At 48.0% G+C, this 144179-nt stretch overlaps 4 protein-coding genes and 1 long non-coding RNA gene across 8 annotated transcripts in view; 3 read left to right on the top strand and 2 right to left on the bottom strand.

Moving 5' to 3' along the window:
- Positions 1-47923: 47923 nt before the first annotated feature.
- SLC38A5 (solute carrier family 38 member 5) lies at positions 47924-92554 on the top strand. 3 transcript variants are annotated; one of them, XM_083161366.1, is made up of 17 exons: positions 47924-48149; positions 71709-71789; positions 77423-77592; positions 77891-77966; positions 80279-80394; positions 84187-84260; positions 84349-84441; positions 84730-84811; positions 84898-84980; positions 86683-86741; positions 87237-87371; positions 87457-87536; positions 88451-88551; positions 88940-89064; positions 89151-89295; positions 89553-89656; positions 91485-92554. In XM_083161366.1, exons 3-17 carry the CDS (start codon positions 77492-77494, stop codon positions 91587-91589), a joined length of 1479 nt encoding a protein of 492 aa, XP_083017492.1. In that variant the 5' UTR covers positions 47924-48149; positions 71709-71789; positions 77423-77491; the 3' UTR covers positions 91590-92554. The 3 variants fall into 3 exon arrangements, with proteins under 3 accessions (XP_083017492.1, XP_083017493.1, XP_083017491.1); XM_083161365.1 differs by lacking the exon at positions 47924-48149 and adding an exon at positions 66661-66818; XM_083161367.1 differs by lacking the exon at positions 71709-71789.
- Positions 92555-94561: 2007 nt separating this feature from the next.
- WAS (WASP actin nucleation promoting factor) lies at positions 94562-117162 on the top strand. The gene is made up of 12 exons (XM_083161364.1): positions 94562-94697; positions 101351-101485; positions 103205-103291; positions 104730-104826; positions 105368-105409; positions 105486-105536; positions 107001-107184; positions 113800-113842; positions 113962-114115; positions 115126-115508; positions 115773-115887; positions 116330-117162. The coding sequence occupies exons 1-12, from the start codon at positions 94584-94586 to the stop codon at positions 116383-116385; spliced, it is 1461 nt and encodes a 486-aa protein (XP_083017490.1). The 5' UTR covers positions 94562-94583; the 3' UTR covers positions 116386-117162.
- LOC146037311 (uncharacterized) lies at positions 100058-121100 on the bottom strand. The gene is made up of 3 exons (XR_014461007.1): positions 120338-121100; positions 120102-120209; positions 100058-100130 (listed from the first exon to the last, which is right to left on the bottom strand). It is a non-coding gene; the product is annotated as an uncharacterized LOC146037311 (long non-coding RNA).
- Positions 121101-122120: 1020 nt separating this feature from the next.
- On the top strand, positions 122121-134392 carry SUV39H1 (SUV39H1 histone lysine methyltransferase). Of its 2 annotated transcripts, XM_083161362.1 has the most exons (7): positions 122121-122259; positions 126963-127076; positions 127809-127954; positions 129029-129718; positions 132572-132718; positions 132845-132974; positions 133658-134392. In XM_083161362.1, the coding sequence occupies exons 1-7, from the start codon at positions 122232-122234 to the stop codon at positions 133789-133791; spliced, it is 1389 nt and encodes a 462-aa protein (XP_083017488.1). In that variant the 5' UTR covers positions 122121-122231; the 3' UTR covers positions 133792-134392. The 2 variants fall into 2 exon arrangements, with proteins under 2 accessions (XP_083017488.1, XP_083017489.1); XM_083161363.1 differs by lacking the exon at positions 126963-127076 and having other exon boundaries at positions 122125-122259.
- Positions 134393-140335: 5943 nt separating this feature from the next.
- Positions 140336-144179, bottom strand: part of WDR13 (WD repeat domain 13) — a 10909-nt gene continuing 7065 nt past the window's right edge. The window contains exons 3-10 of the mRNA XM_083161360.1: positions 144062-144179; positions 143867-143976; positions 143665-143795; positions 143188-143495; positions 142920-143100; positions 142706-142847; positions 142185-142303; positions 140336-140627 (exon numbers count right to left, since the gene is read on the bottom strand). The exon at positions 144062-144179 is cut by the window's right edge and continues 120 nt beyond it. Coding sequence (XP_083017486.1) covers positions 140443-140627; positions 142185-142303; positions 142706-142847; positions 142920-143100; positions 143188-143495; positions 143665-143795; positions 143867-143976; positions 144062-144179 — 1294 coding nt within the window. The 3' untranslated portion in view covers positions 140336-140442. The remainder of the gene's footprint in view (positions 140628-142184; positions 142304-142705; positions 142848-142919; positions 143101-143187; positions 143496-143664; positions 143796-143866; positions 143977-144061) is intronic.

The raw sequence follows: 144179 nt of genomic DNA, 5'->3' as shown, positions 1-144179 counted from the left end.
ACACACACACAAAAGGTCAACATGGCAATGGTGGACACAGGAAAAGGTTTTTTCAAAGTTTTCTAGTTACGACCCTGTGGGCGTTCCCAGGCGGTGACTGGGAGATCCGGTCAGTGGGCGTGTTATAGGAGGGGGTGTGTCAGTGCAAACAGCTGCATTGCCAGCCACAAGCGCAGAGGATTGTTATCAGATGCAGACATTTCCCTGCCATGGGGCTGGGACAAGTTTGGATGGTGCGACCGATGGTGGCGTATAAGGCTATACCAATCGGTCTTACACACCACATGCGCAATTAAACTGGGCATCTCACAACTTGCACAGTCGCGAAGCCAAGATGGAACTGATTCAGACCTGGTAGCAAGGCTGCAATTGTCGCAGATGGACAACACCCAGGGCCGCCAAGAGAAATCTTGGGCCCCGGTACTTCCTGGGGGCCCCATGGACGGAGCTCCCCGCACACTCTGCGGACCCGTTGTTACGCCACTGCTTCCAAGGTGGATACAGGGACAAAAATGTACACCGTAATGCCTATTACACATGTCACACACCCATTACATATTATACCACATGCCATAATGCTCATTACACGCTATGTCACACACCGTAGTGGGCAGTACACATTATGCCATAATACCTATTACATATTTTACCACATGCCATAATGCCCATTACATGTTATGCCACACACCGTAATGCTCATTGCATATTAGGGGGTCAACATGCTCATTGCCATGGGATTAACCTGCTCTGCCAGGGGTTACATGCTCTGCCAGGGGTTATATGCTTTGCCAGGGGTTACATGCTCTGCCCGGAGGTACATGCTCTGCCAGGGGTTAAATGCTCTGCCAGGGGTTACATGTTCTGCCCGGAGTTACATGCTCTGCCAGGGGTTACATGCTCTGCCAGGGGTTATATGCTCTGCCCAGAGTTACATGCTCTGCCAGGGGTTACATGCTCTGCCAGGGGTTAACATGCTCGTTGCCATGGAGTTACATGCTCTGCCAGGGGTTATCATGCTTGTTGCCATGGAGTTACATGCTCTGCCATGGGTTAACATTCTCTACCAGGGGTTACATGCTCTACCAGGGGTTACATGCTCTACCAGGGGTTACATGCTCTACCAGGGGTTAACAAGCTAGTTGCCATGGAGTTACATGCTCTGCCATGGTTTAACATTCTCTACCAGGGGTTACATGCTCTACCAGGGGTTAACAAGCTTGTTGCCATGGAGTTACATGCTCTGCCAGGGGTTACATGCTGACTTCCAGAGTTGGATCTCAGCACCAGCAGCATGCAGGGAGGCAGCAGACACAGAACAACCAGCCACCCACCTTCCACATTGGAACACAGTGACATGGACATGGGTGGGAAACCATATCTTGGACTGCTGGGTTGGAGACATGGCACTGGCACCTGCTGCTGCTGGTGGCGGTTGGCATGGGAATCTGGGGAGCGGGGCGGGCTGGATTATGCGGAGTGGGCTCTACTCCCACGGGAGGTGGCCTCTCTCTGGCCCAGTTCCCAGGGACTACCTACCCTAAGTATCCTCCTGTCGCCGAGCCACGGTAAACTCCCAAGTCACGTGGCTGGCTCTCAGCAGGCCCTGGAGTCGGAGAGCAGAATGACACAGAAGGACCTCTGTGATGCTGCTGCCCCCACACTGGCCCACATCCGCTCTCCCAATGCTGCCGCTGAACAGCTGACTCCGGCGCACTCAGACCCGGCGCACTTGCCACCAAATAAAAAAAAACTGTGTGTCCAAACCAGGGCCTCCCTGACAGTCTCGGGCCCAGGTAATCTGTACCTGCTCCCCCCCCCCTCTTGGCACCCCTGACAACACCATCCTGCCCTGCAGGTGGGGCAGATGGAACACGTGCAGAGAGAGTCAGATTTGGATGGGGTGTATTCAAACTGAGATGTAAATTGCAGTGTAAGAATAAAGCAGCCAGTATTTACCCTACACAGAAACAAAATAACTCACCAAAATGTAACTCATGCTGCACCTTTTACATCTGCCCACCTGCAGTGCAGGTTTTGTCCATCTGCAAAAATTACAGCCTTGCAATGCTAACAGTAATCATTCTGTCATCTGCATCTGGGAAGAGACACGGATGCGTCCTTATGGCGGGCAGGATTTCTCCCACCAGACACGTCAGGATGCATTTCTCATGCGCCACTGCCTTCCCATAATCCTCCCACAGCGATTACTTGGGCTGACTCTCTTATGTTACCAGAACTATTGATCCTCATCTGTAATGGTCGGCATTGACAAAAGATCAATATGCAAAGTGTCATCATTGACAACAGTTGACACGCATTGACAAAAGTTCAACACACAAAAAAGCTCAACATTACTTTTTTGTTAGATCTTTTGTTGCTGTCGACACCTATCAACATGGACTCCCAATTAGTGTAGTGTGATGCCTCTATGTTCGGTACTTTGCCATTCCCAATCGGAGTCCACGTCGATGATTGAGTATGAAAAGGTATAACAAATGGGAAAAACTCATGTTGACTTTTGCATGTGTCGACCTTTTCCCATGTTGACATTTTTCTTAACTTTGTTGACCTTTTGCATGTCGACATTTTGTCAATGTCACCCTTTTGCATTTTGATATTTTATCAGCCAGATACTGAAAATAGGCAGTTGGCGGAGAAAAAAACATCAGTAAACAAAATGAAACCAGGGATATGCTGCCCCCTGCTGTCCTGATCTAGGTATACGCCTAGTCTGCCCTTATGGTACAGCCGTGTGCGTCAGGATTGTAACAATGGAGGCGGAAAGTAGGCAAATGGAAGATATAGTGGGAGACCCTCATATATCTTGGAAAATGGTTCTATATGGAAATTCTGAGCCTGGAATTTGGGGGCTTTCGCGCTCCATGAGGGAGAAAATGCTCTGTTCCTGGACTTCCCTGGTAATGTAGGATTGCCGTCACCTGTGGGGAGCTAGGTAATTGATAAAGAAAGGTGTTTCACCACAGGTGACGGCAATCCTACATTACCAGGGAAGTCCAGGAACAGAGCATTTTCTCCCTCATGGAGAGGGCATACATGACGACTTTTTTAAACTCCTCTCCGGGAGAAGCCCAGAGAGGAGTGAAAGCTGGGCTGGACGAGGCTTTGTTTTAGGGGTGGGGTGAGGCTGATGTCACCAAGCCCCGCCTACACGACAGGCAGCCGCATTCATTATCGGGTCCGTGGATGGGGAGGAGGGGTTACAATGCCGTGAATTGCCGTGATTCGCATTATTTTAGCCCCCCCTGCCCCCAGGACCCGTGAAATTCGGACATTTTTACCACGGGGAAGGGGGGAGCAGGGGCTGTTGCTACAATGCGTGAGACTTGGCCACCTTCCCGTGGGGTCGGGAGGGGGACCCAATTTGCGGGACCCTCTCGGCCATTCCGGGAGGGTAGGCAAGTATAGGAGAGGGTCGGGTAGGCAAGTATGCTGCATACCCTACAACATGACCCATTCCATTATTTACAAAATGCTCTGCTTCTGGACTTTAGGATTGCCTTCACCTTTGCTGGAACACCGTTATTATCACTGAACCATACTTGCCTACTTTTGAAAACTAGTTTCAGGGAGATTATAGTTGGTGGTAGAATTTTGCACAGTGCCCCATTGAGGGGGCATGTCATAAATGGTGTGTCATACTCCACCCAAAGGGCGTGTCTAGATCCATATATGGAGAGATTGTGAAAAGAGATTGTGAACGTGGCACCTAGAAGCGTGGGTGTGTACTGCTACATCTGAGAGGAATCTTGTAAAATTACTTATATCCAAATGTAGATGAGCCCCAAAGCAGTTAGTAAGAGATACTATACTTGGTAATGTGCTGGAAATGGTGCTGATGATTCAATGTAAATGTATCTATCTCTCATTCCTTTTTTCCCCAAAAATGTAACAGTGTAATGTGGGATAGGTGAAATGAGGGAGATTGCTAGACTAATGAGGGAGATAGGGAGATTGCTGTTATGTCAGGGAGTCTCCTGCAGAATGCAGGAGGGGAGCTAACTATGCATTGAACTAGTTCAACACAGGTGACTGCAATTATCAATTAAGAAAGAAGACCAGAAACAGTGCATTGTGTACCTAATGGAATGGGTCATGTTGGAGGGTATGTGACTGACTCCTTGGATCTGACCCTGGCTGAGGGGCACATGGCATCCCCATTGCAGGTCACTGGCATCTCTTGTTATTTCTACACCTATTTTTTTAAAGGGGGTATTGTGTGCACCTCTGCGATTAGGTCACACCCCATTTAATTACTGGGACCTGAGAAAGTTGAAACTTGTTAGAAAATCTTTTGAGTATTTATTTCAGCCAATATTCATATCAAATGGAGACAACTGTTAATCCATAATGCTCCAACGTTTCGGTCCCCAAATATGGACCTTTATCAAGGAACTCGGTCATCAATATAATCAACAGTCAGCGATGTTCACCAACCTCATGGTGGACGGAGTCAGGGTGTGCTGGCAGTTGCCTGCATTTGATATGAATATTGGCTGAAATAAATACTCAAAAGATTTTACAACAAGTTTCAATTTGTTATATTGAAGCATACTTGCCTTCTTTTGAAAACTAGTTTCAGGGAGATTATATTTGGTAGCAGAATTTTGCACAGCGCCCTACTGAGGGGGCGTGTCATGCTCCACTTAAAGGGTGTGTCTAGTTCCATATATGGAGAGATTGTGAAAAGAGATTGTGAATGTGGCACCTAGAAGCGTGGGTGTGCACTGCTACATCTGAGAGGAATCTGGTAAAATGACTGATATCCAAATGTAGATGAGCCCCAAAGCAGTTAGTAAGAGCTACTATACTTGGTAAAGTGCTGGGAAATGGTGCTGATGATTCAATGTAAATGTATCTGTCTCTCATTCCTTTTTCCCCCAAAAAATGGAACAGTGTAATGAGGGCTAGATGAAATGAGGGAGATTGCTAGACTAATGAGAGAGTGAGGGAGATTGCTGTTATTTCTGGGAGTCTCCTGCAGAATGCAGTAGGGGAGGTAACTATGATGTGACAGTGTAATGTGGGCTAGGTGACATGAGGGAGATTGCTAGACTAATGAGGGAGAGAGGGAGATTGCTGCTATATCAGGGAGTCTCCTGCAGAATGCAGGAGGGGAGGTAACTATAACAGTGTAATGTGGGCTAGGTGACATGAAGGAGATTGATAGACTAATGAGGGAGAGAGGGAGATTGTTGCTATTTCTGGGAGTCTCCTGCAGCATGCAGGAGAGGAGGTAACTATGTATTGGAGAGTGCTCATCACTCCATACCTGCTGGTTTAGGAGATCACAGACTACTTTTGGGCACATGTAATTATGTGTACCTTTTGTTGGGCACCCCACTGCTGTCGTATTGGATGAGAGTGCGGTTTCTTGCATTTGACTATATATATATATATAAATAATCCTTTGTGATCAGTCAGGACCCGGGAGTCCCTCTGTACATGTGCTGATGATATGTGCAGTGAAAGGAACACTGCGAGGGATATGACTGGGATGCCTTCCCTAACTGCCATTTTCCAAACACAGGCTGCAATGTGGCAGTTAGGGGCCGCTTGGCTGTTACTTTATCTCTCTCCACTTTATCAATAACCACACATCCATTCTGTCCTACCGTATCTCTAGTGGGAAAGCAATTAGATTTACTAAGCAGAGGGTTGTCATAGCAACCAATTGTCATCTGCTTTGACCAATGGATTTTAACTGGCAATAGTAATGCTAAACTCGGCTGGCTTAGGGGAGGATGTGAAAGTGCCACTGAACCTCGCAAAATCATTGGTTTCTTTGGTTTGACTGATTAAAGCCTAGATAATGCCATCTTTAGATGGCATTGCCCTATAAAAGAATAGGGGCTATCGAACAGCCCCCTGGAGAGGGATCCAACCGGATCCCTCCCAGCACCCCCCTGGAGTGTGTGCATCACCTGACGCACCGGACAAGTCAGTACGGCACATGTTGTTATCTACCAATGACATGAAAGGAGACTCAATCACCCCAGCAATGACTTCCTGAATGTTTCCCTGTGATGAGCGCAGAGATAATAATACAATGACGCCGGATGCAGCTAGGAAGAAGCAGACGGCAGCGCTCATTATGTGCAGGACGGCCGCACACTGTGCAGCTTCCAGGCGATGAGACAAAGCAACTGAAATACCAGGAACTGTGCCTTAAATCCGATTTATTTTGCCAGCAGGGTGCGTCTAAATATAGCGGTGTGCGCATCGCCTGCTGGGCGCTGACTGGGGCAATGTGATAACATTCTCTGCTCATTTCTCCAGGGCCCAGATCGCTTGTCAGGAGCAAAAGGACAAATCCAACACTGAAATGTACCCGGCCCTGCAGCTCCCAGGGCACGGAGGAGAGAAATGTTCAGCATTTAATCCAATGATGGGAAAATGATCAGATGCTGCTGTACGCGTGGTGCTAGGTTATAATAAGCACGCTCGGGGATAGAGCCACGTCTGTCTAATACCCCTTTAACATCTACAAGCAGTGTCGCACCCGGGATTTTTTCCTGGCTCCATCCCGGGTGCGACCCGGTTTGTGAACCTTTTCATAATCCCGGGCAGGTGACTTCATTGGGAGGTGGGGTCGGGGCGGCATTTCCCAGCACCGGCTTTTGCATTGCAGTGAACAGCATAGGTGCTGATTCTGTGGGTGCTCAAGGGCCCGAGCACCCACAGGAATTAATGAGCACCCACGTGCCTGTAACTCCAGAGTCCCAATGCCGGGCAACTGTATTTGCTTGTTAAGCCTTTCAACAGGCTTAAGCACCCACCAGCAAAAACATAAATCGGCACCTCTGGTGAACGGGACCCGGGTTGCATCGACCCAGGTTAACCGTTTACACTGCACAGGGACCAGGGTTAAACCCGTGTTCAAATGCCTGGGTTCAAATGCTAGGTCTCATAACCCGGGTTATTTCAACTGTGAGCGTTTCCACCTGCCTACAATCCCTGGTTTTGCGCGCATCCACCCAAAAACTCTGCATATTTAGGCTAGTGGAAAAGGGGTATTACTAAACGCCAGGCATACTAGTGGCTGATGATCGGCATCTTTGATGCGATGTCCAACCCCTATTTCTACCCCTTTAAGTGCCTAACCCATATGGTGCCCATACACTAGGGCAGGGGTGGGGAACCTTTTTTGTGCCAAGGGCCGTTTGTATGGGGAAAAAAATCCTTCAGGGGCCATATGTAAAAATTTCTCTTACAAATTCCCCTGCTGCAGCCGTTCCACGCTCCAGCGGCTGCCACTGAATAGGACTCACAGTCTCCGGCTGCTGCTGATTAAGAGGAATCTCACGAGAATTCTCCTGTACTTGACTCCCAGCAAAGCCACGGGGCGGGTGGCCGGGCCACTCAGACTGGCTACGGGGGGCCGCATACGACCCCCAGGCCTGATGTTCCCCATCTCTGCACTATGGCGATGTTACATCAAATCCTTCCATTTCGACCGCACCGGTGCGATAAATCGAATGTTGATAGTTATTATGTGCTGCACATAACATTTAATCAAATTGCATGTCTGACCACGTGGTTTTTACCCACATTCGATCACTCACAATACGATTGGCATGGAAGCTGGTGGCAGGAGGGCTGGCAGGTGTCGTGGAGCAGGCAGCAGGAGGGCTGGCGGGTGTCGTGGAGCAGGCAGCAGGAGGGCTGGCGGGTGTCGTGGAGCAGGCAGCAGGACGGCTGGCGGGTGTCGTGGAGCAGGCAGCAGGAGGGCTGGCGGGTGTCGTGGAGCAGGCAGCAGGAGGGCTGGCGGGTGTCATGGAGCAGGCAGCAGGAGGGCTGGCGGGTGTCGTGGAGCAGGCAGCAGGAGGGCTGGCGGGTGTCGTGGAGCAGGCAGCAGGAGGGATGGCGGGTGTCGTGGAGCAGGCAGCAGGAGGGCTGGCGGGTGTCGTGGAGCAGGCAGCAGGAGGGCTGGCAGGTGTCGTGGAGCAGGCAGCAGGAGGGATGGCGGCTGTCCTGGAGCAGGCAGCAGGAGGGCTGGCGGGTGTCGTGGAGCAGGCAGCAGGAGGGCTGGCGGGTGTCGTGGAGCAGGCAGCAGGAGGGCTGGTGGGTGTCGTGGAGCAGGCAGCAGGAGGGCTGGTGGGTGTCGTGGAGCAGGCAGCAGGAGGGCTGGCGGGTGTCGTGGAGCAGGCAGCAGGAGGGCTGGCGGGTGTCGTGGAGCAGGCAGCAGGAGGGCTGGCGGGTGTCGTGGAGCAGGCAGCAGGAGGGCTGGCGGGTGGTGGTAGTCAGGTATATTTATGTTCCGAATTGATGTTGGGATTCCGACGCGGGTCTCCCGGCGCTATTTAGGACTCCAACGTCGGCACCCTGTCAGCATTCCAGGTCAACAGTGTCTAAAGCAACAGTCAATAGGTCAAATAAGCACCATATGATCAACATGGTCAAAATGTTGACATGGTTAAATGGTCGACATGTGAAGTGGTCGACTTTTTTTTGTGGCATCTTTACGAGGGACACTAATTTGGGGGCCTATGAGCTTGATTCAGAGTTGATCCCTATTGTGTGAATTCGGTGTCGACCTATTGACTCTCTAGACAGCGTTGACCTATGATTCGGATACCGAGATTTACGCCCCGTCCAGTCATGTATTTTCCTATGTGATAAGTCCACGCTATTTTCTGTGATACACGATCATCTGGCCCTCTGCGTGACAGCTCATTATCACCTTCACACGGATGCCCCCTGTCTAACCCCGGCTGCCCAGCGCTGTCATACCCTGCGGCTCTCCAGGAACATGCACAAGGCCTCTCAGACCTTAGGGCCTTATTCTAGTTCACTCTTTCTGACAAAATCCTTCTTAGATGGACAAAACCATTAACACTGCAGGGGGGCAGATGTAAAATGTGCAGAGAGAATTAGATTTGGGTGAGTTATTTTGTTGCTGTGCAGGGAAAATACTGACTGCTTTATTTTACACTGCAATATAGATCTCACATTGAAGTAAAACCCCACCCAAATCTAACTCTCTCTGCACAAGTAACATCTGCCCCACCTGCAGTGCACATGGTATTGTCCATCTAAGAAGGATTTTGTCAGAAAGATGAACTAGAATAACCCCCTTAGTTATTTGCAATCGTACTCTCGCTTCAATGCTTGGCAGCCAAGGTGTCCTTCAGGCGAGACCGCCGCAAACAGAGACGGAGGACATGTATGTGCACAGCGGACGGAGAAGGCCCCTAAATAAAGAACTGCTCCTTGATGGTTCGGAGCTATATGAAGGTCTGCAGGAATCTGAGGCTCAGCTGTCTCATTTTACAAGACGAGGGTCCTGCGGACCAGTGCGGTATGCCGGCCACCTGTGACATCTCGGAGAAGCATCTTAATCCCCCCCTATTCTCATTGTTAGGGGCCAGAAATGACATACCACGAGCTGTGATCCATTTATACTGCTCAGGGATGGGCATAGATGGGCATGTGTCTAATATTAGTACAGATTGTTCCTGGGCGGCTGCAGGATTCTAGGACGTAAGGGTGTAATTGGAAGCCAATACGCATTATACATAAGACGTACCGTCCGGGTAAGTATTGATCCAGATAAGTGTAGATCCGGATTGGATACCGTCACTACAAGCATTAGGTCGATACCATTAGGTTGACATGCATTAAGGTCGACAAGGTCATTAGGTCGACACACGCATTATGTTGACACAAGCATTATGTCGACATGGGGAAGGTTGACATGGGTTTTTTACATTTTTTTTGAGCCGACGTGCCGACAGGCAGTATTGTGCCAAACGCAGTGAGGCACCGCGCCCGAAGCATTGCGAGTGCAGCGAGCCATGCGAGGGAACGCAGTGCTACGTTTCAGTGCCCATGTCGACTGTGTAAAATTCTGTACAAAAAAATGTGAAAAACCCCATGTCGACCTTTTGACTGTCGAACTTGCTTGTGTCGACCTAATGACCCTGTCGACCTAACCCATGTCAACCTTCAGTCATGTTGACTTTCCTGCATGTCGGCCTTAATGCATGTTGACCTAATGGTGTCAACCTAATGCTTGTCGACCAACATGCTGTCTACCCAATGATTCAAGCCCATCCAGATGGGATGCAGTCAAAATCCCGACGGTCAAAATCCCGACGGTCAAAATCCCGAATGGGTCAAAATACCGACAAGGACAAAATCCTGACATTTACAATCCCGACAAGGTCAAAATACCGACATATAGAAGGTACAGGTGAAACAGTCAACATGACTTTGTGTCGACAGGTCGCGAGGTCGACATGGTTTTTTTCATTGTTTTTTGAGCCGACATGTGCCGACAGGCGTATTTCATGCCCTACCATCCACTAGGGCGTGGTGGGAGAATAAAATAGTGTGCCAAGCGCAGCGAGGCACCGTGCCCGAAGCATGGTGAGCGAAGCGAGCGATGCGAGGGGCTGCGGTTCACTTCCAACTGTGTCCATGTTGACCGTGTCGACATTCGGGTAAAAAAAAACAGTGGAAAAACCCGTCGACCTCGCGACCTGTCGACACAAAGTTATGTTGACTGTTTCACCTGTACATTCTATATGTCGGTATTTTGTCCTTGTCGGGATTTTGATTGTGTCGGGATTTTGATTGTGTCGGGATTTTGACCGTGTCGGGAGCTCCATCCAGATTAGTGTAGATCCAGATAAAGATAGATCTACAAATAGCAGAAATGTGAAAATGCCACAATTGGATCCAATCTTAGTAGGGGCCAATCACAGCAGGCTCAGCATGGAATGATTCTTACATTAGCACAGTCATCGCAGGCTCAGTGCAGCCCTGGACTTCCTCTGTGGTGCAATGGATAACGGCCTGGAGCTGACGTCACACACCCTCCGCTAACGCGCTCAGGCACGCCTAGTGATTTCCCGGACACTCCTGGCGATGTCCTAGGCACGCCTGCGCCTTTCTTATCACTCCCACTACACTGACCGTCTCCACCCCCAGACGCCTACTTCCTGCCAATCACCTTGCAAATGGCGTGCAAATATAAAAAAGCACAGTTGCATGCATGCTACAGGCCATACACATGCGATAATCGTCCACCGTGCAAATTGGCGGGAGGGGGGCCAACTCTTCAGGAGGAGTCTCCCACCGGAACCCGCAGAGTAGGTACGTATGGCTTAATATAAAGTTAATCCCAGCCACTGGTAATGGAGCCTATCTTGTGCAGACTCAGGGCCTAGTTCATGTTTGTATGGAAGCAGTTGTGCATTTCTGTGTCACTACAATTCACATGCAGCAGGAGGTGCCTGTTGGAGATAATGTTGCCTCTGAGGATGCAGGCCTGGATCTCCATGGCAACCCTAGCTGAGTGTTGCCTCTGAGGATGCAGCCCTGGATCTCCATGGGGACCCTAGCTGAGTGTTTCCTCTGAGGATGCAGGCCTGGATCTCCATGGGGACCCTAGCTGAGCGTTGCCTCTGAGGATGCAGTCCTGGATCTCCATGGGGACCCTAGCTGAGCGTTGCCTCTGAGGATGCAGTCCTGGATCTCCATGGGGACCCTAGCTGAGTGTTTCCTCTGAGGATGCAGTCCTGGATCTCCATGGCGACCCTAACTGAGTGTTGCTTCTGAGGATGCAGCCCTGGATCTCCATGGCGACCATAGCTGAGTGTTGCCTCTGAGGATGCAGCCCTGGATCTCCATGGCGACCCTAGCTGAGTGTTGCCTCTGAGGATGCAATCCTGGCTGACCGGGTCCATCTGACACACACAGCTGTTCCCACTGGCCGGTCCATCGTACACAGCTGATCACACTGTACACACACAGCTGATCCCACTGGGCGGTCTATCGGGCACACATAGCTGATCACACTGGCCTGGTCCATCGGACACACATACATACCTCCCAACATTGTCCAGCCTGGAAGAGAGACCCCTCCCGCACTGTAGGCGCACGCCCAAATTCTTTGGCCCGTGGCCTATCGATATGGGGGTGTGGCCTATTCCTGCGGGGGCCCCATTATCGCCGCTGTGGGGGCATGGCTAGCGGCTCTCTGAGGTGCTAGCTATGTCCCCAGCCCCTCAGGCTGCAGAATAGATGTCTATTCTGCAGCCTGAGGGGCTGGGGAGATAGTAACAGGGTAATCTCCCAACTGCCCAACCCCCCCCCCCCCTTTCCCCACCGCGGGACACTGCCGGCCCGTGGGAACGCCCCCAAAAAACAGGACCTTCCTGAGAAAAGTGGGACAGTTGGAAGGTATGCGCATGGCTGATCACACTGGCTGGGTCCATTGGACACATGCAGCTGATCACACCGGCCATGGCCATTGGACACACACAGCTGATCACACCGGTCATGGCCATTGGACACACACAGCTGATCACACTGGCTGGGTCCATCAGACACACACAGCTGATCATACTGGCTGGGTCCATTGGACACACGCAGCTGATCATACTGGCCGGGTCCATTGGACACACGCAGCTGATCACACTGGCCGGGTCCATTGGACACACGCAGCTGATCACACTGGCCGGGTCCATCAGACACACACAGCTGATCACACTGGCCGGGTCCATCAGACACACGCAGCTGATCACACTGGCCGGGTCCATTGGACACACACAGCTGATCACACTGGCTCGGTCCATTGGACACACGCAGCTGATCACACTGGCCGGGTCCATCGGACACACACAGCTGATCACACTGGCCGGGTCCATTGGACACACACAGCTGATCACACTGGCTCGGTCCATTGGACACACGCAGCTGATCACATCTGGGTTTGTTAATAAAAATATGCAAAATATAAGGAAAAAACCCTCACTACTTTTCACATTATTTTAGTAAACAAAAGGTTAATAAACTTGCCACTTTAAAAAAAATCCCATAATTTACTTTTTTTCCACTAGATGGCACCAGAGCACCACATGAGAGGAGTGCATCTGAATGCAAAGTACAGTACAGCACACACATTTTTACCAAACTTTTTCTAATTATATTCTTGGGCAGACTGAGGGGCCTATTGAATACAGATGCAGTGGACTGTGGTGCATCAGATTCCAAAAACATCCAAAGAAAAATCGGTTTTGTTTATTCATATAAAGCTGCGACTAGTCTTTGATGCTTTACTGAAGGCTGCTCCAACTGCCTAGTAATTAAGGGGCCCATTTATCAAGCAATATTTGCAGCTAAATCCCCGGGTTAACCGCAAATATTAAGTATCAAATAAATGTATCACATGGGACCGCTGCAGGAATCTCCGATCCCCGCTGCGACCCCCCCCCCCCCCCACAGCGCCGCCGGCCGCATCCCCCATAGGTTTCTATGGGGGGATGCGAAGCTGCCCGATGTATCAACATCGGGCAGCCCGGCATCGCAGCCCTGGGCTATCGTCATTCTAATGTGGCGATAGCCCGTTGTAGCCTATGGCTACACATCGCACTGCCCGAGCGGCAGTGTGGTCAGCGGGGTCGCGGGAGGGTCAGCGCGTAACCGCGCATGCGCTGTCCCCCTGGCTTCTGGGGCGAAATTATCGCATTTTACAATGCGATCCTGGGCGGTAATATTCCGCCCAGATCGCATTGTAAATGCGATCAATGATAAATGGGGGCCTATATCTGCATCTTAGTACAATCTGCTAACCTTCTCCTTCACTACTATCCAGAGCCACCGGGGCTCCTCCATGCAGCATTTCCCCCTGGGATCTCCTCTATGCAGCAGTTCCCCCTGGGGTCCCCTCTATGCAGCCATTCCCCTGGGGTCTACTCCATGAAGCCGTTTCCCCTTGGGTCTCCTCCATGAAGCAGTTCCCCTTGAGTCCTCTCCATGCAGTAGTTCCCCTAAGATCTCCTCCATATAGCAGTTCCCCCTGGGATCTCCTCCATGCAGCAGTTCCCAGGGGGTCTTTTCCATGCAGCGGTTCCCCTGGGGTCTCCTCCATGAAGCGGTTCCCCTGGGGTCTCCTCCATGAAGCGGTTCCCCTGGGGTCTCCTCCATGAAGCGGTTCCCCTGGGGTCTCCTCCATGAAGCGGTTCCCCTGGGGTCTCCTCCATGGAGCGGTTCCCCTGGGGTCTCCTCCATGGAGCGGTTCCCCTGGAGTCTCCTCCATGAAGCGGTTCCCCTGGGGTCTCCTCCATGAAGCGGTTCCCCTGGGGTCTCCTCCATGAAGCAGTTCCCCCTGGGGTCACCTCCATGAAGCAGTTCCCCCTGGGGTCTCCTCCATGAAGCAGTTCCCCTGGGGTCTCCTCCATGAAGCGGTTCCCCTGGGGTCTCCTCCATGAAGCAGTTCCCCCTGGGGTCTCCTCCATGAAGCAGTTCCCCCTGGGGTCTCCTCCATGAAGCAGTTCCCCTGGGGTCTCCTCTATTCAGTAGTTCCCCTGGTCTCTTCCATGAAGCAGTTCCCCCCTGGGATCTCCTCCATGCATCAGTTCCCCCTGGGATCTCCTCCATGCAGCCATTCCCCCTGGGGTCTCCTCCGTTAAGCAGTTCCCCTGGGGTCTTCTCTATTCAGTAGTTCCCCTGGGGTCTCCTCCATGAAGCGGTTCCCCTGGGGTCTTCTCCATGCAGAATTTCCTCCTGGATTCTCCTCCATGTAGTAGTTCCCCTGGGGTTTCCTCCATGCAGCAGTTTCCCCTATGGTCTCCTCCATGAATCAGTTCCCCCTGGGGTCTCCACCATACAACAGTTCCCCTGGGGTCTTCTCCCTGTAGCAATTTCCCCTGGGGTCTCCTCCATGCAGCAGTTTCCCCTGGGGTCTCATTCCTGCAGCAGTTTCCCTTGGGGTCTCCTCTATACAGCAGTTTCCCCTGGGTACCCCTCCAGCTCAATGACCCTGACTGCAGAGTCCAAATCAATTTGCTGGTTCTATATTACAGACTCAGAGGAGGCGATCCGGGAACAGATCAGCATGGAGCAGAGAGGAGTTGAACAGGAGGCAGCTTCTTGTGCCGCTTTACCTATGATTATCCACTTAGGCTTAATTATTAGCTAGGATTTATTGTGTGTGAGATGCAGTGAGTAAATACAAAGCGTTCCAGCCGCCTGCGCTGCTCTCTACGCTATTCTCAGACCATTATTTCTCAATGATCGAAGTAGAGTACCAATATGACCTAAAAGGCCGGACGCAATGCGGCTTTCAAAAATCCCTTACAACCTCCTGCGGTGCATGTGTTACCCAGAGTGTACACACAGGGGCGCTGTTACGATTCAGATGCGCTGCATCAGTGATATCTTGGAAAAGAGAGGGGCGTTCTGGGAAGCGGCTAAACAGATGTAGATGTACTAAGACTCGAAAGTGATAAAGTTGAGAGAGATAAAGTACCGGCTAAGCAGCCCCTAACTGCCACATTGCAAGCTGGGTTTGAAAAAAATGATAGTCAAGACCTAATTGGATGGTACTTTAGCTCTCTCTCTACTTCATCACTTTTCAAGCTACAGTAAGTACATCTGGTTCCCAGCACCACATGCTATGGTGGATACAGTACTTACAGTACTGTACAGTACTGTACATATTTGTAACCATAAGGACAAGCGCTGACAAGAACAGTGTTTTCGCTGCGTCTTTGCCGACTTGATTTCTCTGTGTTAATTATTATTTAGCAAATGTAGTAGTTCATTAACAATTTCTCGTTACGTTCTGTATTTAATGACTTTCTGTAGTCCTGTATCACTTTTACCACCGCCCTATGTAGTCCTGCCCGTATTTTAAAACAAACCGTATTTTTTTTTGTTTTTTATAAAAATTAAATATCAACTGAAAAATAGTCCCTGCCTCAAATGACAAATTTTGTTTTTTTCACAGTTGCTGATGATTTCTGGTGGGAACATAAGTACTGTATATGTGAATATTGCGACGCACATATAAGGTAGATCCGTCGCATTATTGCCACCACCATTTATCAGATCGCAGTTACATTGAGGCTTCCTGTGGTCCTCACAAGCCTCTCCTGAGCATTTGGCTTATGTCTAGAGTTGATGATGTACCCAGCATTCCCCATAACACTTCCCTGTATGTGGTTTATGTGGGCGTCTTATTTACACCCCCCTTATCGCTCAGATTTTCTGCATATATCTGCCATCTTTATTATCTACCAGTTTCTGGCACCCGGCAACGCAGTTGGATGTCCTACTCTTGTTCCTTATCAGTGCCCTATGATCCCACTATGGGGCCCCTATGATTTCAGATATGTGGGGCCCTTTCTGTGGCTGCCCCATTGTCTCAGAGCATACCTTAGCTGACTATAACTGTTCCTGGCTATGGTGCGGAGCACAAAGTGCCTGTAACCATTGGAACTCTGGGGCACATGTCAAAGAGTCTCAGCAAAAAATAATAATTGATTGGCCCCTAGTCTCTGTGTGGCCCCAGGCTTTAGCCTAGTCAGCCTTAAGGATAATACGGCCCTGCAGCCACCCCTTCCTTCTTCCCCATTCAACTGTCAGTGCTGCCCATCACTACCGAAGGGGAAATAATAAGGGATTGCTGACACCATTGTGCATATTACTTGGCATGTCAGCTACGATGCATAGTGCTACTAATTACTGCTGCACGTTTGCTTATTACTGGACATTACTACTGCCATGTGTATCACAGGCATATTACTAATACTGGGCACAGAACTAGACATATTACCACTGGGTACAGTACCAGGCATGCTACTTCCACTGGGCACAGTACTGTACATATTATTACTGCTGCTGGTTATAGTACTGGGCATGTTTCTCTTACTGGGCACAGTACTGTACATATTACTACTGCTGGGTATAGTACTAGGCAAGCTACTACCCCTGGTCACAGTACTGCACATATTACTACTGCTGGGTATAGTACTGGGCATGTTCATACTACTGGGCACAGTACTGTACATATTATTACTGCTGGGTATAGAACTGGGCATGTTGCTATCACTGGCACAGTACTGCACATATTACTACTGCTGGGTATAGTACTGGGCATATTATTACTGCTGGGTATAGAACTGGGCATGTTCATACTACTGGGAACAGTACTGTACATATTATTACTGCTGGGTATAGAACTGGGCATGCTACTACCACTGGGCACAGTACTGTACATATTATTACTGCTGGGTATAGAACTGGGCATGCTACTACCACTGGGCACAGTAATGCACATATTACTACTGCTGGGTATAGTACTGGGCATATTATTACTGCTGGGTATAGAACTGGGCATGTTCATACTACTGGGTACAGTACTGTACATATTATTACTGCTGGGTATAGAACTGGGCATGCTACTACCACTGGGCACAGTACTGCACAAATTAGTACTGCTGCTGGGTATAGTACAGGGCATGTTGCTATCACTGGGCACAGTACTGCACATATTACTACTGCTGGGTAGAGTACTGCACATATTACTACTGGACACAGTACTGTACATATTACTACTGCTGGGTATAGTACTGGGCATGTTGCTAACACTGGGCACAATACTGTACATATACTGTACATATTACTTCTGGGGATAGTACAGGGCATGTTGCTACTACTGGTCACAGTACTGGGCATGTACTGTATGTGCACTATTTCCACAGGTTTGTCAGTTATGTACTAAGAAGTGATCATCAATAGGGCGGTTACTATGGAAACTCTGCACTCCTGACTTCACAACTGTATGATGCAGTACTGTGATAGGATAACCAACAGCAGCAAATAATCATAAACCATTATATACTGTTATGCCCACCCCCTAACTCCACAAGAGTCCTAGGTGTGGGCTTTAACTAACACATTACTGCCATGGGCTCCCTATCAGAGCACCTGTCCCTGGATGAGATCTTTAATACATCTTGGAGAAAATGCATTTTCTCTTTGCCCAGATAACACTATTAAAGATTAGACAGACTTTTTGATTAAACAGTAAATTGGCCCTTTGATATTGTTCTTCACTTCTACACTGTTATCTGCATTCCCTATAGTGTCCCCATTAGGTAGGTGGTATAGGCATTGAGGGGTCGATATTCAGAAATTAAGGAATGCCAAAATGAAATTATACTTATATATATATATTAATAGGGACATCCTGCCATAAACATAATACATAAGATTCTGGTGTGAATTTAATAGGTTAAAATAATGAGTGGAATCACATTTCACTTAGGCCAGTCCCGACAACAGGAGCTGTGATGTCATAATGGGGTGACAGAAGGGATGACGGGTTATATAAGGTTAGTGGGTGGATGGTTTGGGCAAACTCTGCAAAGTCTATTAATGCCCAGAGGGACGGGCAGTCTGTCAGCCATGGGTCCCCAGAGGTTTCCCCCACAGGGGGTTTTTCCTCTCCTGAGTGCTGATGGATGACTGTGAGTCATGAGGCTTCCGCCATCTTCTTCCTCTTATAGGACAAGTTTGTAAGAGTTCTGGACCAATTTTGGACCAGAATTCCCCATTGTAAAACGCGGAGTAGAAATAGAAAACTATAATTTTACTTGAAATAAAAGATTACATGTATTTTTTAAATATATTTTGCTTGAATTTGTCTTTATTTCTATCAATAAATGCTCTGAAAGTTGACGAGGCCGCAGTGAGGGCTGGTGGGGTAGATGGGAGAAAAGGTGGTAATGGAAAGTAAGATGGCGGTTTGGAGGCTGATGCAAGTCAGTAATATAATGTACTGTATAAGTAATAAACGCCTGATAAGTATTAATAATAATAATAATAATACATACAAAATAATAAAGAGAAGATGAAAACAAGGAAGAGGAAGAGGAAGAAGAAGAATTATATTTACATTTTATACAGCACTTTTCTTTTTTTTTTTTATATTTTTATTCACAATTGAACAGGAATAGATAACAGACATTGTATTGTGTGTTGTCCATACAATTTCATCGGCACAGGCACATTGTACAGCAGCAAACATTGAGTGAGTACAGATACAGATTCCACCAGAGTGTATTTCTTGAATGTATTATAAACATAACAATTTTAATAGAATTTAGAAGGGTTGTTTACCTGCCGCTAAAACCGCCATATTATACCAGGTAGACAAGTGAACAATTTTCCTTATAGTGTCCCTTTCATTTGCCGGTAGTGTTGCTACATAGGGTAACCATATATCAAAAAATGGTACTTGTTTCCTATCTGGGCGCCCACTAAGTTAATTGCGCACCATGCTATTCTCCGTAGAGAAATCTGATCGCATCGCATCGTACACATACACGATATTGAACGATGCGATGCGATGCGATGCGATCCGATTCGATTTCCCATAGGAAACAATGTTAAATGGCTCAATTTAGCCAAATTATCATAGGAACAATAGTAAATGGGCCAAAAACACCCCTGAACATTGAAATGTCCCCCCAAAAGTAGTTGACGCCACCCCGCCATCAACGTGAACCCGAAGCGTGGCGAGCGCAGCGAGCCCGCGAGGGGCGGCGGTACGCGTCTTCCGACCTTTTCATGCCCTACTATCCACTAGGGCGTGGAGTGAGAATAGAATAGTGTGGCGAGCGCAGCGAGCCACCGAGCCCGAAGCGTGGCGAGCGCAGCGAGCCCCGCGAGGGGACGCGGATACCTTCACAGGTAAACGCGTCCCTTTGCGGGCTTCCCAGGTGTCCGCGTCGCCATGGACACCTGGGAAGCCCGCGAGGGGACGCGTATAACTGTGAAGGTATCCGCGTCCCCTCGCGGGGCTCGCTGCGCTCGCCACGCTTCGGGCTCGGTGGCTCGCTGCGCTCGCCACACTATTCTATTCTCACTCCACGCCCTAGTGGATAGTAGGGCATGAAAAGGTCGGAGGACGCGTACCGCCGCCCCTCGCGGGCTCGCTGCGCTCGCCACGCTTCGGGTTCACGTTGATGGCGGGGTGGCGTCAACTACTTTTGGGGGGACATTTCAATGTTCAGGGGTGTTTTTGGCCCATTTACTATTGTTCCTATGATAATTTGGCTAAATTGAGCCATTTCACATTGTTTCCTATGGGAAATCGAATCGGATCGCATCGCATCGCATCGCATCGTTCAATATCGTGTATGTGTACGATGCGATGCGATCCGATTTCATTACGGTGCCGTACGTAGAAAACCTGGGCGCCCAGATAGGAAACAAGTACCCAAAAAATTTCTCCGATCTGGTCTCTACATCCCCCATACATTCGACCCAATCCATTTGGTACATATAAATCAGTCTAGGCATGCATAGCGAAAAAGATATGTCCTCCGAGTGTATCCACCTTGAGAGTATGGTTTTCTTTGCTGCTGTCGCTATTCTAGCTAGCAGGAGTCGTGTGCCCTGTGTAAGTTTGGGGTTAAGCGATGGGGGATAGTAATTCCATAAAGCCCAAGTCATATTGATCGTGAACGTGATGTGTAGTGTATCAGTGATGTATGCCTGTACCTTGTCCCAAAAGGTCTGTACCACCGTGCAGGACCAAAGACAATGCGTGATTTCTGCATCTGGTGAGGAACATTTGAAACAGTTTGAATTATCTGCTATTCCAATTATGTGTCTGAGCTTTGGGGTGAAATAGGCCCTGTGTAAGATTTTGTATTGCATTTCTGCATATGAAGCTGAAACCATCTGTTTGTTGAGTTTGACTGTGAGTCTGATTACATCAAGAGTGCCCAAACCTGGCGATGTGTCCTGCCATTTGGAGAGACCCGTGGTATTAGTGGTTAGATCAATTTTCTTCCTGATGAGCTCATATATTACTGATGTCGAAATTGATCTTCCCTCACTTGTAATTATTAAGTTATTTAGGGTGTTAGTGAATTCGGCCTTCGGTAGAGTGGGTAATAATCTGGTGATGTAACTTCTGACTTGGAAGTATGCGAATATTGGGATGTGGATGTTTGGGAACTTTTCTTTAAGGTTTGATAGTGTGAGCATGGTAGTGTGGTCTGAGTTAAGAAAGTGGTATATCAGTTGGAGGCCCTGATTATGCCATCTCCCATATATCTGATCCGGGGTGCCCTCTTGAAAGTCTCTATTACCAGTTAGGGTTGAGAACAAAGACCGTGTACAGCATAGTTTGGATCGTTGTCTCCATGATCGCCAGGCTATGTATGGGGTATATAACAAGCGGTTAGTTTTTATGGCCGTTTCCATAGTTCCCATTGGGGAGTGTAGATGAGCCGCTAATGTGGAGTTGGGTAGAAATGCTTGGTCTATTGCCCGGTCCACATAGTGGTTGGTCCCCTGTATCCAGTCCAGGGCATACCTCATGTTAGATGCTAGTGCATAATCCTGAATGTTAGGGAGATTGATACCTCCAAGAGACAGGGGTTGCTGTAGCTTGAATAGTGCAATTCTCGGGCGTTTGCCTGCCCATATAAATTTTGTGAGAGCTCTATTGATCTGCATGATGTCATGCTTATTTATAAGATATGGCAGCATCTGGACTGGGTACAGGAGGCGGGGAAACGAGACCATTCTGTATAGCTGACACCGTCCCAAATACGAAAGGGGCAGATGTTGCCATTTTGCAAAGTCTGCCTTTAATTGAGAGATGGAGTGTAAATAGTTGATGGAGTATATATCAGATACATGTCTGGGAAATTTCAGACCTAAGTATGTCAGGTAGTCCTGCGTCCATCGGAATGGGAACTCATATGTCCACCCCTGCATAGCTTCAGGACACATCGCCAGAGCCTCTGTTTTGTCAAAATTTACTAGGAATCCGGAAACCCTGTGGAAGTCTGACATAGTCTGTTGAAGGCTCGGTAAGGCCTCTTTTGGGTTACTGATGTAAAGTAGCAAGTCGTCAGCGAATGCTGACACCTTTATTTCCAACCCCCCGATTGGAACCCCCCTCCAGTTCTCATCTTTAATGAAAACCCTAATCAGTGGGTCTAGGGCCAGGTTAAAAAATAGTGGCGAGAGCAGGCAGCCTTGGCGTGCCCCCCTTGATAGGGTGAAATTTGTAGAGTTAAGGCCATTTACCATTATATGTGCTGTAGGGCCTGAGTATAACATACGGAATACGTTCATGAATCCCTCCCCGAACTGCTGAGACTGTAGGACTCTTAGAATATGTGGCCAGGAAACCCTATCGAACGCCTTATCGGCATCGCAGCTGACTATGATAGTGTCCTTAGCTGAGAGTTGGCGCGACTTATGCATGGCGGCAATTAGCATTCTTGTATTATGCACGGAGGTTCGTCCTCTCACAAACCCGTTTTGGGCCGGGTGGAGAATCCTCGATAGTATGGGTTGGAGCCTCTGAGCTAGCAGTTTAGTGAAGAGTTTAAGATCTTGATTTAGTAGGGATATAGGCCTATATGATTGTACCTTTAAGGGGTCTTTCCCCGGTTTGGGGAATACTACAATCCTAGCTTCTGTGAATCTATCCGGTGGGGGATTACCTGATAGCATGGAGTTAAAAAGGGAAGTAATGTGGGTTAGTATCTGGTCGTGAGCCATTTGGTAGAACTCAGCCCCTAATCCATCAGGACCTGGGGATTTACCCTTTGTCAGGGATTTGATAAGGGGTGATATTTCTAATTCAGTAACGGGGGACATCAAAGACTCCCTTTCCTCTGGAGTAAGTGTAGGTGAATCGACTAATCTAAGGAAGTCCAATCCCTCTGTGGGATTGTCAGGTGGTGCTGAGTACAACTGTTTATAATAGTCCTGAAAAGTATGCAATATTTCCCGTGGGTTGTCTAAGAGGGGTCCCCTGGGGGATTGTATTTGTAAAATCTGGGATGGGGTTGTATGTGTACGAATTAAGTTGGCCAATAATCTCCCTGCCTTATTGCAACCTCGAAAATATCTATTTCGTTGTGCGTTGTGTGTGAACTGTGCTCTTTCGGTACATAGAGCATCGTAAGCTTGTTTGGCCGTTCGGTATGAAGTCTGGTTCACCTCATTGTCATTTAATAGTAGAGCATTATAGGCTTCCGACAGCCTGGTGCTGCATATTTCTATGGCACTTCTCAGCTTTTTGCGTTTCCTGGCCACATATTCCACGATTTGACCCCTGATCACCGGTTTAGCCGCCGCCCAAAACAGGTTGATGTCCTGCTCATGTTCCGCATTATCTCTCTGGTACATGTTAATTGCATGTTTCAGATGTGTGTGGAAGTCAGAGGAGTTAGCTAAATAGGAGAGGAACCTCCAATTATATGTAGTCGTTATCGGGTCTGTGAGGGACAGTGTGAACCACACTGGGGCGTGATCAGACAATGTTATGAGATTGATCCCAGCGTCAATAACCTTGTGGAATAGTGGTTTAGATAATAGCCAGTAATCAATCCTGGATGAGGAGTGGTGCGGGTGAGAGTAGAATGAGTATTCTCTAGATACTGGGTATCGACATCTCCATGGATCACATAAGTTGAGGTTATTAGTTAGTATACTAGTAGGGGCAACATCATCTCCCATTTCACCTCTCCCCGTTCCCGTGGACCTATCTAGGCCCAAGGACTGTACACAGTTAAAATCTCCTCCCATAATCATCTCCCCTTCAGCCCACTGTAATAACTTAGAATAGATCGTTGTATAGAATAGTTTGTGTTGGCTGACAGGGGCATATATATTAACCAGCGTGTAAATCAAGCCAAACATTGTGATCTTTATGAAGATAAAGTGACCTTCTGGGTCTGTCCATACATCTTTTATAGTATAGGGGAGGTGTTTACGGAACAATGTAACCACCCCTCTGCGCTTCGAGGTATAAGAAGCGGCCTTGAATTCCCCCACCCAAGTGTCTCTTAGAACATTAACATCTCCTATGTTCCAGTGGGTCTCTTGAAGGAATACTATGTCAGGCTTAAGCCTCTTCAAGTGAGTCATGATCTTACGCCTTTTAATTGGGGTGTTAAGCCCTTCTACATTCCACGATATAAACCTTAAGGATCGCTGCACTCTAGTGGTACTATCTGTTGTAGTAGTTGTTTCTATCCTATACCTGTCTTAGGTTTAACTAATCTGCAACAATTTCTATTTTTGGTCCTCCCATCCGTCCCAGCGAGCGGACTAGAGGGCCTGGCGATAATTGTACAATGGCCCATTGTGCCTATGGGGTAGTGGCATTTCTCAAACACAATACAATAAAACATTAAACAAGCATTTTTTAACATTTTTTGGAACCAATACTGCGACCAAATGTGTCGCAGATCATTGCAACGTAGCTCTGAGCACTGCAATCGTGTGCCCACACATAGTTGTGTCAGGCCTATCGTGTAGAGCATGTGGCCAAACAACAAAATACAGTAAATTGAAGACAACTGGAGTATATAATGAATTATTCTAGTCAATAACCTGAATATGGGTATCACATAAAAGGATATGGTGACGAAAGTCCTTTTACATCTTGAAGGGTCAGTCCGCATCTGACATGCGGGAGGCCGATTCATCCCTGAGAGAATCTATGAAATTTTTTGCTGCCAGCGGAGTGTCCAGAAAGTAGGATCGCCCCTCATGTATTACTCGAAGCCTTGCCGGATAAAGTAGGGCAAATTTGCGGCCCATTTCAAATAACTGCTTACAAGCCGGTGCAAATTCTCTTCTTTGTGAGGCGACCAGGAAAGAGAAGTCTTGGAACAGTCGCAGTTTAGCTCCTTGGTATTGTAGATCCTTGCATTTCCTGTATGCATCTAGTAGGCGGACTTTGTCTGCATAGTTGAGTATTCGCATTATGACCGGTCTTGGTCGGTCTTTGTTGGTCTGTCTGTCTGGCCCTATACGGTGGACTCTCTCTACCATTAGGGGGCCTCCCTGTGGGGTAAGGCCCAGCTCTCTGGGCAGCCATTCCGCCACCAGCTGCATAAGTTCCGAGTTCTTTACCGATTCTGGCAGGCCTATGATGCGTACGTTGTTCCTTCTATTCCTGTTCTCCAGATCTTCAAGCTTGTCATGAATAGTGGTTACCAACTTTTCCTGTTGGGTTATCACTGCTTTTGACTTCTCTAGCTCGTCCTCTAAGTCAGTGATTCTCTGCTCCGCCTCCGACAGCCTCTGGGTATGTTGTGTCAGCTGGGTAAGAGTAGAATCTATTGATTCTTTAATTGGAGCAAGTTTTTGATCTAAGAGTGTCGCCAGGATGGTTGTGATATCTTGTGTCGACAGTTGCGTCAAAGTCGGAGTGTGGTCTGTGTCAGGGTCTTCCTCTTGTGCTGACATTGGGGAGTTCGGGGAGGATCTAGGGGCAGTCGCCTTCCCCCGTCCCTTACCCTGTTGGCTACTCTTTTGGGCCCGTTGCGGCTTAGCCACAAATTTATCCATGGTAGTGAGCATCAGCAAATGCGTATGTGCAGGCAGTATCTGGGTGAAGGATGTTAGGATTCCCCACAGCTCCTCCGTCCAGCGGCAGTAAGCAGTGTGAATAATCCTTGGCGCTGCACTGTATTAGTTAGAGCTTTGTAGTGCGTCAGCACTGCATCAGGTCTGAGTTCAGGGGGTGAGTTGGAGTGGGTTGAGCTAGATTGGAATGTTTTGAGTTGAAGTGAAGTGAAGTAAAGTAGGGGGGGGACAGAGAGAGGGAGTATTGCGGCTGCTGTAGGTGTTCTTTTGTTGTAATGAGCTGAATCAGGCCCCTATGTATATGGCTCAGCAGGGGGGTTTAGCCGTTTGTTGTACAGTCAGCCCTCTGGTCACCAGTTTTATGTGGGGTGAGGTGCAGTTTATTTGGCCTCTGCTGCTACCTTCAAACGTCTCCCCTTTAGTTTTATTTTAACCAGGCTTGGGAATGTGCTATTCAGTGTCTCTCCTCGTGTTTGTCTCCTGCAGCAATGTGCAGGCTCCTGGGCTGGGGCTCAGTCCCTGCTCTCCTCCCCGTATTTTAGTTGCTGCCGGGTCTCGGGCTTTAGGCCTGGCTTCTATGGCCTCCCCCCCTGCCTGCTCACCTCGTGGGGGGTTGGGAAGATATCCGGGTGCCCCCCTCTTGTCCGCGGCGTGCAGCGTGTCAGACGGCGTCTCCGGCCGTCTCCAAACTTGAGGCCGCGGTCCCGGCTCTCGTGTAGGCCGCAGCCCGGCGCGGCTGTGTCGGGCACCGATCTGCTCCTCCGTCTCTCCTCTTGTCGGACTGGCCACAGATGCTCCCTTGGTGGGTCTTTGTCAGGTGTTATTCGGGGTTTTTCAGCGTTTCTCCCCGGAGCTCTGTGTAATGGCGTCTGCTCAGTCCAGTCGCTGGCCACGCCCCTACAGCACTTTTCTTCAATTCAGCACAAGTTACATATAAAGTGAAGCAGCCAATTTGTTTGATCAAATCCAAGGATTATTCCTCCTACACACAATGGGAGCAGGAGAGGTATTTGCTACATTATCAGAACCAGTCACTGCTCATTCTACACAAGAGAGTCCCAGGTGGCAGCCATCTTGGTTCGCTATATAGGTTACAATGGGGGAAATTTACTAAGCCAAATACGGCTAAAAACATTTTATGTGTATTACAAAATACGGTTTTATTTAGGCGTATTCGTATTTTCACGATTTACTATCCTGAAAATACGTTAATTCGTATTCATGGCACATTCGTATTTGTATTTATAAATACGAATGTATACGCCATCGATAGAATACAACTGGGAATCGCCATTCAAAAGAAAGGTGATTCCTAATTTACTAAGCGGCGTATTGAAAATACGGCCACTAATTACTGGCAATTAGCCAGGAAAATACACTTCATTTTCCTGGCTTAATTGGCAGAAGCCTTCACGGATCAGTCAGATCTGTGCAGGCTTCAGTGCATAAAAAAATAGAAAGATATATACATTTTAAAAAACAGCGAGGGGTCCCCCTCCATGGCCACAACCAGCCCCAGGCTGAAAGAGCCAGTCCTGGTTTTAAAAAATCGGGTCCATCTCGTCTTTTAACATTACTGTCTATGGGAAATCGGGTCCATCGTGTCTTTTAACATTACTGTCTATGGGAAATCGTGGGCATCGCGTCGCGGCCCCTTATAACGGCGACGACCGACGCGATGCCCCCGATATCGTGTCTTTTAACATTACTGTCTATGGGAAATCGGGGGCATCGCGTCGCGGCCCCTTATAACGGCCACGACCGACGCGATGCCCCCGATTTGGAGCTAAATCGTGGGCATCGCGTCGGTCGGGTGTCCTTAAGTTAACCAAACTTAAGGACAAAATCGGCAGCCCGGATAACTCACAAGTACCAAAAAGAGTACTGTATGTACCAGCACTGGCTAAAGGATTTGCAAGCCGGTTGATTAAAAATACAAAAATTTAATAACTAATAAAACATATTTAAACATTATTCTGAGTGAAATATACCACAATGTGCATTTCAAATTGTATCATAAATACTCATATAATAAAATTCAATAAAGATAATATATGGTTGTCTTATATATAAAATCACAGTACTCCAACTGGGTAGATATTGAATAAGAGAGCTACCAATCCACAATTTGGATGTGTGCTGCTGGGTTTATTCCATGTTGGTAAGTGGAGGAGATGGGAGATGTGAAATCTTGCGTTTTTGTTCAAAGGTTTTCCTTGTATCCTCTTAAAGCGCTTGATAATTACCAGGAGTTTCTGCAGTCCTTAGGAGACATCAACTCTGTATACTGGTTAATTAGGAGCAAAGCAATTGTCCCACATGCAAAGTCCAGTTTGAGTTGAGAATTCACCAAAGCAGCAATGGGTGGATAAAAGTGCCAGTTGGGGGTGATTATGAAATATAGCTCAACGCGTTTCCCCGGATATAATACTCAGGCTTCCTCAGGAGCAAATGTACATATTACTATCACTGGTTATACTACTGGGCACAGTACTGTACATATTGTTATCACTGGGTACAGTACTACACATATTACTATCACTGTGTACAGTATTGCACATATTATTATCACAGGGTTCATACAGTACTGTACATATTACCATAACTGGGTACAGGCAGTAATGTAGATATTATCACAGGGTACATACAGTACAGTATTGTACATATTACTATAACTGGGTACCGACAGTACTGTACATATTACTATCACAGGTACATAGAGTACTGTACATATTACTATCACTGGGTACATACCGTACTGTGTATGTTACTATCACTGGGCACACACAGTACTGTACATTTTACTATCACAGGTACAGTACTGACGATATTACTATCACTGGGTACAGACAGTACTGTACATATTACTATCACTAGGCAGACAGTACAGTACGGTACATATTACTATCACTAGGGAGAAAGTACTATACATATTACCATCACTGGGTACAGACAGTACTGTACATATTACAATCACTGGGTTCAGACAGTACTGCACATATTACTATCAATAGGCAGACAGTACAGTACGGTACATATTACTATCACTAGGTAGAAAGTACTATACATATTACTATCACTGGGTACAGACAGTACTGCACATATTACTATCACTGATAACACAAAACAAAAATGGACCGCTTTAGTGAGACCACACAAGTGACACCAATGGAAATGGATGGATGTAAGAAGGAGAGAGTGTCTGATTTCAGAGGTAGCCCATTGTTACAGGAAGGGAGGGGGGTATTTACTTTCCACTGCACTACCCTGCTATCAACAGCACACATACAGTAGCAGCCGGTGCACGGTATAATACAGATTATATTGCCTATGCCCAGGGCACTGCTGGACCGTGATAACTTACATACTGTAAAGGTCCTGAGATGTGTAATTATGGTACTGCACAGCTCATGATGACCACAAGATGGCAGCAAAATACCTGAGAATGATGAGATAATGCGGAGGGGAGTGGGGAGAGCGCCCATGTCAGCGCCAGACCAGTACACACTTACTGTATACAGTACACATTTCGATATCAGTATTTCTATTGTTTTTTTATTTTTTTTATATCAGTTCTTAAAAGTGAATGCAATGGCACAGAAACAAAACATCCAATCAGTGAATATGTCATTGTGAATAAATTATATAGGGCCAGATTTTCTAAGCTTCAAAAATGATTAAATGGAGAGTGATAACTAACCAACCAATCAGCTCCTACCTCACATTTTTCAAACACAGTCTGTGACATGGCAGGTAGGAGCTGATTGGCTGGCTGTTTATCACTCTCCATTTTATCACTTTTGAAGCTTAGAGAATCTGGCCCATAGTGTGTCCACTGGATCCAGGAGAAGATTCTCGGTCTGAGCACATGATAATAATCATACATAAAATACAGCGCGTCCCCCCTTTACATATTTACAACAGTCCATCCAATTGTAATTGTATATATGTCAGTTTGTATCTACCCTGTTTGTTTAAATTACTGTTGTTTCAAATTGTAAAGCGCAACGGAATATGCTGCGCTATATAAGAAACTGAATAAATAAATTTATAAATAAATAATTACATGGCGTTCCCAAGCAATACTGCGCACCCAGGTGACACGCAGAACATACAATGGTGCTGTGCACATATCTGACATATGTCACTCACACACAGAACCCTGTCTGGTACAGTCCCCACCTTCCCCCATAACAGCAGAGTTTGACAGCGGCTGTGGTTAGCGTTACTGCCGCTACGGCACTGATGACATTTGAATTCCCCGACTGTGTGGAGTTTGTATGTTCTCCCCATGCGTGCGCTATATAAATAACTGGTAATAAATAATAATTGCGACGGACCTGAAACTGCAAGGATTCGGATTCCTCCAATCACACCACACACATTTTGAATTTGGTATCAATGGTGAGCCAATCACAACTGACATGTCAACGGATGATCGGTATGGGCTGCGGTGAGCCAATTACGACTCACCACATCCAAGTCCCACCCCTTGGTACTGGCTTGTACTCAGGGTTCCCTACTTTTCTAGTCCTGTCTCGCAGTCGGGGGGTGGAGCAGGGGTCTCTGAGAATCTGTGAGGGGCTTTTAGCACACTCTCTAAGCAACCAATAGTAGTAAGCAGAGTTCCAGCAGGTATACAAGCAGCTGATATGGTTGCGGCCTTTTAGCACAGTCTCTAAGCCATGGTTGCCGGGTGCCAGACAGTTTCCCGACAGTCGGGATCCTGACAGTCATTTACCCGACGTCAGGATCCCGACAGTCAAAACCCCGACACTTGGGGTCCCGACGGCCACCGGCTATTCTCCCTCGTGGGGGTCCACGACCCCCATAGAGGGAGAATAGAATAAGGGACGAGTGTAGCGAGGCACCGTGCCCGCAGCGTGGCGAGTGCAGCGAGCCCGCAAGGCCAGTCGGAATCCCGAAGTCAGGCTAATACTGTCAGGATCCTGACTGTCGGGACCCTATACCACACCCATGGTTGCCTACCTGACCCTCTCCTTCAGGGAGAAAATGCTCTGTTCCTGGACCAGGAACAGAGCATTTTCTCCCTGAGGGCGGGATGTACTAAGGGGAAAATGTGGTAAAACCCAGTTTTACCGCATTTTCCTACGTATTAAAACCCCGCCGCCACGTTACCGGATTAGAAGCCTATGGGCTTCTTTTCGCCAGCCGACGCCTCAGCCGCAAGCCCGCCGACCCCCCTGTCCCCCTCCCTCTGGCTTACCTGGTCCAGGTCCTCCTGGACCCGGAAGGTAAGCCCTTCCTCCCCCTAGTAACGCATCCGGACGTCCTTCCGGCTGCAGGGGGGAGGAGGAGGCACCAAGGACAGCCTGCTTAGCTGTCCCCGGCGTGAGGGGAGAGGCAGGTGGCAGGGAGATGTCGGAGACCCCCCGCACACCACAGTACAGGTATCGCGGGGGGCCTCCGTCACCGCACCGCGGTGATGTATTTTAATACATCCCGCCCTGAAGGAGGGTCAGGTAGGCAACCATGCTCTAAGCAACCAATAGTAGTAAGCAGATTTCCAGCAGGTATACAAGCAGATGATATGGTTGCGGCCTTTTAGCGCAGTCTCTAAGCAACCAACAGTAGGCAGATGTTTTTCCATCTTTCCAGATGTTGCTGGCCAGAGGTGTTTCACCCCAGAAGGTGACATCATGTTGTTAAAACAGAAAGCTGACAAAAAGGTCAACCCGGTGTCATGTACAATACAGCTATGAGGCCGAGTGTATACTGTAGAACTCCTGGGGTATCTATGGCCTTTTTATTAAAAAAAAATGTATATAGGGGGATTACATTCATACTAGCCAGTGCTAGGCGTAAGAGGTCAGTTCATTGGTCGGGAAGGAGCAGTGTGGAGCTCCTGAAGATTGAACATAGAAGATAGGAAGCCCAGAAGTGATGGGCGTTGTGCCACCTCCAGCGAAGACCGCGCAGTGCCACCCTCCCACACTATCACTGATACTGCTCTGTAGCTCCAAGTACATCCCCATCAGGCACTACATGCAGAACCAGCCAGAACTTACCCAGCACAGTAATAGTATACCCTACTTTTAACCCAGGTGGGGTTGCTGGACCTGGGATATTTCAAAAGGCCCTTTCACACGCACAGTGACCCGGGTCGGACCCCGGTTATTTGTGCGGTGTGAAAGGGGTGTAAGGGGCAGATATATTAAGCAGTGATAAGAGTGGAGAATGCACCATGGCAACCAATCAGCTTTGAAGTAACATTTCTGCACTCTATAACATTATACGTAGCCTGATTGTTGCCATGACGCTCTTCTCCACTCGTATCACTGCTTCATACATCTACCCCTAAGTTACATGAACACACAATGGTGTACAACACACAGGACACACAATGGTGTCCAACACACAGAACACACAATAGTGTACAACACACAGAACACACAATGGAGTACAACACACAGAACATACAATAGTGTCCAACACACAGAACATACAATGGTGTATGACACACAGAAGCTACAATAGTGCGTGCAGTGTACACTGTATACTTAGGTGAAGAGTCTCACACACACACACACAGAACATACAATGGTGTCCAACACACAGAACATACAATGGTGTCCAACAAACAGAAACTACAATAGTGCAGTGTACACTGTATACTTAGGTGAAGAGTCACACACACACACAGAACATACACATAGAATTGACAGCAGATAAGAATCACGTGCCCCATGTAGTCTGTGCTTTTAGGGTGTGATTATTAGGGTACAGGACTGGGGTAATAGGGGATCATGGATGGGGTAATAGTGTTAGTGTATAAGGGATGGGCTAATAGGGTTAGTGTATTAGGAATGGGGTAATAGAGTTAGTGTATCAGGGATGGGGAAATTGGGTTAGTGTATCAGGGATGGGGAAATTGGGTTAGTGTATCAGGGATGGGGTAATAGAGTTAGTGTATTAGGAATGGGGTAATAGAGTTAGTGTATTAGGGAAGGGATGGGGTAATAGGCTTAAGGTATCAGGGAAGGGGGTAATAGAGTTAGTGTATCAGGGGTGGGGTAAAAATGTAGTGTATCATGGATGGGGTAATAGAGTTAGTGTATATGGGATGGGGGTAATAGAGTTAGGGGATCAGGGATGGAGTAATACAGTTAGTGTAACAGGGATGGGGTAATAGAGTAAGTGTATCAGGGATGGGGTAATAGAGTTAGTGTAACAGGAATGGGGTAATAGAGTTAGTGTAACAGGAATGGGGTAATAGAGTTAGTGTATCAGGGATGGGGTAATACAGTTAGTGTATCAGGGATGGGGTAAAAGAGTTAGTGTATCAGGGATGGGGTAATAGGGTTAGTGTATCAGGGATGGGGTAATAGGGTTAGTGTATAAGGGTTGGGGTAATAGGGTTAGTGCATCAGGGATGGGGTAATAGAGTTAGTGTATCAGGGATGGGGTAATAGAGTTTGCGTATCAGGATGGGGTAATAGAGTTAGTGTATTAGGGATGGGGTAAAAGAGTTCATGTATCAGGAATGGGGTAATAGAGTTAGGGGATCAGGGAGAGGGTAATACAGTTAGTGTATCAGGGATGGGGTAATAGGGTTAGTGTATCAGGGATGGGGTAATACAGTTAGTGTATCAGGGATGGGGTAATAGGGTTAGTGTATCAGGGATGGGGTAATAGAGTTAGTGTATAAGGGATGGGGTAATAGGGTTAGTGCATCAGGGATGGGGTAATAGAGTTAGTGTATCAGGGATGGGGTAATAGAGTTAGCGTATCAGGGATAGGGTAATACAGTTAGTGCATCAGGGATGGGGTAAAAAAGTTGGTGTATCAAGGATGGGGTAATAGAGTTAGGGGATCAGGGATGGGGTAATAAGTTAGGGGATCAGGGATGGGGTAATACAGTTAGTGTATCACATATGGGGTAATAGAGTTAGGGGATCAGGGATGGGGTAATACAGTTAGTGTATCAGGGGTGGGGTGATAGAGTTAGTGTATCAGGGACAGGGTAATAGGGTTAGTGTATTAGGGATGTGGTAATAGGGTTAGTGCATCAGGGATGGGATAATAGAGTTAGTGTATCAGGGATGGGGTAATAGAGTTAGTGTATCAGGGATGGGGTAAACATTTAATGTATCAGGGATGGGGTAATAGAGTTAGTGTATTAGGGATGGGGTATTTGAGTTAGGGGATCAGGGATGGGGTAATACAGTTAGTGTATCAGGGATGGGGTAAGAGAGTTAGTGTGTCAGGGATGGGGGTAAAAAAAAAGTTAGTGTATCAGGGATGGGGGTAATAGAGTTAGTGTATCAGGGATGGGGTAAAAAAGTTAGTGTATCAGGGATGGGGTAATAGAGTTACTGTATTAGGGGTGGGGTAATAGAGTTAGGGGATCAGGGATTGGGTAATACAGTTAGTGTATCAGGGATTGGGTAACAGAGTTAGTGTATCAGGTGTGGTGTCAAAAAGTTAGTGTATCAGGGATGATGTAATAGAGTTAGGGGATCAGGGAAGGGGGTAATACAGTTAGTCTATCAGGATGGGGTAATACAGTTAGTGTATCAGGATGGGGTAATAGGGTTAGTGTATCAGGGATGGGGTAATAGGGTTAATGTATAAGGGATGGGGAAATAGGGTTAGTGCATCAGTGATGGGCAAATAGGGTTAGTGTATCAGGGATGGGGTAATACAGTTAGTGTATAAGGGGTGGAGTAATAGGGTTAGTGTATCAGGGATGGGGTAATAGGGTTAGTGTATCAGGGATGGGGTAATAGGGTTAGTGTATCAAGGAAGGGGGTAATAGAGTTAGTGTATCATGGATGGGGTACAAATTTAGTGTATCAGGGATGGGGTAATAGGGTTAGTGTATCAGGGATGGGGTAATAGGGTTAGTGGATCAGGGATGGGGTAATAGGGTTAGGGGTACAGGGATGGAGAAATAGGGTTAGTGGATCAGGGATGGGGTAACAGAGTTAATGTACTAGGGAAGGGATGGGGTAATAGAGTTGGGGTACCAGGGATGGGGTAATAGGGTCACAGTATAATGTCAGGGGTAAGTGAAACATATAATGCGGCAGCAGATAACAGCTCTTGGCCTCTCTGGTCCCATAACCTCACGGTAACCTCAGCACTGTTTGATCCTTAGTGCTTTGTTAGGATATCCTTATGTCTATTTCAAGCATGTTTAGAAACACAGAAGTAAAAGAAAAGCCTCTCCTTCCAGCCGGAACACACACTGCAAGGTGATGTCTTCCACATGCAGCGCACATGACACACACGGGACATGCCACCACACGGGACATGCCACAGTGTTTGATGTGATTACTATGCTGCTATTTACACAACACTGCAAGCTGTGAGCAGGGACCACACTGAGGACACCGGAGTCCTCCACATTGTTCCAGGTTTCCTGGCTCTATAGCCAAGTCTTCCAATGGGAAGCGGCACCTCCGGGAGCTGGCGCCTCCAGCAGCAGGAGCGCAGGAGACACCATACAGTATAATATATAATATCACACAGCATATCATATGGATGATTTCATACAGGTAATAGTCCAGAGCACTGCATGCTGATGTCATATGGATAATAGCCCAGAACACTGTGTGATGTCATAACAGAATAGCACAGAGCACTGCATGCTGATATCATATGGATAATAGCCCAGAACACAGTGTGATGTCATAACAGAATAGCACAGAGCACTGCATGCTGATATCATATGGATAATAGCCCAGAACACAGTGTGATGTCATAACAGAATAGCCCAGAGCACTGCGTGATGTCATAGATAATAGCCCAGAACACAGTGTGATGTCATAACAGAATAGCCCAGAGCACTGCGTGATGTCATAGAGAATAGCCCAGAGCACTGCATGCTGATGTCATATGGATAATAGCCCAGAACACAGTGTGATGTCATATAGAGAATAGCCCAGAGCACTGCATGATGTCATATCAGAATAGCCCAGAGCACTGCGTGATGTCATAGAGAATAGCCCAGAACACAGTGTGATGTCATAACAGAATAGCCCAGAGCACTGCATGATGTCATATCAGAATAGCCCAGAGCACTGCGTGATGTCATAGAGAATAGCCCAGAGCACTGCGTGATGTCATTTAGAGAATAGCCCAGAGCACTGCGTGATGTCATATAGAGAATAGCCCAGAGCACTGCGTGATGTCATATAGAGAATAGCCCAGAGCACTGCGTGATGTCATATCAGAATAGTCCAGAGCACTGCGTGATGTCATATAGAGAATAGCCCAGAGCACTGCGTGATGTCATATAGAGAATAGCCCATGGCACTGCGTGATGTCATATAGAGAATAGCCCAGAGCACTGCATGATGTCATATAGAGAATAGCCCAGAGCACTGCATGATGTCATATCAGAATAGCCCAGAGCACTGCATGATGTCATAGAGAATAGCCCAGAGCACTGCATGCTGATATCATATGGATAATAGCCCAGAACACAGTGTGATGTCATAACAGAATAGCCCAGAGCACTGCATGCTGATATCATATGGATAATAGCCCAGAGCACTGCGTGATGTCATAGAGAATAGCCCAGAGCACTGCGTGATGTCATATAGAGAATAGCCCAGAGCACTACGTGATGTCATATAGAGAATAGTCCAGAGCACTGCGTGATGTCATATAGAGAATAGCCCAGAGCACTGCGTGATGTCATATAGAGAATAGCCCAGAGCACTGCGTGATGTCATATAGAGAATAGCCCAGAGCACTGCGTGATGTCATATAGAGAATAGCCCAGAGCACTGCGTGATGTCATATAAAGAATAGCCCAGAGCACTGCGTGATGTCATATAGAGAATAGCCCAGAGCACTGCGTGATGTCATATAGAGAATAGCCCAGAGCACTGCATGATGTCATATCAGAATAGCCCAGAGCACTGCATGATGTCATATCAGAATAGCCAAGAGCACTACATGCTGATATCATATGGATAATAGCCCATAACACAGTGTGATGTCATAACAGAATAGCCCAGAGCACTGCATGCTGATATCATATGGATAATAGCCCAGAGCACTGCGTGATGTCATAGAGAATAGCACAGAGCACTGCGTGATGTCATATAGAGAATAGCCCAGAGCACTGCGTGATGTCATAGAGAATAGCCCAGAGCACTGCGTGATGTCATATAGAGAATAGCCCAGAGCACTGCGTGATGTCATAGAGAATAGCCCAGAGCACTGTGTGATGTCATATAGAGAATAGCCCAGGGCACTGCGTGATGTCATAGAGAATAGCCCAGAGTACTGCGTGATGTCATATAGAGAATAGCCCAGAGCACTGCGTGATGTCATATAGAGAATTGCCCAGAGCACTGCGTGATGTCATATAGAGAATAGCCCAGTATAGAGAATAGCCCAGAGCACTGCGTGATGTCATATAGAGAACAGCTCAGAGCACTGCGTGATGTCATATAGAGAATAGCCCAGAGCACTGCGTGATGTCATATAGAGAATAGCCCAGAAATGCTAACCATTGCATTATCTGTGCTGCCCTGCTATGTCACACCGCTGCGCCTGGCTCCTGTCACAATGTCAGACCGCTGCGTCTGGCTCCTGTCACAATGTCACAACGCTGCGTCTGGCTCCTGTCACAATGTCACACCGCTGCGCCCGGCTCCTGTCACAATGTCACACCGCTGCGTCTGGCTCCTGTCACAATGTCACACCGCTGCGCCCGGCTCCTGTCACAATGTCACACCGCTGCACCTGGCTCCTGTCACAATTTCACACCGCTGCGCCTAGCTCCTGTCCCAATGTCACACCGCTGCGCCCGGCTCCTGTAACAAAGTCACACTGTTGCGTCTGGCTCCTGTCACAATGTCACACTGCTTTGCCTAGCTCCTGTCACAATGTCACACCAATGCATCTGGCTCCTCTCACAATGTTGCACCGCTGCATCTGGCTCCTGTCACAATGTCACAACGCTGCGCCTGGCTTCTGTCACAATGTCACACCGCTGTGCCTAGCTCCTGTCACAATGTCACACCGCTGCGCCTGGCTCCTGTCACAATGTCACACCGCTGCGCCTAGCTCCTGTCACAATGTCACACCGCTGCGTCTGGCTCCTGTCACAATGTCACACCGCTGCGTCTGGCTCCTGTCACAATGTCACACCGCTGCGCCTAGCTCCTGTCACAATGTCACACCGCTGCGTCTGGCTCCTGTCACAATGTCACACCGCTGCGTCTGGCTCCTGTCACAATGTCACACCGCTGCGTCTGGCTCCTGTCACAATGTCACACCGCTGCATCTGGCTCCTGTCACTGAGGGGAAGCTGCCTTTTCGGTTTCACTTCCTCTGAGGGTGACACCCAGGGGGTGCCGGATGTCTCACCGACAGTCGGAATTCCGACAGTCATTACTCCGACAACAGAATCCCGACTGCTCCCTCGTGGGGGTCCACGACCCCCATAGAGGGAGAATAAAATAGATGGCGAGCCGTGCCCGCAAGGGGCTTCATTGCGCTCCCCCCGCTGTGCAGTCAGGATTCCGCCATCACGCTAATGACTGTCGGAATCCCGACTGTCGGTTTGTTATACCACTCCCACACCCAGGTATGGGCTACAGAACCATAGTCAAGTCTCTAGCACTATCTAGTTATAATATATGTAAAGTGTGCTCCACCGGTGGAACTCAGTCGACCATATGGCTTGCAGGTGGCCCCAGATACAGGCTGGTGGCCACTTTTACAAGCACGTCTGTCTATGATTAGATGAACATTCTCGGGTGCTTGTCACAGTGCTGGCAGGGGGGATATGGAGGAAGCAGGTGGACAGTTTTGGTGGGAGACCCCCACCATAATATACACAAAGCTCCAGCTTTCAGCAAACAGCCCAGATATCAGTGACCAGGATTCACACTAGGCATGGCTATGTACGTCTGGTAGCCAAGATGTCATGACACATATATATACTTCCTAAATAGTATACTTTAACCAACGCAGTTAATATTATCTTGCCCTCTCCTTGGGTAGACGGGCACCTCCAAACACACACATAGGGCCTTATTCTGGTTGATCCGTCACACGCACATTTGCACGCAGCCGAGCGAACAGAGCTCACACGCACATGGGCAGCGTAGACACGCCTATAACCCGTTCATTCGCATCTAAAAACAAAGGGGAGTGCCGTTCCAATAAACGTACGCTAAAGCATACTTGCCAACTTTAAAATTCTCCTCTCCGGGAGAAGTCCGGAGAGGAGTCTGTCAACATCACATGTGGAGGGCGGGGGCCTGATGTAGACATAATCAAGCCCCGCCCCCAGCACTGGGACTATGCCCGATTTGCGGGGCCTCGTGGAGGGGCGTGGCTAAATGGCACTATTTGCATATTTAGCCCCGTCCCTCCCGGCAAATCACGGTAATTCAACGATGCGGCCGGGCAGCTGCAGGGGAGATCCAGTGGCCGCCCGAGTGAACAGGCCCTGTGGGTATTTCGCACGCCACAACACAAATTCGCTCACAAGTAATTTTCAACCTATTAACCAATTTACCCTCATTTCATGACGTTTATTGGATTCAATTTAGTAATTAATCGTTATTACATGTGTATTCTGAACACTGGTATCTCAATACACGAGAAGATAGATGTGTATGTAATGTGATGACAACATCATGGTTGTGTTTGCATGCAAGTATGAGAGGTGACACATGCACATAAAACAGTTAAGTATACTACTGCAATTGTGGGTAAAAACAATGAAAGAGATAAGAGATATGAAAGCAGAGAAGTGTAAATGTTTAAACTGCAAATCTGTGCTTCCCGTGTGGCTGCCATGTAGTTACTGTAGTTAATTGGTTAATGAGAGAAACGCGTATGCAGCATGGGGGAGTATTGTGTGCAGGTGCCTGTATTTTAGCTATTGTGAGTGTTGATTGCCCGTGCGAATGAATTTCGGCTCAAACAGCCCGAGCGCTCACACAGCGGAGCGGAGCCACCGCCCTGCACCTGTAGTCACCACCCTTGTAAACGCCCCGGTTTCTGCCCAGTTTTGTGGCCTTGTCCATCCATACGCCCACATTACGCCTACTTTGCAAGAGCTTGTTCGCTAGCGTATTTCTATCCGTAAGGTCGCAAGCATGCACGGTTGTCCAAACCTGCACATGCGCTTTGCGAATGGTACCCATGCGTAGTAGGCTAAGATACGCACTCGGAACTAATTCGCATCCGAGCGAGGCAATCAGAATAAGGCCCATAGCCACACTGTCTCAGTGAGAACATGCCTGCTGCCTATTTATCCAGGTAGTGACACCCTGACCCAGCTAATATCAGCCTCCTACAGGTGCAGGAACTAATTAGCCTGCTCTCATGCTGCAAGTCTTAAGACCTCAAATGGGTCTCATGGATGGAGCCCTCCCTTCTCTCTCGCATCCAGACCTCCAAGACCCCTTATCTGGCTTTTACTAAAATCCCAAAGGTACTTATGTATTATCACGGCGCCCATTGCATCGCATACCACTCATTAAGGTATGCGACGGGATGCGATGGGACCCGTTTTTGGGGTCCAAAGACCCGCACTGTACAATAAAATATTGCATCGCATGCCATTAAAATGGCATGCGATGCAATGGGATGTGATTTTAAATTGTACAAGCACACTGATGGGGGATTACTATGTTGAATGCACCCCCATTGTGAACGCCAGCCCCACTATCAATGCCAACTCGAAGCGTGGCGAGCGCAGCGAGCCCGCGAGGGGTGGCGGTACGTGTCCTCCGACCTTTTCATACCCCCACTATCCACGTCGGCGTGGAGTTGATTTTAGATAGTGTGGCAAGCGCAGCAAGCCACCGAGCCCCGCTGCGCTCGCCCCGCTTCGGGCCCGTATTCAAGCTTCGGGCTCGGTGGATCGCTGCGCTCGCCACACTATCTAAAATCAACTCCACGCCGACATGGATAGTAGGGGTATGAAAAGGTTGGAGGACACATACCGCTGCCCCACGCGGGCTCGCTGCGCTTGCCACGCTTCGGGTTGGCGTTGATAGTGGGGGTGGCATTAACAATGGGGGCATTTAACATAGTAATCACCCATCAGGGTGCCTGTACAATTAAAAATCGGGTCAAATCACATCGCATCACATCGCGATTGCACGCGATCAGATCGCATGCGATGCGACCAATGCGATGTTGTACGATGGAAATCTTGGGCGCCGTGATTATACACAAGTACCATCCCAAACTCTAATCAAGTCTATTTAGCAGAAACAGATATTTTCTGGAGATTTAAGTCACAAAGGTCAACACATTGGGACAATTAGCTCCCGTTCATTACTTTGCTGTTGTTAAACTACACATCCCAGCATGCCTTGCAACAGTTTTAGCATCACCAAATAGTAAAACTGTAGCAGGGCATGCTGGGATATGTAGTTCATCCACAGCTGGAGGGCCAAAGGTTCCCCATGCCTGAGTTCCATGGGTGTGCCCGCAAAAAATGGTTGGCGTGTCCATAGAAAAGCCGGGCGGACCACAGCGAATACAGGTGTGCCCCTTCCTTCTCGGGGTGGTCGGTGATGTCACATGATATTAGGGCCCGCCCCCAACTTGCAGAAGACCATCCGTCCACTTTATCTGCGAACAGGGGAAAAATCATTCATTGGTGGATAACCACAAAATAATTTTTCCTCTGTGCGGGCAACCGCTCGCAGTGTACGGAGGGGATCCATCTGCCGATGGCGCGCATTCGGTGGGGTGGCGTTACCCTGCAAGCTAGGCAGTGAATATACGCAGTTTAGCGAGCAGGCCTGAATCGGACCCTTTTTCTCTGAGTGATGTGGGTAATGATAAGCACCCATTCATAACTGCCAACAGCTTTGAGCCTGAAGTTCAAACTTTCATTATGAAGGACATTACCTGTGTTGAACTTCATAGGAAAATGTATGTTAGCACAGGTAAGGAAACACACACATAAATGAATGCTTTGTGGGTACATTGTGCAGGAGTAATCGTTTACGTATTAAGATGCATATCTTTAAAAAAATGTGTGTTTTTTTTTACAATACTTTATTGTAGTATAGCTTTTTAATTGTAAAAGATAATATACTTACTGTGCTCACAGAGTTGCTGGATGAAGCCAGTAGCCCTGCCTGCGCGTTGCATTATCTGGTAATAGGGGTTGATTAAGGCACAGATTATGCAACTGGCAGCAGCAGAGCACAACGTCACAGATTTTATTAAAATTATATGCAGTCCAAGCAACAGGGGGGAGCAGGGCCACCACTAGGAATCGTGGGGCCCGGGACCTGCCCCTCAGCATTGTGATTCGCAGCTACTGGATGCGGCTCAGCCTCCTCCTGCCCACTGTACTCCTCTCCCACCGCTGCCCCGCCTCCTCCTCTCTATATGGTACAGTAGACCGGCCCTGGGGAGGCGTGCACCAAGGGACACATGCTGCCAGGACCTGCAGCGCACTCCCTCCCCCCTCCCGCCCCGAGAAGCGCACTCCTCCCGCCCCGAGCAGCGCACCCCCTCCCGTCCTGAGCAGCGCACTCACCCCTCCCGCCCCCTAGTCAGACTATGAGGGGAGCCGCGGCCGGGACAGAAAGGGGCGGGGCTAAGACGGAGGGGGCGGGGCTACACGGGGCTATAAGGGAGCAAGACTGACTGATGGAGAAAAAGCAACAGGAGAGAATGAGCTGCCTGCCACCTGAACTAGGTGAGTAACGTGACTGTAATGCAACTGGTGTCTGCATATGTACAGGAAGCTCTACTGCTGTCAGCTACTGGTGTGTCAGCAACTGGTGTCGGCATTTGTACAGGCAGCGCTACTACCGCCAGGAACTGGTGTGGGCATATGTATAGGTAGCACTAATAGTGACGCCAACTGGTGTGGGCATATGTACAGGCAGCCACGCTACTACCGTCAGCAACTGGTGTGGGCATATGTACAGGAAGCACTACTACTGTCAGCAACTGGTGTCGGCATATGTACAGGCAGCCACGCTATTACCGTCAGCAACTGGTGTGGGCGTTATAAATCAGCACCGCTACTCCTGTCGGGAACTGGTGTGGGCATTATGCATAAGCAGTGCTACTCCTGTCGGCAGCTGGTGTGGGGGTTACGTATAAGCAGCGCTACTACTGTCGGCAATTGTTGTGGGCGTTACGCATAAGCAGCGCTACTACTGTCGGCAACTGGTGTGGGGGTTACGTATAAGCAGCGCTACTCCTGTCGGCAGCTGGTGTGGGCGTTACGCATAAGCAGCGCTACTCCTGTCGACAACTGGTGTGGGGGCAGGGGCGAATTTAGGGGCCAGGCCGCCCCTAGGCACAACATTTTTTGCCCCCCCCCCCCCTCCACCTATTTTAATGTATCCATAAATGTATATATATTGTTATTTATATATTTCATAAAAATTTAACTGTAGCCCACCTTAATATTTTTTTAAGCACTCTGGATTGCTCACTGTACGGAGGACCCGGAGCAAGGCACTTATTAGTACAGTGATTAGCACAGTGTCTCCGTCAGTCTCTCTCCGGCTCACACACTGTGACTGACTGAGCGCAGGAAGGATCTGCGTGCCACTCAGCTCAGCTGCTGGATACACAGCAGCCAATAGACTGTGTGTGTGGAGTAGCCAATGGGCGGGAGCCGGCAGCAATGAGCCATTTTCGGACACGCAGGGGGACCGTCGGATCCAGCCACTAAGCGGTGATGTAATGCATGGCAGAGTGGTGGGCAGTGGCTCGTCACTCGCCACTGCCCACCCGCTGTGCCATTTAACAGAATGTCAGCCTGCCTGCCGCCCTTAATTGGTGCCGCCCTGAGGCCGGTGCCTCACAGGCCTAGGCACAAATCCAGCCCTGTGTGGGGGTTATGTATAAGCAGCGCTACTCCTGTCGGAATTGGTGTGGGCATTATGCATAAGCAGCGCTACTCCTGTCGGCAATTGGTGTGGGCGTTACGCATAAGCAGCACTACTACTGTCGGCAACTGGTGTGGGCGTTACACATAAGCAACGCTACTCCTGTCGGCAGCTGGTGTGGGGTTACGTATAAGCAGCGCTACTCCTGTCGGCAATTGGTTTGGGTGTTATGCATAAGCAGCGCTACTACTGTCAGCAACTGGTGTGAGGGTTACGTATAAGCAGCGCTACTCCTGTCGGCAGCTGGTGTGGGCGTTACGCATAAGCAGAGATACTCCTGTCGGCAGCTGGTGTGGGGGTTACGTATAAGCAGCGCTACTCCTGTCGGCAATTGGTGTGGGCGTTACGCATAAGCAGCGATACTCCTGTCGGCAGCTGGTGTGGGGGTTACGTATAAGCAGCGCTACTACTGTCGGCAACTGGTGTGGGGGTTACGTATAATTTGTGCTACTCCTGTCGGCAACTGGTGTGGGGGTTATGTATAAGCAGCGCTACTCCTGTCGGAATTGGTGTGGGCATTATGCATAAGCAGCGCTACTCCTGTCGGCAATTGGTGTGGGCGTTACGCATAAGCAGCACTACTACTGTCGGCAACTGGTGTGGGCGTTACACATAAGCAGCGCTACTCCTGTTGGCAACTGGTGTGGGGGTTACGCATAAGCAGCGATACTCCTGTCGGCAGCTGGTGTGGGGTTACGTATAAGCAGCGCTACTCCTGTCGGCAATTGGTGTGGGTGTTACGCATAAGCAGCGCTACTACTGTCAGCAACTGGTGTGGGGGTTACGTATAAGCAGCGCTACTCCTGTCGGCAGCTGGTGTGGGCGTTATGCATAAGCAGAGATACTCCTGTCGGCAGCTGGTGTGGGGGTTACGTATAAGCAGCGCTACTACTGTCGGCAATTGTTGTGGGCGTTACGCATAAGCAGCGCTACTCCTGTCGGCAACTGGTGTGGGGGTTATGTATAAGCAGCGCTACTCCTGTCGGAATTGGTGTGGGCAATATGCATAAGCAGCTCTACTCCTGTCGGCAACTGGTGTGGGCGTTACACATAAGCAGCGCTACTCCTGTCGGCAGCTGGTGTGGGCGTTACGCATAAGCAGCGCTACTCCTGTCGGCAACTGGTGTGGGGGTTATGTATAAGCAGCGCTACTCCTGTCGGAATTGGTGTGGGCAATATGCATAAGCAGCTCTACTCCTGTCGGCAACTGGTGTGGGCGTTACACATAAGCAGCGCTACTCCTGTCGGCAGCTGGTGTGGGGTTACGTATAAGCAGCGCTACTCCTGTCGGCAATTGGTGTGGGTGTTATGCATAAGCAGCGCTACTACTGTCAGCAACTGGTGTGAGGGTTACGTATAAGCAGCCCTACTCCTGTCGGCAGCTGGTGTGGGCGTTACGCATAAGCAGAGATACTCCTGTCGGCAGCTGGTGTGGGGGTTACATATAAGCAGCGCTACTCCTGTCGGCAATTGGTGTGGGCGTTACGCATAAGCAGCGATACTCCTGTCGGCAGCTGGTGTGGGGGTTACGTATAAGCAGCGCTACTACTGTCGGCAACTGGTGTGGGGGTTACGTATAATTTGTGCTACTCCTGTCGGCAACTGGTGTGGGGGTTATGTATAAGCAGCGCTACTCCTGTCGGAATTGGTGTGGGCATTATGCATAAGCAGCGCTACTCCTGTCGGCAATTGGTGTGGGCGTTACGCATAAGCAGCATTACTACTGTCGGCAACTGGTGTGGGCGTTACACATAAGCAGCGCTACTCCTGTCGGCAACTGGTGTGGGGGTTACGCATAAGCAGCGATACTCCTGTCGGCAGCTGGTGTGGGGTTACGTATAAGCAGCGCTACTCCTGTCGGCAATTGGTGTGGGTGTTACGCATAAGCAGCGCTACTACTGTCAGCAACTGGTGTGAGGGTTACGTATAAGCAGCGCTACTCCTGTCGGCAGCTGGTGTGGGCGTTACGCATAAGCAGAGATACTCCTGTCGGCAGCTGGTGTGGGGGTTACGTATAAGCAGCGCTACTCCTGTCAGCAATTGATGTGGGCGTTACGCATGAGCAGAGATACTTCTGTCGGCAACTGGTGTGGGGGTTGCGTATAAGCAGCGCTACTACTGTCGGCAACTGGTGTGGGGGTTACGTATAATTTGTGCTACTCCTGTCGGCAGCTGGTGTGGGTGTTGCGTGTAAGCAGCGCTACTACTGTGTGCAACTGGTGTGGAGGTTACGTATAAGCAGCGCTACTCCTGTCGGCAATTAGTGTGGGCATTACGCATAAGCAGCGCTACTCCTGTCGGCAGCTGGTGTGGGGTTTACGTATAAGCATCGCTACTACTGTCGGCAACTGGTGTGGGGGTTGCGAATAAGCAGCGATACTACTGTCGGCAACTGGTGTGGAGGTTACGTATAAGCAGCGCTGCTCCTGTCGGCAATTGGTGTGGGCATTACGCATAAGCAGCACTACTCCTGTCGGCAACTGGTGTGGGGGTTACGTATAAGTTGCGCTACTCCTGTCGGCAACTTGTATGGGCGTTATGTATAAGCAGCGATACTACTGTCGGCAGCTGGTGTGGGTGTTACGTGTAAGCAGCGCTACTCCTGTCGGCAGCTGGTGTGGGGGTTACGTATAAGCAGCGATACTACTGTCGGCAGCTGGTGTGGGTGTTACGTGTAAGCAGCGCTATTCCTGTCGGCAGCTGGTGTGGGGGTTACGTATAAGCAGCGCTACTCCTGTCGGCAGCTGGTGTGGGGGTTACGTATAAGTTGCGCTACTCCTGTCGGCAACTTGTATGGGCGTTATGTATAAGCAGCGATACTACTGTCGGTAGCTGGTGTGGGGGTTATGTATAAGTTGTGCTACTACTGTCAGAAACTGTTGTGGGCTTTACGTATAAGCAGCGATACAACTGTTGGCAGGGGTGCCGATTTATTTTTTTGCTGGAGGGTGTTCAAGGAGGTGTGGCCTCATGAAAAGGGGCATGTCATTTGGGGAGGGGGGGGGGTGGCCCTGCAATATGCTGAAATGAACAGAGAATCACAATTTAAGCAATAGCTAATATTGCACACTGTATACACACAACACATAATAGTGACTAATACCGCCCACCATAAGCACACAAAAAGGGCAGTGTGAATAGAAAAAGAACACATGTTAGGCAGCACACACACTGCACTCTGCCCAGCAGTTATTACTCACCAGAGCAGCAACTTTGTGATGGTGCCAGGCAGACGCTGCTAATGGTGCCAGGCATCGTCTTGTATGCGCAAGTGCACATGCGCCAGTTGCTGGGTCACGGTTAAGGAAAGGGACCTGCTTACAACACGCTTCTCCTGGCATACTGCCTCGCGTATCCCAGGCAGCAGGTTTCGCGGTACGGGTGCAGCGGACGCAAATCAGCAAGTAAATGTGGCCTGGCAGTGGGACTTGGGAGGTTACGGGCCCGTGGGTGCTCATAATTTTTTGTGGGTGCTCGGGCCCTTGAGCACCCACAGAATCGGCACTTATGCCTGTTGGCAAATGGTTACAGTATAAGTTGCGCTGCTACTGTCGGTAACTGGGTGCATTGTTTGAATGCACGGAGGACGAATGTTGCGTTTCTGTGCAGATGTAGGGTGCATGCACCCACGGCAAACTTTCGGTTCGCCGGGTGCACGCACCCACGGCAGCATGCGGGGGGGGGGGGCGGAGAAAGGGGGGGGGGGCGCCGGGCATGGGTGCGAACCTGGCTGGCTCCGCCCATTAATGATTTGCTACCGCCCATATGAGGCCCCTTCCAGATATTTTCCAGGGCCACTTTTATTCCCCAATCCGCCCCTGTTCATGGGGGTCCAAGAGGGAGAATAAAATAGGTGGCGAGCGCAGCGAGCCACTGTGCTCGCAGCAAGGTGAGTGCAGCGAGCCCACAAGGGGCTTTGTTGCACCCCCCCCCTACTGTCTGAGTCCTGGCAGTCGGGATTCCCACATCGGGCTAATGACTGTCGGAATCCCAACTGTCTGTGTGTTATACCACACCCCTTTTTGGGAATGGTGCAAGGTCTCATGTAGATGGGAAAACCTAATAGGTGAGGAGGGCATACTGTGAGTTTTAAGGGAAACAGATTGTAGTTCTGCCCTAGTTAGGGTGCTACAATGAAGACTAGGTAGGATGGGCAGTATCTGACTGTTGGGCTTGGATTGGAGTAGTTGTGGGAGGTGAAGGTGAGAGTAGTAGTCATGAGGAAGGATAGGGGTAGTAATGCTGAGCAGGGGAGAGGACGGGAGAAGTAGTCAGGGGACAAAGAGACACGGGGGAGAAAGAGTGAGACAGTAAGAGATGGGGAGGGGTAGAGACGGAGATTGACAAGGGAGAGAGAGAGGGTCCATCACTGTCTGACAGTGGGTCACAGTGCTGTCCTTGTGTGACAGCAGTCTGTGGCTACTAATGACAGAGGTGTGCGGGCCAGTAGGAATTTTTTGCCATTCTTTTGGGCATCTGATGGAATGATTTGCACATGTCACCACGCTCATAAAACCCCAGTGCATTCATTTTGTGACTAGCAGTGCGATTTTAATGCCATTTTGGTGCACATTTAAGACGATTCTCAGTAAATTTGCGATTTCCATTGATACCAATGTTACTACGACGATGTTTGTACCGATGGTGATTTGCCACTATTATAAGCGTGACTTCCATGCAAATTGAAACGTAGTAAATTTGTGATTAGGAAATCTACTTTTAGTAAATACCCCCCATGGCATTGTACATAGATAGTTGCTGAATCCCACAGAGACTGCAAGTGGTGCTGATTGGGTATGCAGTCATTAAGGAAGGAGGAGGGGTGCTGGTGGTCCTGCTGTAATACTATATAATACTGCCAAGTGGAGTAACAGGTCGAACTGGGCTGCTGTTATCATCACAAGGTCCCAGCACATTCCTGTGCACCACCCCACAGCTTCCACAGCACACAGTCTGGGATTGTGTCCCCATGTGAGAGACCAGCGCTGGTGGGATACCTGTATTAGGATCTGTTCCTCCGGATGTCCTATCAGGGTCTGACGCTGCGTCCTCAGTCTCCAAGCTTCTGCCTTTCCCGGGGGATTATTACAGCAGCACATCCAGGTAAGCCAATGCTAGTTGTCAGCCTATCCTAAGAGACTCTGGCTGCCATGCCGTGCTGGGATTTGCAGTTCCACAGCAGCTGAACTACCACAGGTTGATTACTTCATATACTAACTGAGGGTGCAGTTTGGGTGTTGGTGGCTAAAATCATTGGGGCCGATGTAAAATTGAGCCCAAGCGTTCACGATGACACCTCCACTGTGGCCCTTATTCTAGTTCATTCGCAAAGGCAAATTCCTTTTCAAATGGACAAAACCATGTGCACTGCAGGTGGGGCAGATGTAACATGTGCAGAGAGAATTAGATTTGGGTGAGTTATTGTGTTTCTGTGCAGGGTAAATACTGGCTGCTTTATTTTTACACTGCAATATAGATCTCACTTTGAAGTAAAACCCCACCCAAATCTAATTCTCTCTGCACAAGTAACATCTGCCCCTCCTGCAGTGCAGTGCAGTTTGGGTGTTGGTGGCTAAAATCATTGGGCCCAAGCGTTCACGATGACACCACCACTGTGGCCCTTATTCTGGTTCACTCGCAAAGGCAAATTCCTTTTCAAATGGACAAAACCATGTGCACTGAAGGGGGGGGGGGGGGTCAGATGTAACATGTGCAGAGAGAATTAGGTGTGGGTGTCATTTTGTTTCTGTGCAGGGAAAGTACTTTATGCTTTATTTTTACACTGCAATATAGAGCTCACTTTGAAGTAAAACCACACCAAAATCTAACTCTCTCTGCATATGTTACATCTGCCCCACCTGCAGTGCACATGGTTTTGTCCATTTGAGAAGGAATTTGCGAGTGAACCAGAATAAGGGTCTGTGTGCATGATGTAAAATTATGATTTTCTCATGCTTGTTTTCACAAAGGAGATTATTGTCAGCGGGCATCTGTGCCAGGCCAGAGATATTGGTGCAGGAAATATCGATGTGCGCCATCAGAGTACAGTCGCTATGTGCCATCAGTGTACAGTCGCTATGTGCCATCAGTGTACAGTTGCTGTGCATTATCAGTGTACAGTCGCTGTGCATTATCAGTGTATAGTCGCTGTGTGTCATTAGTGTACAGTCGCTGTGAATTATCAGTGTGCTGTCGCTGTGCATTATTCGCTGTGTATTATCAGTGTGCTGTCGCTGTGTATTACCAGTATACAGTTGCTGTGTATTATCAGTGTGCAGTTGCTGTGCGCCATTAGTGTGCAGTCGCTGTGTATTATCATTGTGCAGTCGCTATCCATTATCAGTGCGCAGTTGCTGTGCGGCATCAGTGTATAGTCGCTGTGCGTTATCAATGTATAGTTGCTGTGCATTATCAGTGTGCTGTTGCTGTGCATTATCAGTGTGCTGTCGCTGTGCATTATCAGTGTGCAGTTGCTGTACGCCATCAGTGTATAGTCGCTGTGCGTTATCAATGTATAGTCGCTGTGCATTATCAGTGTGCTGTCGCTGTGCATTCTTAGTGTGCAGTCGCTGTGCATTATCAGTGTGCAGTCGCTGTGCATTATCAGTGTGCTGTCGCTGTGCATTATCAGTGTGCAGTTGCTGTACGCCATCAAGGTACAGTCGATGTGCGTTATCAGTGGATAGTTGCTGTGCATTATCAGTGTGCTGTCGCTGTGCGCCATTGCTGTGCAGTCACTGTGCGCCATCAGTGTGCAGTTGCTGTGTATTATCAGTGTGCTGTCGCTGTGTATTATCAGTGTGCAGTCGCTGTGCGCCATCGGTGTACAGTTGCTGTGCGCTATCAGTACAGGGATGGCTCCTGGTAGTTACCTGGAAGCTACAATCCTCTTCCAGTGTTTGAACGTTCACAGATGAGAGCACAGTCGAGTGTAATATACACACACACACACACTCACACACACACACACTCTGCGTTCATCTGCCCATCTTAAAATAACGTTCAGTATTATCCCATCATATTACAGAGCGAAACACACGGGGTGAATATTACGCCCTGACCTTTTCTCTAGCCCCGCTCTATTAATATCTGTGTATTTCAGGGAATGAACGGCCCAAAGGATTCATTAAAAAAGACCTCATTCAATTCCGTGTTATTAACCCCTGCTCTGACATGAAGCCTGCCAGGTTATCACCTTTCCCCAGCCGTCATTAACCCATTTCCTGCCCTGTTCCCCATCACTGCATAATTACCTCCTTATGGCCATTGCTGAGCAACTCACGTAGGGCCTTATTCTAGTTCACTCTTAGAGGCAAATTCCTTCCTAGCTGGACAAAACCATGTGCACTGCAGGGGGGGAGATGTAACCTGTGTAGAGAGAGTTAGCTTTTGGGTGAGTTATTTTGTTTCTGTGCAGGGTAGATACTGACTGCTTTATTTTTACACTGCAATATAGATCTCACTTTGAAGAAAAACCCCACCCAAATCTAACTCTCTCTGCACGTTACATCTGCCCCACCTGCAGTGCACATGGTTTTGTCCAGCTAAGAAGGAATTTGCCTCTAAGAGTGAACTAGTGAGTTGCTCAGCAATGATCATAAGGAGGTAATTATGCAGTGATGGGCAACAGGGCAACCCTTTGTTGTATTTCTTAGTACCTCGTCTACTAGGATGCATTAACCCTTTCCCATGCATCATGGGAGCATGAAATAACCCATTCCTGAATCATGCCCAGCATCACTTAAACCCAATTCTGCTATCCCTCCCCCCAAACAACCCATTTACCCATCTTATATAAGAGCATGAAAACAGCGTGGCCATAATCCCTCCTCTATGGTTCATTATCATTCTGAGGTTGGAGTATTACAAAACAGAGCAAAACCAGGAGGCAAATACTGTATATTATTATTATTTTTTGCATACAGGGTAAATAGTGACTGTTTTTGCATGTAGTCTAAAAGTTCTGAGCATCTTTATTCTTATGCTGCAGTTTAGATTAGAGATGGCTACCAAGCATCATTGTTTCAAGCCCATCGATGGTCTAGCTATGGTCGATGATAAATACTTTTGACACTGACGGCATATAACCAGTTGGTTTCCCACCATCGATGCTAGCTGTATACCCAATGTGAATTCTTAGAGATTCAAGAATCTGCTGTTCAGTACAACTCTTATCACTCAATTGTCCTGACAAACTGAGATTTTAACACTATCATTTCGGCGCTCCACAGTTACAGGTAACAACGGCCATTGTTTTTTGGTGGGGGACCGTGGCACTGAATATTGAGGAGTTTGCCGCCGGTGCAGGCAGCATGGGGTGATCCAGCTGCTGGAGGCTGCTTCTGGGACTGTAATGGTGCTTTCAGACCGCAAAATTGGCTTTGACCAGGTATTTTAAAACGTTTCTAAAAACTGGTCTGCCAGCTAAAACCCCTTTCACACTGCATATCTTTAAACGGTATTTAAGAGCAGTTTTTATTCCTTTACAACATTGAACCCGTTTTAACCCATAGAAAACAGTGGATGAAATAAAAAACGGGTCTGAGACGGGTAGGACCCTTTATACCAGTTCAATAGAACCGGTAAATCACTCTGCACCTTTCAGACTGCACAAATTACCGTTTTAAAACGGTAAAAAAAACGGTAAAATAACGGGTAAAAAGAACGGTCTGAAAGGGGCATTAGCTTCACAGCAACAGGAGAACGCAGACTGTGGAGGCCTGGATTAGGCCCAGGGATGTGAGTAAGCAGAACTCACATACTGGCTCCCTTATGCTCCACATGATGTCAGAGCACACTAGATGGGATCGTGTAGGACAAGGTCCCTACTACAGTCGGTTCCTTGTAGTATCCCAATTTACTGACGCTAGTCTCATGACACAAGCAGAACCCGCCCTGCATGTGAACAAGACCTGGCTATAAGCCTAATTCAGCGTGGATCGTTAATCTGGAGAGGAGAGCAAGGAGAGCAGCGCTTTTACTACAATGAATGACCCGGAATGGGATCATTCGTCAGACTGCATTTAGGTCTAAAAGCATTAGGTCTACACCATTAGGTCGACTTGCATTTAGGTCGACCTGACTGAAGGTCGACATGGGTTAGGTCGACAGGGACATTTGGATGACAGGTGTTAGGTCGACAGGTGTTAGATTGACAGGGTCATTAGGTCGACATGTATAAGGTCGACAGGGTCATTAGGTCGACAGTGAAAAAATCGACATGTTTTTTTTTTTTTTTTTTTTTAAGCGTCGACAGAGTCAACATAGCACCGCGTCCCCTTGCATGGCTCGCTGCACTCGGCACACTGGGGCAGATGTATGATCCGTCGATATGGGGGAGAAGGGTATCAGCGCACGTTATGTGCACTGATACCGCTTCTCCCCCATGTATGAAGAAGCCAGCGTGCGGTAATGGACAGGGGCGCTATGCGCCCCTGTCCATATTGGCGCTGCTATCAAAATGATAGCAGGCCGAATGTATGAACGGTCAGCATCGCTGACCGTTCCGCACGAAGCCGGTTTTGGCTTCGCCAGCATCAGGCTGGCGAAGCCCTATCTAAACAGCAGGGACAGCGCTGTCCCTGCTGTCAGCTGTGGGCTGCGCTGGGGATCTCGCGTGAACAGCGAGATCCCGCGCATGCCCAGTGCGGCCGGCCGGGGGACAGGAGATAGCGCATCAGTATTAACTGATGCGCTATCTCCAGAAAGGGACATCGCCGGAGGGGGGAGTTAACGCTCCCCCGCTTCGGCAGACAAGATGTTAATACATCTTGTCGATGTCCCTTCCTGCTTCGCCTCGCTATTGAGGCGAAGCAGGAAGTATCATAGCGGCGCGATAAGCGCTGCTATGATACATCTGCCCCACTATTTTATTCTCCCACCACGCCCTAGTGGATGGTAGGGCATGAAATACCGCCTGTCGGCACATGTCGACTCATAAAACAGTCAAATGCCCCCATGTAGACCTTTTGCCTGTCGACCTTCCCAATGTCGACCTAATGACCCTGTCGACCTTATAAAAGTCGACCTAATGACCCTGTCGACCTAAGTTATGTCGACCTTCAGTCATGTTGACCTAAATGCAGGTCGACCTAGTGGTGTAGACCTAATGCTTGTAGACCTAAATGCTGTAGACAATATGACCGTATCCCGAATGACACAAGTACAGTTGAATTATAATATTATTTATGTAAAAAACACACATTAATATACTTATATATCACATACAATTAAAAATAAAAGCTGATTGAAATGCTCACTCCTGAATATAATTACAGTGCAGAGTGTCACTGGCTCAATGAAGGTAATATGAGGTATGTGCACATTACCAAGAAACTAGGTGATGGGTCACTGTTCATAGATATTTATGAAATAAGGAAGATATCACAGGTCCTCTCTATTCATACAGTCTCCTGATGTGGTGCCGCTGGAGGTATCTGTGCAAGGGTCCAGATGTTAGATCCCAAATATCCCATAGGTCCTCCCTGGTGGTGCGGTGCCCCCTGGAGCTGCTGGAGGAAGCACAGTGGGACAGCAAGGTGAAAGGTGGTAGTCCTTGTTTGGGTAATTTTTTGATAATGGTAAATTACATCTGTGGGGTTTAACCCAGGGGCATCCAAATGGCAAATAGTAAGTCAGGGACCGCTGTGAGTCCGTTTTTTGGTCTCCACACTTTTGGGCAGTGATCGAGTAGACCCGAATGGCAAAGTGGCAGTCCAAGAGCCAGAAGACAAGTCCAGGATTGAGGAAACAACTGACGCGTTTCACTACTGGCTGTAGCCAGTGGCGTAACTATAGCACCACAGCCCCCGCGGTTGCGGGGGGGGCGCTGTGCATATGGGGGCGCCGGGGGTGGGGGCTGCGGTGCTATAGTAATCCCCCCGCCCCCCATCCCCTGCATGCTTACCTGTCCGCGCGTCCCGGCTCCCCTCCTGGCTTCAATCAATGCTATGGAGACGGACCACGATAAAATGGCCGCCCCATAAAGCAGACTGTCTGCGGTATGGGGGCGGCCATTTTATCGTGGTCCGTCTGCATAGAATTGATTGAAGCCAGGAGGGGAGCCGGGACGTGCGGACAGGTAAGCATGCGGCAATGGGGGGAGGGGGCATGGACGGGGTGGCGCCCCCCATTAACGGTGGGGGGGCACCCCAAACAAAGCTACGCCGCTGGCTGTAGCTTTATCAAAGGTGATGCCGCCGACCCAACCTTAAAACGCCCGGGCACGTCTGTGTCTTTTCTGACACACCCAGAAATAGTCCGGCGGTTGCCACGCCCAAATGCCGGCTTCCTGTCCGTTAAATTGCGTGGGGATTGCATCTACGATCTATACATATTTTGTTTCGCTAATCGCCCTCGCACATGCACAATGTATATGGAACGCATGCGCAGTCATTAGCTAATCACTCGATTTGTAAATTTGTTGATTACCGATCCATACTGAATTAGGCCCTGTGTTCCTATATGAGGGACCTGTAAAGGACTGTGCATTAGAGATGTGTTACCTACACTACCAGTAACATGGCTATAGAGCCAGGGTCCACAGATCCTAGGCTGATCCCCCCCCCACCCACGCTAATAATAACCCCACCCCACCTACTGAGCACCATCCTATACGCAGGCTGGAGGGTTATATCCCCTAACCTGCCCATTGTCCCAAATGCCGTCCTGATTTCTCAGAAGATGTGTGATGGGCTGGTTGGGGTATGGCCTGGCGGATTGGGGTATGATCTGGCAGGTTGAGTATGGCCTGAATGGTTGGGGTATGGTTGATGGGTTGGGGTATGGCCTGGTGAGTTGGTGTATGGTTGATGGGTTGGGGTATGGTCTGGTGGGTTGGGGTATGGCCAGGTGGATTGGGGTATGGCCTGGTGGATTGGGTATGGCCTTGCGGTCTGGTTTATGATCTGATGGGTTGGGGTATGGCCTGGTATATGTTCTGGCAGGCTGTGATATGGCCTAATGGCTTGGGGTATGGTCTGACGGGCTGGGATATGGCCTGATGGGTTGGGGTATGGCCTGGCAGGTTGGGGTATGGCCTGGCAGGCTGGGATATGGCCTAATGGGTTGGGGTATGGCCTGGCAGGTTGGGGTATGGCCTGGTGGGTTGGGGTATGGCCTGGCAGGCTGGGATATGGCCTAATGGGTTGGTGTATGGCCTGGTGGGTTGGGGTATGGAATGGTGGGTTGGGTTATGGCCTGGTGGACTGGGGACTGTGTCTTGTCATACAATGCTGGCAGGTTCGTCATCCCACTAATTGTACAAAGGACTTACTGGGAATAGGCATGGTGTTACAGAGAGGACTACCTCGTCCCTTCATTTCTGTCCGATGATGTCTCCTGGCAGCTACATTTCCAGGCCTCCTCCACTTCTTACCTGAGACCTTTTTCCTCATTCGTGGTCAGTATTCTAGCCACATGCCTCATTTTATGTCCTGTTGCACCCCCCTCATCTCCTGTTATATACACCCGATGCCTCATCTCCTGTTATACTCCCCCCAATGCCTCATCACATGTTATATATCCAGCCAATGTCTCATCACCTGTCATACAGTAAACCACCCAATGTCTCATCACCTGTTATATATCCAGCCAATGTCTCATCACCTGTCATACAGTAAACCCCCCAATGTCTCATCACCTGTTATATATCCAGCCAATGTCTCATCACCTGTCATACAGTAAACCCCCCAATGTCTCATCACCTGTTATATATCCAGCCAATGTCTCAGCACCTGTCATACAGTAAACCCCCCAATGCCTCATCACCTGTCATATAATCCACAGTCAACAATCAGCACGCCATCATCCATTGGACAGCCCAGGCTCCAGCCTAGGGCCCCGTATGCACTGACGTGCTCCGGATTAGACTAAAAATTTAAATAGGTGATGTTGCCCATAGCAACCAATCAGTTCTGTCTATCATTTCTCTATTGCATCCTAGAAAAGGATACGTTGCTCTGGGCAACATCCCCTCTTTATTTTTAGTAAATTTAGGAATATTTATCATAGACTGGAGAGAGATAAAGTACCGACCAATCAGCTCCTAAATGACATATTTCAAACACAGCCTGTTACATGGCAGTTTGGAGCTGATTGGATGGTACTTTGGGGGTGATTCAGATCCACTTGTAGCAGGCCAAATTTGTTCCCCCGGCCACGTACGTATGCGCGATGATGCACATGTGCAAAGCCCCAAAGCGAACGCCTTCTGCGAGTTTCACCCTCACCGAGGGGTTTGCTCCAGGATGGGGGCGGGCAGGTGGCAGCAGCAGGGGAACCCCCTGCAAACGCAGGCGTGCCTACCCCTGCTGATGTCACATGACGCCAGTACCTGCTCCGAATTCGTTGGGAAGCGTGATAAGTCAGTCCAGGCTGACTTCTCTTTGCGAACAGTGGAGAATCATTCGATGGTGACCATCAAATGACTTCTGTCCCGTTCTTTGGGGGCGTTTTTCCTACTTGCTAGGCTGCAAATGTGCGCAGCCTAGCGGACGGGTGTGAATCCGGCCCTTTTTCTCCGGTGTCATGGATTTTTTTTTTTTTTCTGGGAAAGCTCAAAGCGGCTAAATTTTCTCAGGAAAAGTTGATTAGGTTTTACAAGGGTGTAATTGAAAGCATCATATCATATTGCATTGTGGTGTGGTTTGGAAATAGCACAAAAAAAGACCTAAAGCTGTGTACACATGGGGGCAATAGGGGCTGAAATCGCTGGAAATATGGTCGCAGGTGACCATATTGCCAGTGATGGGAGTGTGCCCCGGGGATAAATCGCCGGGCGCGCGCTCCCGTTTTCAGCCCCATTCTAATCACTGGTGGCAGGAGCTTGCTCCTGCCACCAGCTTGATAGCGTTATTAACCCCCCTTATACTTCAATATATGTTTATTAATCAATATGTTTAAATATCATTTACTTTAGAAAACGTTTTTTGACCCTTGTAACTGGTGTTTAGCTAAGGTTGTGAAATTGAGCTTAGGGGAAGTGTCTAGCTGAGAGCTCAAAGGAAATGGCCGACCACAAACTGTATGGAAGAGGAACTGTGTCCAGATGCTATGGCCTCGTGGTTTGAGAAAGCAGAATAGAACCCTTAAGACTGGTTTCCTTTGAGCCAGTAAACATGTTATTGGAAATTTCCAGACAACTCAGCATTAAGATGTCACAAGATAGCTTAAATCCCACCTTAGTGATACAAAATGGATGACAAACGTGCTTACGCCTGCTACGCAGATCACGTCCGAACCAATATTCTGGTTGAAGCCCAACCCCATTGAGGAGGGTCATAATGAATATGTATGAATTTCCTGTAAGACCTACCCCTGAAGGGAGGTCCATGCTTTTGTTACTGTACAAATATGTGTCCGTGCAAATAAACGATAGAATACTTGCAATGATGAACCTGTGTTGTTTATTATTCTTGTATTCTCCTGATCAGATCAGTAAAGGTAAGGTAAACCAGAGGTGACTGAATATATCGAAGGTAATTATTTCACGTTATTATATGGGGGCTCGTCCGGGATGGCAAACAAAAGGGGGAGACATCTAATGGTCTCAGTTCTATGCTGGATATCGCAGGGAGACTCTGACAACCCCGGGTAAGCAAACAGAAGATTGGTTGCTTTACGATCACTGTTGCTTAGTCAGACCCTCTCTGTGCATCAGTCTAGCCACGTTTATATAGAACAAATTATACATTTATGTCACCCTTTTTAAGCCATTTTTAGTAACCCGAAATATTCAGTTCACACATTTAACAATGCATTGTATTTAGAAATAGTTTTTTGTGACAGTAGAAATGTTTCTTATACTGTTCTGTCTAAAGTAAATGTTGAATGAATGATAGACCACTATGGTTACCTTCATGGAACCAGCATGAAAGATTACACCCTGTGGTATCACTTCGGTAAAGTAAATCTGTAAAAATGTTTTGTGTTGTCTGACTGTCTGATAAATATTAAGGTGAATAAGGTTCAGTGTCATCTAAAATGTCATGCTAAATTGTGCTGTGTGTACACAGTGTTATATTGGACCAATTAGGGCACAGCTCTTATGGAATAGTCGTCTCTATGACCTATGTCACTATGTGGAACTTGTGTAAAGTGTAAAAATAGTATAGTCCTATGTTATAAGATAAAAGATTATTATAGAGAATCACAATTGCGGTAACAAGACCAACAGATTTTAAAACTACAGTTAATGTACAAAATGATGTGATCAGACAAACTGTCCTAGTATTGAGTTGTCATATTTGAAACAGAGGTTTTTGAAATTATTATGAGGTTTTTTAATAGTAAATAAAGAAAGGAGACTTGCAAATTCACATCGTCACATTGTTCCATGTCACACCTTGTTCAGATTGTAAATGTACAAAAATAACGGCTGGCATTAAAGAGCCAGTATAAATTCAGTTAACTGTTCAGGTCACTAATGAACACAAAGTAGTAGATTTTGTTATTATGGTTGGTTGCCATTTAGAGACAGAATTTGTGCAAAATAATAGCACTTTCACAGGTACTATTGGTCAAGGTCTCATTCATAGAGATAGATTGAGATGGTGGAATAAGGTTTGTTGTTTTTCATACAGCAGCCTTAGACCGATCCATAACAAATCCTAGCTAGCGATACACAGTTTTACTTCCTTGCACACAGACATATCCCGTCACACCACAGGTGTATAAGCCTCACCCTTGAACGAGTGGTTCAACATCAGGTGACCGGGAGTGAGAATATGGAACGTTCCTTTTAGAAATCGTTGCATCGAAGGTCGGGAGAAAAAATAAAATAAAATCAGGAATGTCAGAAATTCCTAATTACAGATGGTTGCTAGTCACAGTTACAGGATTATATGGATATTTGAGACTTACAATATCACAACAAGTAAAGATGTACTTACAGTATTGTGATAAATTAACCCACCAGAGCACAATATTACTCAGTGTAGCGCAATCAGAACTCATACCACATACAAAAGACAGAGATGTATTTCACAGTCCAGATGCTTCCTGTGACACAAAATAAAAAAGGGGAACTAATTCCAAGACCTGAATGAAATGCTTAATATTGTTAAGTCCTCTAGAATTTAGTTATAATAAGCTATTGTTATGTGTATGTATATGTATATATATATATATATATATGTATGTGTAGATTTTTGTTGAATAGATTTAGAGCAAATTGTCAGAAGCAGACCATTTAAAATGGTACAGTATAACACTATAATGACAAATGCTGCTAACTATAGATTGTTAGCATAAAAATGTTTTCAAGGCACCCCTAGGCCAAATGTTTCTTATTCAGAAAATATATAACATTATGTACATTGTGTTTATGTGTCACAGTTATCTGGTGAGGGACAGGATTTGCTCCTGTTTGTCTACATATATTATAATTAGCAGCCACCAGCACTGTTTTGCCTGTTACATTGCACATAACTAATATGAATTGATCCTGGTCCACCAACCCAAGGCACCCCTGCAAGTGTCCTGAGGCACCCCAGGGTGCCTAGGCACACAGTTTTGGGAACCACGGCTTTATGCCCTGAATTAAATTTGTTCATATGTAATATTAAGTGTAATTCCAGATTTTTAAAGATTTAGAGGAAGTTGGAAAAAAATATAGAAAAGAGGAAATATGTATTAGAACAGAGCACCCGTATAAAATGTTGTTCAACTTTAGGGACAGACCTTATAGTTGATCATCAAATAAACCCAAAAGTTAATGTTTTAGCACAGATAGATATTTAAGGAAAAAGAACATCTTGACTAACCTCGTGGGAAGGTATGAAGACGCAGTACTCCATGTTGATCTTCACACAGGGCAGAAACTACAGTCTCTTAGTAATACAATTATGTGTAATGTCTGTGTGTGAAATAGAAGTAGCAAAATGTTCAAAATGAGGAAGTACATTGAGGGGTACTTGGGTGGGCGGACAGACACTCCTACTCCAGAAGAGTAAGCCAACCCCTTAACCTATCAATGATAAATGAAAGCCCATACAAAGTTTAATTCCTCACATCATGTGACATCATGTCACAACATGTTGTGTTAACCTATTAGGAGCTGATATTCTGCAATTTATGCAAGCATCAAAGACAGGCATGAAATAAAAGCCAAATAGTATAAAAAAACTATATGCCAGAAATAGAAGTTGCTGTGTTTGTGCTCTTTTAGTTTTTTTACTGCAGACTTTGCTGATACCATGCTGCCCGATTTGGAAGGAAAGAAAAAGAATGAATATTGGATGTCAGCATGCAACTGCAATGTCCACTCACCACAGAACAAACAGCAGCCAGCAGCCATCAGCAAATAAGTCCAAGCCTTCCTGTGGTCTGGTGTCCTTGTGCAGTGCAGATCTCCACAGCAATTCACCGGTTCTGTCCAGAAATATGATGTCACCGGTTCTGGTGAAGTTCAATACAGACTGGTACAAGAGAAGTCATTGAAAGACTGCTAATAAACTGTCCCATTGTGCCTAAAATCGACACACCTTGCTGGATCAGATCCCACCATCAGGGGCCTGGTTTACGGTGAATGATTGGCCAATGCACTCTGCTCTATGCTTATCATCAAAGACTCACAAGAACTGTTAGCAAACAATACTGTTGTACATAATTAACTGCATGTCACTGGTTCTCCAGGCTTGGAGACCCCTCTACACAGAAGACACCCAGCTTGTGATGATGACCTTCTGTTAAGCACAACAACTCAAGCCAAAATGCCATAAGGAAACAGTGTCCCTACTCAAGTTCCAGGAAGAGCAAGACTGCAGGGCATCGAAAGACAAAATTACAGCTCTGCAAACACAAAGTCATATTCTTGGGCCACTGCATTTCCCAAGGCATCAGATACCTGACAGAAGAGAGGTATAAGCTCATACTGCAAGCCAAGGTACCAAAGACTGTTAAACAAATAAGGTCATTCCTAGGCCTGCAGGGACTGGATCCCTCTTGCATCCGTTTATATGCAAACCTTGTACGATGCTACAAAGAAGTCCATGCCCATCAGATGAAGAAATGTCTCAAGTGATTCAGCAACTAAAGGCAGCCATAGCTTCTTCACTGGCTCTAGGATTTACAGACTATTCAAAATCCTTTTTCCTCTACTGTCATAAGGAAAAGGAACACGCACTGGGAGTCCTTACGCAGCTACATGGGACAAAACAAAGACCTCTTGCTCAAGCCTGAAAATATTATCCAAGAAGCACCTGCGGCTGTATTAAAAGACATTGTTCTCAATCATGAACTGACTATACAAGTACCACATGTGGTAACTGAAATTCTGCAATAAGCCAGAACTAAGCACCTATCAGCAGCCAGACTCACCAAGTATGAAGTTCCATATTGAGTGCAACCAATGCGACAATAAAGAGATGCATCTTAACCCGCCAACAATTCTCGTGTAAACATCAAATGTTCAAAATGAGGGAGAATATTGGAACAAGCACCTTCTACAAGCACACCTTTATCTACAGCAGCCCAGAGAATGGAAGTAGATTCGGAAGAAGGTGGAGGTGAGAAGCGAATATTCATGTCATAAATTTTTCCCATGATTGACTTGCTTTGATGAAACAAGAGACTCAGACATTCCCATACGTCCATGACACCCCCATACCCAATGCTCATTATGAACTGTATATTGATGGGTCCAGATATTATGAAGATGGCACACCCTACACTGACTATGATGTCACCACAGAGAGTGAGGTGGTGATTTCTAGAGCCTTACCAGTACAGCTGTCAGCATAAGCAGCAGAACTTGTGGCCCTCACTAAAGCATTGAAACATGCGAAGAACACAACAGCAAACCTTTATACAGATTCCAGATACAGCTGGGAGTGACGATGGGCTACGGCTAATCTAGAAAAGCAGAGACTTTTAAAACAGTTACAAGAAAACAGATACAGCACGCTGACCTCATAAAAAAACTTTTCCAAGCATTGATGAAGTCATACAAAGTAACTATCATAAAGATACAAGCACACACAGGGAACCAGACCAAAGAAAGCAATCTAGCAGATGCTGAAGCAAAGCAAGCTGCAATGACAAGTCCACAGAAAGAAAGAAGCAGTTACAGTACCAAAGAGCACAGAACTGCAGTATATGCCTGAACTACAAGTCCAAACTGACTACTCCAACATCTGCAAAGCTCAAAAGCTGAAAGTTAAATTCAACGATGCAGTTTGCTAAAATGTTATTAAGGCCCAAACCTGATAAGGGACTGAGGCTGTATTTTGTGCCTAGCAGCTACGATAAGTGACAGTAATATGGTTTATGGTAATGATAATGAAGATACCTGATTACGTTTCTGATAAAGCAGAGAAGCCTCAGACATGGGCTGACTCAAATAGTACAGGCCCATTACCAAGTAGCAAAAATTAAAATTAAGAGATTGCTGGGTCTGTTCACTTTCCCCTTTTAAGTCAAGATCCATGCATTACCACAGAAAAGGACCTTGGTATGTTTCTGAGTGCTGAAACTCTAAATCAAATGGTCTTTCGGGTCCAAACAGTCCTCCCACATGGGGTACCAAAAAAGGAAACAAATTATACCCAACAATAGTGATATACTGTTTAAACGATAATTATTATCAATTAAAAGGAATATTGTCAGAAAATAGCGCATAGGGAGGGACAGTGAAGTCACCATAGGCACTCCGGATCCTCAGTATGAGGTCCAAATTCACTATCCAAATGTATTATTATTATGCATAAGAAAAGACAAATATGATGGTCTACAAAGAATTGCAGACTAAAATAGCATGGGTGGTTAAACAAAACAGGCCCTGATAAGTTCTCCTTCCCTTTGGATGGAATCCACTGCGCTGGTCCCCTTCTGGCCAACCGGTTTCGATAGACTAGCTATCTTTTTCAAGGCATGGGATCCAAGCGTTGGTTAGGAGTCCCATTAACTACTATAGAGTTGATAAATATTAGCATCACTGGGTATCTTTGTAACTCCTCACTAGCTAATAGACTAGGTAGACATTCTGATAAGCAGAATGACCAAAAAGGATTATTTTTATGTCAGTGCCACAGATCAAAATTATTTGTAAATATTCAGATGGTACTGTGCAGCTAAAAAACAGATATGTGTTTGGCTGTACCAAGAGCATGTTATAATTACCAGTCTGATGTAAATTGAAGATACTATAGAGCAGCGGTTCTAAAAAAGTGGGTCCCGACTTTCTCAGCATGGGGTCATAACTCCCTATTGCTGCCCATCAGGCTGATTATTTTTCTAATCTCAGTCAGTGATTCAGGGAGTCTGGAACATCTGTTGAATTGTCTGTTATTCTAGACTCCTCCAATCACTCTGTGCCTCCACAAATGCTGCCATGCATGTGCTGTCTGCTGACTACACATGTGATGTTATGACCTTCTGCAGTAACTTGGTGGGGTCCAGTCATTTTTATTTCCTGATGGGATCCCAGAGAAAGATAGTTTGAGGAGCCCTGCTATAGAGGAACACAGCTAGAGCCAAGGATTTGAAGAAGCAGATTATTAAAGGGAATTCAGGATGGTTAATTTAGCTTAATCCAGCAACATGGTTCTCAGGAATCAGTGGATGGGTTATAGGAATTCTCATGTTCGCCCTGAAAATTATAGGATTAGGTATATTTGCTTATATTGCCTTCAGAATACTAATGTGTGCTTTTTCTGTCTGTCAGAAAAGATGTCAGTCTGCTGTAACTTCAGCCAGGTTCAAGGAACTCACACTGCAAGGGTACAGAAAGCAGAAAATCAGTCTGTTCCGATGGATGTGCGAAAATGGTAAAAAAACCTCCGAAGCTGGACGCAAGAAGTGCAGATGGCTTCAGGAAAATATCCACTAGAACCATCCGATTAGACTGATACTTTGCATATTATAGGTAGTTTGTATTGTAAGATGTCCGACCAGTGTGAGCTTTCTTCCAATAGCATATATACAGCTTTCTGCATATTCATATCCATAATATATATATTGGTGATTGTAAAGGATTATTAAATTGATTGTGATATCATTTACAAAATGGGGGAATGATAGCGTTATTAACCCCCCTTATACTTCAATATATGTTTATTAATCAATATGTTTAAATATCATTTACTTTAGAAAACGTTTTTTGACCCTTGTAACTGGTGTTTAGCTAAGGTTGTGAAATTGAGCTTAGGGGAAGTGTCTAGCTGAGAGCTCAAAGGAAATGGCCGACCACAAACTGTATGGAAGAGGAACTGTGTCCAGATGCTATGGCCTCGTGGTTTGAGAAAGCAGAATAGAACCCTTAAGACTGGTTTCCTTTGAGCCAGTAAACATGTTATTGGAAATTTCCAGACAACTCAGCATTAAGATGTCACAAGATAGCTTAAATCCCACCTTAGTGATACAAAATGGATGACAAACGTGCTTACGCCTGCTACGCAGATCACGTCCGAACCAATATTCTGGTTGAAGCCCAACCCCATTGAGGAGGGTCATAATGAATATGTATGAATTTCCTGTAAGACCTACCCCTGAAGGGAGGTCCATGCTTTTGTTACTGTACAAATATGTGTCCGTGCAAATAAACGATAGAATACTTGCAATGATGAACCTGTGTTGTTTATTATTCTTGTATTCTCCTGATCAGATCAGTAAAGGTAAGGTAAACCAGAGGTGACTGAATATATCGAAGGTAATTATTTCACGTTATTAAGCTGATTACCTCTGCGGCACCGCCGGCAGAGGTTCCCTTTCATCAGCGACCATCTCTGGACGCTGATGAAAAGGAGAAACTGAGCAATATATCTCCCCCTTGTGTACGGGGCTTTAGAAATTGGATAGGGTCATTCGGAATGCAGCGACCATTATTGGCTGTGATCTGACCTCTGTTGAGGAAATCTTTGTTAAAAACTGCCGACGGAAAAGAGATAGTATTACGCATGATTGTTACCATCGTTATAATGATATCTTTTCTTTTTTTACCATAAAAAAAGGCTAAGAAGTCCTAAGTCTAGAGGCCCCCATACATTAGTCTGACTTGTCTAGATGACTAGCAAGCCATTGATTGGCTGAGACCTCTCTCAGGCAATCGCTGATTGGCTGAGAGAGGTCTCAGCCAATCAATGGCTTGCTAATCATCATCTCTATGGGCGTTTTTTTTTTTAAGTTATCTGTTTCTCCCGGCTCCCGCCGCTGCAGCGCTGCCTGGCAGCCAGCGTCATGTCATCAAGTTCTCCCTGCTCGCCTCCCGCTGTCACCCCACCGCAACACAGCTTCCTCCAGCCCGGCGCCATATGCAGCCCGGCGCCATATGCTTGGCTCTCTATAGCCGGCATCCTCCGCCCGCTGTCATCCCCCGCACGGCTCCGGGGCTGGGCTGCACATAAGATTTGGCAAACCTTATGTGCAGCCCGTCCAACCTCCCGACCACGATCCGATGCGCACGGGACCGCGCATCGGATCGGAGGGGATGTCTACAAGTGCGATTTGGGCCGATTTCACTGCCCGATTCATCCGAATCGGGTAAAATCTTTCCCATATCGCATAGTGTATGGGGGCCTTAAAACTACGCGAATGAGAAATAGCTTCTTCCCCATGGCAATTACCGATTTTAGCCAAGATTGTTAATTGTTTCTTTCTGTGTCCTAGATGTAATTTCGTTGTTTTCCAATTTTTATATTGTGTAACAATGGCAATAAACTGTTATCTTATCTTATCTTGTAGCCTAATTGGATTCAATAGAGTGATTGATATTAAGATGTCCTTTTAGGATGTTTTATTTGTACATTACCACGTGCTACATCAGCATCGGAGGCGTTTCTGGAGGGTCGATTTACTAGACCTGATAAACCGTAGAGAGATAAAGTACCAGCCAATCAGCTACTGGGCCTTATTCTGGTTCACTCCTTCTGACAAACTCCTTCTCAAATGGACAAAACCATGTGCACTGCAGGTGGGGCAGATGTAACATGTGCAGAGAATTAGATTTGGTGAGTTATTTTGTTTCTGTGCAAGGAAAATACTAACTGCTTTATTTTTACACTGCAATATAGATCTCACTTTGAGGTAAAACCCCACCCAAATCTAACTCTCTCTCTGCACAAGTAACATCTACCCCACCTGCAGTGCACATGGTTTTGTCCATTTGAGAAGGAATTTGCCAGAAGGAGTGAACTAGAATAACCCCCACTGGGATTTTTCAAACCCATGAGCTGAATTAATTTTAAATAGCTAAAGCACGTTGATAAGTATGTATGACAAAGAGTGCTCCCAACAGTCACTTTTCACACAAGCGACAGTTGGGAAGGTATTGTCTGAAGCCCCATTTGTTGAGAGGAGTTCTAAATAGCTAAATCTCACGGATAAATGTTACACAGCAGCTAGGAGCTGATTGTCTGTACTTTATCTCTTTCCATGGCTTAGTACATCTCCCCATGATCATTATAATGCATGGCTGCAGGCTCCGGGCTGCTGGGTGGAGGCGTGCAGTGTGGCATCTCTCCTCCGTGCCACCACCCAGCACGCAGGGCACACATGCTTCCCTCCTGGCAGGGCTTCCAGTGTAACACTAGCAGAGTGTGTGTGAGCAGGACAGCCTGTACTGGGAGGGGAGGGGAAGGTTTGGGGAGGGCCCGGCTCTCAGTGTGTCACAGGCCCTGTGATTGGGCAGGGTGGGCCCTCTCTGCTTGCTGGCTGTCTGTGAGTACAGGGTGACAGCACTCACCCTCTGTCCTGTGGATTACTGAAGGCTGCCAGAATCAGCCAGCGGAGTCCCCCCCAGAGTGCAGAGTGGAGCACCCCTTCCCCGAGCCTGTGCTGGTGAGTTGGGGAGTGACTGGGGAGGACCCTGCAGGGAGGGGGACTGCCAGAAATTGGGACTTTCCAAATGGAGTCTTGATGCAACTCCATGTGGCTCTTGCATCAGACGAGCTGCAACTTCAAGTGCAGGGGCCCCTCCCACTTCATAATGGGGAGGGGGGCTCAGGAGTTACTGGGGTCCCTGCTTCTTTAATACAGGGAGGTATCCTTGGTGGGAGGTCTGATCACACATACAAGGAGATACTTTATTTTCTTTTTACACTGTTGCAGTTTAGGGAAACATCTCTTCCACATGTTCACTGTCATTATTGTATCTTATGTGACTTTATATACTGTAAAGGTGCCCATAGGTGGTACGATATGTCCCATCGGGCCGATAAATCACCTGAAAAGTGCCTTATCATGTGACTTGTGCAGTCCCGTGTGCATCGGATCTAGAGATCGTCATGGCTCTCGATTTATCGTACACCGACAAATCTGGGATCGTATACGATGCTGTCAGGTTTACCTCCTTGTACGGCGCTACAGAACCTTGTGGCGCCTTATAAATAAAATAATCAAGAATGTGCCGGGACGGAAAACCGATTATTTACAGTTTTTATCCGCTAACTTACTTTGATCACTGACACCGATGTTCCCTATAAACCTCCCGTGTCACATCTAGCTGCTATAGAAATACAAAGGCATGCTGACCTTGATAGATCGCCAACAGCTGGGGAGCCACAGGAGGTGTACCCCGCTGTTAGGACTGCGGTAAAGCAAGAGTTAAAGTTTAGGATGAATGGCTAGTAGGGGTTGGATCGCACCCTGTAATGTCCCCTCTGCAGGGGAAATGCTGCACTGGATCTCGCACAACTTGTTGTTTTTTTTTGTCTGTTTGAAAACGTGGCCAAAGCAAAACACGGAAGCGCCATGAATGGAGAACAACGGTGTAAATGTGACAGGTTCCTTCCGCTGCCATAGTGGGGGAGTAAAGGCTCACAATAGTACAGAGACACACACAGAGCCACATGGGGGTGTACTGGAAATGTTTTCCCAATAACGAGATACCGGGGACAAACATCACACGGCTATCGGGGAAGTTGTGCGTTCTGCCGATGCCTGCGTCGGGAATATGTTGGAAATTCTCATTTCAACTATTGCAACTACAAATATTCGGTCAGGATTGCGACACAGTCATTAGGTCGACATGCATTGGGTCCACCGCTGAAGGTCGACACATAAAATAGGTCGCAGGGATGTAAGATCGACACAAGCATCAGGTCGACAATGGGAAGGTTGACAGTCAAAAGCCGACGTGCCAACAGGCGGCATTTAATGCCCTACCATCCACTAGGGCATGGAAGGAGCATAGGATAGTGTGGCAAGAGCAGCGAGCCTGGCGAGGGGACGCAGTACACTTTGACTGTGTCCATGTTGACTACGTCGACATTCGGGACATAAGAAATGTGAAAAACTCATGTCGACCTTTTGACTGTTTTATGGTTCACCGTTAAACACAGCCTGTAACATGGCAGTTAGGAGCTGACTGGCTGGTGCTTTATCTTGCGCTACTTTATCTCTTTCCGAGGTTTAGTCAAAGACCCCTTTATCTCTCTCCACTTTATATCTCTTCTGGTCATAGTAAATGGAGCGCTAAGTTTTCTAAAGCCTTAAGTCCCATACACATTAGCCGACAGCAGCCGCGGTTAACCATATCGGCCGCTCAGTATAAACTGAACGGTATCGGCCGCGACACCATTCAGTGACGTCACCAGGACCTGCCGAACATGCGGGTCATTTGGCTATACTGCCAGACTTACCTGCATGTTCGTTAGATATCAATCATCGTTAACGATATTAAGTGTCCACACTAGAGGATATTGCCTAGTGTGTATGGGGCTTTAATTGCAATACTTTTTAATTATTATTATTTTTATATATATTTTATAATGTGTCGGTCTATGCATAATCTGGTCAACATGCCCAAGATCAGCATAGACAAAGGTTGACACAAGCAAAAAGCCGGCACGGCTACAGTATGTTCGATGCCAAACACAGTGGTAGGGAAATGAGGCACCAGGCCTGAAGCATGGCGAGGGAAGCGAAACACTAATGAGGTGCCGACACCTGCGGAGGTTTCGACATAGACTCCAAAAAGAGTGAACATATGTCGACATTTTTAAGTGTCGACATTTGGGGGGGTCAACCTAGATGCTCGTTACTGTCGCACTCGGATACCAGGAATTGGCAGCTGTGATTGGAACCCTTTATAAAACGTTGCGCTGAATTTCACAGATTGTGAGACTCTCCTGAAGGCACGGGCTCACTGCGACACGGCTCCTTGGTCAGAATTTGGCACATTTTTCGCCCCCTTTTGTAAACTGGCTCAGTGCATACACACTGAGCGATTTTCCCGGGGGTGGACGACTTTGCATAGCAGGACACTATGGAAAGCCGTCCATGAAAACCCCATGTCAACCTTTTAACTGTCGACCTTCCCCATGTTGACCTAATGCTTGTGTCGACTTAATGACCCTGTCGACTTAACCCCATGTCGTCCTTCAGTGGTTGACCTAATGACTGCAGACCTAATGCTTGTCTATCCTATGATCCATACCCGTTGGGCCAGACGTACTAAGCTTGAAAAGTGATAAACTAGCAGCCAATCAGTGATAAACCACCAGGCAATCAGCTCATATCTGTCATGTCAACAGCTGGGTTAGAAAAATGACCGTTGATTTATTGGCTGGTGGTTTACGACTCTCCATTTTATCACTTTACAAGGCTTAGTACATCCTAGACCAGGGCTGGGCAACACCGGCCCTCCAGATGTTGATGAACTACACATCCCAGCATGCCTTGCATCAGTTTCAGCATGGCCACATAGCAAAACTAATGCAAAGCATCCTGGGATGTGTAGTTCATTAACATCTGGAGGGCCGGTGTTGCCCAGCCCTGTCCTAGACCCTTATTCTGGTTCACTCGCAAAATGTATTCTCAAATGGACAAAACCATGCGCACCATGCGGTGGGGCAGATGTAACATGTGCAGAGAGATTAGATTTGGGTGAGTTATTTTGTTTCTGTGCAGGGAAAATACTGACTGCTTTATTTTTACACTGCAATATCAGTGGCGGCTCACACCTTCTTGGGGGAGGGGGCTACCTCTGGCCGCAGGCACCCCCTCCCCCTGTCGCCGCCGCAACTGCCGCCTCTTCTCCCCATCCCCGGCGCCTGTGCTATGATGACAGGCACCGGGACAGGCGCATGCGCAGTACAAACCTTTGTACTGCACATTCGGCCAGCTTCTATGGGGTACATCGGCAACAGCCCATAGATGGAATCTTGGTCCCGGCGCCTGTACAATACAAATAACAGGCATCGGGACCAGTGTGTGTGCAGTACCGATATAGGTACTGCACATGCGCAATCGACGATTTTGCATGGCAGCCCGCAGAAAGGCGTCCCGAAGTCCCTGCCAGTCACGGTGAAGCCAGTGCAGTCTCACAGACTGTGTCTGGCTTCACTACAGTGGCGGATATTACCTGGGGGGGGGGGGGCTGCAGCCCTGCAGTCCATAGGTAAAAACCGCCACTGTGCAATATAGATCTCACTTTGAAGTAAAACCCCACCCAAATTTAAAGGGGTGTACACATGGAGCGATTTTTGCTAGGAAGCGATTTTGACTAAGCAATTTTACTATATACAACAGCGATTTTGACTAAGCGATTTTGACTAAATGCACCAGCGATTTTGACTAAGCGATTTGACTTAATGCACCAGCGACTAAGCGATTTGACTAAATGCACCAGCGATTTTGACTAAGCGATTTGACTAAATGCACCAGCGACTAAGCGATTTGACTAAATGCACCAGCGATTTTGACTAAGCGATTTTGTCCATGCGCGATTTTGACTATAGTAGAATTAACATACTTGGTTGGTATTAATTGCAGATCGCCTAGTGAATATCTCCCTCGGCAGTGAATAGCAGCGATTTTGACTAGACAGCCAGCGATCTAGTCAAAATATTCTTGGCTGGCAACTCTTTATTACTAGGCGATATTATAGGGCGATTTGTCTAACCTTGACAGCGATCTTTACTAACCTTCTAAGCAATTTTGACTATGTAGTCAAAATCGCTTAGAAGGATCGCTCCATGTGTACACCCCTTAATTCTCTCTGCACAAGTTACATCTGCCCCGCTGCAGTGCACATGGTTTTGTCCATTTGAGAAGGAATTTTCATTTGCAAATTAACCAAAATAAGGGCCCTTGCCCAATGGGCCAGATGCACTAAACTACAAAAGTGATCAAATGGAGAGTGATAAACAACCAACCAATCAGCTCCTGCCTGACATTTTTCAAACACAGTCATTGACGTGTCAGACAGGAGCTGATTGGCTGGCTGTTTTTCACTTTCTATCACTTTTGAAGCTTAGTGCATCTGGCCCAATACGAGATAGGGGAGCAGCCTATCCCGAAATATTTGGGATAGTGGTTTTGTCGCATAGTTATGACCTAACCTGCTTATCCATACATATATTAACCTTCAAAATAGATAAAGTGGAGAGAGATAAAGTACCGACCAATCAGCTCCTGTCATTCTTCAATTACAGCCTGTAACATAGCAGTCAGGAGCTGATTGGCCAGGACTTTACCTCTCTGCACTGTATCCCCAAGGCTTGAGACATCTCCTCCACTTCTGTATCTTTTGTTAATAAACTAAGTAAAAAAAAAACCAGAAAGGTGAAAGCCGGGAAAGCCGTAGTGCGTCAGCACGTGTCAGCGCACGATGAGTGTGTTATGTGTGTACGATATTCTATACCACTGTGGGGATTTCGGGAGCTAAGTACTAATTATACAGTGTGCCGGCAGCGAGTTACTGACTGAGTGTTTTGTGCCTGGCAGGGTGGGATGGACAGTGTCACCGTCTGCTGAGGAACTCTGTGAGACGTCACCAGCCTGATTCTATCTAGGGCAACGCATCAGGTAATCTGACTCCTGTACTGGAGGAGAAGCGACTACACACACATACACACTGTGCACACATACACACACATGCTGCGTGCAAACACACCCACACACACACAGGGGCAGATGTATTAAGCCTGGCAAAGAGATAAAGTGGAAGGTGATAAAGCACCAGCCAATCAGCTCCCAACTGTCATATTTCAAACACAGCTGGTGCTTTATCTCCTTCCACTTTTCCCCACTTTACCTCCAGTTTATCTCTTCACCATGCCCAGGGCAGCCGAGAGGAATGCCGGGCCCCGGTAAAATGCTGGGGGCGTGGCCTACGTGTGTGTGTTGTGGGAACCTCCCACACTTAGGCCACGCCACCAAAATGTTTAGAGGAGGGTGAAAGAAAACTCTAAAAACTGTAATCTCAGAAGCAGCACACACCTACAGCATGTGCTGTGCTGACTGCAGGCTCAGCATGACCTCTCACGCTGTCAGTGAGACACTCATGCTGAGCCTGCTGTCAGCACAGCACATGCTGTAGAAGTGTTTGCTACTGTTGCTACCCGGGAGGGATGGAGGGGAAAGGGAGGGGTCAGACCAGGGCCCCTGCGGGGCCCCTTCAGCAAGCCTGGGCCCGGGTAATTAGTACCCACTCCCCCCTCTCTCGGCTCCCCTGACCATGCCCGGAGGTTGCCCGGAGGTTACAGTTGCCCCCCCACACACACACACACACACACACACACGCACAACACAATAAAACCTTATATAAAATATATATTTATATAGAAATATAGATAGATAACACATATATTTCTCATAACTCAGTCACAGAAGCAATATCATTGGCTTTTAAATAACTGATGTATACTTGCATAGGGACGAGAGGTGCCCCCTTGGGAGCAGGAGTCTGGCGGCAGATGACTCCATTGAGTTCTGCCTCTGCTTAATACATCTGCCCCACAGGCAAGGCGTAACTACCATAGGTGCAAGGGGTGCAGCTGCTATGGGGCCCAGAGCTGAAGGGGGCCCATCTTTACTGTCTAAGTAATATGATTTACATACATTTGTCACAATCAGTTGCTAAATAGGGGGCCCTTACCAACTTTTGCTATGGAGCCTACGGATATGTAGTTACGCCACTGCACAGGGCCTTATTCTGGTCGCTTCGCAGCCAGAATACGTTTGCACAGGGACCGATGGTGGCGCCGTGCGCATTTCTGCGCATGTGCATAAGCAAAGTGTGTCACCCACGCCGCACGCACCCAGGACAATGGGCGGGGGCAGTGAGGGGTGGCGGGCGGCCCCATTAGCCGCGTTCTCACGCTAATGAGGCCATGACATGGGTGCGGGGGGTGGGCAGCTGACAGCTGTCAGCTGCCCGCCCATTTCCTTCCCAGCATGCGCGCATATGTAAGTGACTTAAAAGTCACTTATTTATTTATTACCAGTTTCTTATATAGCGCACACATATTCCGCAGCGCAGTACAGAGAATATTTGAGCATTCACATCAGTCCCTGCCCCAGTGGAGCTCACAATCTATATTCCCTACCACATGTACACACAGACATTCTAGGGTTAATTTTGTTAGGAGCCAATTAACCTACCTGTATATTTTTGGAATGTGGGAGGAAACCGGAGTACCCGGAGGAAACCCACGCATGCACGGGGAGAATATACAAACTCCACAGACCCCATGACTCCAATCGAACCCATGACCTCATGCTGTCCATTACACCATCCATGCTGCCCCTTTTATATGCGTATACCTTCCACATCTTTCTATGGTTACACAGGAACATCCTGCCCTGCGAATGGAACATCCTGCCCTGTGTAACTTCCATTCACTAACCCCTGCGAGGAAGTTGCCCTTGGGAACGGTTGGTCCCCGCCAACCAATCGCAATGAGGGGTTTGGTGGACTCACAAGGCTGTGAATTTGCAACCTAGCGAATCAACCAGAATAATTCCCACACTGCGCACACATATACACACACACACAGACATTGCGCACACACACATGCTGCGTGCAAACACACATATATACACCTACACACTGTGACACACACATACTGCATGCAAGCGCACACTGCGACACACACATATGCACATACACATTGTGACATACACACATGCGACACACACATATGCACATACACACTGTGACACACACGTACACACATGCGACACACACATATGCACACGCGCGCTGTAGTAACTACTTACTGCATCCATTCAGGACAAATTGTTACAGAATCTACATTTGGAAACAAACATTCGCTGTACGGCCGAGTCCAACCCGATTGGTCAGGTCCGAAATTCGGCCCCGTTTTCAATGGTTCAGTCTGCGCAATGCGCGAATATGCGCATGTGCAACCCCCCTGCGCATACACCTTTGGCGAGTATCACACTTGCCAAGGCATTTGCACTGTGAGGAGGCGGGCAGGGGGCGTCAGCAGGAGAATGCCCAGCGCTGGCGTGGCAATGCCTGCGCATCGATGCCTGCGTGGGGCGGGCAGCTGATGACACATGACGTAAATCCGTCACTCTGCCGGCATCTGAAAAGTGAGTATGGAGCACTTTTTGTTGCGACGGCTGAAGAAATCATTTGATGTCACCGTTCGGTCAGTCGGCAGGCAAATTATAGCCGTTTGCTAGTCAAAGAACATACGCAGCCAACATGCATTCGCCAACATAAATCAGAACAGCATACATCCCTGAATCGGGCACACTGATGGCTGGCAGCCCTCAATGTTTTCCGATTTGAGAGTGATGTCTCTGCGTCGAGATCGCAATGGTCGCCAACATCACCCGCTTCTTTCCTAAGTGTGTCCTCCCGATGTGTGTGGTGTTATACCCCCACAGGGACGACAACTGGGCCAGCACACGGTTATTCAGACCCAGCTCCGCCTTCTATTGGGCCAGCGACCGGTAGTCAGACCCAGCTCCGCCTTCCACACCCATCAGTGGGGGGGGGGGGCTTGGTGTTTTGTGTAAACCATTGATAGTCTACAACTAATGGTGTCAACAAAAGGGATTCTCCTATGGTTAAATACCCCCGGCAATGACTGGGAGATGTATAAATGAGATCGCTCTGATATTATTAGGCTTATAGAACCTGTAACAGTGCCCTATAGTCACCCGGGCTATGGCTCATACATAAGATCGACAGGGCTTAGGCCGACACATGAAATACTGTAGGTCAACTGGCCTAAGGTTGACGGGTCCGAAGGTCGACACAAACAGGTCCACAATGGGAAGGTCGACAGTCAAAAGGTCGACATGAGCGTTTACCTTTTTGTGCCGAATGTCGACGTAAGTCGACATGGACACCATATCAGTGTACCGCGCCCCCTCACATGGCTCGCTGCGCTGGGCACACTATTATATTCTACCTCCACGCCCTAGTGGATGGTAGAGTATGAAAAACCGCCTGTTTTTAAAAAACAAATGTCAACCTTCCCATTGTCGACCTGATGCTTGTGTCGACCGAAGGCCTGTCAACCAAAGTAGACCGTGCTAGACACAACGTATGTCACGCTTCATACTGTCACCCCAGGGAGTCATTTTGCTGTATAATTGCAGTTACTAAGCAGGCGCTGCCATGGAACAGGGGACATGATAATGACAGCTCGCCGGAGGCCGGCTTCCAGCCGCGTCCCCATCACTAATTATTGTGTGACAGTGTCAGTATAAGTTATATTACTTTATAGAGGACTTGCCGATCTGTGCAGTGCAAAACAATGTCTGACGTATCCAGCGTTGGCTCTGGGGATCTTATTTGCACTTGGTGTCACGTTGTTTAACTTCTGGTTAAATACAAACTAAAGAGTTGCAGTAAAAAGTATTTATTTATAGATGTGTAAGAGCCGCCGGCTCCGTTCCCCCGTCACCTCTGCGCTACTGGGAACCAGGTGGGATAGATAACGGTCCTGGGGAATTCTGGGATATTACAGTGACAGCTGTTTAGCTCACTGCAGACCGACGGACGGACGGCCTATGGGCATTAGTACACTGTAGTGCTCTGCATTGTAGCCATACTTGCCTACATAGGCATGCGCAGCCCATTTCCTTAGGGGGTGCACCATTGGAGGGGCGTGTTCATCACGCCTACTGGGCGTTCCCATTACACAGTTCGTAGTGATCCATATTCACATTACAAAGCACAAACTGACCCTATTCACATTATACAGGGGTTCGGCAGGCGGTGTTCCACTTGCTAAGCAGCAAAAGATTGCTACTTAGTGAACGATCCTGAATCAGGCCCCTCTCTTCCCCTCACTGCATTCTCACACACAGCTCACTACTCCCTCACAGTATACAGTATGTCACACACACCCTTATTCACTTGTCCCCAGTCTCTGCACGCATTACCTGCAGGCTTCAGCCAGGAGCCAGCCTGCCACAGTTCACTAGGTAGGCTGCAGCTTCACTAGTCCGTCTCCACTACCCCCCCCCTTCCCCCCAGCACAGGACATGTCAGGGGCGTGGCCTAATCACGGACCTCCGTGGCCACGCCCCCTTTAAAAAACTCGTGCTGATGGAGCCCAGCCACTGCAGCCAGGCCAGCGCAGGTACTGCTAGCCAGCCGTGGGGAGGGGGCACTGTCGCTGACAGTCATTAGAGGTGCTGCAATTGTGCGGGGGGTGCCGGTCATTAGGAGGTGCCTGTGCACCCCCTGTGTGCACGCCTATGCTTGCTTACATGACCCTCTCCATGCGGGAGAAATGCTCTGCTCCTGGACTTCCCTGGTAATGTATGATTGCCAGCACCTGTGGTGCAACACCTTTACCTAGCTCCCCACAGGTGATGGCAATCCTACATTATCAGGGAAGTCCAGGAACAGAGCATTTTCTCCCGCATGGAGAGGGTCAGGTAGGCAAGTATGATGTAGCATATTTATAAATGCATACTATAATGGTTAACCACGCCTCTGTGGGACTGGACACGCCCCTATCACTGCACTCCCGCAGTGCGCCAATCCTGTCCCAGTATGACACTGGGGAGATTAACTAGCCCTTATAGAGACATACATTAGGGAGATAAAGTACCAGCCATCCAGTCCCCGACTGTCATTTTTGAAACACAGGGGGTAATTCAGTACCGCACGCTAAGCAGGGGTCATTCGCTCTGCTGTGCAGAATATATATCACACCTATATCTGGGATGCTTTACAGATATCACAAACCTGTGTCTGGGATGCTCTGCAGAATTTATCACACCTGTATCTGGGATGATCTGCAGAATATATATAACACTTGTATCTTGGATGCTCTGCAGAATATATCACACCTGTATTTGAGTTGCTCTGCAGAATATATCCCACTTCTCTCTGGGATGTTCTGCAGATGGGTGTGGTATAGGGTACCGACGTGGGGATCCCGACAGTCATTAGCCCGACGTGGGGATCCCGACTGCCCGGACTCAGACAGCATGGTGAGCGCAACAAAGCCCCTTGCGGGCACGGTGGCTTGCTACGCTCGCCACCTATTCTATTCTCCCTCTATGGGGGTTGTGGACCCCCAAGAAGGAGAGTCAATGTTGGCCATCGGGAACCCGTCTGTCGGAGTTTTGTCGGGACCCCGTCCAGCACCCCTGCAGATATCACACACCTGCGTCACCTTTTGCACCTAGCCTTCACCCTTGTTTCTTTGTGTTATCAGGACAATATTCGATATCACCTTGTCTGGGTCACCACCCCTATTTGCTAGTGACTCCAGAATAAGGGTGCCATGGAGATGGAGAATTTGGCTGACGCAGAAGAAGAATCCCACATGTTGAACGGAAGTGTGCCGGAGAGCCTGAACACGGACAGACTGACGTTGGATGAGGGGTGAGGAAAGACGCAGGGGGGGGGGGGGGAGCGGGGGCACATTATCTGGGAAGAGGTCTGTGTAGTCTCCTGACAGGTTACGTGACCATGCGGAAAGATATTGCTGTAATCCTTTTTCCTTCCATGTCTGTATTTATCCAACCAGAACGCTGCTGAATCCGTTCCCCCTCTCTCCCAACTTCATCCCTGATAAAGACGATACAGTTTATGAGATGATCATGTGTGTTGCGTGTGATTCGTGGCACAGGAGACATGCAAGTTATATGTGATTAGTGACCAATCTATGTTTGTATTGCAGGTATGAGGAGGGGGCCGGCCAAGAGCAGGAGGGGTTTCTGCGCCATGTATCCAGCCAAAAATCCCACTTCACTGATGTGAGTAACCACGATCCCGTAGGTTAGGAATGGGCAGAGCCAGTGTACGACGTAACCATGGCGGCTTATGTGACAGCCTGTGAGATTCAGATGCAGCAGTGGTCTCGTCCGTATTTTTAAAGCGGCAATAATTTAAAGAAGCAAAACTACATTTTAATTGATTTCTGCTTTAAAATTCTCACCGGGATGACGCACATGCCTGCAATTACGTAAGGCCGCGCAAGAACGCAGGATTCTAGGTGTAAGCGATGCGACTGGAAAGAGGCCTATTTACACTTATATCTGCTTAAGGTAAAGTTACGTCAACGCGCCGTCGTTGACCGTAGAGTACACCCCATCGTTTGTCCCCAGTGTGGATGCGTGCACAATTGCATAAACATTCACAGCCTATGAACTAGAGCGATGAACATCGAGGTTAAGAGTTGGACTGTGGATACCCAAACTGGACACGGCAGTAGCGCCACAGGCGCCATGTTTTTGTACATATGAGCTTGCAGCTGACAGCAGATATATGCCGTGAAAACGCATTTCCCATTGTAGACCTGCATTTTGACAACCCCTCCTCGTTGGCATGTCCAATCACTTCCTGTTAATCACTTATCCATGAAATAGTTGGGTATCGCAGCAGGACCTTGGCGTATGCGTTTCCAGCATTGGGTAGTACTGCATGAGTATCAGAAATCATTCGGTTCTGCACCTGCCACATTCAGCGGGCACCTAGTCGCTGCACGTCATCCATGTTGCGAGTGGTGGCAATCACCACACAGAAAGTGCAGTAGAGTTCTCTGCGCAGATGTACATGCATGGATCAGCAAGTTTGCATGAGATGCAGTTGCACACAGTGTACAGTCATTAGCAATGTGCGCGCGGTGTACAGTTATTAGCAATGTGTGCACGGTGTACAGTGATTAGCAATGTGCGCGGTGTACATGGATTAACAATGTGTGCACAGTGTACAGTGATTAGCAATGTGCGCGGTGTACATGGATTAACAATGTGTGCACAGTGTACAGTGATTAGCAATGTGCGCTCGGTGTACAGTGATTAGCAATGTGCGCACAGTGTACAGTGATTAGCAATGTGCGCGGTGTACAGTTATTAGCAATGTGCACGCGGTGTACAGTTATTAGCAATGTGCGCACGGTGTACAGTGATTAGCAATGTGCGCACGGTGTACAGTGATTAGCAATGTGCGCACGGTGTACAGTGTGATTAGCAATGTGCGCACGGTGTACAGTGATTAGCAATGTGCGCACGGTGTACAGTGTAATTAGCAATGTGCGCACGGTGTACAGTGATTAGCAATGTGCACACGGTGTACAGTGATTAGCAATGTGCACACGGTGTACAGTGTAATTAGCAATGTGCGCACGGTGTACAGTGATTAGCAATGTGCGCACGGTGTACAGTGATTAGCAATGTGCGCACGGTGTACAGTGATTAGCAATGTGCACACGGTGTACAGTGTGATTAGCAATGTGCGCACGGTGTACAGTGATTAGCAATGTGCGCACGGTGTACAGTGATTAGCAATGTGCGGACAGTGTAAAGTAATGTGCGCACGGTGTACAGTGATTAGCAATGTGTGCACAGTGTACAGTAAGGTGCGCAAGGTGTACAGTGATTAGCAATGTGCGCAGTGTACAGTGATTAGCAATGTGCGAACAGTGTACAGTAATGTGCGCACGGTGTACAGTGATTAGCAATGTGCGCACAGTGTACAGTGATTAGCAATGTGCGCAGTGTACAGTGATTAGCAATGTGCGCACAGTGTACAGTAATGTGCGCACGGTGTACAGTGATTAGCAATGTGCGCACAGTGTACAGTAAGGTGCGCACGGTGTACAGTGATTAGCAATGTGCGCAGTGTACAGTGATTAGCAATGTGCGAACAGTGTACAGTAATGTGCGCACGGTGTACAGTGATTAGCAATGTGCGCACAGTGTACAGTAATGTGCGCACGGTGGACAGTGATTAGCAATGTGCGCACAGTGTACAGTAATGTGCGCACGGTGGACAGTGATTAGCAATGTGCGCACAGTGTACAGTAATGTGCGCACGGTGTACAGGGATTAGCAATGTGCGCACAGTGTACAGTCATTAGCAATGTGCGCACAGTGTACAGTCATTAGCAATGTGCGCACAGTGTACAGTAATGTGCACCTGGTGTACAGGTATTAGCAATGTGCGCATGGTGTACAGGCATTAGCAACGTGTAAGCGTCCTGTATACTGTACATGTCTATAGAGAAATCCCATCAGCCACCTGATGCTGTTCCCTGCGGATAATGCATGTGCTTCTTCCGACACAGTTTGAAGGGAAAACGTCGTTTGGGATGTCTGTGTTTAACCTGAGCAACGCCATCATGGGCAGCGGGATCCTGGGCCTGGCATATGCAATGTCTAACACAGGCATCATTCTGTTTGTGTGAGTATACTGCATGTCCCCCTCCACCTGCACTTTCCTGGCTCCTCTCCAGACGGCTATCACTTTGGGAAAGTCCTTTCCATGAACAGATTCTGCAAGTGGAATAACCTTCCCCAGCTGCTGCCAGAGAGATTGCAGACTCACATTCCCACAGTCACACACACACACACACATGCACACAGCCTCCCTCTCTCTCTCTATATGTATATATATCTCTTATATATTTAGCCAGATCTGTCACTCATCACCTGTGTGTATAACGCTGGGGGGAGTTACAAGAGTGATTGAGTGATTGACAGCGTTATACACACAAAGTCTAGCCAGATTCTGCCTTAGGATACCGCCCCCGCCCAGCGTTCTACACAAACCTGCCCACCCTAGGGAAAAGACCAGCGTTATACACACCACCACCCCCTTGGAATACACCACCCCCCGCCCAGCCAGGGCTACAGCACCCACCCACCATTATACACCACACCACAGCCAGCCAGGGCCGGCACCACCACTAAAAAGCGTGACCGCCCGCACCGCCCCCCCCTGGAGCAGCGGGTCTGCACGCATCCCCCTCCGGAGCAGCGAGTCTGCCCACACCCCCCACCAGAGCAGCGTGTCTGCCCGCTCCCCCCCCCCCCTCCCTTCAAGTGAATGCGGTGCGGTGACCCTTCAGCTCTTACTGCTGTGGAACTACAAGTACGGTAGTAGCTTTCCTGTTTATTGCAATTTCAGCAAGTTGGTAACAAACAAATGAAAGAGAAATGCTTTAGTATTTATTTAAAGCATTTTTTGTTTACATGGGAATCTTATCTTTATGTAATTAGTATTATTAGTATTTTTATCATTGATAATATCATTATTATTTTATTATATTTATTATTTAGCTTTTAACAAGGGGTCATTCAGACCTTCATTACATCGTTTCCGATGTGTACCGCGGATACGTTACGCCAGCCATCATATCGGCCGGGTACCTCTATAGCCGCCCACTACCCAGCGTCCGCACCCCCCTCCCCCGCACTCCTCCTCCCCCAGCAGCATGTTGCAGCCGGGGATGTCCTTCCAGCTGCAGGGGGGAGGAGGAGATGCCGGGGACGCCACAGAGCCCAGGTGGTGACGCACACCACATTACAGGTATCGCAGGGGGCCTCCGTCACCGCACCGCGATGCCAGCCGCATATGTTAGTACATATGCACTGGCATTGGCTCGGGCGGGCGGGCGGCGATGTATTTTAATACATCCAGCCCATAGACTTTAAGCATATAACAAACATACGTCACACTCAAATATATGTCACAATCAAATATATTTCTACTTTTAATGGGGCGTAGCCCCTTACGACGGTGTGAAGAGATGAATCACCTAGTGTATGTGTGTATATATATATATATATATATATATATATATATATATACACATACACACACACACACACACACACACAGCCTGTCCTCTCTCTATACACACACACACATACACACACACATACATAGCCTGTCCTATATATGTACACATACACACACACACACACACAAACTGACACAGCCTGTCCTCTCTCATAGGGCAAGATCTACTAAGCCTTGAATAGCGATAAAGTGGAGACTGATAAACCTCCAGCCAATAAGCTCTCAGTTGTCATTTTTCAAACACAGCCTGTTACATGGCAGCTAGATGCTGATTGGCTGGATGTGTATCACTCTCCATTTTATCACTTTTTAAGCTTAGTACATCTGGCCCTATGTGCAAAAGGTACCAGATTCAGGGGCGTGTGTCACACACAGGCTGTGCGGGCGTTCCAGCAAGTACGCCCGTATTTTCCGAACAGCAATCATTTATTTATTTTAATGAGGCTGGTTTTTATTGATTTTGCATGAACAAACAAGAAGAAAATAACACAAAACTGGAAAACCTACAAACAAAGAGATGAATATATGACAGCATATATACACAAGCACACATTCTAGTGATGGAATCGGTACATCTGTCAGACCACACTTAAGGCCCCCATACATTAGGACGACTTGTCCTAGGGACAAGTCGGACCCAATTTACCTGCGAGCCGCCCGGCAGCTCCCCGGGAGGCTCACATACAATTTGGCACTTGATGTGCCATTTTTTACATGGGATAAATCGCATGCGATTTATCCCATGTAAAAAAAACCCCGGGGAGCTGCAGGGCGGTGAGGAGTAGTGGGGGCGGGCAGCGGAGGCGGTGGTGGTGGTGGTGGGGGCGGGCAGCGGCGGCCAGCGGTGGTGGGGGCGGGCGGCTGGTGCAGTGAGCGCTGCTGACCTGGCCGGGCAGTGTACTTACACATAGCAGCAGCGGGGACGGGCAGCGCAGTGGCGGCTATGATATTTTTAAAATACTTGTCAAATGACCGGCCGGTCTCTGATTGGCTGAGAGCTCTACGGCCAATCAGAGAGCGGCCGGTCATTTGACAAGTATTTTAAAAATATAATAGCCGCCACTGCGCTGCCCGTCCCCGCTGCTGCTATGTGTAAGTACACTGCCTGGCCAGGTCAGCAGCGCTCACCGCACCCGCCGCCCGCCCCCACCTCCGTCCGGCCAGGTCAGTCAGCAGCACTCGCCGGTGCTCAGGGACCCGCTGCCCCGGTGTCTGCATGCATATGCCTGTCAGGTGGCAGGCATATGCATACAGGGAGGTCGGACGTGATCGTATGTACAGACCGTCCGACCTCCCTGATCCGGTCCGATGCGCACGGGACCGCGCATCGGATCAGATATCACACACCTACGATTTTGGGCCGATTTCACCCGATTATCGGCACAAAGTGCCGAAATCGGATGAAATCGTCCCAAAATCGCATAGTGTATGGGGGCCTTTAGGTCTACAGTCATTAGGTCGACCCCACTAGGTCGACTGGCAGGAAGGTCAACCTGACTTAAGGTCGACATGGGCCAAGGTCGACATGACTTAAGGTCGAATTTGCATAAAGGTCGACATGAGGAAGGTCGACTGGTCATAAGATCGACATGTTTTTTTCACTGTTTTTTTTACCCGAATGTCGACACAGTCGACATGGACACAGTTGGCAATGAGAATCGGACCCCCGCAACGCTCGCTTCGCTCGCAATGCTTCGGGCACGGTGGCTCGCTTCGCTCGCCACAGCTTTAATAACCTCCTCCACCCCCTAGTGGATGGTAGGGCATGAAATACCGCCTGTCGGCACATGTCGGCTCAAAAAACAGTGAAAAACCCATGTCGACCGTATGACCAGTCGACCTTCCTCATGTCGACCTTTATGCAAATTCGACCTTAAGTCATGTCGACCTTGGCCCATGTCGACCTTAAGTCAGGTCGACCTTCCTGCCAGTCGACCTAGTGGGGTCGACCTAATGACTGTAGACCTAAGTTCATTCTAATAGATGACCGCTTCCCCTAGTGATACAGTGGTGTCATAATCACCTTGCAAAGAACAAGCAGAAACAGGGAAACTGCTCCCATGTAGTTACTCCAGGTCACATTCACACACAGAGGCTGACGCAGACGTCGCTACAAACCAGATTGTTCTGTGTTATAATACGATCAGATCCCCCCCAGACTATTATACTTTGGGGCAGATGAATTAAGCCTTAACAAGAGATAAATACAAGGGTGATAAGGAGAGATAAACGTCCAGCCAATCAGCTCCTTACTGACTTTTTCAAACACAGCCTGTAACATGGCAGTTAGCAGGTGATTGGCTGGACGTCTATCTCTCCTTATCACCCTTGCATTTATCTCTTGTTAAGGCTTAATACATCTGCCCCTTTGTTCCTGTTCCTCTCCTGCAGGATCCTCCTACTGTCCATTGCCCTCCTGTCTGCTTACTCCATCCACCTCCTCCTGAAGTGTTCCGGTGTTGTGGGTGAGTGACTGACCCCCCCCCCCCCCCCCCCCCCCATGTCACCTTCCATCGCCTACCGCTCACCCCCTCCTTCTCTTCCTTCTCCCAGGTATACGCGCCTATGAACAGCTCGGACAGCGAGCGTTTGGAGCCGGAGGGAAGATCCTAGCTGCCGTGATTATAACGATGCACAATATCGGTGGTGAGACTTATTCTGCACTCTCTTGTTACTATGGCGCCCCTTACAGGCTGGGGCAGGATTACTGCAGAGCATTCCACATGCTCTGGAGAGCATTGCACAACTTCTAGCAGCTATGTTATGGGTCCGGGGGCCTCACCCGTTCTCTCCTGTGCAGCCAGTGGCACTGCCAGCCTCGGCCCCCGGCAGGGTCTAGTGTTACAGTGTAACTCTATATCACAGCATGCTATTGTGTTTCCCAGTTTGACGGCAGAGAGATATTGTGACACTGGCTTCTCCTGTCTCTTTCAGCAATGTCCAGCTATTTATACATCATCAAGTATGAGCTGCCCGTCGTGATTCAGACCTTTCTGGGGCTCACCGCCAAAACCGAGTAAGATTAGGAGGGTTGTACGCGTGTCTGCGTGTGCAGAGTATACCCGTGTACATGCCAGTGTCTGAGTGTTCTGTTCTCCACAGGGACTGGTACTTAAATGGTAACATCCTCATTGTCATAGTGAGTGTCCTCATCATTCTTCCACTCGCACTCATGAAACATCTGGGTAAGATTCGAATCCAGTGACGGATGTTAGTGTATGGCTGCCGTGTGTTAGTGTATGGCTGGTGGGCGGTCAGTGCCGTGTGTAAGTGTATAGCTGTTGGGCGGTCTGTGCTGTGTGTTAGTGTATGGTTGGTGGGCGGTCTGTGCCGTGTGTTAGTGTATGGCTGGTGGGCGGTCCGTGCCGTGTGTTAGTGTATAGCTGGTGGGCGGTCCGTGCTGTGTGTTAGTGTATGGCTGGTGGGCGGTCTGTGCTGTGTGTTAGTGTATGGCTGGTGGGAGTCTGTGCCGTGTATAGTGTATGGCTGGTGGGTGGTCTGTGCCCTGTGTTAGTGTATGGCTGGTGGGTGGTCTGTGCCGTGTATATTGTATGGCTGGTGGGCAGTCTGTGCCGTGTATATTGTATGGCTGGTGGGCAGTCTGTGCCGTGTATAGTGTATGGCTGGTGGGTGGTCTGTGCCGTGTATAGTGTATGGCTGGTGGGTGGTCTGTGCCATGTATAGTGTATGGCTGGTGGGTGGTCTGTGCCCTGTGTTAGTGTATGGTTGGTGTGTGGTCTGTGCCGTGTGTTAGTGTATGGTTGGTGGGTGGTCTGTGCCGTGTGTTAGTGTATGGCTGGTGGGCGGTCTGTGCCCTGTGTTAGAGTATGGCTGGTGGGTGGTCTGTGCCGTGTATAGTCTATGGCTGGTGGGCGGTCTGTGCCCTGTGTTAGTGTATGGCTGGTGGGCGGTCTGTGCCGTGTGTTAGTGTATGGCTGGTGGGCGGTCTGTGCCCTGTGTTAGTGTATGGCTGGTGGGTGGTCTGTACCCTGTGTTAGAGTATGGCTGGTGGGTGGTCTGTGCCGTATATAGTGTATGGCTGGTGTGTGGTCTGTGCCGTGTGTTAGTGTATGGTTGGTGGGCGGTCTGTGCCGTGTATAGTGTATGGCTGGTGGGTGGTCTGTGCCCTGTGTTAGTGTTTGGTTGGTGTGTGGTCTGTGTCGTGTGTCAGTGTATGGCTGGTGGATGGTCTGTGCCGTGTGTGAGTGTATGGCTGGTGGGCGGTCTGTGCCCTGTGTTAGTGTATGGCTGGTGGGTGGTCTGTGCCCTGTGTTAGTGTATGGCTGGTGGGTGGTCTGTGCCGTGTATAGTGTATGGCTGGTGGGTGGTCTGTGCCGTGTGTTAGTGTATGGTTGGTGTGTGGTCTGTGCCGTGTGTTAGTGTATGGCTGGTGGGTGGTCTGTGCTGTGTATAGTGTATGGCTGGTGGGTGGTCTGTGCCGTGTATAGTGTATGGCTGGTGGGTGGTCTGTGCCCTGTGTTAGTGTATGGCTGGTGGGTGGTCTGTGCCCTGTGTTAGTGTATGGCTGGTGGGTGGTCTGTGCCGTGTATAGCGTATGGCTGGTGGGTGGTCTGTGCCCTGTGTTAGTGTATGGCTGGTGGGTGGTCTGTGCTGTGTGTTAGTGTATGGTTGGTGGGCGGTCTGTGCCCTGTGTTAGTGTATGGCTGGTGGGCGGTCTGTGCCCTGTGTTAGTGTATGGCTGGTGGGCGGTCTGTGCCCTGTGTTAGTGTATGGCTGGTGGGTGGTCTGTGCCCTGTGTTAGTGTATGGCTGGTGGGTGGTCTGTGCCCTGTGTTAGTGTATGGCTGGTGGGTGGTCTGTGCCCAGTGTTAGTGTACAAGTGCATTAGATATGAGGTGTCCTCCCCTAATCTCTCTCTCCCTCTCAGGTTATCTGGGTTACACGAGTGGCTTCTCTCTAAGCTGTATGGTTTTCTTCCTGTGTGCGGTGAGCTACAATCTTTGGCAGTTGTCGGGTTGTTATTGCAAGGGGATTTCTATAGGGGGCAGCATAGAGCAGTTATTGGTTTCTCTATGATTGTCTGGGGCAGATGTATTAAGCCTTAGAGAGAGATTTAGGTGTAAGGGTTAGAGATAAATGAGGTTATTCCCCCCCCCCACCGCAGGTTCGCATGTGGGAACGATGTTTAGCGACTGCGCATGAGCATGTGCAGTCGCTTAGTGCGCGCGGGCACGGTGAACTGCAGTTAGCAGGTGGGGGGTGGCGGCAAGGGGTCATTACCATGGGTGATGCATGCTACCAAGGGAATTCAGGCGGTGGGGTTGGGGGCTGAGCATTCGTCGGGGTGGCGCTTTCTCACTCGCTAGGCAGCCTAGCAAGCTGGTCTGAATTAAGCCACTTATCTCTCTCCGAGGGGTTTATTTGCCTTGGAATGAGGTTACTTCCTCAGTAACTCTCACCCTCTGCTCTGTGCTTGTCCAGGTGATCTACAAGAAAACGGTGATACCATGCCCGCTAAATGGAACATCTACGGAGCACGCTGACAGAGTCTACACCAACGGGTACAACACTACGGAGGATGCCTGCACAGCTAAGCTATTTACCATTAACACGCAGGTACGTTGCTGACCGCCGGCTCATTCCCTTATTTCCAGAGTATTCAGCTCTTTCTGTTCTAAAGTGACATTTGACCTTTTTTCAGACTGCGTATTCCATCCCTATTGTGGCGTTTGCCTTTGTGTGCCATCCCGAGGTTCTGCCTATATACACCGAACTGCGCAGGTATGTGTACGAGTGTACAGCATCAGCGGGGGAGATATACCAAACTTTCACTCAAATGGCTAAGTGCATAAGTTAATGAAAAAAGAATAATCAACACCTCCTGCGCCCTGAACTGCAACCTAAATGCATACTAGGGGATACCAATCCCCACACATCACATGCAGCCAAAAAAGTGTATGCAATCCCCAGGCGCTGTCCACTCTGGCCCTTTGTGTGAGGTCCCTTAAAATTGGTGAGGGATGTTTACATAAAGGTTTCTTTCTAAGTTCTATACATGCTACTGGATCAGCCCAGATCCAGTGGCATGTATTGCAGTTAGAAAGAAACCTATATGTGAACGTCAATCACCAATTTTAGATCAAGGGATGTCACACAAAGGGCCAGAAATAAAGAGGAGGAATTCAAGTGCACGTTTCCCATAACAGCCAATAAGCTTCTACTCCTCAATTTATAGCATATACTTAAATCATACCTAGAATATGATTGGATGATGGGACTGGACTGGCTATTTGGAGTATGCCAGAAGGGTTGATGGCCAGATGGGCTGGATCAGGCATTTGAAGGTGTGGTCAAGCAGCTCCCCCTCCTGGCAGTCTCCTAGAATGCTTAGACTGGATCATTTTGCAAAGCCAAACCCCCATGATTCGCAGTGGTGCCCCATGAGGCGTGAAAACGTCCCACGTCAATTAGTATGGCCAACTTCTACACCCTTCACAAGGCTTGATACATTCCCCCCCCTAGTGCTGTGTTATCTGCTGTGACATAAATGATCTAATGTATTATTCACAGCACTCTATCACCATCCATAATTTGTAATTATGATCCTGGCCCCGGCTGGTTAACCCGCCTCACTGCTTATTGTGTGCCCCTTCTAAATGATGTGTAACGTGCTAATGTTTCTTTTATACATCAAGAGCTACCAAGAAACGGATGCAGAATGTGGCCAATGTGTCCATCTTTGCCATGTTTGTCATGTACCTGATGACCGCTGTGTTCGGGTACCTAACATTCTACGGTAAGTCACGTAGCGTGGAGGACTGGGGGTGGCATACATCAGCCAAACAGAGGGCATGGGAGAGATGGGGAGCGGGAGGTGTTTAGCAGGCTCTAGAGGGGCTGAGATGTGGTTATGACCATTTCTGATGCATCACCATTGCGTTCCTGTTGGGTGACCTGGAACGTGACCTGCTGGGTGGTCTGGAAACTGACAGTTATTTGCAGCCATCCACTAAGCAGGGATTTTTTCAAAATCTGACTCCTAAGGGAGTGAAAGGGGTCCGTGTCGACAAACCGCGCACTAGATGGACACAATATGGCTCTGATTCGGATAATTCAGCTGCAGAACGGTGTAAGATCCAGGGGGCCCAGACGTCTGGTTGAGTGTTGTTACCCTCTCCTTACAGGTGATGTGGAGTCGGAGATGCTACACACATATATCAAAGTGGATCCCTTGGACAAGATCATGCTGTGTGTACGCCTTGCTGTGCTTGTGGCAGTCACGCTCACCGTTCCGGTTGTCTTGTTTCCGGTAAGTGGAGCTCCCGCTGCCCCTTCGACTCTTGTCCGCCTGGTTTTCATGTGTGTCTCATCCTCCTGTCCTGACTCTCTCCGCAGATCCGCAGAGCCATCCAACAGCTCCTCTGCCCAGGTCAGGACTTTCGCTGGTGGCGGCACATTCTTATCGCCGTTTGCCTGCTAATAGTGGTCAATCTGCTGGTCATCTTTATTCCAAACATCAAGGATATTTTTGGTGTCATTGGTAAGAGTGACTTTCTTATTATGTGGAGTCATACTGCGGTAAATTTACTAAGATGGGCATTGCCCGTCTATGTGTGTACACTTTGTGTAGCACAGGCACAGTAGGAGATGCTGGTTGCTACTACAGTGCTACAGCATACAATGCTCTGGTTACTAATTGCGCCTTGTATGAGATTCTGGGTATTTATCGCGTAGTGCACATGATTACAGGTTATACCACACTGGTTGTTACATATTACACTTTCTTATTTGTTACAGGAGCCACGTCAGCCCCAAGTCTGATTTTCATCCTTCCGAGCATATTTTATTTACGAATTGTTCCCAACGAGAAAGAGCCTCTGTCATCTCGTCCCAAGATCCAGGTGAGTAGAACATGTGCTTCCCCGATCTGCTGCCATTGTGGAATATTCATCTGTTGCCTCTCTCTGCCCTCCTCACTGTCTCCTTTCTCCTACAGATATCTAAGCCCTTCAGTCCACTCACATTCCTCCTCGACTCCAGGAGTCCACTCACATCCCTCCTCTACTCCAGGAGTCCACTCACATCCCTCCTCTACTCCAGGAGTCCACTCACATCCCTCCTCTACTCCAGGAGTCCACTCACATCCCTCCTCGGCTCCAGGAGTGACTCACATCCCTCCTCTACTCCAGGAGTCCACTCACATATCTCCTCTACTCCTGGAGTCCACTCATATCCCTCCTCTACTCCTGGAGTCCACTCCCATCCCTGTTCTCCTACAGGAATCCACTCATACCCCTTAGGATTCCACGTACATTGCACCTCTCTTCCAGGTGCCCGCTCACATTTCTCCTCTCGTACAGGTGTCCATTCCCATCCCTCTTCTCCTTCAGGAGTTAACTCCCATTCCTCTTCTCCTTCAGGAGTCCACATCCTCTTCTCCATCAGAAGTCCACTCACATCCCTCTTCTCCATCAGGAGTCCACTCACATCCCTCTTCTCCTTCAGGAGTCCACTCACATCCCTCTTCTCCTTTAGGAGTCCACTCACATCCCTCCTCCTTCAGGTTTCCACTCACATCCCTCCTCTACTTCTGGAGTCCACGCACATCACTCCTCTACTCCAGAAGTCCACTCACATTCTTCCTCTCCCCCAGAAGTCCACTCACATCCCTGTTCTCCTTCAGGAATCCACTCATATACCTCTGGTCCTTCAGGATTCCACTTACATTGCACCTCTCCTCCAGGTGCCCACTCACATTTCTCCTCTCCTACAGGTGTCCACTCACATCCCTCTTCACCTTCATGAGTCCACTCACATCCATCTTCTCCTTCATGAGTCCACTCACATTCCACCTCTCCTCCAGGAGTCCACTCACATCCTTGTTCTCCTTCATGATTCCACTCACATCCTTCTTGTCCTTCAGGATTCCACTTACATCCCTCCTCTCCTCCAGGTGCCCACTCACATTTATCTTCTCCTACAGGTGTCCACTCACATCCCTCTTCTCCTTCAGGAGTCCATTCACATACCTGTTCTCCTTCAGGAGTCCACTCACATCCCTCTTCTCCTTCAGGAGTCCACTCACATCCCTCTTCTCCTTCAGGAGTCCACTCACATCCCTCCTCTTTCAGGTTTCCACTAACATTCCACCTCTCCTACAGGTGTCTACTCACATCCCTCTTCTCCTTCATGAGTCCACTCACATCCTTCTTTTCCTTTAGGTTTCCACTAACATTCCACATCTCCTCCAGGTGCCCACTCACATCCCTCTTCTCCTTCAGGTTTCTACTCTCATTCCACCTCTCCTTCAGGATTCACTGACATTCCAACCTCTCCTGCAGGAGTCCACTCACATACAACCTCTACTACAGGTTTCCTCTCACATTCCACTTTTTCTCCAGATGTCCACTCACATTTCACCTCTCCGCCAGGTGCCCACTCGCATTCCTCTTCTCCTTCAGGATTCCACTCAAATCCATCTTCTCCTTCAGGATTCCATTGACATTCCACCTCTCTTCCAGTCCAATCACATTCCTACTCACCAGTCTTCCAGAAGTCCACTCATACTCTACCTCTCCACCAGGAGTCCACTCATATTCTCTCCTCCAAATCTACTCACATTTCACCTTTACCTCTGATAACCACTCACATTTCATCTCTCATTTAGAAGTACTCACACTTCACCCGCTATAATAAAGACTTACACCATCTCTTTTGTCCTTTTCACAGGCCGCCATCTTCGCCTCTCTGGGCTTCGTGTTCATGATAATGAGTTTGAGCTTCATCATCGTGGACTGGGTAACGATAGGAAAGAGCAACGTTGGAGGACACTAACCTTCTCTTGGCTCCCTCTCCCATGGTTGCGGACATTTGGGCCGGCTCTCCTGAGTCCTGTGTACATTTGATGGACAGGTCCGGCAGCTACATCGAGGCTGATGAAGCAGCCAATACTGACACATGTGACTTCAGGAGTTGCTGACCCTGGGGAGAGAGGAGCCTCCAATCAGGATGTTCTAAGCCATAAGGTGCCCCAAATCTTTATGACCCCAGCTGCTGCAAAACTTCACTACACTCACTATACGTGTTGCCTTCTCCATCCCCGGTGTCTCCGCCATTACAGGACCAGGACATTTATCCTGTACAACAATTCTGGGGACACGGAGCAATTTCACTGAGAGCATTATATCAGGTTCCTCACCTCTGAGGTTCTACCAAAGGTCACAGAATGCCAGTCTCTCTACCTCACCAATCACTGCCTAGCAGGGAGGGGGTATCAGTGCATTGCACTCAGGGGGTTACGTAATCTCTCTAAGAGAGGACACAGCAGCACAGCGTTACAGCGTGCCACGTTACAGTTATTGAGAGTATCTCTACATGATGGAAATCGCCACCTCATTCACAAACATATAACTTGACGTTGATTCCACTCTCTTCTCCTCGCCGGATATGGCCTGACTCTCACTGTACAGGGCTCTAATTTCACAGCCGACAGTCATATGTGTTTTATATCTGCACCCCGATTGTGTGAATAAGATCAGCCTGTTACAAACCTGCAGTCCTACTCCTCACCCCTCTATACCGCAGCAGGTTCCATCCGACAAACCTGTTCAGTCACACCCATCTGTTTGTCCCTCCGTCCTGATCACTGTGAATCCTGCGAGAGAGTAGCCATTGGTGGCCCTCCGCCTCGTGTAATCACGTACCAGGCATGTTACATGTTCGGAGTCCAGCTTGGTTTACACGTGTGGCGAGTAACTAAAAAAAAAGAAAAAAATATTTTAATAAATTTTTAAACAATGTGTTTTTTTTTTCTTTTTTTGCAGCTTATTACATCGTCCGTTGTGTTACCCGATGCAGATATTGACTTGTGTTAGGTGATTATTGATTATTATTCTGTCACCTGGTCCGGAGGACTCACAGACAATGGCCCTTATACTAATTGCCACGCTCCCCTGCAGGTTAGCGCAGGAGAGCAATGGTGAGCGACTGAGCGTAAGCCGTTATGCGTATGTGCAGCCACTTGATGTGAGCCGGAGCGGCGAACTGCTTGTCCCCGTCACAACGCTGGGCTTTTCCAATGTAAATGCGCCCATGACGCGGGTGCGGGGGTTTACAGCTGACGTCAGCTGCCCTTCCGCTTCCCGCACAGGGCGCTCGTATATGGAAGACACCAGAGAGGCGTCTTGGTACTTGTGTAGTTTCACGGCGCCAGCTATCTACGCTCGCCACGCTATCAAAAATCAACTCCATGCCAACATGGATAGGGGAGGTATGAACTATCCATGTTGGCATGGAGTTAAGTTACTTTATTTTACATAGTTTGTGGCGAGCGTACAACCCGGAAGTAGCACGGAGCCGTGAAACTACACAAGTACCGGCGTCTTATATATGCGGGGGCGGCGTTTGGTTGAATTGCGTGCCGCTTTCTTTATTACCAGTTATTTATATAGCGCACACATATTCCGCAGCGCTGTACAAAAAATGTTATTACCAGTTATTATATGGCGCACACATATTCCGCGGCGATGTACAGAGACTATTATTACCATTTATTATATAGCGCACACATATTCCGCAGCACTGTACAGAGAATATTATTACCAGGTATTTATATAGCGCACACATATTCCGCAGCGATGTACAGAGAATGTTATTACCAGTTATTTATATAGCGCACACATATTCTGCAGCGCTTTACAGCGACAATATTTGAACATTCACATCAGTCACCAGCCGAGCTGAAATGATGAATATATATATATAAAAGTATAAATGTATAAATATAAAAGTATATTTGCAGTCTAGCGAGCTGGCACACGCCGCCCGGTGAACGCATGTCCTCCGCGCCGGCCGGATCCCCTCGCTACATTGCAATGTAAATGCTTACAAATCCACTCGCATGTGTCCTAATGATTAGCCATCAAATGGTTTTTCCTCTGTTCGGAGTATAAGACGGAGCCAGGACTTCCTTTTCAGTTGAACGTACCTGTCCGTATTGAGAGTGGCCACTGACGTCATGTGACAAACTCCGCCATAATGGGAATGCAACCGATGACCTCAGCGCTGTGAGGCAGTAACGCTAACCATTACACCGTCCATAATGCATTTATTTTACTCATTTATGGTTACCAGCACTATTATTATTAGTACTAGAATTACCTGAAGCATATAAGATGATATAGCTGCATTGCCATTACATGTCTGCATGGTAGTGTGTATAGTACGGCGCTACAGCATGGATATAACTGTGCTGTTCATAGCCTACTTGCCCACTCTCCAGTAAGTTGTGGGAGACTCCTGATTCTCCGGGTAGTTCCCTGCATCCCCAGAGGAATATCTAAATCTCCCACATCCCACCCAGTTCCTAGTGAAGTGGGCAGAATGGAGAGATAATACTCCATACGGACCCACAAATGGTGGGTTTTAATGATATCCATGCTTAAGCAGAGTTGAATTAGTACATCAATTTGGTTTAACTTTCTGGACTTGGGCAAGTATATCCTTAAAACCTGGACTATTGTGGTGGAGTTTGGGCAACTGTGTTCTGTAGGGAAGGACCAAATAGAAAGTGATCATCATCTGGTCAATCCCCGGTAGAACAACATAACGGTGACCATGCCATACATACTTGGGGGTGGGGGGGCTATATGGAAAGTCCTTATTGGTAACATACAGACTCCCTCCCCCAGCACCTTACCAGCCCTCACATCCTGGCTGCACTCACTGGTGGTTTTCAGCTTCCGTTTCCTTGTTTCTATATTAAGCGGAAGTTCTCTTTTTTCATTTTTATTTTAACTTCACACTCCTAACGGCAGCTGGGTCCTAGCCATGAGCAGAGGGGCACCCAAAAGCGGGGTCCGCAACCAAGAAAATGCCCCCTCTGCCCTTCTCTTGCCACAAGAAAACCAGAAGGTGTTCCAGCTGCTGGGGCGAAAATGCATGGTGAGAGGTCGGGCACTTGGGTGGGTGACGGGGGGAAGGCCTGATGCTGTGTTTCCTATATTTAGTCCTCTGGGCAGCCTGATGCCAGGGCTTTTCTGCCAGGTCTTATCACAGGACTGCGGATGAGATAAATGCCACCACCTGTGGGTCTTTCATAATGTGCCAGTCGCTCATGAATACACCTGCGCTGCAGCACTGTGAGAGGTAGTGGGTTAATGAGTCAGGCAATGTGTTATGGGGAAGTTGTTACAGGTATGAGAATTAACCATTTGCAATGACCCAGGAACATGAAGTGCAGAACACAGAAACATTGAATTACACAAAGGGGGGGGGGGGGTGTAACTGGGCTGTAATGTGGCATTCTCAGCTGATGAAGGGCGTGGCATCAGGTGGATGGAAAGTGTAAATGCACCTGTGTTTAGGCGGATCATGTGAACCAGGTATAATAAGCTAGATGGCGACAGTGATAATCAACCTAATTGTACAAACCAAAGGTGGGATGTATCAAAGTGTAAAGGTGCCCATACACTGACCTGATTTCCGCCGATTCCAACGAATCCGGACGTCAAATCGGCCCAGATCAGGTCAGTTTGATGTCCCCTCAGGTCGCCTGAGGCAGAAAGCATAGTCCATAGAAGCCATGGGGCTTCTTATTGTAAGAAGTCCCAGGAGAGGGATCTGAATGGTCGCTCTCTTTTCCAGTGGCTTGCATATTCATCAAATGCACATATCAGACCTTCCAGTTCATAACCTCGGAAGTTAATACTAAGCTCATGCAGCACTAGTATATTGGAAGAGCTGTCCAGTGTCAGATTGGGGGCCCACTGGGTGAATTCAGTGGTTGTAAGGGCCCATGCTTAGAGACTTGGATAACCATTAGTAATTACTGGGGCCCACCCAGGGGTGGGGGGGGGGGGGGGATTTGGTCACCTTTTGAACACCCCGCACTGTGACACATGTCATGTATTCAGCTTAGGTAAATTTACTAAAGTGACAGTTTTTTGAATTGATAGATTATATCTATTATCCTCTAGAAGGTGCTAGATAAACAATCTGCTTTGAGCAACATCTCTCACTTCTAAAAACTCAATTTACCGATATTAGCCCACCGGGACCTGCAACTAACCACAATGTCGCTAGTCCCCAATGGGTTGCTAAGCTGTATACAAATGTGCAAATCGTTACACGGTTTGTGCCACCATATACATCTATGCAAGTGATCTGATTGGCTGTAGCTCAGCACGCATAAGATTCCGCGTTATTGCATGCAATCCATTCACTTAAGCAAAAATTCTATTTCTATTTTACTCTATTTGGTAAATTTACTAAAGTGCGGGTTTACAGAGTGGAGGCGTTCCCAGTAGCATCCAATCAAACCCTAGTTGCATCATTGTGGCCACACCCCTTGCTGGTTAATGACGTATTACAGGCATTGCACAGCTGGGGAGGTGGGGTCATGATATTGCGGTTTGCGTCGTATAGTCCCTGCGGACCCCATGCCGAGGGTGGGTTGCAGGAGACTGCACCCATTGCAGGTGACTTGTCTACATTTCCGGGGGGGTCCAGGAGGGGGTACTATGACCTAACTGTAAAACTGTAGCAGGGCTGGGATGTGCAGTTCCACAGCAGCTGGAGTGCCACACGTTTTGAATGTAGCAGATAGCTAGCCAGAATGGAGTGGGCCTGTAATCTCACACATTCGCCTCGCCCACCATGCCTTCTGAACTGCCCAAAGTTCTGTGACCAGCATGTTGGCAACCAAAGTCAGCTGCTGGGCTGCAGTGCTAACCATATAGAGCAAGGGCTCTTACTTAGCACATATAAACATACGTGTTATGATGTATGTAATATATGTGTTGCCTCCCTGCGTGCTGCAACCAGAAAGCAGCAGTCGACGCTGTCAGCAACTATGTTTTAAAACAGCTGAAGTGGCGTCTGTGGATATTGCTAAACACTTCTGCTTTCTCGTCAGTCCCTCTCTGTCTGCTGTGCAGAACCTGACAGGTCACCGTCTCTGCGCCGGGTGCAGAGCATGCAGACAGAGAGGCATTATATTGCCGTTCTGGCTACATAAGGCACATACAGTAACTGGCTGTGTGCCGCACAAAGTACACCTCTATCAGCCCTTATACAGAGGACTAGTAGGGGTGTTGCCTATAGTAACCATTAAGATTCTGACTTTCATTTTCTAGAAACAACTAAATAAATAATATTTAAAATCTGATTGGTTGCTATTGGTTGCTAGGTGAACTAATTATTAGCAATGATTTTGTAAACGTTGCATTCCAGAGATCGTATGGAGTGATTTGTGTTTGTATCTGACCATGTATATGCCCAGCAACAGTTTAAACAGGGGTAAAAAAAAACCTCTGTCCTCAATAATAACAGTCCAGGTTTTTAGGATATCCAGAGTTTGGGAAACGCCTGGTTTAACGTGTGTAATAACCTGCTATACAATGTATTGTGTGTCATGATGAAGCATGCTATAGCGAATTTGTTTACAGTGGTGAACAATTCCCAGCAGCCTCGGCAGCAAAAAAAAGTCAGTAGCATGTCACATGACCATTGCCATCAATGGCAATTCTGCAACTGTCCATCGATAGTGCTTAACTATGCAATGGATGACCATCAATATTTTTACATATCGATGGTCATCCATTGTGTTTGATTGATTGGCCTTTGGGCCAATCAAAACACGGGGGGCGGGGCTTTGTGGGGCGTGGGCGGGGCTATGCTCCGTGTGCCGGCACTTTGAAGAAAAAAAAAAGCAAAACATAGTTTTGCTGTTCCATTGATGGAGGGAAACCATCTGGTCCTCCCCCATCGATGGCAAAAGTATTCGACATCAGCCATGAACCATCGATGATTTCAAATCATCAATGGTCGATGGTCATCCCTAGAGTGAGCTACAGTTGGGCAGTGCAGTTGGTGAGGAGAAGTCCAGGGAGAAAGAGTGCAGCAGATAGCGGGAGCACAGCGGATGCTTACACTTACTGGGGGCAGGGCCGGATTTCCCATTGGGCCCCTGAAGCACGGGCCTATGGGCGCCACCTGCTGGGGGCGGCAAGGCATCACCCCCTTCCCCCCCTCCCCTCACGGGATGTGATTTGTGTCTGCAACCTCACGCATCCAGCTCACCCATTCTTCCCGGCGACAGCTCCTCCAAACGGGAGCATCTTAGGCGTGGGCATCGTCCTCAGTCACTGTCCGAAGTGGCGGCGGCGCTCACAGTGACGATGTGTGGCTCAGCATCAGCTCTGCTGCTGAGAGCCTGAAACACAGCAGAGTGCTGTGTGCACGCGCACCCTCGAGCCGTGAATCAGCCTGTGCATAAAAGCAGTAAAGCACAGGATGGCGGCGCATGCGCAGAAGGTCATCAAGGATGCTGGGGCTGCACACAGCGCTTCTCTCACTGGGGCAGATGTATGAAGGGTCGTTATGGGGGAGAAGGGGTATTAGCGCACGTTATGTGCACTGATACCGCTTCTCCCCCATGTATGATGGAGCTAGCGTGCGGTAATGGACAGGGGCGCTATGCGCCCCTGTCCATATCGGCGCTGCTATCAAAATGATAGCAGGCCGAATGTATGAACGGTCAGCATCGCTGACCGTTCCGCACGAAGCCGGGTTTGGCTTCGCCAGCATCAGGCTGGCGAAGCCCTATCTAAACAGCAGGGACAGCGCTGTCCCTGCTGTCAGCTGTGGGCTGCGCTGGGGATCTCGCGTGAACAGCGAGATCCCGCGCATGCCCAGTGCGGCCGGCCGGGGACAGGAGATAGCGCATCAGTATTAACTGATGCGCTATCTCCAGAAAGGGACATCGCCGGAGGGGGGAGTTAGCGCTCCCCCGCTTCGGCAGACAAGATGTTAATACATCTTGTCGATGTCCCTTCCTGCTTCGCCTCGCTATTGAGGCGAAGCAGGAAGTATCATAGCGGCGCGATAAGCGCTGCTATGATACATCTGCCCCACTGTCTCCAGCCACCAAGTCCCAGTGCCTCAACTACTGTTGTTACCATGTGGTAGGCTGTGAGGAGCCCTTGCCCCCCTAGCCCCTGCTGCTGCCCAGGGCTCAGGCTGCCCTAGGGCTTGGACATGCTCCAGCCCGTGTTTTTGGGCCCACCCTCTTGAGGCCTGTAGCTGTCACTGTGTGGCAGTCTCTGAGGAGCCATAATTTGCCCCACTGGCCCCTAATGCCCTGCCCTAACAGGACCATCCAACTCGACCTGTTGTCCACAGGGCAGGCTAAGTGCCACTGGTACCACACCAGGTGTCACTGGCTGGCTGTCCCAGAGAACCCAGTCAGAGCATGCAACCAGTGACATCGAGCATGAAACCGGTGGCAACGAGCAAGAAACCCATAGCAATGACGTAATATGCAGTACGGCATGTGTTTTATATATAATGGGAATTACAGTGTGTGGCATAACGTGTAATGGGCATTACAGTGTTTTGTAGAACGTGTAATGGGCATTACGGTGTGTGGCATAATGTGTAATGGGCATTACGGTGTGTGGCATAACAAGTAATGGGCATTATGGCATGCGGTATAATATGTAATGGGTGTGTGATGTGTAATAGGTATGACAGTGTAAAATTTTGGTGGGATGGAAGGTGGGGGGCAAAAATGTTGTGCCATGGGGCGGCCTGACCCATTAATTCGCCCCTGACTGGGGGTATGCAGAAATGGCTCATCAGTTGCTGGGATTCCCTCTCAATTTTTCACTGTGACCTGTTGGACTGTAAATGATAAAAGGAGAGGTGTGGTGAGTCCAGCCCCAAAATACAGTCATACCTGCACCAGCCCGGGAAAGAGGTATTCTCATATTTACCTACACAGCTGTGTACAGTTTAAAGACATTTTACCTCAGAAAGTGACATTTTACCTCAGAAAAGGACATTTTACCTCAGATAGCTAAAGTCCACTATATTTATACATAGCCACAGATAGAAAAAAAGGCATTTTACCTCAAAAAGGCTGTAATACGCTCTTCTCTCACCCAAAAGTATATATTGAAAGATGTACTATCCCAGGAAGGTTAAAATAAGCGAACAACCTAATGCAGGGTTAACATGGAGAATGTGTTTACCTCAGATAATAACTGTATGACAGGCAGACATTTATGTGCTTCCTCATCAGAAGGACAGAATAAGTCGTTTTCCCTGACTAATATTATTTGATGGAGAAATAGTGACTGTAACAAGCAATAAGGTGTAAAGACTTTATACAGTTGGCTTCATGCTACAGTGACCTACACGCTTAGGCAAAGGATATGAAGAAAAGTGGAGAGAGGATATATACAGTGTTGTTGCAGTGTTGTTACAGTGTTGTTACATTGTGAGTCAGACAGCAATTATTACCTGATTCACTTTCACTTGTGGATTACAAATACAGTAAGCCCATTGCCAGGATACTCAGTGCGGGACTCCAATCTACAAAACAAAAATAGATGTTTTGGTTATAGGGACTACCTAATAAATAGAGAGACAAAGTAACAGTTTACAGCTGCAGCGGGCATATTATTGCGCAACAATAAAGTAGTATTTTAACATATAATAGTGATAATATTGTCATTTTGATGTCATGTGAAAATGGTAACAGTATATCTATGTTGAATATCTATATATAAATTGTCTTACAGTTCTGTGTTTTGTGTCCGTCGGAATCGTAACTATCTTTGTTACTGTATTAATGTAATATTTATTGCATAAACGTTTTAATGTTTTAACTTGTAAAATAAAATACCCGATATATAAAAGAGAGAAACATTGCCATGGACATTCATACAGTTTATAACTTACCTGCTAGAGGAAAGGAAAAGGGAATTAATTAATATACTTTTTACATGTTTTTATAGGTATAATAAAAGGTCATATGCTCATGTGTCACTACTCATTTTAGCCAAAAGGTGGCAGCACAGTGTTATTGCCATCCTCCAACAGTTGCTTAGCAACCAGTGGACTCCCATCGATTTCATGCTCCTCAGCCTGTGTTCATGCTGTCGTCCATGACATAATGCAGAAAGACAATGGGGCAATAGTCCGGGAGTTTTGGTAAAAATAAAAAATAAACTCCTCGGTGTCAACTATACTTATTTTGCTGCAAGTATAATACATCATTTTTAGTCTTTTCCCACTGACTTATTCCCATAGCTCCTCCTCTCACAAAGCACACAGTCCCTCCCACTGACTGATCTCATAGCATACAGCTCCTCCCCTGAATTTTCCTATAGCTCCTCCCCTAACCAATCCCATAGTACTCCGCTCACAAAGGATACAGCTCATCCCACTGATTGATCCCATAGCTCCTCCCCCTGACCGATCCCATAGATTCTCGGTTCACAAAGCATACAGCTCCTCCACCTGACTGATCTCATAACTCCTCCTCTAACAAAGCATACAGCTCCTTCCACTGACTGATCCCATATCTCCTCCTCTCACAAAACATAAAGCTCCTCCACCTGACTGATGCCATGGCACCTCCGCTTACATATAGCACCTCCCCCTGACTGATCCTATAGCTCCTCCCCAATTGATCCTATAGCTCCCTTTCTTGTCAATGATGTTATATAAAAATAAATTCATCCTCTCCCTCCCTCTGTTTGTAAATATTTAATATAGAAATTAACCCTTTTTATTTCTCAATCCCGCAGACTTTGTCGACAACTGTGGTGCAATTATTGATGGCACCAAGCAGTGACCACTGGGTTAAGCAGAGCTGCGGAGTCCTGTGTCTAGTCAAAGACAATCCGAAGCGTTCCTACTTCATGCAGCTGTTTGACATTACGGTACGTGTTACATGGTTCCCCTGCGATGTACTGTATGTATGTATGTATGTATGTATGAATGTGTGTGTGTGATTTTATTTATTTTTCTTTATAGAAGTTAATAGGAATGTACAGAGCTTACATAATGGGCTTACTGCGCACCTATACCCTCACTTACACGGTTACACCGGCACTCACACCCTGGATTTTGGACAATCAGTCTGCCCATGTTGAGGGCTGTATGTTCCAGTCACATGTCAATTCTGACCTGAGGTCATTCATTGGGTTGTGTGAGAGCAGAAATAGAACACAAGTAAGTTTTGTGTGAACTGTGTAGAGGAGAGGTCATTGGATAAAACAGCCTATGGAGTTTATGTCTGCCAAACATTCCTTTTTCATAACCCCTTAACATCACATGGAAAACATTTCCTTTCCTATATACTGTAGCTGGTTGTGCTCATTTAGGGAAGTCATCAGTAGAAAATGTCTGCAAAGCTTATTATCCCAGCTCTGTTCTTGCTCTGTGCCCCCCCTGGTGACAGCCACGTTGTAGGGTCATTTATAATTGCCCATTGCCTTGCACACAGGAATAAATGTTGGTAGAATGACACGCAAAGAAGACTGATGAAAGGGGAGATGTTTTCCCTCGAGAATTATATGAAAAGAGAAAATAATTTAATAATTTACTAAGATCTGGGCACCTAGAGACGCGTGGATGGCCCAGGGGGCACTGGAGAATGTCATGACACGCTAGAGAGACTTGTCAAAGATATGGAAAATGCATTATTAAAAATAGCCCAAAATTATTGAATTGCCCCAATAAAGAAATAGAAGATTATAATTGAGCCACTGAAGGTTACAAATTCCTTCGATAAAAACTAAAAAGCAAAGATGCAAAGAAAAGAAACATAGGGGGAGATGACCCGGGAACCCATAGCCAACCAATTATCTGCTAGCTATCATTTATGTATTGTGTTCTGTAAAATGGTAGCTTACTGGTGCTACATATGAACATATACTGTACACACACACACACACACACACACACACACACACTGTCTTATATACAGAAGATGGGGAGGAGAGCAGGTACCACCTCATGGCAAAATGGCCAATTTGCGGGTCTATCTGGAGTGGGCAGGACCAATGTCTCATCATACACCCAGGAACCAGCTGGTAATTTATTGAACGTCATACGCCCGGGACCCAGCTGGTAATTTCTCGAATGTCATACGCCTGGGACCCAGCGGGTCATTTTATGAACGTCATATGCCCTAGACCCAGCTGGTAATTTATTGAATATCATACGCCCAGGACCCAGATGGTAATTTATTGAACGTCATACGCCCAGGACCCAGCGGGTCATTTCATGAATGTCATACGCCCCGGAACCCAGCTGGCAATTTCATGAAAGTCATACGCCCCGGGCCCAGCTGGTAATTTACTGAACGTCATACGCCCAGGACCCAGCTGGTCATTCCATGAAGGTCATACGCCCAGGACCCAGCTGGTAACTTATTGTTTCCTGCCCTGACAAGCCCCCGACAAGACTAGTCTTGGGCATTTAGAGCCCCCATCCTTTATTATGACCTGCATTCATCTCTCCTGCAGCCTTTTGTTTACACACATGTAGAAACCACATGGCCTGTTGAATACTGTAATGCGCTGATCATCTGTGTGCCTGTATACAGCTTTCCCTGTGTGGACTCAGCTACACTAATGTCACACATTGTTTTGCAGGAAGAGAAGCTGGTGTGGGAGCAGGAACTATACCCGCAGCTCTCCTACCTCAGTCCGTGTCCGTACTTCCACACGTTCCCCTCAGATGTAAGTGCCTTGGCTCATGTACTAATGAGATCTACTGCAGCTATTGCAGGGCCTGGTGCTCACTTGTATGCCACCATGGCGCAGCTGGTATGAGGTGTGGGAGAGGGATCTGGATGAAAGGTCACCAGTGTGTAGGTCGCCAGTCAAGAAGTCGACGCTTAAAGGTCAATGTGCACAAAGTCAACATTGGCGTGCCGTGGATCGCTGCAATTTGTTTCTGCATGTGAGGGCAGGAGACTTTCCTGGATGGACACCTGATTTTGTGAGCCTCCCAGACAGGGGCGTAACTAGATATTCGTGGGCCCCATAGCAAAAGTTTGTAAGGGCCCCCTATTTAGCAACTGATGGTGATAAATGTATATAAAACATATTACTTAGACAGGAAAGATGGGCCCCCTTCAGCTCTGGGCCCCATAGCAGCTGCACCCCTTGCACCTATGGTAGTTACGCCTTTGCTCCCAGACGATCCTGGAGGGTGTGCGAGTATGAAGTGTGTGTGGTGACAGGCTGTGTGTGTGTGTGTGGTGACAGGCTGTGTGTGTGTGTGGTGACAGGTTGTGTGTGTATAGTGACAGGCTGTGTGTGTGACAGGCTGGCTGTGTGTGTGTGTGTGTGTGTGTGTGTGTGTGTGTGTGTGTGTGTGTGGGGGGGGGGGGGTGACAGGTTGTGTGTGTATAGTGACAAGCTGTGTGTGTGTGTGGTGACAGGCTGTGTGTGTGTGGTGACAGGCTGTGTCTGTGTGTGTGTGTGTGTGTGGTGACAGGTTATGTGTGTGTATAGTGACAGGCTGTGTGTGTGTGTGTGTGTGTGTGTGTGTGGTGACAGGTTGTATGTGTGTGTGGTGACACTGACAGGCTGTGTGTGTGTGTGTGTGTGTGTGTGTGTATGTGTGTAGTGACAGGCTGTGTGTGTAGTGACAGGCTGTATGTGTGTGTGGTGACAGGCTGTGTGTGTGTGGTGACAGGCTGTGTGTGTAGTGACAGTCTGTATTTGTGTGTGTGGTGATCCATTACTGCACCTGTGTTTTAGGTCTGTATATTGGGATTACATTGACCCATTACTGCACCTGTATATTAGGTCTGTATATTGGGATTATATTGATCCATTACTGCACCTGTATATTAGGTCTGTATATTGGGATTATATTGATCCATTACTGCACCTGTATATTAGGTCTGTATATTGGGATTATATTGATCCATTACTGCACCTGTATATTAGGTCTGTATATTGGGATTATATTGATCCATTACTGCACCTGTAGATTAGGTCTGTATATTGGGATTATATTGATCCATTACTGCACCTGTGGATTAGGCCTGTATATTGGGATTATATTGATCCATTACGGTACCTGCATATTAGGTCTGTATATTGGCATTATATTGATCCATTATTACACTTGCTGTCAGTATCACATGTTACATTATGCTCTCAGGAATGTCAGGTCGGTCTGAATTTTGCGAATGAGGATGAAGCTGCCGTGTTCCAGGCTGTCGTGGAAGAGAAACTACAGAAGAAACAACACAGGCAAGGTAAGAACACATGGCTGCCCGCCGTCCCTGGTGCCCGCTGCAGCCCCTGCTTTACCATATGTGTCCATGAAATCTCTATCAACGTTGCCCAGAGTGCAGTGAGGTACTGCAATGACGCTGGCTGGTCACCAAGTGATCCGCTAGCCAACGGTACATGGGACAGGGGGGGCAGGCAGATGAGTCTTCATCAGTGCTGCCAGCCAGTGAGAGTGTTGGGGCAGAGAAGAAGGGCTGGAAGGAGAGGGGGGGAAGAGGCGGTCAGAATTCCGGATTGGGATTCATTCCACCCAACCGGCAAAGTTTAAAAAAATAAAAAACAACTTTATGGTGACCTGGGGCTCTGAGGTCTCTTTAGGACTCTGAGAAGGCTCAGTTGGTGCAACAAGAAGAGACCCAAGTAGTAGTTATATTGGGGTGTCAGTAGGGCCCCAGGTACGGTTCTGCTGGTTATATTATTATATCCATATTATTCTACATATAATTAGTCGGCTATGCTTTGATGCTGGGCAGAGTTTAATGATGTCTCTTATTAAACCCACAGAGAAACGCCAGGCACTGCCGCCACCACCTCCTGTGTCAGATGGTAAGTGCACATCTAACTGCCAGGGCCAATATGAGGCTGGGTACTTACTAACTCAATCTCTTTGTGTGATTGCCAGAGAGAAGAAGCACCCTCCCTCTACCCCCGCCACCGGGGCAGTTCTCCAATGGTAAGTGCCAGCAGGAGGGCAAGGCATAAGTAACGTGACTGTGAAGGGTGACAATGTGGCCCTTATTCAGATCTGATCGCAGTACAAGTTTGTTCTCAAAATGGGCAAAACCGTGTGCACTGCAGGTGGGGCAGATGTAACATGTATGGAGAGAGTTAGATTTGGGTGAGTTATTTTGTTTCTGTGCAGGGTAAATACTGGCTGCATTATTTTTACACTGCAATTTAGATTTCAGTTTCAACACACCCCACCCAAATTTTACTCTCTCTGCACATGTTACATCTGCCCCACCTGCAGTGCACATGGTTTTGCCCATTTTGAGAACAAATGTGTACTGCTATCAGATCTGAATAAGGGCCTGTGTGTGTATGTATGGAAAACAAATTCTCTCATAAGATTTGGGGTACACAAAAATGGGTATGAGTATAAATCTGTATCAAGTAAAGGCACTTTCAAGTACCTTGCAAACTTAATCGATTACTCCCACCTGCAAGTCTAAAAACTCTTGTTTCGCTCATAAAGCACCCCAATATACCGGTCTCATACATTGTACCCCATTGCCATCACTTTGCACCTTTTAACCCCAAAAGTGACATCTCCTTATTGGCTAATTAAATTAAATATGTCAAGGTGCCTAATTAGTCAACAAGGGGGGTGTCCAAGGGCTTCTGAACCAAGTCCTAAAATCCCCAAAATAGGGATTGTCCCCAACTTTTCACCGAAATGAAGAGTAAATGAAGAGAAATTTGCAAAAAAATGCACTTTTTTTTCCAGCGAAAGTGGGTCACCCCCACAATAGCGCACCATTACAGCCCAGTACGCTAGGACGGGATGCGGTCTACAGCTTAATGGTCGACAGTCATTAGGTCGACACCATTAGGTTGACATGGGTCTAGGTCGACATGGGAAAAAGGCAACATGATTCTAGGTCATTAGTTCGACAGGTCATTAGTTCGACAGTGTCTAGGGTTTTTCACTGTTTTTTTTGGGCCGACATGTGGCAGGCGGTATTTCATGCCCTACCATCCACTAGGGCGTGGTGGGAGAATAAAATAGATTGCCCCAATCATTGCGAGCGCAGCGAGCAATGCAAGGGGATGCGGTGCACTTTAAACTGTGTCCATGTCGACTGTGTTGACATTCGGGTCAAAAACAGTGAAAAACCCCCATGTCGAACTTTTGACTGTCGACCTAGACACTGTTGAACTTATGACCTGTCGAACTAATGAACTGATGAACTAATGACCTTTCGGCCTTTTCCCATGTAGACCTTTTCCCATCGCGACCTTTTCCAGTGTTGACCTAAGGGTGTCGACCATCATGCTGTAGACCAAATGATCGCAACTCGCTAGGACCAATCCGAGCGACAAGTGTTAGTCTCTATTTGACTCTCTACTGTGATTCCTTCCCTGCAATGTTTTGTGATTTGCTATGTATATAACTGTGTAATACGTGTCATCGCAGGTCCTCCCGGTCCAATTCCGCAAATCCCCTCCCCAAGCATTAACATAGCCGCGGTTAGCATTCAGAACCCAGACATCACCTCTAGCAGATACCGGGCCCTTCCGACACCCAGCGACAAGTCCAAAAGCAAGAAGGGGAAGAAAAAGTTCTCCAAAGCGGATATTGGTGCCCCCTGTGGCTTCAAGTGAGTATATATATATCCCTGGTAATACAGCATTTGTGGTGTTGGGTTCGGACCTGGAAACTCATAGTATAAACACACGCACACCAGCTGCAGTACCGCTGTTGGCCACCGGGTTGCAATGCTCGGCCCTCTTCTACTTCTGATGCAAATGGCAGGTAGGCCAATCTGAGTACCTTACAAAGCTAGGATGCGTGGGTTTCCTCCGGGTACTCCGGTTTCCTCCCACAATCCAAAAATATACCGGTAGGCTAATTGGCTTCCAACAAAATGAATCCTAGAATGTCTGTGTGTGCATGTACATGTGGTAGGTAATATAGAGTGTAAGCTCCACTGGGGCAGGGACTGATGTGAATGTTCAAATATTCTCTGTAAAGCGCTGCGGAATATGTGTGCACTATATAACTGGTAATAAGGGAATTTTGATTACCTACCGATAAATCCTTTTCTCGTAGTCTGTAGGGTATACTGGGATTAAGGTAGACAATGGGGTATAGATGGGTCCGAAGGAGCCGGTGGACTTTAATAAAAAATTAACATCCTGTGTGCTGGCTCCTCCCCTCTATGCCCCCTCCCACAGCCCAGTTTAGAAAACTGTGCCCGAAGGAGACGGTCATACTATGAGAGGAGGAAGTTCCTTTAACTTTAACTACCAACAGCATAACACTGACGAAACCAGTCAGTCAAAACACGCCAAACAGTAGAACGAAGCACAGAGGTGGGAGTCCAGTATACCCTACGGACTACGAGAAAAGGATTTACCGGTAGGTAATCAAAATCCCCTTTTCTCTAACGTCCTAGGGTATACTGGGATTCAGGTAGACAATGGGGACGTCCCAAAGCTCCCACAACGGGCGGGAGAGTGCTGAGGTCCTTGTAAAACCGAATTTCCAAACTGTAGATCCTCTGATGCCAGAGTATCAAAACTGTAAAACCTTACAAAAGTATTGTTTCCCGACCAGGTGGCTGCCCTACATAACTGTAGTAATGACGTTCCTCGAGCAGCCGCCCACGAGGCACTCACCGACCTGGTAGAGTGAGCAGATATGGAGGCCGGAGCAGGAATCGAGGCCTGCGAATAAGCCATCTGAATAGTTAATCTGATCCAACTGGCAATGGATTGCTTTGTCGCTGGAAATCCAATCTTTCTTGCATCGTACAGAATGAAAAGAGAGTCAGACTTTCTTGTACGAGCTGTTCGAGGAACATAAGTCCTCAAGGCTCTGACCATATCCAGAGATTTAGGGGTGGAAGAACCAGCAGTAACCGATGGAACCACAATGGGCTGGTTAATATGGAAAGCCGAGACCACCTTTGGGAGGAACTTCGGCCCTGTACGCAGCTCAGCTCTGTCTGCATGAAAAATTAGATATGGGCTTCTGCAAGATAGTGCGCTCAGCTCGGAGACTCTTCTACCAGACGCCAACGCCAATAACAGAACCGTTTTCCAGGTAAGAAACTTTATTTCTGCTGTCTTCATAGGCTCGAACCAGGACGATTGTAGAAACTCCAAAACAAGGTTTAGATCCCAAGGCGCCACCGGACTTTTGAAGGGTGGCTGGATGTGTAGAACACCTTTAATGAAGGTCTGCACTTCTGGGAGAGTCGCCAACTGTCTTTGGAAAAATATAGACAGCGCAGAGATCTGGACCTCAATAGATCCTAGCCTAAGGCCCAGATCTACACCAGCTTGTAGAAATCTCAGGAATCTTCCCAATTTGAATTCAGTAGGAGAGAATCTATGGCTTTCACACCAAGAGACATAACGCTTCCAGATTCTGTAATAATGCTTTGAGGTGACCATCTTCCTAGCCTGGAGCATAGTTGGAATAACGGTACTTGGGATGCTTTTCCTCGCTAGGATCTCCCTTTCAACCTCCACGCCATTAAATTTACGTAAGTCGTAATAAATGAACGGCCCTTGTTGAAGAAGATCTGGACGATGTGGCAAGGGCCAAGGGTCTTCCAGTGACAGGGATAGAAGGTCCGCAAACCAAGTCCTGCGTGGCCAATATGGAGCAATGAAAAGCACCAGAACCCTTTCCCGCTTTATCCGTTTGAGAAGTCTCGGGATTAACGGGATCGGGGGGAACAGGTAAATGAAGCTGAAGGTCCATGGCGCCGTCAGGGCATCCACCAACATTGCCAGAGGGTCCCGCGTTCGGGAGCAGTACTTCGGAAGCTTCTTGTTCGTTCGGGACGCCATCATATCCACCTGAGGGCACCCCCATCTGTCCACCAGCATCTGAAATACCTGAGGGTGTAGACTCGACTCTCCTGGGTGTAGAGTGTGTCTGCTGAGATAATCCGCCAGTAAGTTCTGTACTCCCGGGATGAAGATGGCCGATATTGGCCTCTACGTGGCTTTCCGCCCAGCTTAGAATCTTTGCAGCTTCTCTCATGGCAGATCTGCTTTTTGTTCCCCCTTGGCGATTTATATATGCCACTGCCGTGAGGTTATCCGATTGGACCTGTACGGGCCTTCCTCTCAGCAGATCGGAGGCCTGTAGCAAGGCTTGATGTATCGCTCTTAGTTCCAAAACATTTATGGGAAGAGAGGCTTCCTGTTTTGACCAAAGACCCTGAAAGTGAACTCCCTGAGTTACGGCTCCCCATCCCTTCAGGCTGGCGTATGTTGTTAGAAGCACCCATGAGTGAATTCAGAACTTCCTTCCCTTTAGAAGGTTGGATGACTTCAGCCACCACAGAAGGGAGATTCTCGTTTCCGATGATAGTGTGACCAAGGAGTACATGTGGAGGTGAGAACCCGTCCACTTGTTTAAGAGGTCCAGTTGGAAGGTCCTCGCATGGAAACGTCCGTAGGGGATCGCCTCGTATGCTGCTACCATCTTCCCAAGCAGCTGTATGCAGGAGTGGACAGATATTCTGCGTGGTTTCAGAACCAACCGCACCATCCTTTGGATGGCCAAAACCTTTTCCATTGGTAGGAAGACTTTCTGGGCCACCGTGTCTAGTATCATCCCTAGGAAAAGAATTCTTTGAGACGGTACCAGCTGCGACTTTTTTAGATTCAGGATCCACCCATGGGTTGACAGGATCCTGAAGGTGGTACGGACACTCTCCTCCAGTAATTCCCTGGTGGGGGCCTTTATTAAAAGGTCGTCCAGATATGGCACAATATTCACTCCGGCCCGGCGGAGCAGAAGCATCATCTCCGCCATGACCTTCGTGAATATCCGAGGCCAAACGGCAGGGCCCTGAACTGGTAGTGGTCGTTTAGAATCGTGAAGCGAAGATAGGCTTGATGCGGCGGCCAGATCGGGATGTGGAGGTAGGCATCCTTTATGTCTAGCGACACCAAGAACTCCTTTTTCTCCAATCCCGAAATCACCGCCCTCAACGACTCCATCTTGAACTTGAAGGTCTTGAGATGCCTGTTCAGAAACCGAAGATTCAGTATAGGGCGTACTGAACCATCTGGTTTGGGTACGACGAACACGTTGGAGTAGTATCCCTTCCCCCTGAGATGGGTAGGTACAGGAATTACCACTCCTTGATCTATTAGTTTCTGAACAGCCTCCAGAAGGTTCCTTTGAGATTCTTGTGAAGCTGGTAAGGCTGACTTGAAGAATTACTGAGGCGGGGTAGAGGCGAACTCTATCCTGTAGCCCTGTGTCACTAATTCTAGCACCCAGGGATCTAGGGCAGACGCCCGCCAAACTGGGCTGAAATGTAATAAACGGGCTCCCACTGGAATGTCCCCCTCCTGAAGAAGGGAACAGTCATGCTGAGGGTTTTTCCTGAGAAGTGGTGTGAGCCTGATCGGGCAGGACTGCTGACTGAATTCTGCGGGACTTACCCCTTGTGCCTCTGACTGCATTTGAGGCTCCACGGCCTCTGGACCTGAACCTCGCGGTCCGAAAGGACTGCAGGAAGGGGCCTGTGTAATTTCTCCGCGGTGGTGGAGGGGCAGACGGCAGGCCAGTGGACTTCCCAGCAGTTGCCTGTGAAATCCACTTATTAAGTTCCTCACCAAATAGTGCTTCACCAGTGAAAGGTAAAGCCTCCACACCTCTCTTAGACTCTGGGTCAGCCGCCCACTGGCGCAACCATAAAACTCTGCGGGCGGACACAGACATAGTGTTTGTCTGAGCTGCCACAACACCAAATCTCTTTAACGCTTCACATAAGAAATCCGCAGATTCCTGAATATGTCTAAGAAGGGTGAGCATATCCACCTGAGGGTTGTTCTCCTGTAAATCAGACTGAATTGCCTCAGCCCATTTGCTAATGGCTTTGGTTATCCAACAACCTGCAATAACTGGTCTCTGAGTAGCCCCAGATGCCACATAAATCGCCTTTAAAGTAGTTTCCAGCTTTCTATCTGCCGGATCTGTTAAAGAGACTGCCCCAGGTAGGGGAGCACTATCTTCTTAGAGAGCCTGGATACAGATGTATCCACCGCCGGTGGGGTCTCCCACACCTTACTGTCCTCAGGAGGGAAAGGAAAAATAGATAGGAACCTCTTTGGCACCTGAAAACTTTTTTCTGGGTGAGCCCAGGACTGTTGAAATTTCCTGTTAAGCTCTGTAGAGACAGGAAAAGTAGCAGAGGATTTTTCTCTTGTAGAGAAGAACATTAGTTCTGTCTGTTCCTCTTCCTTATCAGGAAGATTAAGGACCTCTCTAATAGCAAAAATAAGAGCATCCACCCCTTGAGAGTGAGATTCCTCCACAGCCTCAGGGATATCTACCTCTTCCTCTTCTTGTTCCTCATCTTCAGTGTCTGTGCCAAGCAAAGCAGGCAAAGAGCGCTTTTGAGGAAGTAACTTAGGGGGTCTCTGAGCAGCAGGTGTAGCTCTAAGATCAGCCACAGACCTCTGCAAATCATGTCTCTCCTGTCCTAATTCAGATGAAATAGCTAATTCAGATGAAATAGAACACATCATTCCTTTAATAGATTCCAACCAGGCAGGCTCCTGGCTGCTAGTCCCCGGCGCAGATACCATGCAATTCTCACACACAAGGGACCCCTCCACCAAGGGGGTGAATTTAGCGTGGCATGACTGACATACAGTCTTCTTCCCTGCCATGCTGTCAGTATAATTATACAATATAAACTATCTTCCCACAGAGCAAACTCAGTGGCGTAGCTACGTTTTGGGCGCCCCCCCGCCGTTAGGGGGGGGGGGGCGCATCCCCGTCGCTGCCCCGCCGAGCACCCCTACCCCGCCGCCCCGCCGAGCACCCCTACCCCGCCTCCCATGCAAACCCACCCTCAATCCCCCACAGCATTACCTATCGCGCTGGTCCCGGCGGCTCCGTTCTTCTGCTGAGGACCACCAGAAAATGGCCGCCCCCATACAGCAGACAGTTTCAGAGAACTGTGTGCTATATGGGGGCGGCCATTTTGTGGTGGTCCTCAGCAGAAGAACGGAGCCGCCGGGACCAGCGCGATAGGTAAGTGACAGTCTGCGGGGGATTTGGGGGGGGGTTAACTATAGCACCGCAGCCCCCGGCGCCCCCACATGCACAGCGCCCCCCCCCCCCCGCGGTGGCGGGGGCTGCGGTGCTATAGTTACGCCCCTGAGCAAACTCTCTCTTCCCCAGGCCGTGAGGAGGGACAGAGAGGGAGAACCAGCACATAAGCCCTTAGCTGGGCGTTAAGTACGGCACCCGGGCTAAAAAGCAAAGTTTTAGCAATAGCAGTATAGTCCTATAGAGGACTAAAGAGCACTAATGAGCGCCCACGGACCCCCACAACCCCACTGTATTACCAGTCTGTTGTACGGTCCTGCTGCGTAGTCGCGGTGCCTTCAGCAAGCTGTAATGGCGCCGGCTGCTGCTGCTGTTCGCGCTCTCCAGGAGGCTCCGCCTCCAAGATGGCACGGCTCAGTGTAAATTACGCGCCGCCGCGGTTTAAAGAATCTCCAATGAGGGAGACCTTACTACCGCTGAACTTCACACTGATGGGGCGGCAGGCTGATGGTGTGCTCGTCAGTGCTTTATGACTGCGGTAACATCACCGTCCAGGACCAAACCCCGGCAGCAGGACACGGACCATTAACCCTATAAGAGGTTGGTGCCGTGATCCCTCCATCAGGACAGCAGTAAGCTCTGCTTGCTGCAAAAATAAAAATTAAAAAAATAAATAGCAAAACGCTAAAAATAATGCAAAATAACTATGGAGCCCCAGAGTGTGCTACCGGCCCGGAGGGCACTTTTTTCTAAACTGGGCTCTGGGTGGGGGCATAGAGGGGAGGAGCCAGCACACAGGATGTTAATTTTTTATTAAAGTGCACCGGCTCCTTCGGACCCATCTATAACCCCATTGTCTACCTGAATCCCAGTATACCCTAGGACGTTAGAGAAAAATAAAAAATACTTTATAGATTTTAGTGGATGTACCAGACACACTGCTCTCACCAATATATATAACTTGTTAAAAGCCTGTCACAATGACGGCTTCTGCAATGTACTTCTACTTTGAGCTGTGACCGTTTTTACTTTCACTTTGAGCTGTGACAGTTTTTAGCGCACAAACTCTCCACCCTAACGGCGAGTGATTTATGTATAGAAAGGAATATTGTGACTGTGTATCTTATATGTACAAGTATAATGAATTGTGATAACATATGAGGCCGTTCCTTCATTACAGACACGTGAGTCATGTCGGCTGGGATCCAAATAATGGGTTTGATGTGAGTATAATCAGCCTTACGGAGATTTTCTCACCCAAATATTTAATAAAGAGTTTATACACTCCCCTGTCCGCGATGCTTCTTATCAAGCCGCGCACTGCGATTTCCATTCCTAATAGATGGATGCTCTGGATCCGGAGCTGCGCAATCTCTTCAGCAAAGCAGGGATCAGTGACGCTCAGCTGGCAGACGCAGAGACCTCAAAACTCATCTACGACTTCATTGAGCAGCATGGAGGAGTGGAGGCCGTGAAAGAGGAAATGAGGATGGGAGGTGAGGAGTAGAGTCCAAGGGCCGGCATGGGCTTCTGTGCTGAAGCTGCCCACACACAATAAAATGCTTTGGACTGTATGACTAGATGCACATAGAACAGGGACCTGCTGATCTGACAAAGGCCGATTAGATTAAACTATGGCTGTTTTATGGGAACTGAGGTTATGCTGAGTAAAAAAATGTATATACTTTTTCACCATTTAAATAGGGATATGATTTAAATAAGAATTTAGTTTATATATATATACACCAATGACCATCATCTAACACCATTTATACATCAATTACCATCATCTAACACCAGACTCATACATCAATGACCATCATCTAAGACAAGTTATACACCAATGACCATCATCCAACACCAGATATACATCAATGACCATCATCTAACACCAGACTCATACATCAATGACCATCATCTAACACCAGTTATACATCAATAACCATGCTCTAACACTGGAGTCATACATCAATGACCATCCTCTAACACCAGGCTCATACATCAATGACCATCATCTAAGACAAGTTATACACCAATGACCATACTCTAACACTTGGGCCATACACCAAGGACCATAATCTAACACCAGAGTCACCCACCAATGATCATCCTCTAACACCAGACTCATACATCAATGACCATCATCTAAGACAAGTTATACACCAATGACAATCCTCTAACACTGGAGTCATACACCATTGACCATCCTCTAACACCAGATTCACACCACTGAGGAAGTACAATACCCACCAATTACATACTATTAGTTTGCTGCTAATGTGACCATATGAAGGATATTATTTTCATTTATATACCTTTGAAAAACCATGTTCGCAGTAACATGAAGAGAAACAGATTATCCAGCGCTTTCTAATAAGCATAGAGGCGAATGGCCTGGTTGTAGCTCTGTGTGCTGGGCCTACAGAAGTTCCCATGTGATGGAGACCTATGACCGTACAGTCCGCAGATAATTACTTCCATTGCTCACTAGCTTCTTTCTCTACAGACTCAACCTCACCGCCACCTCCACCACCATCCCGCAATGCACCGCTTCCCCCTCCTCCATCAAATGTAAGGGGCAGGTCAGGCCCCTTACCTCCGCCACCCTCTCGAGGTTCCATAACTCCTCCACCTCCTCCCCCATCTCGCAGCAGCCCAGTGCCGCCACCGCCTGGCGCACCCAGAGCACCTCCACCACCACGAACTGGAGCTCCACCGCCACCCCCACCTCCACCGCCACCACCTGCACCAGGGCTTCAATTATCTGGTGGTCCCCCACCTCCTCCACCTCCTGCTGTATCTGGCAGCCCAGCTACACAGCCCTCCTCTACCCCTCGTGGCCGGGGAGCTCTTCTGGACCAGATTAGACAAGGCATCCAACTCCACAAGGTAAATGGCTGCTAATTATGGTAAATATCCTGTATAAATAGATGCTAGCACGAGGCAATACACTATGAACAGCGGCAAATAGCCCTTTGAGCCAAGCTTGCAGAGCCGATGGGAGAGGCCACTAGTGACCCACGTGAGCGCGCCTATCATGAGTTACACACTAAACGATGTACCCGATATATCATTTTGATCCACAGATTGTTCTGATCGTTCCGATAAGTGTGTAGCCAACTTTAGTGTCATTTATACTGTATAATTTGCCAGGTGACAGACCCAGTTGATGTTCCGTCCTCCCCGATGTCACCAGATAGTTCCGAGGGGATAGTGGGAGCTCTCATGCATGTGATGCAGAAGAGAAGCAAAGTGATCCATTCCTCAGGTAAGTCCCTACAGAACATTGCCGCCACTGCTGGAGCGTACCTGTCACCCTCACACCTGGAGCCATCCTTCACCATAAGCTGAGCCCATATTCCCCTGAGAACAGATTATCAATCACAACACAGCTATGAGGCACTTTGTGACGCACACAGTGAGGCAGCCATTTTGTTGGCTGGATCAGTACCGTAAGAAGCCGTCATTGTTAATAAACCTCAGCGCCGCCACGGTTTCTTAGTGCCGCTCTTCCCACCCTCCCCATAACATGCTGTGGTCTGCCCTTGTACCCAACCTACTCATATTAAAAAGGGGCAGACTAGATGGGCCAAGTGGTTCTTATCTGCCGTCAAATTCTATATTATGCCACATGCTCCCTATCAGCTCTGTGTTCTGCCACCTTTCTCCCCTCCACATAACTTACACCATCATATTTACTGTGACTTCAGATGATGATGATGACGATGGTGGCGAGGACGACGACGATGATGAATGGGATGATTGAGCCGGTGATGCTATCTAATGGTGGTACAATGGATCCTGCCATCTCCAGGCGCTACTCCTCCTCTGACAATAGATATATATGGACTGCGGGCGTCAGCGCATCACGGAATGGGACTGAGGGTTTCATGTTTATTTACTTTGTGACTTACAGAGATAAAAGGGGGTTTGATTAATATTGAAATGAAAGAATATTTTTTTGACACAAACAATCTTAGAATTGATATAGATACAGTACATAGAGAATTCTAGGTCATCCCCTCTCTCTCCTCCATCAGGACCGGGACCAGAGTTTGGAAGAAGAGAATGTGGCTGATGTTTATTAAAGTTTTTAAGGCAAAGTTTTGATCCAGTGGTGCAGATGTATTAAGCCAGGAGAAGTGATAAAGTGGAAAGTGATAATGCACTCCCGGATCAGCTCCTATCTGTCACGTTACAGGCTGGGTTTGAAAAGTACAGTTAGGAGCCAATGGTGCCTTATTAGCTTTCACTTTATCAGTTTATCAAGCTTAATACTGTACAACTGTTACAGAGTATCAGTGGTCATGTGTTCGAAAAAAAATACAAAAAAACCCCACCTTATTATTATTATAATTTATTTATAAGGTGCCACAAGTGGTACGCAGCATCGTACAATTAGCACATATTAGAACAGTACAGGGTACACAGAACTAAACATAACAGCAGCAGAAGAACTAAAACAGCACAATTAACAATTAGCAGCACAATTCTTAATAGCTGAGATATAGAGGGTTATTTTGGTTAACTCTTTCTGAAAATTCCTTCTTAGATGGACAAAACCATGTGCACTGCAGATGTTACTTGTGCAGAGAGAATTACATTTGGGTGGGTTTTACTTCAAAGTGAGATCTACTGTATATTGCAGTGTAAAAATAAAGCAGTCAGTATTTACCCTGCACAGAAACAAAATAACTTACCCAGATCTAATTCTCTCTGCACATTTTACATCTCCCCCCTGCAGTGCACATGGTTTTGTCCATCTGAGAAGGAATTTGTCAGAAAGAGTGAACTAGAATAAGGCCCATAGTGAGAAGAGATGCAGGTATAGATTGTAGGTTATACCACTTTCAGACAGAAAAGTCTGAAAATCCCGGCATTTTGCCGGGAGCAGCCTGACCCCCCTTCACACTGAAGAACAAATTACCGGGTTGAAAATTTCTACCCGGTAATTTGTTGAATGACACGGGTATTTCTTCTGTATGAAAGGGTCAACCCGGGTCATAAATCCCGTGTCCTCGACCCTGGTCAATTCCATGGTCAGAAACACGGGGTTTACGACAAGGGTGTGCCCTTTCACACAGAAAAGGAAATACCCGGGTGAAGCAGTTCCACCCGGGAATTTCATTAAATACACGGGTCCTTTTTCTGTGTGAAAGAGCACACCCGTGTTGTAAATCCCATGTCTCCGTGCCGTGTATTTGCCGGGATTTTCAGACTTTTCTGTCTGAAAGGGGTATTGGAGATGTAATTGAAATTCAAGAAGAGTGCTGTGAGAACAGGAGGGAAGAGGGCCCTGCTCCAAGGAGCTTACAGTCTAGGGGGAGACAGACAGGAGACATGAGGTGCAGGTAAGGAGACCGCATGGCAGGGATGGTCAGGACATGAGGAAGCAAGTAGAGAGAGTGGACAAAGTAGTCCTCTCCCACATATATGTGCTGCCTGTATTTTTTTAACCATCTGCAGCGCATCTACCGGAAAAAGCACGGTGCACATCACACCGTGTATGGGCACCTTAAGACGGGAGTTCTATTGAAGATGGGCAACCAATCAGATTCTACATCTGATTGGTTGCCCATCTTCAATAGAACTCCCGTCTTAAGGTGTCATTTACCCCATTTAGGTCAACATGCGTTGGGTTGTCCAGTGAAGGTTGACATGATTTAGGTTGAAACGTGAAATAGGTCGACATGGTTGGAAAATCGACAATGAGAAGGTCAAGGTAAACAGCTAAAAGGTCAACATGAGTTTGCATTGAGCTGACATGTGCCGACAGGCAGTATTTTATGCCCTACCATCCAACACCGTGTGGTGGGAGAATGAAATAGTGTTCCGACCGCGGTGAGGCACCGTGCCTGAAGCATGTCGACATTTGAGACAAATAAAAAGTGCAAAACTCATGTCGGCCTTCTCATTTTCAACCTAATGCTTGTGTCGACCTTAGCCAGGTCGGCCGATTTCATGTGTCAACCTAAGACATGTCGACCATATGACCCATACCACCCCCCCCCCCAAAAAAACCTGCGCGTCAACCTGCCCAGCCTACCGAAGGTAGTGGGATCCTGCAGGATGTTGCTGCGACCAGGCCAGGCAAAACATTTTATTCAGCCATTTATAGCCTGAAACCTGTCCGTGTCTCTGGCCTAATGCAGGGTTGCCTACCCTCCCGGAATGGCCGGGAGGGTCCCGGAAATAGGGTCCCCCTCCAGGTCCCCCGGAAAGGGTGGCAATCCTCCCGCATATCCCCCCAGCACCTGCGATGTGTCCCTAGGCGGGGGGGTCCGCAGGTAAAATGCCGCGATCGTGGCATTTTAGCCCCGCCCCCCGCAGTGCAATGACTGAAATACCGGCATTGCACAGCGGGGGGCGGGGCTAAAATGCCGTGACGCTGTAGACATGCCCCCAACAGGGCATCATCTGTGTGGCCACGCCCCAGACCGGCCTCTTTTTCCAGTCCTGGAAATGGCCCCGCCCCCCTGCCTGACAGAGCTGGCTGCCCTCTCCCGTAGACGGCAGCTCAAAAGTCGGCAACTATGGCCTAATGTAATGATGAGGCTGCAATCAACATAAATCAATGGAATATTACAAATATAGTTTAAATAACAAGTAGTCGGCTCATTCCATGAAAATGTTACCTTGTTGTACCTAGTTATACACTTGCCGGATCATTTGCTGCGGGGAGGGAGCGCCAGGCCAGACCGGGGGAAAGCCCAGCATTGTATGGTCGCCCCATAAAAACGGTGGGCGTTCCACTGGGAGCACAGGCGGGCCAATCCCTGCTGGGGGGGTCACATGACGTCAGTGCCCGCCCCCTCTTCGGCAGACTCTGAGGGAAAAAAAAGTCAGTTTAGACTGACTGTTAATTCTGAAGGGAAGAGAAATCAGTCGGTGGTTAGCGATTATCAATGATTCCTGTCTCCTTCCGCCGCATTCGAGTAGCAATAGATAGTTAAATAATTCATATTTACTTGTGCACATAACGTAACAAATCGACATACAATAAAACAAATTTATATTGCCCAGAAAATGTATTAATGAGGAATTATGGATCCGCTCCTATGTGTACAGCCCTTGGAATGATGCAGAAACGGGGAAAGACCATTTGGGTCACATTGAATGACACGATATCCAACAGAGTTCAGGATGTTAGAATATGGTAAATTGAACTCTCTCTGCACGTGTTACATCTGCCCCACCTGCAGTGCACATGGCTTTGCCCATTTTGAGAACAAATTTCTACTGCGATCAGATCTGAATAAGGGCCTTGGTGTAGAACCGCTCAGAAGAAACCAAGGTGGCCATGGACGTCACATACTGCCTTGTCATGTTTGCTAGGTTAGGGTAGGTGGTTTGCATTTGTCTCCAATATCTAAGTGGATCCTCCTGTATTTTCTCAGGCATGGCCCCCAAATATGGTTTCCAAACGATGATTACACACCTGCAAGCCAACATTGTTCCTAAAGATATTCAATGCAGGCTTACCTAGATAGAAAGCCAGCTCCGCTGGCATCGGTGAATTAGCGGTCGCCTCTAGCCGCTGCCAATCTTTGTACACCATTTTGTTGTGGTCTCCGAACAGATAATTTGATGCTACATGGCAATGTGGAAATTTTGGGTGGGTTAATCGTACTTCAACAAATAAATCTTTATAATTATTCAGCATTTTACATACAAATTTCTAATCATTATGCATGCGTAATAAAAAGGAGCCATCTTACCATCACTCTCAGATGAAGAAATGGAGTCATTGCTTTCTGCTCTCTCCATGGATTCCTTATTGAGCGGGATTCTGTGACTTGTTCGGATAACGAAGAAGGATCCCCGAAGTACATTTTCTTGAAGTTAGGGGCTAAACAGCCAATAAAAAGACGTTCTCTACTGTGCCAAAGCTTCTCTCCATGTCACCAATGGCTTTGGTTAGAGCATCTTTTTTTGGATGCAGCTTCTCAAGGATTTTGTAAGTAACTGGTATCACCATGCCAGTAGCGTTCTTCAACAAGCAGCTTTGTTGCTGCTTGAAACGGCACTAATATCTCCATAATTTCACCAGAATCCTTTAATTCTGCTACCATTAACATGGGTGGCACACTCGGATAGCGGTTGATGATCTCATCGACGTGATGCCTCAGCTCTATTAGCCACTATGTAGCATATGATACGATGAGTTGCACCAGGTGGGGATCAACCAACTCAGCTTCTTTCCTCATAACTTTCTCAGCTCATAGCCGACCGCCTTCGCTTTAGAAAGAAATGTCCGGATGCTGAGGCATGCTTCTACAACTGAACTAAGCTTGCGGGAGAAGCAGTGAAGGTGCTTCTCTTTCCCGAACACCAACTCCGCTGCTTCCTTTAAGCAAGGGCGTAACTGGGCCCCATAGCAGTGCAAGGGGTGCAGCTGCTATGGGGCCCATCTTTACTGTCTAAGTGATATGTTTTACATACATGTATCACCATCAGTTGTTAACTAGGGGGCCCTTAAAAACTTTTGCTTTGGGGCCTACGTATATCTAGTTACGGCCCTGTCTTTAAGGTTGCACCACTGTCTGTAATGACAGCCGCCATGTCATTTGTTAACGCCTTATGTCCCATTCAACATCTTTCCTTGAGAGGTACAGCACCAGGCATCACACTTCACCGTTTATCCTCATCTTCGTAGTAATGGGCTGTAAGAGTGTAGGAACTTTTGCCCTGGCTCATCCGTCCAGGTGTCCGTCATGAGGCTGCACATCCCATCTGCAAGCGTTTCCTTCATGATATCACTTAGGACGTCATAATGCTCCACAACAAGCTTTTTGGTGGCTTCTGGGGTAGGAATCGCAGTCGATTTTAAGAAAGTCTAAAACCAACGCGTTCAGCAATGTTTGCACACTATGTAAACAATCGCCATCGTAAGTTGGTCGCCATTTCGATCCTTAAAGGAATTTACCTTTTGGAAGGCATTGATGTCGGTCTCCTTTTTCACTGGGACTTGAGGCAGTGCAGCCGTTGGCTTGGCTCTGGCGGTTGCCCTCGTCCTCTTTGGAGTCCATGATGACCAGCTCTGCATTTCTGGGTGCTACCTTTCCAGTTGGCCAATTAGATTTGAGGTATTCCCACGTGTTTTACCAGGATGCCCCAGTACCTGCAGGAGCGTGATCTGTCAGGGTTCCTTTCAATAAGCCAAAATTGCTTTTGGCTGCTTTTTTTTTAATTTTATTTTAAAGTCCAGGGGTACACTATAGTAAATGCCATGACCTGGACCACAGATGGAACAACAGAGACTAGCTGCATGAGATGGTCATAGCCTTGATATTGTGCTGGATTAAGGATGTGCTCAGTTTCAATGTGCTTCGGCCATTTCGTCGGCTACCAGGTTGCTAGTGATACGGGGATTGTCTATGGCAAGATGGCCGCCGCTGTGGGGCCGGAACAGCAGTCTGGCCTCTAGCGCCGGAGCAATCACATCAGTCAGACACTTTATGAAATGGCGCGCAATTCTATGTCCCCGCCCCTTCACATACGTCACTCCACTGCTAACCAATCACCTCTCCGCACAGCTACCCGCGCCGGGCCGCTCTGGCCAATCAGGCCGCATGCTGGAGTCAGGAGCACACTGTGGTGGTCCCGCGCAACATGGCGGAGAATTCAAACTCCGTGCTCGGTAAGTGTTCCCGGGTGGTTCAGTGGGGGAGTAGCTGGGTAACCGAGTGGGTAGTCAGTGGGAGCTGGTGGTCTGACAGCAGGGGATGACTGAGGGGAAGAAGGGAGCTGTAAGCGTGTGCGCAGAGTTGCCTGAGAGGTGGTCTTCCGCTATGTACGTGTTCCCACGGCTCAGTAGCACTCCCATCATACTCTATATGTGTCCGCTGCTCAGTACTACTCCGATCATACTGTATGTGTCCGCTGCTCAGTACTACTCCGATCATACTGTATGTGTCACCACTGCTCAGTACCTCTCCCACCATACTGTATGTGTTCCTGTTCAGTACTACTCCCATCATACTGTATGTGTGTCCCCTGCTCAGTACTACTCCCATCATACTGTATGTGTCCCCTGCTCAGTACTACTCCCATCATACTGTATGTGTCCCCTGCTCAGTACTACTCCCATCATACTGTATGTGTCCCCTGCTCAGTACTACTCCCATCATACTGTATGTGTCCCCTGCTCAGTACTACTCCCATCATACTGTATGTGTCCCCTGCTCAGTACTACTCCCATCATACTGTATGTGTCCCCTGCTCAGTACTATGTCTATCATACTGTGTATATGTGTCTTGCTCAGTACTACTATCATGCTGTATATGTCCGCTGCTCAGTACTACTCCTAGCATACTGTGTGTGTTCTAGGGATGGACATCGGAAGCCAACCATCAAATGATGGCAGTGCTTCCACCATTGAAACTTTCGATGCGATGGTAACTAACCATCGAATCAAAAGTATTCGATGGTGAAAACTAGTTATATGACTAGTGCATGCGCAAAAGCCTATATTGCCATTTGTAAGGTAGTAATTGAGTTTGGTGGCAGGGCAGTAACATATTACTTTATCATTGGACATTGTGTGTATAATATACATATATAATATTCACACAATGCCCAATGATGAAGTAGTATATTTATTTTGTACACATTATTAACACTTTAACAGCAAGTAATCAAAATGTAATAAAATTAGATAAATTGTAAACTAACTTGCTTTAGGTTTCACTATTTTTCCAGATAGGAAAATGTCTATTTATTAAGGCAAGTGTAACTACCACACACACACAAGTAAGGGAGATGACGGTACAGTGGTCATCACATCATTTATATGGTGAGATAAATATTGCAAAGAGCAGGGCTGGCTCTACCATTACTCAGCTGCCTAGGGTGCCAGGATCTGTGGGGGCACCACTATAATGCTACACACTAGGCGATTCTAGCTTCCATCGTCAGCTATATGGTCGCTCAGTGACCATATTGCCGGTGATACCTAGCGACCTTCGCCGTGTGTGCGCTCCCACCGCAGCCCAGCGACGGTCGCTGGTCGCAGGAACTTGCTAGAATCACTGGTCCCCAGTAAAATACTGATAACCAGCAATTCGGTCACTGAGCGACCAATCGCTAGCGACAAGGTCACGTAATATAAAAAATAGTTCACTATATATAAAAACAGTTAAGGTGCCCCTACACTGAGGCGATTTGGTCCGATTGTGGCCAATTGCGACCAATCGACCCCTTAAATCGGACCAAATCGCCTCTCCCTGACATGCTGTTGGGTCCCGTGCGCATCGGACCCGACCAGGTGCTCAGACCGGCAGGCCGTCCACCCGTTCCTCCTGGCGGTGAGGCGGGTGGGAAGCAGGGACGCATGCAATCTATCACAACGGATCGCATGCGTTCCTGCCGCCGGGAAGGTCCCTGCAGCCTGTCCTGTGTCCGTACACTGCTGCGAGACGTCACAGCAGTGTATGGGCACCTTTATCTTGGTTCATTCCACTGGTACCCCAGGACTGTGTATATTGTTCCTCACTATCTCACTATATTCACAGAAACAGACAATCTCTGACCAACACTTCACTGATGATCATATAGTGGTTGCTGCCTGGTAATACTAATGCAGTATATTAATGAGTGTTGTATGTGAGTGACATTCACAACTGTCTGTAGCTGGTTGTATTGTGTACTTATTATTATTATTGTAGCTTGCCTGAGCTGGTATAAAATTCAGTGACGTCACTGGCTCCTCCTCTCTGAATCCTCCAGAGCTGTCTGTGAAATTTGCTGCTGTTTGAGTGACTGGTGCTGCAGGGTGAGGTTTGTGCTCTGATTGGCTCTCTGAGTCAGGGAGAGCCAATCAGAACTAGCAGTGGGCCCTGTTGCCTAGCAGCTACAGCAACCATAGAGTGGGAGAGGGAGGGAAGCAGAGAGAAAGTCAGACAGCCTCCAACGAACCTAGGAAGTTTCCCTGACACAGACACAGCAGCCAGGGGAGGCATAGCTTTTGGGAATTACAAAAAATAAGCCACCATCGGTACACCATCGAATGATTAGCATTCGATGGTGACAAACATCGGAAGGTCACCATTAAATGGTAAAAACACTAACATCGAAAGAAAAACATCGATGTTTCCGAAACATCGATGTTTCCGAAACATCGACCATCGATGTCCATCCCTAGTGTGTTCCTGCTCAGTACTACTATCATACTGTATATGTGTTCCCCAGCTCAGTGCCGCTCCCTTCATATATCCACTGCTTACTATTACTCTGATCATACTGTATGTGTCCCCTGCTTAGTATTACTCTGATCATACTGTATGTGTCCCCTGCTTAGTATTACTCTGATCATACTGTATGTGTCCCCTGCTTAGTATTACTCTGATCATACTGTATGTGTCCCCTGCTCAGTACTACTCCCATCATACTGGATGTGTGTCCTGCTCAGTACTTCCATCATACTGGATGTGTGTCCTGCTCAGGACTACTCCCATCATACTGTATATGTGTCATGCTGGGCACTGCCAAGCCAATTATACTGTAAATCAGGCATGTCCAACGTTGGCCCTCCAGATGTTTTGAAACTACACATCCCAGCATGCTTTGCAATAGTTTTAGCATTCTCTAATAGCAAAACTGTGGCAAAGCATGCTGGGATGTGTAGTTTCACAACATCTGGAGGGCCAACGTTGGACATGCCTGCTGTAAATGGTTCCTCCTGCTTGGTCCAACTCCTTTCACACTGTATATAGTTCCTCCCTCCTCAGTACTACTCCCTTACACTGTCATGCTGCTCAATACATCTCCCTTCATACTGTATATGGTTTACCCTGCTCAGTACTACTCCCTTACACTGTCATGCTGCTCAATACCTCTCCCATCATACTGTATATCAGGGCTGGGCAACACTGGCCCTCCAGATGTTGATGAACTACACACCCCAGCATGCCTTGCATCAGTTTTAGCATGGCCACATAGCAAAACTAATGCAAAGCATCCTGGGATGTGTAGTTCATTAACATCTGGAGGGTCGGTTGTATATGGTCCACCCCTGCTCAGTACTATTCCCTTACACTGTCATGCTGCTCAATACCTCTCCCATCATACTGTATATGGTCCACCCCTGCTCAATACCACTCCTTATTCATGTACGTCATCCTGCTCAGCACCACTCCCATCCATATGTGCTACTAACTTATACTGTCTGCTCAGTACTAATTTCCACATACTGTATGAGTACCACTCCATCACACTTTATATGGTTCCCCCTTTCTCAGTACTACTCCCTTATACTGTAATACTGCTCACTACCAATCCCCCCCCCCCCCATACTGTATATGGTTCCTTCCCCTTGATCCCACAAAGTTTTTTCCCACTGTACTATTCCTGTGTACTGTATTCCCCACAGCCGAGCACTATTTTTGAATACTGAATTCCGCATTGTCAGCACTACACCCCTATACCGAATTCCCCACTGCTCCCTACTACTGAATACTGTATGTGCCAACAACTGTGTGTCCCCTGCTCAGTACTACTCTGCTTTATATGCAGGTTTCCCCCTGCTCAGTACTACTATCCTCATACTGTGTGTCTCCTGCTCAGTACCACTCCCCTTTATACTGTATGTCAATCCCCTTCCCGCTCAGTAAAATACTCATTGTGCAATGTGTCTCTCCCTGGTCAGTACTAATACCCATATACTGTGTGTCCCCTGCTCAGTACCACTACCTTTATACTGTAGGTGTCTGCTGCTCAGTACTACTCCCCATCATAATGTATATACCTTGCTTAGTACCATTCCCTCATTTGTAGGTGTCCTCTTGCTGAATAATACTTCTATCCTACTGTGTATGTACCTTCCCTGTCCAGTAATACCCCTGTCATACTGTATGAGCCTCCCCATCTCTGTACTACTACCATTAATGTATGTGCCCCCTGTTCAGTACTCATTCCTTAGTGCTCCTTATACTGTATGTACTACTCCTGTCATACTGTATGTGTCCCTCTGCTCAGTACATTTACCCTTATGCTGTATGTGCCCCCTGTTCAGTACATCATAAAGTGGCTAAACCCATGTGCTCACTACAGATCCCTCCCCCAGGTTACCTAATGGCGATATACTGTACAGGCTCCTAATGTTTGCTACATTCCCTGTGTGGTGGGCTCATTAGCAGCACTATGGAGGTCCCCCCCAACATCGTTATTCACCATGATCCTTGCTGTCTGCCTCTACTTGCAGAGAAACGTGTCTGCTCGTAGAGTTATCCTTTTTATTTATTTTCCAATATTTGCAGAACCCTGATCTTATATGCCTGTCAGTACATGCTCTGATTATTTATGTATAAATTGTACTGTAATGAGTAAAATAGTTCTATTGCTAGGTATTGGTCGTCGGTGCTTTATACGTAAAATGCACTTCAGCGGCACTGACCTGAGACTGACACTATCCCCAGTTCTGGAGGCGAAGCACCAGACCCAACTATGTAACACGAAAAGTAAGAACAACAGTAATAAATCAGGCACAGTATGCTATCATTAAAAGCAACTGCGGCACGGCATTTGTACTTCCTGTGCTGTGCTGCAGCCAATGGATGTTCACTGTGGGCTGGAATTACCAAATGGACACGTGACCTTAGGACTGCCCCATCCCACGCCATGGGGCATTTATTATGGCGCATAACTATAGGTTAGGGTGTGGGCATTGAGGTTGGGTCTCCTGTGCATGATCTCCTCTCCCCATCTGATCTTGTGTGGTGGTGAACTAGGGGCACAGTCTTCAATACTCACTTGAATCTCCCCTATAGAGGTTAGGGGCAGCGTTAGCCTTTTAATAAATAGGATGAGTTTTACAATGAATGATTAGTGTATCATTCTAGCACCCTGCATCTTTCAAAACCCATGAAGGTCCTCTTCCCTGCCTGCGGTGTCGCTCTCTGCTGCGATGCTTCTAGCATGGTGTGGTCTGTATTTCATCGCTGATGTACAGACCATGCTGTGCTAGAAGCACCACAGAAGAAAGCGACACCCCAGGTAGGGAAGAGGAACTGCGTAGGTTGCTCTATGGCTACATTCCCACAGTCCCCTATTGGTCCTCGGTACTGGGATAAGGGATAGTATTTACCCGCTGGCTTAATCTCTTGAACACACCTCTCCTGACCCCCACTCCTGGTAATCATCGCTTAGTTCTCTGTACGATATTTACAGCTCGTTTCTTTTTTGTTCTGCAGGTTTATCCGTGGCCTGTCTGTCATCGGAGTCTCATCTCCAGGAGCTGTGCCGGTTACAGCATGTATGTTGCGCTGCTCTTGGGGTGAACCGCAAAAATATCTCCAACTTCGAAGTGGAGTATCTGTGTGACTACAAGAGGGTTCAGGTAAGTTGTACCCTGGGCACAGCCCCTCGCTCATCCAACAGCTTCTCGTTTTGTGAGGTACCCCATGGATAACTGGCAAGTAGCGTAGTGTTTTATTATAGCACCCTGCATCTTTCAAAACCCATGCAGTTTCTCTTCCCTGCTTGAGGTGTCGCTCACTGCTGTGTTGGCACTAGTCTGGTCTACATATCAGTGAAATACAGACCACGTTATGCTGTAGGCACCACAGCAGAGAGCAATACACCGGACAGGGAGAAGGAACTGGTTATCTGGTCATTAGGTTGACCACTATTCGTCGAATGGGCGACAAGTTTTCATGATTTTTTTTTTTACAGGCTTGTAATAGTGAGCCGAGGGCAGCACACTAATACAGTGTCCATGTTGACTAATGTCTACAGGCATAAAATACAGTGAAAGACTTATTTTGACCTTTCCTGTGTCAACCATTTCCAAGCCTGTTGCTTGACCTTTTCTCAAAGTTGATTTTCGTTTGTTGATCTATTGCCTGTCGACCGATAGTGGTCTACTTATTGATTGTTGACCTAATAAGCCACACCTATGGGACTGCATGGGTTTTGAAAGATGCAGGGTGCTAGAATGAGCACGGTATGGTATAAAATAGGCAGCACGGACTGTGTAATGGTTAGCATTACCGCCTCACAGCACTGAGGTCATGGGTTAGATTCCCACCATGACCTTATGTGTGGAGTTTGTATATTCTCCCTGTGCTTGCGTGGGTTTCCTCCGGGTACTCTGGTTTCCTCCCAAAATCTACTGGTAATTTAATTGGCTCCCAACATATTTATCACTAGAATGTCTGTGTGTACTTGTGGTAGGGAATATAGATTGTAAGCTCCACTGGGGCAGGGACTGATGTGACTGTTCAACTATTATCTGTACAGTGCTGCGGAATATGTGTGCACTATATAAATAATAATAATAATAATAAAGAGAGACGCAATAGAGTAAACAGTTACTGACTGCATAAATTGCGCTGTAGTTGTGTCCGAACACTATAAAATGCGTCGTGAAGTTACTTGTTGCTGTTTCACCCGGCTGTCACTCTCCCAACAGGAAGAAGAGCTGTACCTGGTGAAGTGGAAGGGTTACCCAGACTCCGATTGTTCATGGGTAACTCGTCATCACCTCAAGTGCTTCAACCTCGTCAAGCAGTTTCACAGGGATCTCGAGCTAGAGCTATTACGGCGTGCAAAGGCTGCTGGGACTTCTACCAGCAAGAAGGCTATTTCGCGATACCCACGGAGGCTAGACTCCAGCCTCTCCCATCATGTGGTCCTAAAGGCCAAGCAAAGGCAGCGGCTTCGCTCGTGGGAGCAGCATCTGAATGCCAAGCGGGCCCACACAGGCCTCATCCTGGTGGAGAATGATGTGGACCTGGAAGGACCCCCCAAGGACTTTGTGTACATCAATGAGTATAAGGTGGGGGAAGGGATAACCATTGTTAAGTCGGCCGTAGGCTGCCACTGCCGGGACTGTTTCACAGACGAGCGCGGCTGCTGTCCGGGAGGATTTAAGCACAAATTGGCCTACAACGACGAAGGCCAGGTGAAAGTAAAAGCAGGATTCCCAATCTACGAGTGCAATTCCCACTGCCGATGTGACTCCTCCTGTCCAAATCGCATTGTACAAAAGGGAATCCAGTACAAATTCTGCATCTTCAGGACGACAAACGGACGGGGCTGGGGAGTGCGGACCTTGGAAAAGATTCGCAGGAACAGCTTTGTTATGGAGTATGTAGGAGAGGTGAGCACATGTGATCTGATCTCTGCCCTGCCCGGGTATATTCCCACTTTGATTCTATATATGTTCGGTAGAAATTGATCTTTTTTTTCGTGTACAAGATGACACTTTGTCATATAAAAGGGGGCTGTTATGTTGTCATTACTGTTCTGGCATCATTTGCTGCAGGACACCAAGTGGTAGAGTATAACAAGGCCACAAAACAACTGATGTTGGAAGTGCATGGCTGAAAAGCAGAGCAAGAAGCTAGAAAAACGGCATATGGCAAAAGGTGCACAATAAATTGTAAACTTGAAACTATTGCTGCCCATGCACTTATGTGATCAGATGCGACTTGGCATCGCATCTTATGGCGCCAAAAGGGCCCTCCTCCAGCATCCGATGTCGCATGCCAACTTGCGATGGCACATCGAGTGCTTGAAGAGGGCGACACAGTAGCGTAACACTGTGAAGGAGCGCTAGCAGATTTTGAAAAAAAAATTAATTTAAAATACTGGTCGTCCCTCTGATTGGCTTGAGAGAGCTCAGCCAGTCCGAGGACCATCCAATGTTCAAAACTTTTTTTTAATTCTGCCGCTGATCCTACCGCCTGCTAGTGCTCCTTTTTATAGCATTAAGCTACTCAGATGGACGCTGTCAGCGGTCCCTCTGGTCCCCTCGCCCCAAATCCCTCAGCCCTGCACCCGCAGATTGCTCTAACGTGGTTAAAAACGACATAGTTACATAGTAGGTAAGGCTGAAAAAAGACTTGCGTCCATCTAGTTCAACCTGGTATAGATATCCATTGCTGATTTGGTAGGTTCTGGTATTTTACAGACAAATTATATTTCTTATTTGTACCCATGGATGTTTTTCTCCAGTAAATGTTTGTCCAACTTTGCCTTGAACGCATTTAATGAGCCAGCCGTTACCACCTCTCTGGGAAGAGAGTTCCAGAGTTTGACTGTTCTGACCGTAAAGAAATTCTTTCTACTAGCTGAATGAAATCTTTTTTCTTCTAATCTATACTCATGCCCTCGCGTCCTAGATTCCTTTCTAGTAGAAAATAGGGTGTGTGACAGTTCCTTATATTGGCCCTTGATATACTTGTACATGTTGAGCATGTCCCCCCTTAAACGTCTCTTTTCTAATGTAAATAGTCCCAAATTGCTTAATCTCTCCCCGTAGCTTAAATTCTCCATTCCCCTAATAAGCTTTGTTGCTCGCCTTTGGACTTTTTCTAATTCTATGATGTCCTTTTTATAGTGTGGGGCCCAGAACTGTACTCCGTACTCTAGGTGAGGTCTCACCAATGCTTTATATAGTGGCATAATTACCCTTGAGCCCCTAGTTTCCATTCCCCTCTTAATACATGCCAGAATTTTTTTGGCCTTTTTTGTAGCTACATTACAATGGGCACTACATCCTAGATTGCTGTCTATTTGGACTCCTAGATCCTTTTCAAGTATGGAATTACCCAGTTCCTCTCCGCTAAGGTTGTAACTTGCACACTGGTTGTGTCTCCCAAGGTGCATAACCTTACATTTATCTACATTGAACCTCATCTTCCATTTTTTTGCCCACTCATCTAGAATTGCAAGATCATTTTGAAGCATGGTGACATCTTCTGGTGATTTGATGACTTTGCTAAGTTTTGTATCGTCCGCAAAGATGGATACATTGCTGAGTAACCCTATCCCAATATCGTTAATAAAAATGTTAAACAAAATGGGCCCCAAAACCGAACCCTGGGGCACTCCACTTAGTACCGGTATCATATCTGATACGGCACCATTCACAACCACTCTTTGTTCTCTATTACATAGCCAATTCCCTACCCATCTGCAGATATTTTCACCCAATCCTAGGTTCTCCATTTTATTAATCAATCTCTTGTGTGGGACAGTATCAAATGCTTTAGCGAAATCTAGGAAAATCACATCTACAGCATTTCCATTATCGAGGTTTTTGCTAACCTCTTCATAGAACCCTAGTAGATTAGTTTGGCATGAACGATTTTTCACGAACCCATGTTGGTTAGTACTGAGTAGACAGTGATGATCTAAATATTCCTGAATACCATCCCTTAAAAATCCTTCAAATAGTTTACCCACAATTGATGTTAAACTAACGGGTCTGTAATTAGCGGGATCTTCCTTTTTTGAATATTGGCACTACCTCTGCTATTCTCCAATCTTTTGGTACTATACCTGACGATAGTGACTTGCTAAAGATATAATGTAGGGGGGTAGCTAGTTCATCCCTTAATTCCATTAATACCCTCGGATGAATCCCATCTGGCCCTGGTGACTTATTTGTTTTGAGTTTGCTTAGCCTCAGTATTATTTCCTTTGGCGTGAAATCCACAATGAGATCTGGCTTATTTGTCCCATTTGTGGTAAATGTTCGTTTCACAGTCTGCTCTCCCTTAGTAAATACTGATGAGAAGAACTCATTTAACAGTCGCTCCTGCAATTCGATAGATATTATGTGCAGCACATTCTTTTTCTTTGCATGACAATCGACCAGCGGGCCTGCGCATCGCATGGTCGCTACAGTGTGCATACAATCATTCGATTTATTGAACCGATGTGCTCGAAATGGAACGATTGCATGCAATATCTCATAAGTGTATGGGCTACATAAGTTATACGCCTTGGCCAATGTGTGGTGCTCTCTTGACTGCTTGGTGTCGGGGTTAGAACAATGGATCGGAGACGTGATTTATATTTCTTGCCCACTGTTGACCTTCTTATCACATGGCACAGCTGCAGACTAATAACACATAGCTTTGGGTAAATACCCAGCAAGTGCTGCTATAAATCGGCTGTGGTGACGCGTTTCTGGTGCTGATGTCTCATGTAATCTGAATCGCAGATCATCACCTCCGAAGAGGCGGAACGCAGGGGGCAGATCTATGACAGACAGGGGGCGACCTACCTGTTTGACCTGGATTACGTGGAAGACGTGTACACTGTGGATGCTGCTCACTACGGGAATATCTCGCACTTTGTAAACCACAGTGTAAGTATTAGCAGCTGCATGTGGCGTTCTGTGTGGCCCTTTCCTAAATACCCACCAGTTTCTTGTGAATTAAACCGGACACTGCAAGATCATGTGCAGCTAATTTTGTGTTTTCCCTTGTTGCAGTGTAAGCCAAACCTTCAAGTATATAACGTGTTCATTGACAACCAAGATGAGCGCCTACCTCGCATCGCCTTCTTCTCGACACGCACAATCCGCACTGGCGAGGAACTTACCTTTGACTATAACATGCAAGGTAAGTCATTGCTAGTAGTATTCATTCTAGCACCCTGCATCATCTGCTTCTAGCACAGGTTTGCTCTGCAAATCAGAGCTGAAATACAGACCACAGTGTGCTAGACACACCACAGCAGAGAGATGTACTGCACGTGTCTTGAAAGATGCAGAATGAGCATTAGCTAGTATTATACATAGTGGGGCAGATGTATGATGTGTAGTTATAACGTGCACTGATACCGCTTCTCCCCCATGTATGAAGTAGTAAGTGTGCGCTAAATGACAGGGAGGCTATTCACCTCTGTCCATATCGGCGCTGCTATCTAAATGATAGCAGGGCAAATGGATGAATGGTCAGCAGCGCTGACCTTTTCACCCACTGGCGCTATCCGCTTCGCCAGCAGCAGGGTGACGAAGCCCTATCCCCCACAACAGGGACAGCGCTGTTCCTGCAGCTAGCTCTGGGCTACACTGGAGATCTCGCGTGAGTAGCAAGATCTCGCTCATACCCAGTACAGCCGGCCGGAGGCTAAGGCGCTGTCCCAGGCAGCATTGACGCGGGGAGAGATTGAGTACCCTCCTATGGTGTAGTCCGTTTACGGCCAATGTAGGGATAGTTATGTAGCAGGGGGCGTGTGAGAGAAACCTTAGAGCCTGTTTTTTGTATTACAGATTGTAATTTTTGTCTCTCCTATCTTTCAGTGGACCCAGTCGATGTTGAAAGCACAAAGATGGATTCCAATTTCGGCTTGGCTGGGCTTCCCGTATCTCCCAAAAAACGCATTCGCGTCGAATGCAAGTGCGGTGCAGACACCTGTCGTAAATACCTCTTCTGAGGACTGGAAACGTGTAACTCTCTGTGGACAGGCGGCTTAGAACAGCTGCTCTCCCCCCACAGCACTTGAATGACTGTTAGCTGTGCAGAACGCAGTGTTTACGCCCTTTGTATAGCAAGTCTCTCTGGGGCATTTGGAATCTGCTGCCTTCCATTCTTGACCAATTTGGTGCTACAGAATTGTGTTTTTTTAAATGTTTTCGTTTTTATTCTCCTCTGCTTTAGACCGTGCAGAGTGGATCTGTTCTTTTACTTGAATGGTCTCCCGTCCGCAATGAAATCTGTCTGGGACGATGTGTCAGGCTCGACTGACGTAAAGCTGGGTAGATATGCAGTGTTTCTGCCACTTTTTTTAATGAACAGTCGAATGGAATGAATAAGTTCTGAACAGCCTCATATTAACGATTTTTTTTGTTTTATTTTTTTTATACAATTAGCCTGATCCTTTTATGTAAATATATAATTCTGTAATCTCACAGACTATAAACTGTTTGTGTTAAATCTCTTCTTCATAATAACTGCTCATTACCCAGGTATCCTTGCTATAGGTACATTTAGGTGTACTTATACAAAGCAGAGGGTTGACAAAGCGCCCCCTAGGGTGGCTAATCCTGGGATAATTATCTGTGGGATCTTGGGATGATTTCTGGCCTGATATTACTTGGATTTTATTCCCTGGATCGGGGTCTCCTAATACCGGGATTTCAGGATCCATTTGCACATGTGCAATTCGCTTTTGCATGCTGAGCAGTCTTGGGCACCAGCAGCGCTTGGCAACCAGATTGTGAGGTGTAATGTTTGAGGTTAGCTGCGAGACTAGGGTAGCTAATCCTGGGGCATTTTTTTTCAATCCCAGGATTGGTTTCCCTAATTTAGAAAAAAAAAAACCACTTCCGTCCCCCCAAAGCGGCCATGCCGCACCTTTACTTGGCAAAGCCTACACAGTGCAACTTCTGACCACCACGCTGCGCAGAGCTGCACGCCGGGGAACAGGGAGATCCAGGCAGCGCCTGAGCGAGTGCAGTCTAATCCCGGGACTGGAAACTTCAATCCTGGGATTGGTCACCCTACGCACGACTGCAAAACAGCATGTCCTGGTGTGGTATCTGGAAGCTAATCCTGGGGTTGCTTCCCTAGTGACCACTTCTCAGCAGGAAATGTTAAGCGATAAGATTCTTCATAGCAAAAATCCAGAGAACTGGTACCTTTGACAAGTTGCTGCTAAGTAAATTTGCCTCTCTGTAGTGGCTGCACTCCAGGTGTGATAAAGGGGAAAATATATTTATTTACGGTCAGACCAGCTCTGGTTAACCAGAGAAATGCCTGTGTACATGACAGTTGTCTGACCTATTCCTGTAGACAAGTTTTTTTTTGAAACCTCACTGTGAGGTAGATTTATTAAGCGCGGTGAAGTGATAAAGTGTCTGGTTTTTATCACCGGCCAATCAGCTCCTACCTGTCATTTTTCAAACTAAGCCTGTAACTTCACAGCTAGGAGCTGATTGGCCGGTGATAAAAACCAGACACTTTATCACTTCACCAAGCTTAATAAATCTACCCGTGTTTCCTAAACTGCGGTGATGCTATGCGTTGGCAGTTTGGGACCAAATCAAAGTCTGTCAATAGCAAAACCAGTTCTGGTGGCTGTCAATCAAATATGTGGTCAAACGGAAGCACAACCCTTTCCACCTCATAAATTACCCGGACTATGACCGTTGAGCAGGATGTCTAAATAGTTAATTTTTGGCCCTTTTCCTAACTTTCATTGTTGAATGAGCCGCAGACTGTGAGACCGTATTACAGCTGTCAGTCCGGTGGGGCAGGACAATGAATTGAAACTGCTTAAAATCTTCTAACACTTTATGGGTCTGATTGAGGGGACCGATGGTGCGGCTCTACATATACACATGTGCAGGGACGCAGTACAAACGCCTTCAGCGATTTATCAGTCCCCAAGGCTTTCGTAAGAGGGGGTTCAGCACATAGAGATACCCAGCGCTTCCTGGGCGTGTCCACAAAAATGGTGGGTGTCGAAGCCTGCATGGGGCTGGTGTCATAGGACATCAGCGTCTGCCCCCTGTTCGGCCATCTCTGGGGCAGATAGTCCGCTCACACTGACTTATTTGCGAGTGGGCGAAAAAAAGTAATTCGATGGTCAGCGTACACATCCATTAGCATGCCGGGGTGGACATTCACGCAGCATTTGAGTGCTCGGTAAGCAGTGAATTTCGCTGCTTACTGAGCAATCCTGAATAACCCCCTATATGTTTATGTTTAGTACCTCATTCATTTTAATTTTAGCCATCTGTGCTCAGCCACTGATTTCCTAAAAATCGTGGACAGTTATGGGGTCTAGAGGACAGTTTGGTAGCTACTGTCTGATATATTATGATGTAGATCATTGGGTCTTGATATGTCATGTCTTTAGAATTTATTCATCAGGGGCCTCAGGCTAACGTTGGGTAGTTGGAGTGGGATAGAAGCTTCCAGCACCCAAGAGGTTAAACTTCTGCCCTCGGGCAGACCAGGCTCCTTCCCTCCTTTTTGGTGCTGGCAGGAGCCAACATGCACCATAGAGAGGGGCTGTTGTGTGTAGCTTTACTTTTTCATTCATCAGAATTTGTATTTTTACATCAACGTGATCAGTGGACAGTGCAGGAAGTCTATTAGACACCAATGTTGCTGCTCCTCGATCACCCGGGCTTGGCGGTTGCAGCACACACTGGTGTGTGGCTGCAGTCTTCCCAGGGCACTCGGGAGACTACAGCCGCAGGTCGGACCCAGGACACCTACAGAGGGGTAAGTTGTTCCCAGCAGGGAGCGATGGGCTAGGAGCAGCCTGGTGTTGGGGACTGCTAGGCTGCGCTCCTCCTGGACCACCAGGGAGGCTTTGTGTGTGGGCAGCAGCACCGGTTGCAGGGCTACCCGGCGAGCGCTGGATGCCTGGCACTGCATGAGGCAGATTCCCTGGCGGCCATATGCTAGCAGGGGAAGTGGGTCATTCTCACACAGCCACTCCCCGGGGGACTGTAGTTGGCACATCCCACAGATTCCCGCCACTGATCCTTCCTGCCCTCAGCTACTGCGGCCAGGAACACTGAGAAATTCTAAGCCACCCGGAGATCCATTGCTTCACGGCCAGAGAGCCTGGGCTAATCCTACCTGTACTTCTCACAGGTTGTGGAGAGTCCTGCAGTCAGCCATAGCTGTTTAAGGCACTTAGTGCCATTTTTTCTTTGCATTGTATGCTTGCTGGGTATTGTCTACTGCATTAACACTATAACTGCCTGTCAGCAATATACTGTGTTAGCTTTACCTCGATAGCTACCTGTCTATTTCACTATTTAAGTGTATACAAAGCCTGGTTATTTCTTCTAGGGCTAAATCCAGTAAGACAGGAGCCCCAGCACTGCTGTCCTGTACAGCCTATAATGTTGGCCTATGTCCCTAGAACTATGTACAGGACGGCTTAAGCGCAAGCTGCTACGAGGCCCGCAGCTTCAGCCTCCTCTCAGGAGCAAGCTTGGGTGACGTTGCTTACTCAGATGATGGCACAGCTAGTAGACAGGCTCTCATCTGCACCGCCCCTGCAGCCTATGATACCATCCTCATCTCTGTCTTGATTGGCCTTCCCCAGCATTGGAACTGCCGTGAATGAGCGCATTATCCACCTCTGTTCATAGCTTGCAAAATACCTTACAAGGTGAACCTGATAAGCACACCTGATAAGCACAGGGCTCCAGTCAGGGGCTGGAGAGCAAGAGCTTTCCCAATCTCATTCTGACTCTGATTGGGAGGACAAAAATGCAGGATCCGTGTCCACTGATGGAGGTCGTCTCCTTCAAAGCAGATTTCCCATCGCACATTGATGTGAATGCCCTAGTTACAGCGGTCAGAGGACCCAGCGGTGCCACCTAAGTCCACCGGCCCTACCTTCAAATGCGCTAAGAGGACTCTTGCTTTGTTTCCAAAGTCCGACGACATATAGTATCCTCTTGGAAGCATGGGTGGTACCTAGTAGGAAGTTTACCTTACCTAGGTGTTCACCTCCCTTTACTCCCTTCATCAGGAGGACAGGTTCAGCTGGGAATCAACTCCTTAGGTAGACGCACACGTAGTTAATCTAGTGAGATCTTTACTACATTACTTCAGGGGCCTTAGCTAGATCTACCCTGGCATCAGCCTGTGTGGCTTAGGCCATGGTTGAATAGGCAACTTCTCGTGGCCAACACATGCGCAGGCATTCCAGCAGAGCATTGTCTACCTACTATTGAGAAGATACATCAAGCTGCCCTCTATTTAGGCGAGGCGGCCACATTAACCTCTTGAGTGTCTGCTTTAGCAGTCACGGTACGGCGATCTTTGCCTGCGCTTTTGGAAGGCAGACCCTGACTCCAAAAAGGCCTTAGAGGTGCTTCCCTTTGAGGGTTCCCTCCTATTTGGGTCTGAACTAGATAAAATAGTAGCTACGGTAGCAGCTTCCAAGGCTGCTGTCCTACCGTCCGTTCCGAAACAACGTCCCTGTGCTACCTTCCAGTTCTTTCCCTTCCAGGGCCGAAGTAGGGGACATTTCTTTGTTAGGACGCAACCCCAGGTTCTCCAAACCAAGGACAAGCGTCCCTGTGCCACCAGGTGCCCTGACCCTAAGCCAGAGGACAAATTCTCCACATGACGGTGTGGACCTCCACCTGGGGGATTCCAAGGTGGGAGGCTGCCTGTTGGGGTTTTCAGAATTCTGACTGACAGCCGCATGAGTTCAGGATGTCGTCTCCCGAGGCTACTCCCTAACCTTCCGGCGGCGTCCACCAAACTTCTTTTCTACAAGTTTTCCAAAGGACTTAGGAAATTCTAGGGCTCTGGAGCAGTCCATCCAGAAGCTTGCAATCCTAAGTCTTGGCCTTAGAGGCCGGAGACTACATGGCATCCTTGGATATCAAGGATGCATATCCACATAAGGCCTGAACATCAACCATTTCTGCGCTTTGAACTGCAGGACCGTCCCTTTCAGACTTTCTACCGCCCCTGGGGTGTTTATGAAGGTCATGGCAGTGATGGGCAGCAGACTTTGCAACCAGGGCATCAGGATCCTTCCATATCGGGATGACCTGTTGATTCTGGCACAGTCTGCGGAGATTCTTAAGTACCATCTGGCCATAGTGGTGAAGGTCTTGCAAAGCCCCAGCCGGATCATCAATTTGCCCAAGTCATCGATGGTTCCTGCACAGACTATGATCCATCTGGGAGCCCAGTTGGATACAGTCCGTCAAAGGTTCTCTCTGCCAGAGGAATGCCGCTGGATGCTGCAGTTCCGCATATGAGGTCTTTTCTCACACAGACATGTGTTGGTTCATGCCTGAGGGTCTTGGGTCGATGGTATCGACCTTCGACTTCAGAATATGCACAATTCCACTCCCGTCTGCTACAATGGGAGATACTCAGCAAGTGGTCAGGATCCTACACCAACATCTGGTCACCGCTGATTGTACCTGGAAGTAAGTCGCTTACTCTCCTGGTGGCTTCTGGACCTGACCCTCACAGTGGGGAGACCATTTTGGATCCAAAACTGGACTCTCCTCACCACGGATGCCAGTCTTCACGGGTGGGGGGCAATGACTTGCCAGTGATCCTTCCAGAGACTATGGAATTCACAGGAATGCCAGCTACCCATCAATGTCTTCAAACTAAGGGCAGTCTTCCAGGCACTTTGCTTGCTCCAAGGTCGTCCAGTGCAGATCCAGTCAGACAATGGTGGCTTATATCAACCACCAGGGCAGCACCCTCAGTCAGACTGCCATGGCAGAGACCTCTCATCTTTCGACGGGTAGAGAAGAAGACCTCTGCTTTCTCAGTGATCTTTATCCCAGGAATCCTCAATTGGGAAGAAGACTTCCTGAGCTGTCAGACTCTGGGCCTTTCACCTGGGGGTGTTGCAAATGCTGGGACAGACCCGGGATGGCATCCCGCCGCAACCACAAGGTGACTGTATACGGGTCCAGGACTCGCGACCCATGGGCTTGCATGGTGGATGCCCTGTCAACCCTTTTTCCATTTGCCCTAATGTATGCCTTCCCTCCAATCTCGCTCCCCCTGAGACTCATCCGTAAGTTGTGGCGGAGGGCAACACGTTGATCCTTGTGGCTCCCAGTTGGCTCAGACAGTTATGATTCTCTGTTCTGCAGGACCTTTCAGTGGCCCCTCCGTGCAGTCTACCTCTACGTCCAGACCTGCTCTCAAGGCCTGTGTCTGCACCTGGATTTGACCCATCTGGCTTTAACGGGGTGGGGGTTGGGGGGGTGGTGGTAACTGACTGTTAGCTGGGAGTGTATCCCAGGTGGTTTCAGGGAAGGCGTCTGACCTTACTTCCGGCCTCGATCAGCCTTTTTCTATTGCAGAGTTGTGGAAGGAACAGGGTTACATACAGATTGCGCACACAGGGAAAATCATTCGATTGTGAGTGAGATGAGAATGGATATCCTCACTAAAAGCGGGACTTGAGCAAGTGGAGAAAACACTGGCCTAAGTGTCAGAAATAATGACCCCAATAATTGAGTTCATGGCGTTTTATTTCATAGGATAGATACATCACATATAAATAAGTGGTTGTTATAAGGATATGAGACACTGCGCGGACAGGCCTGCTTCAGTGGGACAATTACTTCTGCTCCCTCCTCCAGATGATCACCATCCCCTTGGCATCGCTGGAGGCTAGCAAGCTTTCATCACAGTTGAAACTGATGCCCAGGACGGCTGCGCTGTGACCCTGTAGTTTGTTCACAATGGCTTTGGTGGCCCGTTCCACGTCGAAGAAGTAGACACACATGTCTTCGCTCCCCGTTACTATAGATGGAAATATAATGTATGTTCAGGGAACTGTTATGTAACATTATGACCAACTAAATATTACCCAGCATTATGGAAATCACTAGGGAAAGAGGTGCTGCAGCAGCAGCTACGCCCACTGCTGGAATGAAAGCAGCTCCAGAGCAGGATCCCGATGGAGCCAGTGGGAGACTTCTATAACTGCGGGCACCTACTCTGTTGCAGTCTAGGGGAGTGGGGGGTGTGGCACTAGGAGGAGTGGTTAGCGATGACACTGACATAGATTCCCCACGCCGGTTCGCTAGGTCAGGGGTGTCCAACCGGTCAGAGGTAAAGAGCCGAAAATATCAGTAGTCAAGCTAAAGAGCCGACATCATGCGCGCGCCGAAGGCGCATGCGCCCAAAAAGGGGCGTAGTTTATTTTGACCCCTTGGGTGGGTGTGATACAAATATGCCTCCAATAGTGCAGTGCCATATATACATATGTCCCCAATAGTGCCAGATACACATATGCCCCCCCACGGTGCCAGGTATGCACCACACGGTGCCGGGTATGCCCCTATGGTGCCAGAAAGCTGGTATGCCCCCACAGTGCAAATGTCCCAGCAGCAGCACTCACCGTTGTTGCTGCTGCTGCTGGGCGGGGAGAGGACAGTCTGGTGTCCCCCTGCAGTCCTCCTGTCATGTCACTGATGGGAGGAGAGCACAGCACACCGCGCGTCTACTTCCTCCTTACTTCCCTGTGACTGGGCTGTCCACCAATCAAAGCTCGCTGGCCGGCTCCTGATTGGCTGCTGGCCCGCGAGCTCTGATTGGCGGACGGCCCAGTCACAAGGATGCACAGTAAGGGGTAGGAGAGATGCACGATGCATGCTCTCCTCCCCTCAGAAGGAGAAGGGATTCAGGGAACCGGCAGCAGGGGGGACTGGGATAGACGGTGGGCGGCGGGCAGCAGTGGGAGCAGGAGCCTCACTTTACAAGGGGGAGAGCCGCATGAGGCTCAAGAGCCACGGGTTGGCCACCACTGCGCTAGGTGGACTCAGCCACTCTGGTCAAAGCAACCAAGTATGAATACGGCGTTCTGGGAAGTGCTGTACTAATAGTATACGCTGGGTGGAGATTGCACCAGTGCATGGTCCCCATTCATCAGGAGCCTCCAGAACCTGAGCTTATAGCTTTGTACTATGGAGCACATTGTATAGGGGAGTGTGTTAATAATACTTGGGGTCCAGCACATACGTTGCGATCATGACAACTCTATATAACGGTGCCAAGCATTTACCCAGGCAAACACAAAGAACTGGAATGAGGGCAAGTCCAGATAAGGGTTCTAGGCGGGAGAAACGCCTGCATATATGTGCTGCCAGCCTGTACATGTATGTTACATACCAGTTCTGGCTATTCCTGGTACTGACAGGCACTGTGCAACATTGACACAGTCCTAGGGAGGGGGTATTCAAGAGAAACTCGAGGAGTATGTCAGCCTGTTCTCATCCTTAAAGGGTTAAACTCCCCCCTCTCTCTCCTATCCTCACCCCCAGCCGCCACCCTCACACCTTACTATGATCTACTTACCGACACAGGCTCCCTGTCGGAAGGACATGAGTGGGCAGAAGATACTGCGGATGGCGTTACTGCTTTGCTGGATCGGGAAGGTTCGTTTTAACTGCAGAGTTCCCTCGTTATCCACAACCCTACAAGGCAGAGATTGGGAATTAGCCCCCAGTGTGTATTGTACGTGATTAAAAGGGCACAACATGTGCCAAGCGGAGAATGTACATATAAGACATGGTTGTATTTTATGGAGTCCGAGCACAGTTTATCTGCCACCAAACACTCAAGTCAGTCCCTGCTTGCGCTGAATCCATGTCTGCCCTGCCTGTCACTCAGACAATCCCTGGAGGCGGACCTCTGCATACACAGCCAATCAGCAGCTTTTAAACAGTACCTGCGTTAGATTACCAGGGCTGCACCTGTCACTCAATTAAATGATGTAATGTTCCACCCCCGATGAAACCAGCCATCTCTCAGGATTACACACCTCTGCTAGATTATGTGATAGGGACAGGAAACAATGGAAACTGAAGATGCCCCACCTGTACAATAGCAGCTTGTTAATGCAGGCATTCACCAGCAGGGACGGATCGCGGGCCTCTCGGCTGATCCACGAGCGGGCAGAGATGCTGGTGATGGCGCTGCCTTCTGATACCACCAGGCGTTTGGCTTTGGTCAGTTTACCTGTGGGTGATAAATGCGTTACTACTTGCTCCATCTCATAATGCCGGCTTACAAAGCCCCACCACCACTAACCAGTGGCCATATCGAAGAGGAAAGAGAAGATACTGCCGCGGTCATCGCCTGCCCACAGGATACGCCCGGCCGAGTCGAAGGACAGTGACAGCACTCGGCCGGTCAGTTTGCTGCTGCCGCCTTTCACCTTTTTACCGGTGGAGATATTTACTACGTGGACGTTGTGTTTCCCGTTACCGACCTGAAAGAAAAGGTCACGAGACAAGGGGAGCCGTTAGACTCTAGTGGCGGCGTAGGAGAAATACGGGAAGAGGAGAGCGACACTCACCACGGTGAGATTGTTATTGATTGGCTGAAACGTGCAGCACAGCATCTGAGCCGAATCTGGGTCCGGGATCTGCCTGATGCAGCGGCCGTCCTGGGTGTTCCAGATGCGCATGCTGCCGTCCAGCGAGGTGGAGACGATAATGTCATTAGACAAAGACCAGGCGAAGTCGCTGACGGGGCATGTGTGGCCACGCAAGGTCTGCAGCACTGCGGGGGGTGTGGGCACCAGCTGGCACACCGATATAGTCCCATCCAGTGAGCAGCAAGCAAGGAGGTTCTTGTCATCATTGGCGAATTGCACCTTATGCACTGTGGGTACAATATAAAGAGATCATTCCTGCTCTGCTTTTATTGTGTACACATCGATGTCGCCATCTTTCCGATATAGGACTACCGCTAACCTGAAAGCTGCAGGACACTGCCGCATTTCTGAAGGGTTCCCAACTCTTAACCAAGAACAAGTTGGACTGCCACCTACCGGCTTTATCCACGTGTTGGTCAAATATATGGTACATGCCGGCAAAGGCGTAGTTCTCGCTCAGGGTGGTGTCGCCAGCCATTGCCCGACTCGCCTCAGCCAGTGGTGTAGGCACCACACTGCCAGGGGCTCTGTGGGGGTGCAGACACTGTTAGATGGCATCTATTATAGCACCCTCCCTTGCCCTGGGGTTGTTCCTCACCTTTCCTCTTGTGCCACACGGTTCATCTGTGCCTGCAACTGGTAGGAGCCACGGCTGACCGAACGTCTGTGACCACGTGACCCCTGGGAACGTGGATCTTCTTCCAAATCCTAAAAATTAAATGACTCAGCATTCGCTCTCTCTGCAAGTAACTGACATGTCCCGCAGATCCCACCCCCTGTACCGACTACTCACTTCCATGCGGTCCAGGGTAGTACGGGAGCTGCGTATGCTGTTACTGTGCGCCCGGAAGCTGCTCTGCTCAGACAGGGGACCGTACCGCTGGGCAAGGAGTTGGCTACGTAATTTCAAG

Source organism: Crinia signifera, chromosome 9 (genome assembly GCF_055691185.1).
Source record: "Crinia signifera chromosome 9, ASM5569118v1, whole genome shotgun sequence".
Taxonomy (NCBI): Eukaryota; Metazoa; Chordata; class Amphibia; order Anura; family Myobatrachidae; genus Crinia; species Crinia signifera.
This window is presented reverse-complemented; position numbering and strand designations above follow the sequence as displayed.

Excerpts from the sequence above, each read along its gene's own strand:
- SLC38A5 (XM_083161367.1), top strand. The coding sequence starts at position 77,492 with ATGGAGATGGAGAATTTGGCTGACGCAGAAGAAGAATCCCACATGTTG. Across the intron at positions 77,967-80,278 it reads AAAAATCCCACTTCACTGAT|TTTGAAGGGAAAACGTCGTT; the intron begins GTGAGTAACCAC and ends CTTCCGACACAG. Across the intron at positions 89,296-89,552 it reads GGATATTTTTGGTGTCATTG|GAGCCACGTCAGCCCCAAGT; the intron begins GTAAGAGTGACT and ends TATTTGTTACAG.
- SUV39H1 (XM_083161362.1), top strand. The coding sequence starts at position 122,232 with ATGGCGGAGAATTCAAACTCCGTGCTCG. Across the intron at positions 127,955-129,028 it reads GTGACTACAAGAGGGTTCAG|GAAGAAGAGCTGTACCTGGT; the intron begins GTAAGTTGTACC and ends CTCTCCCAACAG. Across the intron at positions 132,719-132,844 it reads CGCACTTTGTAAACCACAGT|TGTAAGCCAAACCTTCAAGT; the intron begins GTAAGTATTAGC and ends CCCTTGTTGCAG.
- WAS (XM_083161364.1), top strand. The coding sequence starts at position 94,584 with ATGAGCAGAGGGGCACCCAAAAGCGGGGTCCGCAACCAAGAAAATGCC. Across the intron at positions 94,698-101,350 it reads TGCTGGGGCGAAAATGCATG|ACTTTGTCGACAACTGTGGT; the intron begins GTGAGAGGTCGG and ends TCAATCCCGCAG. Across the intron at positions 105,410-105,485 it reads ACCACCTCCTGTGTCAGATG|AGAGAAGAAGCACCCTCCCT; the intron begins GTAAGTGCACAT and ends TGTGATTGCCAG.